The sequence below is a fragment of the Pleurodeles waltl genome, chromosome 1_1 (genome assembly GCF_031143425.1).
Source record: "Pleurodeles waltl isolate 20211129_DDA chromosome 1_1, aPleWal1.hap1.20221129, whole genome shotgun sequence".
In the NCBI taxonomy this organism is placed as follows: domain Eukaryota; kingdom Metazoa; phylum Chordata; class Amphibia; order Caudata; family Salamandridae; genus Pleurodeles; species Pleurodeles waltl.
The window spans coordinates 639,686,728-639,830,906 of record NC_090436.1 but is presented as its reverse complement, the minus strand read 5'-3'; the positions used below and the strand labels follow the sequence as shown (position 1 = coordinate 639,830,906).

The 144,179-nt window shown below is 43.6% G+C and overlaps 1 protein-coding gene across 1 annotated transcript; it reads right to left on the bottom strand.

The window, feature by feature from the left end:
* Positions 1 to 30,669: 30,669 nt before the first annotated feature.
* ARL14EPL (ARF like GTPase 14 effector protein like) lies at positions 30,670 to 123,833 on the bottom strand. The gene is made up of 4 exons (XM_069221515.1): positions 123,728 to 123,833; positions 70,619 to 70,741; positions 38,994 to 39,130; positions 30,670 to 30,895 (listed from the first exon to the last, which is right to left on the bottom strand). The coding sequence occupies exons 2-4, from the start codon at positions 70,730 to 70,732 to the stop codon at positions 30,670 to 30,672; spliced, it is 477 nt and encodes a 158-aa protein (XP_069077616.1). The 5' UTR covers positions 70,733 to 70,741; positions 123,728 to 123,833.
* Between the last annotated feature and the right edge of the window lie 20,346 nt (positions 123,834 to 144,179).

Sequence of the window (144,179 nt, the reverse complement as noted above, 5' to 3'; positions counted from 1 at the left end):
GGTTAGGCTCGCCACATTTGGAGCAGTTCTTGGCTTTCGCGGGGCACACACCAGCTGTGCAGTGTTCACTGCCGCAGTTTCCACACCCCTTTTCCTCCACTCTTGGTGTTTAGCCATGCGGGGCAATTTCTGACGGCAGTAGATGCCATCAACTTATTCTTCCTTTATAAGACTTGGTTTTGTTGGCCCTGGCGCAACGGATGACCATGCAAGGGCGGCAGCCATGTCCTCAGCGCGGCTGTTAGACAGTTCATGCGTACTCACTAGGATGAGTTTGTCGTCAAGCGAAATGCTTGGTTGCCGCACAATCAGCTTTCACAGCACTTTGGAGCGGCATCCCTGTATTATCTGTGCTCTGATTTCATCTTGGTGATTGATGCCTGTGCAGGTGCTTGCTAGCTTGAGTAGGCGTGCGTAAAACATATCCACCGACTGTGTTGTTTTGCTGGGCCTATCACAGTTTGAACTTTGTCGTTGGGGTTGAGCTAATGGTCGAAATACCTTTTGAGAACTTCACTGCAGCGAAGTCGTTGTCATTGCCCGTGTTCGGCTGCTTCGCGAATAAATCATAGAGCTTGTCGCCCTGAAATGTAACATTAATGACCTTTGCACCGCTCCGTCTGTCTCTCATGTGGCTCAAAAGTAGTCACTCAGCCGTCCAAGCCAGTGGCGCCATCGAGGCGCAGCCGTGGCAGGATCCGCCAACTGACTGAACAGGGGTAGCGCAGTTACAGACGAATGTGATCCATGATGGTGGCTGGGAGTTGGAAATCAGGGTCCAGCGAAGAGCTCATTATCCTGCCTGGGACCTGACTGTCCTCCCCACTGTGGTTATTCAGCCTTCCTGTGTGCAGAATGCTGCTTCAGGTGCCACTTAATGTATGTCCAGTTTACTGGGTGCTTTGGGGCAAAACTAGCGTCCGTGCCCTAATGCTGGGAGCGCTGGGTGTGGCAGGTGGTGCATTCACAGCAAAGGACTGATTGAGTGCTGCAGTCTGCAGAGAGGATGAAGCTCCTCTTCATATCTTCTTGTAAGCAGGCCTTAGGGGAGGGGCTGACTCACACTGGGGGCACCAAACTGTTTGCTGGCCCCACCTGTTAGGGTCTTCAAAGTTGTGCACCTTGACTTTCTTGGCAGCTGAGGCTGTGCATCTCCACAGGCAGTGGAAGGGGCAGCCTCAGCGGTCCTCGCGCTCTAGCGCATGTAGTAAACCGCCCCATTCCCAGGAGTGCCTGCAGGCCGGGCAGCAGGACAGAGCGCCTCTCCTTCCCACACGAGGCATGCCCGGGTTGGGAATCAAAGGCTCACCGAACAGGCATGAAGAAAAGGACCTCCGAGGCAAGTGTGAGGTCCGCCAGCGGTGGAGATGGCCGTGCACCGACAGCGAGGAGCGGCTCCAGGCATGCCCAGGGTAGAGCGGGCATGGTGGGCAGTGTGTGGGCACCGCCTCATCGCCAAATGTAGACCCCGGAGTAGCGTTATCTCATTTTGCTCGGCGCACGTGAAGAAAATACTGTGTACACTGGGTTTGCTGCTCGGGCGTAAAAGACCACAAGGGTCCTGCCCTGCTTTATTATATAGCCCTCATTCCGGACATCGTACCACGTCACGGAGCAGGGAAACAAAATATAGGACAGCCCAAGTGGCTTTCTACATCAGGGATGCTCTCATACTGATTAGGAAATTCCTTCCCCCAAACACTCCTGTACCAGGCAAATAGATCGTTGTTCAGAAAATACAGGCTCCAATAGTCTATTTATTTTAGACTTGCTACAAGGCAGCCTTGCACTGATAATTTCCCTTTCCTCTTCGAGTATGTCAATCACCTTCACCGTCTTCCATACTGGGCTATTTGGCCCTGGATCTACTGAGACCAGAGTGGTCTCTATGTAAGGGAGAGGCAAGTTCAGCATCTGGCATTCTTCCTGTATTGATCGGCTGGCCCACCGTTTGCACTGCCACTCAAAGAGGAGCCAGAGGGGATGGCCCATCTGTACTGAGATTGTGGTCTTTGAGGAAAGATGTGACACACCAGAAAGTTCAAAGTCTGACAAGAGTCACCATTTAGAGGTCTTGGAAGATTTGCAAATCACCACTGTTATAGCTAATGGAGCTCTCTCTTCGGGTCGCCTCCAGAATCGTTTCCTTATCCTCTAAGTGGTGAAAGCAGACCAAAATATCTGGAGGGAGCTTTTACTTTGGGTTGTGTGGGCCTGCTCTATTGGGTGCACTCTCAATAAACCTTAAAGCTAAGTGGACTGCTTTGTTGCTACAGCTCACTTGGCATTCATTTTTCTTTTTCTGGAAGAAAAAGAAAAATCTCCACAGAGGGAGTTTCCTCTCTGTGCATCAGCACAGTTTTGATAACCCGTTCGCTGCCTGGCCTTTTCCCCTCCTATGCTGAGCCTTTTTTTGGCTATTTGGGGCAGTTAGCGCTTAGACCCTCGTAACGTTTTCTCCACATAAACTATCCATGCCAAGTCTGCGTCCTTTTTTTCCCAACATCCTAGGGATTATAGAGGTACCCAGACTTTGTGAGTTCCCCTGAAGGAGACCAAGAAATTAGCCAAAATGTCATTTGTTTTTTTTTTAAAAAGGGCTGCAGAAGAAGGCTTGGGGTTTTTCCCTGAAAATGGCATCAACAAAGGGTTTGCGGTGCTAAAATCACTATCGTCCCAGCTTTCAGGAACAGGCAGACTTGAATTAGAAAACCCAATTTTTCAACACAATTTTGACATTTTACTTTCGGCCTCCTTCTAGTTAGTGACAGAAATAGGTGTGAAACCAGTGCTGGATCCCAGAAAGCTAAACATTTCTGAAATTCTAAATTCAGCAAGGCGTAATTTGTGTAGATACTACAAGTGTTTCCCCACAGAAAATAAAAGCTGAAATAAAAGAATATTGAAATTGAAGTGAAAAAAACAGCCATTTTTCTCCACATTTTACTCTGTAACTTTTTCCTCCGATGTCAGATTTTTTAAAGCAATATACCGTTACGTCTGCTGGACTCTTCTGGGTGTGGGGATTTATAGGGCTTGTAGGTTCATCAAGAAGGTATAGTTTCTTACCTGTAACTCCAGTACTCTCGTAGGGTTATTTCCAGGACAGTCATAAGCGTAGAATAATTCCCCGCCCGCCTGCGGGGACCCCGGAGCACTTTTCCAATATCACTTCTTAAGTGTCCCTGTTCGCCTCCCCTTAGGAAGGCCTGTCAAGACACTTAAGAAAGTTCCCATGCAGCCTATAGGAAGGGCTACATTGTTCAAGCTCTTGCCTTCAGATTGTCCTGGAAGTGAAAATATTAAATGTTTATCAAATAAAAGCCATTTTCCAGACCAGCTACTTCCCAAAAGCTTCTTTTATTTCACAAAACCCCTATAAAGGAGTGCAGAACAGTGTAGTCCATAGGCTGCCATTATAACTGAAGATAAGGGATACTGTGCCTTTACTAACAGCCAGTCCTCCAGTATCCCATCATGCCTAGAGAGAGGCTGTTACCTCAGTTCTTTTTGCAGGCAGGTACTAGCTGATAATCAGAATAAACGTATCCAGACATCTAACTGCTCCCCCGGAGAGAACTGGAGTTACAGGTAAGAAACTATACCTTCTCTCGTAGGGGATTTCCATGTATAGTCATAAGCAGAAAATAGAATACCAAGCCCATCCCCACCCCCAACCAGGGGAGGAGCAGTTAGAGTAAACCATTCCTATGTATTCAAGCAAAAAGGTTTCTAAGCGAAGCCTGGCCTACTCGAGCATCTGCTCTAGCGTCCGAATCTAAACAATAATGTTTAGTAAATGTGTGAACTGATTTCCAAATCGCAGCTTTACAGATTTCTGCTAAAGGAACATTGCGAAATAGAGCAGTGGTAGCCGCTTTCCCTCTGGTGGAATGGGCTCTAGGCCTACCCTGTAAAGTTTTCTTAGCTAGTTGATAACACAATAAAATACAAGAGACTATCCATCTCGCTATTGACTGTTTGGCGGTGGCTAAGCCAGTTCGTACAGGTCCATAATTAACAAACAGTTGTGTAGTTCTCCGCACAGGAGTGGTCTTATCTAGATAAAATTTCAATACTCTCTTAACATCTAGGGAATGGAGAGCCCTCTCAGCTGGAGTGGACGGGTTTGGAAAGAACGTGGGCAAGGCAATCGACTGGTTAATGTGGAAGTCTGATATGACCTTAGGTAGAAATTTCGGATGAGTCCGTAAGACTACTTTGGAAGAATGAAAAATTGTGTAAGGTTCGTGAGCACAGAGGGCCTGTATTTCGCTGACCCTTCGTGCTGAAGTGATCGCTACTAGAAAGGCTGTCTTCCAAGTGAGGTGTTGGAGGGATGCCTTGTGTATGGGTTCAAATGGGGCCTGAATTAAACGTGAAAGGACCACATTTAGTTCCCAAGGTGGTGAAGGGCGTCTAATTGGGGGAAAGACCTTCCTTAACCCTTCTAGAAAATCTTTTATCACCGGGACTTTGAAGAAAGAGGTCTGTGAAGGAGTCTTTCTATAAGCAGTTAATGCTGCTAGATGCACTTTAATGGAGGAAAGCTGGAGGCCCGATCGTGCTAGATGCAACAAGTAAGGCAGAATAACATCTTCTTTGCAAGATGTAGGATCTATCCCTCTAGAGGAGCACCAAATGTAGAATCGTTTCCATTTAAACGAATACGCTGAACGCGTAGATGGCCTCTTCGCCTCCTTTAAAATGTCTATACAATCCTGTGGCAGGTTGAGATGACCATACTGGACTAGCTCAGGAGCCATGCCGCCAAATTCAAAGATGAGAGATTGGGATGCCCCAGTTGGCTGCCGAACTTCGTCAGGAGGTCCGGCCTGCAGGGTAGCCTGAGATGTGGCTGGAGTGATCTCTGCAGAAGAAACGGGAACCACCACTGTCTCAGCCACTCCAGAGCAATGAGGATCATTGTGGCTGATGTCATTGACAGTTTGAGGAGGACTGTCGGGATCAGCGGAAAGGCGTACAGAAATTTGTTGGACCAGTCTATCCACAGAGCATTGCCCTTCGACTGTGGGTGGTAAAATCTGGCGGCGAAATCGCGGCATTTCCTGTTTTCTTCTGTAGCAAATAGATCGATAGAAGGTGTGCCCCACAAACAGAAAATGTCTTGAGTGACGTCTTCGTTGAGCACCCACTCGTGGTTCTCTTCCAGAACCCTGCTGAGGGCATCCACTTGACTGTTCTGAACCCCTGGCAGGTGGGTAGCCACTATGTTAAATTTTCTGGCCAGGAGCCAGTGCCAAATTGTCTGGGACTCCTGAGACAGGATTCTGAATCTGGTGCCTCCTTGTTTGTTCAGATAGAACATAGTGGTGGTATTGTCCGTCTGCACCAGCAAGTTGTCTGCCGTGATTGAGGGTAGGAACGCCTTGAGAGCTAGGTGTACCGCTCGCAGCTCTAGGAGATTGATGTGGTATAACGATTCCTTCTGAGTCCATCAGCCCTGAATTTGCAGGTGATCCATATGAGCTACCCATCCGATGAGCGAGGCATCTGTCACAATAGTCTGCGTCGGAGGCTGCGCCTGGAATGGCATCCCCTTTAGGATGTTGGATGGGCAGCACCACCAAGTCAGAGATCTGATTGCACAAGTGGAGAGGTGAATGCGATCCTCCCAGCTCCCCGGGCACTGATCCCACTGGTCCTCCAGTCATTCCTGAAGTGGACGCATGTGGAGGCGAGCATTGGGTGTCAGGTAAATGCAGGATGCCATGGATCAGAGGAGTGAGGAGACTGTCCGCACTGTTGGGAGAGTCGTTGTCTGGAGCTTCCGACACTTCCGGAGAATAGATAAGCGTCGTTCCTCCAAAGGACACACTTTTGCCTGCAGTGTGTCGATGGTAGCTCCTAAGTAATGTAGCCTCTGGACTGGTACTTTCGTTGACTTTTGAAAGTTGATATGAAGACCTAACCGGTACAGAAGGTCGCAGGTCAGTTGGAAATGCCGTTTTGCTTCTGCATACGTGGATGCTTTGATCAACCAGTCGTCGAGATATGGATAGATGAAGATCCGTGTCCTCCGGAGGTGAGCTGCCACCACCGCCATGCACTTGGAAAAGGTCCTGGGCGCAGACTTGAGACCGAATGGCAGGACCGTGTACTGGAAGTGATCTTGACCTACCAAAAACCTCAGGAACTTCTAATGTTTCTGTGCAATGGGGATGTGGAAATACGCATTGTGTAGGTCCACTGAGCAAAGCCAATCTCCCTGACGAATTTGTTGGTATATCTGGTGTAAGGATAGCATCCTGAACTTCTCTTTTCGGATCCATTTGTTGGCCGTTTTGAGGTCTAAAATGGGTCTGACTTCGTTTTTGTCCTTTTTTGGGATGAGAAAGTATTTTGAGTAGATACCCTTCCCCTTTTGGTTGAAGGGAACAGATTCCACTGCTCTCTTTTCGAGGAGGACGGAAACTTCCGCCTTTAGGAGATCGAGGTTTGCAGTTGTCTGCTTTGGCGGGATGGCCGGAGGTGGTGCAGAAAATCTGAGACAATATCCATTCTGTACAATGTCTAAGACCCAAGTGTCTGTTGTAATCTTTTGCCACTCTACCAGGCAATTGGTGACACTTCGCCCCACCGGAGCGGATAACGAAGTTGGGGGGAGGAAATCCTCAGGGCTTTGAGGTGGTGGGCTGTCGGGTGCTCTGAGTGGACTGATGGGTTGATCGTCCCCTCTGGGCCTTATTCTGTTGCTGGTAGGGCCGCTGGTACTGCTGGTGAGGGGCTTGAACCCTCTGCGTGGCGTAGCGCCGATGAAAAGGACGGAAGGACCTGCGTTGTTCTTTAGGCTTGACCAGTCCTACCGCCTTTAATGTGTCCACCTCCACTTTCATTCATGCCATTTCGTCGTCTGCGTGCGATCCAAATAACGTGGATCCTGAAAATGGCAGATTTAAAAGTCTTTGCTGCGCATCCGGTTTTAACGGCGTGAGTCGCAGCCATGAGTGCCTCCTGAGCGTTACACCATGGCAGTACGCATGTGCTGAAAGTAGCGAAGCTGCCGCGCTTATTACTTGGCTGGAGACCATAGCGCCCTCCTTGGCAACTTCTAAAAAGTCCTCTCTGTGGTCTCTCGGTAGATGATCTGCAAACTGCAAGATGGAGTCCCACAGGGAGCAATCGTACCTGCCCGAAAGGGCTGTGGCGCTCACCGTTTTCATTGTGGCCGCTGCTGAGCCACAGACCTTACGACCTGTCGAGTCCAGTCGCCTACTCTCCTTATCTGGAGGAGAAGTGGAGGATGGAAAAGTTGCGTGGGCCTTGCGTGCCGCCAAAATAACGACTGAGTCCGGTGGCGGATCAGAACACAAGAAGAGCGGATCTTGCTCCGGAGGGCATTTCTTTTGCAGTCTGGACGGTGCAGGCCTTGTCACCGCCGGTGTGAGGAAGACCTCCATAGCGGGCTCCAGGAGGCCCAGCACTAGAGGGAGCAAAGGCCTGGCTGCTGACCGCTGTTGAAGCGTCTAAAAAATGACCGATGTCGATGGCGTAGGAGCAGCCATCGGTATACTGAGCTTCGACGATACTCGGACTAGAACCTCATGAAAGGTATTAATATCATCCACCAGAGAGGACCGAGGAGGAGGAGAGTCCAACAACGTAGGTGAATAGTCTCTGGTGGAGGACCAAGAGTCCCTGTCACGCTCCTGTGAACTTGATCTACGCCTCTATTGGCGGTGCGATCTTGATCTGGAGGAGTCCCGTTCACGGCGTGAACGATGGCGCAATGCTGAGCGCTGTCTAGCCAGTACACTAACCGGATCTTGAGGTGCCGGGAGTGGCGTTGGTTGCAGCGCCTCCTGGCCAGTTGGCTGAGGCGGCATTGCCGGAAGCTCTGGAGGAGGGGACCGAGGCAGAGACGGATGAGAAGGAGAGGAAGGCAGCAGCACTACCGAGGAAGAGCTCTCCGATGAGGAATAAATTCTCCGCCTCTTGTGACCCCTCGACGGAGTCCTTGACGTCGATCTCCCTCTCCATCTCAATGTCGACCCAGACGATGCCGATCTGCTCTTCAACGTCGTACGTCTCTGGGTCTTCGACGTCATACTATGCCTCAACGCCGTCTGGTGGCTTCTGAATGACGTCAAACCGGACTTCGACGGCGAACATGTCGGCGCTGTACCGCCTCTCGACGTCGACCTTCTCGACATCGACTGGGACCGATGTCGTCGTCGCCCTGACGAGCGCCTCTCAGACCTCCCACGACCACTGGAGGATGAGGTATGAGCCCTGGTGGAAGACTGACCTTCCCCTCGCTCAGAGGTCCCCCTGTTTCCTTGTCTTCTTCTCTCTGCTCTTCCTTGAAGGCGAATCTTCTCTCTGTCACGCAAAGTGCGCCTGGAGAACGTCTTGCAGATGCTGCAGGCGGCAGGAATGTGAGATGAGGGTAGAGAAATAATACAGAGCTCATGAGGGTCTGTTTTACCCTTTTTAGGGCACTTGTCAAACAAGGAAGGCATTTTGTTGAAAAACTTTAAGTGTCTTGACAGGCCTTCCTGAGGGGAGGCGAACAGGGACACTTAAGTGATATTGGAAAATTGCTCCGGGGTCCCCGCAGGCGGGCGGGGAATTATTCTACGCTTATGACTATACATGGAAATCCCCTACGAGAGAACCCTAGGTACCCAGAGCAAATAAATGAGCTGCACCTTGCAATGGGTTCTCATTCTATACCTGTTATACAGCAATTAATTTGTTGAAATATAAAAAGTGAAAAATAGGTATCAAGAAAACCTTTGTATTTCCAAAATAGGCACAAGATAAGGTGTTGAGAAGCAGTTATTTGCACATCTCTGAATTCCGGGGTGCCCATACTAGCATGTGAATTACAGGGCATTTCTCAAATAGACGTCTTTTTTACACACTGTCTTACTTTTGAAAGGACAAAATGTAGAGAAAGACGAGGGGCAACAACACTTATTTAGCTATTCTGTGTTCCCCCAAGTCGCACGATTAAAATGGTACCTCACTTGCGTGGGTAGGCCTAATGCTCGCCACAGGAAACACAACGTGGACACATCACATTTTCCCAAAAAGAAAGCAGAGCTGTTTTTTGCAAAGTGCCTAGCTGTGGATTTTGGCCTCTAGCTCAGCCGGCAACTAGCAAGACTGTGCATTTTTGGAAACTAGACACCTAGGGGAATCCAAGATGGGGTGAATTGTGGGGCTCTGACCAGGTTCTGTTACCCAGAATTCTTTGCAAACCTCAAAATGTGGCCAAAAACACTTTTTCCTCTCATTTCGGTAACAAAGTTCTGGAATCTGAGAGGAGCTACAAATTTCCTTCCACCCAGCGTTTCCCCAAGTCTCCCGATAAAAATGATACCTCACTTGTGTGGGTGGCCCAGGTGCCTGCAACAGAAAAATGCCAAAAATCTGTAGAGATTGAGGGGATAGCACAGCGAGTTGATAAGCACATATATTTTTTTAATACATCTTTTAGGCTGACTCTGCTTTGGAGACCCACACAAGAAAGGTATAATTTTACTTGGGAGACTGAGGGGAACGATGGGTGGTGGGAAATTTGGGTTGCAGCAGTGATCCTACAAAGAAAAGTGAGGAAAAGATGCTTTAAGCAAATTTTGAGGTTTGCAAAATGTTGGGGGATCCAGGCAAGCCACACCTCCTTGGACTCCTTGGGGTGTCTATTTTTAAAACAAGTCTGGTTTTTGTAGGTTTCCCTAGATGAAGGCCGCACCCGGGACCCAAAACATAGGTACCCCCCACCCCCTAAACACAGGTAATTTTGCAATAGATCATTTTGATGTGTCCACATACATCTGTGATGCTCCAAACACTAAAATTGTGAAAAGAAACACACTTAGGTTATGTTAAAAAGACCCCTCAACCACCAACAAAGTTGGTGGCATGCTTCATCACTGGGGTCCCACCGGAGACACCTAGTGTGTGCTGTGACGCCTGATTACTACAGAGCAGGTTTTGTCATTTTTACCACACATACTGGTTGGATTTGGCACGAGGGTGAGTGATGGTTCAGTGGATCAAATTTTATTAACAAGAGATTTCACAAAAATGAAATGCACTGTTAATAACTGAAAGGCCCAAAAAACTGACCCAATGACTCACAGCTCGTGAGCTGTAAAGCCACGGCAAGGCACCAGCCGATTTACAGTCCATTCACACACCTTTCATACATGACATGCACAAGACTATTCACTCCGCCAGCCACGGGCCCAGCACATTACAACACTCGCATCGACAGACAGCGCCGCTCAATGGCCCATCACTTACATACGCCCACATGCCTGATACAGCAATGACACCATCTGATGGGAGTGTGTGGACTGGCGTTTGGCTGGCAGTGTGTTGCAGTAGCCAACAGCAAGTCATTATTTACACCGCCAGCCAAGCTCCACTCCACACACAATGGCATCACTTTTTTCTTTTTTTTTAAACAAAGAAACCACTAACTAATTAAAAATAATTACAAAACTACAAACACAAAAGCTCTAAATACATGACAGAAATGCCAACCATGAAACTGAACACTTGAAAATATAAAAGAGGCAGTTTACACTCATGGTAGTTCCCAGTAATTCTTCTGGGTGTGGTAATTCCTGAAACAACCAACCACACACATCCTAGGCTTTGAAGGACAATCTGGACAGTACATTCGAGTCTCCCTATTGACACCTCTTCCAGCACAGACGCTACATTTCTTAGCTGGATAGTCTTTTTTGGGCGTGGGAGGAATGTGCTCAGCAAAGTGGCGATCTTTCAATCTAGCCACATCCTCTACCACGGCTTCTCTAGGAACTCTTGCCTGTTCCACCACAATAAGGCTCTCTATCACTGACTCCTGAAATTTCACAAATGTCATCTTTGACTCTGGAGACCTATCCTTGAACCCAATAAAAGCATTAAAAATTGCTAAGTGGAAGAGGTGAATTGCTAACTTCTTATACCAAACGTAGGACTTAAAAATAGCAGTATAATGTTCCATCCTCTGAACAACTCTATCTACACCTCCCATGTGCTTATTATAATCTACAATGCACACAGGTTTGTGCACTTCAGCAACCTGGCCCCAAACAGTCACGGAGGAAATACTATCGTCATGGATGGTACTTAGCATGTAGACATCCCTCCTGTCTGAAAAGGTCAAAGCTACCAGCTCATCCTTCTGCAAGGCACTGCACTGTCCGCTCTCAAGTTTTTTACAGACAAGCTCCCTTTTTATAGCCCTTCCTGTTACAATGTATTGTGCCACAAGCAACAGTATCCACTCTAAACAGTTCCTTGAACAACTGCACTCCAGTGTAGAAATTATCTACATACAAATGGTGACCTTTGTTAAACAGTCGTCTACCAAGTTCCCACACAATTTTCTCAGTAACTCCAAAAGTGGGAGGACAACTGGGGTGGTCAATACTGGAATCCCTACCAGTGTAGACCCGGAAATTATACATATATCTTGTACTACTTTCAGACAGCATATACAATTTAATTCCATATCGTGCCCTCTTGCTAGGTATGTACTGCCTGAAAACAAACGACCCTTGAATAGGATCAAAGACTCGTCCACAGCTATTTCTTTGCCTGGAACATAGACCTCTGAAAACCGATTTACAAAATGATCAAGGACAGGCCTAATCTTAAAAAGACGGTCAGAGTCAGGGTGATTTTGTGGCAAGGCTAAAGCATTGTCAACAAAAAGCAGCATCCTAAGAAGAAGCAAATACCGATTAAGACTCATGGTTGCAGGAAATATAGCCGTTGCCATCAAGGGACTAGTAGACCAATAAGAAGCCAGTGACTGCTTCCTTATCAACCCTATAAAAAAAAAAAGAGTCAAACCCAAAAACCTTTTCATCTCCTCCAAATATGTGGGAATCCACTGGGTAGCTCTGGAGTGTGGCTTAAGTCTAGCAGCATTGTCCCTCAAATACTGCTCTGCATACAAATTAGTCTGCTCAACAATCTCTTCTAAAAACACATCATCCATAAATAAATTGACAGGCAAAAAGTTCTCTGTATTGACTCTACACCCCATGAGACCAGTAAAGGCAGGCAACTCTGGCTGCTCCATGTTTGGGGCAACCCAGAGTTCAGGTCTTCTAACGGGAAACCTTTCAGCCCCAGGTTGCTGCACTAATGGCACATCAGTGTCCTCCTCTAAAATAGGCCCTTCATCTGCACTGAGAGTGGAGCCTCATCAGAAGATTCCTCTCCGACAGAAACTTCACTGCCAGAATCTCTCACTTCCTCCTCTGCCTCAGATGCAGAGTTAGTCTCATAATCATGATCAGAAAAAGACTCAAAAAGCATACCCACAACCTGCTGAGCAGTAATCCTGCAGCTAGCCATGATCCTTCCTATGAAAATTAACTGGACAAATGCACCACCAACAACCAGCACTGTGTAAGATAAGTTATAAACAAAGTGTGGCTTTCTACAAAGAGTTCTGTACTGAAAAACGCTACCGCTCACTTGCCGGAAAAACCTACTCACCAGCAACTACTCTGCACAGACACCGCAATCACCAATGATATCCCACTAAAAAGAAAGAAAGAAAAGCAAATTCGAAATAAGACAACACAAATATCATTGTGCACAAATCTAGGGACAATTTCACACACAATCCTGCATTTAGTACACCACCTACAAACATGTCATTAATGCCTGGCAACAATACTCCTTTGGAGTAAATAGTTTTTACTTACCTAAAACATGCAACTATGCAAACCGCAGGTCAACCACTTTCAAAACCGCAAGGAGCCACAGCAAAGAAAGCGAAAACTGAACTATATTATTTTTTATCACAAATGCAAATACTTTGCCAGTTGACAAACACCCCACCATCAAGCATTTAGAAATTGGCGCCTAAGTGGATTCTGCCCCCCATAGGGGCAGATGGGCCTACTAAAAAGTAGGCCTATCTGCCCCAAGGGGGGGCAGAAAATACCTTTGGTAGTGTCACCATGAGGAGCGACCCTTGCCCAAGGGGCCACCCCCAAACAAAAAACACACACACACTATCCCTGGTGCCTAAGTGGCTTCTGTCCCACTTGGGGTCAATGGGCCTAAAAAAAAAAAGAAATAGGCCGATCTGCCCCCAAGGGGGGCAGAAATGGCCAACAGTTCTATGCCCCCCTTGCGGACGGGGCGACCCTTGCCCAAGGGCGCACCCCCCACAGAAATACATAAATAAAAAACATCCCTGGTGTTCCAGTGGTTTCTGCCCTCCTTGGGGGCAGATCAGCCTAAAAATAATAGGCCACTCTGCCCCCAAGGGGGCAGAAATGGCCATAAATAATATCCCCCTAAGGGGAGTGACCCTTGCCCAAGGGGCCGCCCTCCATCCAATAAACACACACACACATTATCCCTGGTGCCTAAGTGGCTTCTGCCCCCCCCCCCCCCTTGGAGGCAGATGGGCCTAAAAAAATAGGCCAATCTGCCACCAAGGGGGGCAGAAATGACCAACAGTTCTATGCCCCCCTTGGTGGGGGGGGCGACCATTGCCCAAGGGGGCACCCTCCCACAGAAATACACAAATAAAAAACATCCCTGGCGTTCCAGTGGTTTCTGCCCTAAAAATAATAGGCCGATCTTCCCCTTAGGGTGGCAGAAATGGCCTTAAAACATATGGCCTCCAAAGGGAAGCAACCCTTGCCTAAGGGGCCGCTCCCCGACACACAAACAGGACATAAAAACAAAAAAAAGAAAATCCCTGGCGTCTAGTGGGCATTCCTGCTGCCCGATCGCAATGTGCCCTGGAGTCAGTGGTGAAAGGGAAGCTCATGAAGTGAGCGCTACGAGCTCCTGTGCCAGGGCGTAATTGTTACGTCCTTGGCACAGGAGCACTGTGCCGGCGGACATAACCATTACGTCCCCGGCACAGAAGAGGATAAACAAAACCACCATGAAATCAAGGTGGCCCAGGGAATGAAAAATGAGTGGCAAATGCTGCACCTTAAATAGGCCAGCCCATCCACCCATGTTGCATAGCTGTTTTCAGGTCAAAAGATTCCAACTGCAGAACCAGCTGAGGCTCCACCATCAGAAATGTGACTATTTCATCATATTCAAACGAGATAGTGGAAATAGAGAATCTCCAGTCCAGCATCATTTAGCTAGATATCTCCATACAGTAGTAAAATGGTGAGGGGGGGGGGGGTAATGAAATGCTGCCCAGAGTAATTCCAAGTGGCTGTGGGGGAAAAAAAAAACTCAAGCATTCAACTCAATTTTTTCTGAGAGAAATTACCCAAGTATGATGGGCCTGCCCAGAAGTAAGTCTTGTGCTCTGTGCCATTGGAGTCAAGCTGCACTTTACTGACAAGGACTGAACAGCGGAAAAAGTTCTGGGGCAGCCTGTCTTCCAATCTGTTGGGAGCTGGCAGGTCTGGATGGGCTCTTCTTATTGGAGCAGGACCAAGACTAAATTGCATATGGCTTGTATTAAACTAGATTAGCATAATGACGGTCAGACTCCAGTTACCACTACCTGTAGATCTGAATGTTGCTGCAGCAACAATGTGTTGCAGTCTCTATTGACAGTGCTGACCAGGCCCAATGACGTTTATACTGACAGAGTAGAAGGGAGAATACAGAAATGACAGAAGGCACACAAGAGGCATTGTTGACTTGTCATCACACAGCTGGTCTCAAACGGAGGTTCTAGGAACAGGTGCATTATAGACAACTCAGTGTATAAATGGCACAGCATCTTTGTCTTGTTAGAACCAACAGACATTTTCAGGCTCGTCCTGAAATCGCACACAGTTATTAATGCTTCACCCCTTGAGGCACCAAACTGAAACTCAGGATTTGTAAACAACATTGGAAAGGCCCAAGAGACAGTTGTTATAGCACAACTTAGAAGGCAAGGTCTTTACCTTGCCTTCCAAGTTTTAGGTCAAGGGCCACTTCTAGAATCTGCAGTTTCACAATCCATACAAATATATGCAACTCATTCTAGCTAATTACTAACCTCAGGCCTCTGAAGATTGTGCTGGAAGAGGTTGAAGAATTCCAAAAAATTTAAAGAAATTATTTGAAGGTACGCCACAGGAGTTCTTGTGACGTGTGCCACAAGCAGAAAAGGTTTGATATTAACTCAATGCCCGGTATGAAGAGCATTATGTTCTACATATTTGTAGAGCTCACTTTTATCTAGGAGGGTATCCTGGTACTGAACAGGTGAGAGTCTAGCCAAACCTATGGCCTAGTGGGAGTACTGGAAAAGCCAGGTCTTCAGCTACTTGCTGAATTCAAGAAGTGAGGAGTCTCTTATTTGTAGCATCAGGTTGTTCCACACTTTAAGGAGTGCTGCAGGAGAAGGCTAGATCTCCAGATTGGTTTTCCATATGCGTGGGAAGTGTGCATGTAGGAGTACAGACAAGCAGAAAGTGTCTGGAAGGTTTTTGAAAGCATATAAGATTGTTGAGATATGATGGAACAGTATCATGTAGTGCCTTGAAGTGTTGAGTGAGAAGTTTGAATAGTGCTAGTTTGTATATGGTGTTCCAGAGGAACTCTTTCAGTTATGGTGGGAGGTGAGTGCAGTGTGGGATGGTCTCTGTGTGTGGCTTTTATAGACAGATGCTTGAATTCTGCAGTAGAATCTCAAATACTGCGATCCTCGAATCCCATAATCCTCCACTGTTGCAATAGATTATTCAATCCTACTCTGGCCTACCATTCAGATGGGGCATACTGTATCAGCTTTTGGTGTACCTTCATGGGGACAGGATTGCCTGTGCTGCTTATTGGGGACAAGGGTCGACAACTGGGCAGCACGTGTGGCAGCCAAAAACCTGGGTGACACTTTTCTTGCCAGTGTGGGCAACATCCTAAGTGGCAATACCTTGACAAAGAGGTGGCCAAGAATGCCCAGGATGAGGGGGGGGGAGGGGAGCAGGGGGTTGAGCACCCATTGAAAGCCATGCTATTGGGAATTGTGTCCCACATTCCAGGCCATTTATTTTCTTGCCAGTCGTCTAGATCAATTTAGGAATGCAATCCACCAACCAATTTTTATTTTTGTAAGCAAGATACCTAAGGCCTCATTCTCACTGCCACTGAAATCAAGTTGTACCTCACTGAAGAGGCCCAAAAGGCTGAAACCATTCTGGGGTTGCTTATCCATCTGGATAGATCATGGCCAGGCAGTTAGGGCTAGACTCTTCGCACTGGAACTGTTCCAAGGCTTTTTTGCATATGTCTGGTCTGTCTAGCGTAGCATAGGGGACACAGTAATTACCCGTTGCTAAGATTTAGTCAAGCACTCTATCCATCCATCACATTTTGTTTCTAAGTGAATGATTCTCAACCACTGGAAGTTAGCCTGGCCCGCATTCCAGACCATCTTGTTTTTAGCTTGTTTGTGCCACTACAAAGATTTACCAACAACATGCAAAATCCATCTTACCCTACCTCACAGGTGATGGTTCAGACTACTTGTCAGGTAAAAGCTCCTTTGAATGGGAACATAAGCAACCCACTGCCAGTTTCGGCCTTAAAGCGCCTCATTTGTGAACTGCAGTTTTGAGTCCTATGGCATAGTGATCAAAGTCTCAGTCTAGCCAAAATGTAGCTTAAAAATATCCTATTCAATTATGTCTGAGTAACTGAGAGCACTCGGTATGACTAAGAATATTGGTGACTGCAAAACATTGTATTCCTTCAAACAAATACCGTCTAAAAGAATAGACTAAATAGTTACATAAGGATCTTGTTAGAATGTTCTAAGATAAATGCATTACACTTAAATAATCCTGTTAAGTTCAGCTCACTTAGTAATTACATCTTGTACTTCCTCACTCCAAGGGAGTGCTAATTGTGGGTAAAGGGGTTTGAATTTTCTCTCACAAAAGGGATGGCTGATTGTCTGCCCCACCCCATTCTTCAGGACACCAACAAAATGGCTCCATCGTAGACCGTTGCCACTGAAGGGATCTCTATGAGACACAGAGGAGAGTCTCTGCCTATTTCCACGGAATCTGGAGTAAGGAATAGTTTACCTGTAACTCCAGTTCTCTCGTAGGGGAATCGCCATTGAAGTCATATGCATTTGACTAGTTCCACCCACGCTCAGTATCCTGGAGCCCTTCTTACATAGGGGGTTATTCTAACTTTGGAGGAGGTGTTAATCCGTCCCAAAAGTGACGGAAAAGTGACGGATTTACCACCAGCCGTATTACGAGTCCATTATATCCTATGGAACTCGTAATACGGCTGGTGGTATATCCGTCACTTTACCGTCACTTTTGGGACGGATTAACACTCCTCCAAAGTTAGAATAACCCCCATAGTCTCTTCTTAAGTGTAGACGTTCAGCTTGCTTAAGGAAGGCCTGCAGAGACACTTAAAGTACATAATATGCAGCATAGGCAAACAGGCTACAATGGTGTAATTCTTTCAATTATATAAAAAAGGGTTTAAAAAGAAAAGAAAAAAAAAGCACCCTTTAAATGTATAATTTGAGTTAAATAATAGTCCGACTTCAAATCTCCTTCACAACCCCTTTGTTTGACAAAGTAAGAGATGAAGAATAGAAAGGCTCCTATTATGTGAGTGGAAAACAGGGACTATGCCTTAAAGGCTGCAGAGACCACCAGTATCCCATCGTGCTCAGCAGGTGGCAGTTGCCTCAGTTCTTTTTGACGATAAGCAGCAGTGATAGGTAAGTCCAATAGTATTCTCTTTTCTGTGCACCAGGGGGGAGGGAGGGTTGTTTATGACTTCAGAGATTCCCCTACAAGAGAACTGGAGTTACAGGTAAGAAACTACTCTCTCTCGTAGGGGGATCTCCATTGATAGTCATAAGCATTTGACTAGAATAGCAAGCACACCCACAATAAATGCAGCAGAAACAGAGGAGAGAAGATCGGACTAAGCAAATAAATTCCTGAGGGAAGCTTGTCCTACATGAGCATCTGCCCTAGCATTGGAGTCCAAACAGTTGTGTTTGTTGAATGTGTTAACAGATTCCCATGTAGCTGCCTTACAAATTTCAGCAATAGGGACATTCATCAAAGTGGTTGTAGCTGCTTTGCCCCTTGTATAATGGGCCGTAGGTTTTGCCGAAAAAGGCTTGTTAGCCTTTTGGTAACAGAAAGTATGCAGGATACCATCCAGCGTGAGATGGACTGTTTGGAAATTGCCAAACCTGGACAGACCAGCCCTTAGTTCACAAAAAGCTGGTCCAATTTGTGCATGTCGTGCATCTTGTCTAGGTAAAACCTTAAGACCCTCCTTACAGCCAGGGACTGAAGGGTTCACTCTGCTGGAGTAGAAGAATACTGAAATAAAAGTGGGTAAAGAAATTGTGTGATTGACATGAAAACCTAAAGCAACTGAGAAGAGATTTCAGATGGGTTCTGAGAACTACCTTATTAGAGTGGAAACCCGTATAGGTTTCATTAGCACACTGCCTGGATTTTGCCAGTTCTACGAGCTGATGTAATAGCTACTAGGAACGCTGCTTTCCAAGATAGATGCTGCAGAGATGCCTTATGAATAGGTTCAAATGGTTCTTGCTTTAGTCGTGACATGACAATGTTAAGTTCCCAGGGAGAAGGTGGTCATCTTATTGGAGGGAAAACCATTTTTTACCTCTCAAGGAAATCTTCAATTAATGGGATCTCGAAAAAAAGAGGTTTGGGAAGGACATTTATGGTAGGCAGTAAGAGCCACCAAAAATGCACTTTTATGGATGAGAAGTACAAGCCAGATTGAGGAAATAGGGAAGGATGGTTTCCTTCTGGCAAGATATAATGGTTTATGTTCTTGGAAGAAGACCAAATGCAGAACCTCTTACACTTGAAGGCCATAGCTGAATGGGTTGACGGCCATATTGCTTCTTTAAGAATATTCATGCAGTGTTGTGGCAGATTTAAGTGTCCGTATTGCACTAGCTCAGGAGCCATGCTGCCAAATTCAGAGGAGAGATTGGGGTGGACCATACAGCCTCCAGACTTTATTAGTAGGTCCGGATGGCATGGAAGCTTGAGATTTGGACTCTGACCAGTGAAGTAGGTCTGTGAACCACCACTGATGTGGCCACTCTGGGGCTACCTGGATGAGTCTGGCTCTCGAGTGGGACAGCTTGAGGAGGACTGCTGGGGTCAGAAGGATTGGAGGAAAGGCGTAGAGAAATTTGCTTGACCAGTCGATCCATAGAGCATTCACCAGAGACCCTGATTGGAAGTACCTTGAGGCAAAGTCTTGGCATTTTCTGTTTTTTTGTGGATGCAAACAGTCAATGGGCGGCGAGCCGATAGACTGAAGACGTCTTTGATGATGTCGTCGAGAAGGACCCATTTGTCGTTTACTTTCAAGAGGCCCTACTGAGGGCATCTGCCTGCACATTTTGCACACCTTGCACACCTGGGAGATGTGTTGCTGTAATTCACAGGTTTCTTGCTATGAGCCAGTTCCAAATTGCTTGGGCTTTGAGGGACAGGTCTGGACCTCTTCCTCCCTGCTTTTTGAGGTAGTACATGGTGGCTGTGTTGTCTGTCTCAACAAGTAGAGATTGGGTCCTGAAAGACAGGTAAAACACTGAGCGCCAGGTGGACTGCCCTGAGCTCGAGCAGGTTTACATGATCTGTCATTTCCCTCAGAGATCATTTGCACTTTTATTTGGTGATGATCCATGTGGGCTCCCCATCCCAATAGCGATGCATCCGTTACTATGGTTTGGGAAGGAGGTTGCTGGTGGAAAGGTACTCCATGAAGGTTACTTGCAGAGGACCACCAGGTTGGAGACTGTTTCACGTGTGGGAGTAGAGAGAGCTCGTCCTCCCAGCTTCCTGTTGCTTTATCCCCACTGATCTTCAAGACATTCCTGAAAGGAACACATGAGAAGGCATGCATTCGGAGTGAGGAAAATACATGAGGCCATGGAGCTGAGGAGAGAGGAAACTGACCTCTCTGTGGGATAAGAGGTTTTCATTAGAGTCTGACATTTCCGACGGATTGATGCAAGTCTCTCCTCCAAAGAAGACACTTTTGCCTGTATGGTGTCAAGAATGGCTCCCAAGTATTGCACTGGTTTGGAGATCGACTTGCTGTGATTCATGTGTAGACCCAACTGCTGAAGTACTTCACAACTCCAGTTGTACTGACTCTGGGCTTCTTGTGAGGTTGAAGCTTTGATCAGCCAATCATCTAGATAGGGCTAGACAAAAACTTGGTGCCTCCTGAGATGTGCAGCCACTACTGCCATGCATTTAGAGAAGGTTCTGGGGGCTTATTTGAGGCCACACGGAAGGACTTGATATCGATAGTGGTCCTGCCCAGCTACAAACCTCAAGAACTTTAACTAGAATTGAGCAAATCTTCCTGACAGTTGAGGGTAAATCTGATGTAATCCCAGCATCCAAAATGTATCCTTTTGAATCAATTTGTTGGCTGTTTTCGTGTCCAGAATTTGCCTGTACTTGTTCTTGTCTTTTTTCTTCACCAGAAAATATCTGGAGAAGATTCCTGTGCCTCGTTTGTGGGGAAACAACCTCCACCACATTCTTCTGAAGCAAGATGTTTACTTCCTTCCGAAGCATAGGCAAATGCTGGTTGGACGGCTTCAGTAGTATGGTCGGGTGACGACTGGTGAATTTAGAGAATACCCGTTCTGAACAATATTGAACACCCAGGAATCTTATGTGATTTTTCACCACTCTGCTAGATAGTGAGAGATGCTTCCCGCTACTGGAGTGGATAACGGAAAGGGGGGGGGTAGGAGCTTGGGGGCCAGGAAAGATTAATTGCTTTGCCCCTGCTGTTGTTCCCCCCTGACCCCGAGTGGGTTGCTGTGAAGGTCGTCCTCTAGATTGCCTTTGCTGGTGTGGGTAAGAGCGCTGCGTCTGCTAGCAACCCTGGTACCAATGAGGAGCTTGAACCCTCTGCGGGTCAAAGCAGCATCGCTAAGGCCTGAACGAATGTCTATGTTCCTTCAAGGTCGGCCACCTTTAGCGTTTCTATTTCCGCTGCCATGCAAGCCATTTTGTCGTCCATGTGACTGCCAAAGATGGTAAATCCTGAAAATGGAAGGTTCTAAATCCGTTGTTGTGATTCAAACTTTAGTGAGTCGAGTCGGAGCCAAGAGTGATGTCTGAAGGCAGTACCGTGACAGGATTCATGAGTAGCCAACAAGGACAAATCAGCTGCTGCACTGATTATTTGCTTGGGTACCATGAGCTCTTCATTTACTATTTCTAGAAAGTATTCTCTCATATCCCTGGGAAGGTCATCTGCAAATTGCTGGATAGAGTCCCAGAGCGCTCTATCGTACTTACTCAGGAGGACAGTGGCACTAGCGGCCTTCATGGTTTCAGCTGTATTACATACCTTGCGCCCTACTGAACCCTAATTTCTGCTCTCCTTATCAGGAAGTACAGAAGAAGCAGAAGGTGTGGCATAATATTTCTCTGCAGCTAGGATGACTATGGGAGTGAAGAGGTGGATCCGCTCTTAGGAACAGAGGATCTTGTTCTGGAGGCCCATATTTCTTTTGTAGCCTCAAAGGAGCCAGATTGGTGGTTGAAGTGAGGAATAGCTCCAGTGCAGGCTCCAGTAGTCATGGCACTAGTGGATGACATCGTACGCAAGCACGACATCATCATCACCTCCTACGCCGACGACACCCAACTTGTACTCTCCCTCACCAAGGACCCCGCCAGCGCCAAGACCAACCTACAAGAGGGTATGAAGGACGTCGCAGATTGGATGAGGCTCAGCCGCCTAAAGCTGAACTCTGAAAAAACGGAAGTCCTCATCCTCGGCAACACCCCGTCCGCCTGGGACGACTCCTGGTGGCCCACGGCCCTCGGCACCGCACCGACCCCCGCAGACCACGCCCGCAACCTCGGCTTCATCTTGGACCCTCTTCTCACCATGACCAAGCAAGTCAACGCCGTGTCCTCCGCCTGCTTCCTCACTCTCCGCATGCTCCGCAAGATCTTCCGCTGGATCCCCGCCGACACCAGAAAAACCGTGACCCACGCCCTTGTCACGAGTCGCCTGGACTACGGCAACACCCTCTACGCCGGGACCACCGCCAAACTCCAAAACCGCCTGCAACGCATCCAAAACGCCTCGGCCCGCCTCATCCTCGACGTACCCCGCAACAGCCACATCTCCGCACACCTGAGACACCTGCATTGGCTCCCAGTCAGCAAAAGGATCACCTTCCGTCTTCTCACCCACGCACACAAAGCCCTCCACAACAAGGGACCGGAATACCTCAACAGACGCCTCAGCTTCTACGTCCCCACCCGCCCCCTCCGCTCCGCTGGCCTCGCACTTGCTGCCGTCCCTCGCACCCGCCGCTCCACGGCGGGTGGGAGATCTTTCTCCTTCCTGGCGGCCAAGACCTGGAACTCCCTCCCCACCAGCCTCAGGACCACCCAGGACCACTCCGCTTTCCGGAGACTCCTAAAGACTTGGCTGTTCGAGCAGCGATAACCCCCCCTTTCCCCCCTAGCGCCTTGAGACCCGCACGGGTGAGTAGCGCGCTTTACAAATGCTAATGATTTGATTTGATTTGATGAATATATATGAAGATGTTCAATTTCCCGAATGATGCCTAGAGGTTGTGCTTGTGCGAGAACGATGGCTACGGTGTCAGGATCGCCTAGATGAAGATGAGCACCTGGAACGAGGTCTATGGTGACGTGACAAGAAGAGCAAATGAGGCTGCACTAGAGTCATAGGCGCAGGAGCAGGTGGCGTAGGAGTCACTGGAGGAAGTTTAGGCAATGGGGGAGGTGGAGGCAGAAGCTGTGGAGGCTGTGAATCCAGCAGTACTATTGGAGAGGTAGGGGAGTAAGCAGTTGAGTACTCAGATGACAAATCTTCGACATCGAAATGCACCTTGAAGTAGATTGTGACTGCAGTCGACGACGCCTCAACCTCTTTAATGTTGTAACAGTCCCTGGCGTCAGATAGTCTGCTCAACGTTGATATGCTTCTTGACATCAACCTCACAGTACGTGTCGAAATCGTGTAGATCCTACCTTACCTGGACATCAACAGCGATCCAGTCCTCGATGGGGGGGCAAGTTGGTGCCGTATGTTGTATTGTGCGTGTGTCCTCGCGCTTATAACGCGAGCTGCCTCGCGCTTAGGAATGTAAGAATGTGTGTTTACGAATGTTTGAACGGTTGTTGGATGAGATGCGGGCAGCGAAGGATAGTCAGAGATGTTGGGGCTGTATTTTCCTGTAATTACCAATAAACATCGTAAGAAACTATTGTGGCTGGAAGATCATTACTACAATTTTGGCGACGAGCGGGAAACTATTCCAATCAGCCCAAACGTCGTTTACGACCTTTAGCAGCAGTATTTCAACCTGCGATTCACATTTAAGGAGAAGGGATTCACCTTCGACGTGCGACCTTCTTGATTTCCAGCTGCCTGCAGGAAGCTCACTGAGCATTTTTTTTGTTATTGTTTTCTTTCCTCTACGAGGTTAAAACTTCAGTTTTTAACCTGTTTCCATGGTCACCAATGCCATTTTGGAGCGCGTTACTTGGTTACCAGAGCTTTGGAGTTGTTTGAGAGCACGTACAATGGCAGCTGCTATTGTTTAATTTCTAATGTACACTGTTTAGCACTACGGTGCACGTTTTCCATCGCACTGCTAGAGCGTTAACCTTGGACCTATGTGGCTAATTTGGTGGCCATATTGAGAAGTCAATACCATATTCAATGGCTCTATAAAGTGATACTGTGTGCTTTTGTGGATTATTCTGCACTTCTAATTTTTAGTTTTCCTAACATGGCTTCAAATGGTTCATTAAATCTACCTCCGCCTCAGCCATTTCAACCCCTTTTAGGTGACAATACAAGCAGGTGGCAAGAATGGAAAGAATATTTCTTAAATTACCTTGCTACTTGTGATGAAGAGAATGAGTTCACACCTTCTAAGAAAAAGAAAATTCTCTTACATTGCTTGGGTCCACAAGGTTTAAAAATGTATAATCGCATTGAGGAAAAACCCCGTCCAGATGGCCAAGGTGATGTCTTTTCTAACGCTATGGAAGATTTGGACAGATATTATACACCCACAGTATGTGTTGCTATTGACAGATATAAATTCTATCATAGAAAACAACTGAAAGAAGAATCCATCGAGGAATATGTATCAGCTTTAAAAAATTTAGCTTGGACCTGTAGATTCGGTACACTGCACGATGAAATGATCAGAGATCAAATTGTCATGCATGCGGCCAATTCTTCTATACAGGACTGTTTATGGGCGAAGAGAGAAGCACCATTATCTGAGGTGGTGGAAATTGTAAGGAAAACAGAACTAACTAGGAGGTGTGCTAAAGCAGTGCTTTCTGAAAAGGAAGGAGAGAAGGAAGCTATTGAACAAATTAATAAAGTTCAAAGTGGAAGGAAAACATAAAATTTTGAGCGGGAAACTCCCAAGTCAAGAGATAACCTGGTCAAGGGACAATTAAAGAAAACTGCGCTAAAAGTGACAATTCCATGATTAAATGTTATATATGTGGTTTTATAGGTCACTATGCTAATGACAAGAAATGTCCAGCGCGGAACCAGAAATGTTCAGAATGTAGCTTACCTGGACATTATGGAAGAGTATGTAGGAAGAAGAAAAAGAAATTCATTAAGTTATTGGAGAAAGACTCAAATTCAGATTCATCTACGTCTGGGGATGAAAATTTAAATGTGTGTATTTAATGTGAGAGATCAATGCGATGAGAAACAAACTCCATTGTCAAGGAAAAAACCAAAATGTAATTTATCCATAGAGGGAATTATTGTTAGTGTGGTTGCTGATTCCGGTTCCCCATACACGATCATCAGCTTAGCGGTGTGGAAAGATAAATTAGAACCGAGGTTAGGGAATAAGCTAGTACCTTTGGATATTTCTCCAAGAAGTTTTACTGGAGAACCTATAGACATAGTAGGGTATAGAACTGTGTGTTGTATGTTTAAAAACAGAGAGGCTGAATGTAAATTGTATGTGTCAAAGTCTGGGCCATCGGTATTAGGATGGTGGGACCAAGGCCAGCTTGGTATTATTCTTAATCCGTCTAGTTCTGAACCAGTGTCTGTTGTGCAAGAGGAATGTTTGGATGCAAATACTATCAAAAATAAATATCCCTTGGTGTTTGCTGGAGGTATCGGCAAACTCACGGATTTCCAACACAAGATTGTTTTGAAACATGATGCCTTACCAGTTACACACAAAGCTAGGAACATACCTTTGAGTATCAGAGATGAAGTGTACAAAGAGTTGGATAAATTAATGCAGACAGGTGTTATTGAACAAGTGGAATCTTCGGATTGGATTTCGCCTTTGGTTGTAGTAAGGAAAGCCAATGGTAAGTTGAGGTTATGTGTTGATCTGAGAGATTTAAATAAGAACATTATGGTAGATCAATTTCCGCTACCAAGAATTAATGAAATGATTGCACGTACGAAAGGAATGAATTGGTTCACCACGATTGATCTAACCTCAGCTTACCATCAGGTTGTGCTACATTCAGAAAGCCGGAGACTTACTGCATTTGTCACACCATTTGGTTGCTACCAGTTTACTAGGGTACCGTTTGGATTGGCGTCTGCAGCGGCCATGTTCCAGAGACTTATGTTCAAATTATTTCAAGGATTACAAGAGGTTATGTTTTTCCAGGATGACATTTTGGTCATGGGGAAAACGAGAAAGGAACATGATTCTACATTGGAGAAAGTGTTAGATATAATTGCGGTTAAGGGGCTTATGGCCGATATGGCTAAGTGTAATGTTGCGAAAAATAAGGTTACATATTTAGGACATGAAATAAGTGTGAAGGGGTAGATCCTAAATCTGAATTGGTAGAAGCAATAAAAAAAGCACCAATTCCTACCAACAAAGATAAGGTGAGAGCATTTTTAGGTTTGGCAGAATTTTACGCCAAGTATGTAAAAATCTTTTCCAGTAAGACGTACCCCAATAGACAATTGTTAAAAAACAAGGTGATGTTTGAATGGTCCAATGAGTGCCAAGCTGCGTTTGATATGATCAAGCAGAATATTATAAAGGCGCCAGCGTTACAAGGTTTTGATCATAGCTTACAGACTATTGTTACGACAGATGCAAGCAATAAGGGGCTTGGAGCTGTGCTTACGCAAGTGGATGTATGTGGAAATGAAAATGTGATTGCATTTGCATCACGCTCATTAACAGAGACTGAAATGAGATATTCGGTTATTGAGCGGGAAACCTTAGCATGCGTCTGGGGTTTGGAACACTTCAGGCAGTTTATCTGGGGCATGAAAGTCATTTTGCGTAGTGATCACAAACCGCTTATTAAGGTACTTACAACAAGTGGATTGTTTAAAGCATCCCCACGGATAGCAAGATTGTCTATAAAACTTTTAGATTATAAATATGATGTGCGATATGTTCCAGGGATAAAGAATGTAACTGCAGATTTTTTAAGCCGTTTTCCTTTGCAAAATCTAGAAACACTTTGCAATGCAGAAAATGATGAGTTGGTGGAGGATTGTGTCGCAGAAATTTTAGAAGGAATTCAGGGTATTTCAAATGAAGAATGGATAACTGCAACAAAGGAGGATAGTGTATTGTCTAGAGTACTTTCAATGATTGTAGAAGGTCGGCCTAATAAAAACATTTTGGATGGTAGTTTACGTATATTTTGGGAATTAAGACAGGAATTGTCTGTGGAGGACAATGTGGTATTACGCAATGGTAGACTGGTGCCACCGGAATGTCTCAGAGACAAATTGTTAGACATTTGTCATGAAGGACATTTAGGTATTTCTAAAATGAAGAGTACAGTAAAACAGTTATACTGGTGGCCCGGTATAGATGTTGCTGTTGAGGAAAGCGAGAGTGTGTGCTTTATGTAATGAATCAGAGAAGAATTTGTTAACCTTTAATCCTCCTTTATGTCCATTATCTTGTCCGGATATGCCATGGGACAGGATTGGTTTAGATGTTACTGGACCAATTTATGATGTTGGTGAAGCACAATTCATTTTAGTGTTGATGGATCATTTCTCGAAATGGCCAGAGATAATGATTTAAACAAAAATGGATGCTTCAGGCATTGTGGAATTTTTGGATAAGGTGTTTATCAGAGAAGGATTGCCAAAGGTTATCTTAACTGATAATGGTCCTCAATTCTTGTCTGGCAAATTTAAGGACTATTTGAAAAGGAATGGCATTGTGCACAAAACTACTTCAGTATATCATCCTGCAGGAAATGGTGGAGTGGAACGTTTTAACAGGGTGTTAAAGAATGCTATACAATTAGCCAACAATGCAAAATTATCATGGGAAAGAGAGGTATGGAAGACATTGTGGTCTTATAGAATAACGCCTAGTAACATCACAGGTAGTAGTCCATTTGAAATTATGAGGGGAAGGATTCCTTTAGGTAAGGATAATGTTGGCTGGATGGCAAAATCAAGAAGAAGTGATTGGTCTTTGGAAGTGGTTAAAATAAATAAGTGCAAAACAGGAAAATGCTAAAGCTGTGTATGACAGGAAACATAAATGCTAAACTGTAGAGATACACGTAGGTGACTGGGTTAGAGTAAAAATACCTGGGTTTAAGAGATAGGGAGCTGGAACATTTTATCCACCATTATGTGTAGAAAAGGTTTTGTGCAATTCAGTTCTACTTAGTGATGGAAAGGTATGGCATGTTAGCAGAATTGCGCCTTATAAGGGTGGTATTGACATGGAAAAGAGGGAAAATTTTGATATGGAAAAAAAGCAGCAGTTTTGGTTAAACGATCTAATGGAAGACTAGAGTGCACAAGATACTCAAGGGTTGAGTGAAAGGGGGATACCGCAAGAGAACAAAAATTTACAAGTGCCCACTGGCCGAGTTCAAGGCGAGGAACCAGATAGAAATGCAAAGTCTGGTAATGATGTTAGTAAATATGGTAGAGTGAGAGTGAGGTCTAAAATATTTAATGATTATCAATGTGACGTTTAGATATTTTCAGGATTATCTAAAATGTTGAATGATTATCAAATGTGACATTTAAAAAAAAATTCTGGATTATTTTGGTTATGTCTGCGTATTTGCATAATTAGTATGTTATATTTTTATCTCTTTTCTTCTCTTCTTTGTTTTCTGTTGAAATTGGTTAGGGTATAATACAATTGCTTGTTATCGTTTCGTTTTCATTGTTATAAGGGGGGAGATGTGTTGTATTGTGCGAGTGTCCTCGCGCTTAGCAATGTAAGAATGTGTGTTTACGAATGTTTGAACGGTTGTTGGATGAGATGCGGGCAGAGAAGGATGGTCAGAGATGTTGGGGCTGTATTTTCATTGTAAAAAACTATTGCGGCTGGAAGATCCGTACTACACCGTACATGATCTCAACAGAGTCCCTCGACTGGGAAAGATGGTGTTTTCTTTGTGGCACTCTGTGGACCTTCCACGTCCCTCAGAGGCAGATGTAAGAGCCCTGGTAGACGAGTGGCCCTCTCCTCGCTCGGAGGTCTCACCTTGAGACTGTCTTTGCTGTATGCGTCTGTTCCTTGTCATTGAGACAAATCTTCTTCCTCTCAGGGTATTGCGCAAAAACATCTTGCAGTGAGGACACTGTTCTGGATGATGACTTGATGGAAAGCAAAGTATACAGAAGGTTCTGCATGATAAATGAAAAAAATGCCTCAAAACCCTGACAGAAAAAGTGTTGTAAGGAAAGACTGATGAAAAATGTTGAATGAACTAATTTAAATGAAAATTCACTGGTGAATCTTGAGGGGAAAAAACCTAAAAGGCCTAGTTCAGTGCTCCAGAATCCGGTCACCAGGTACTGGAAAAATAGAACTGAGGCAACTGCTTCCTGCTTAGCATGATTGGATACTGGTAGTCTCTGCAGCTTGAAAGGCACAGTCACTGTTTTCATTTGACATAATAACCGCTTATGAGGCTGCACTGCTTTCTATTCTTCATCTCTTACTTTGCCAGAAAAATGGTTTGAGAAGGAGAATTGCAGACTGGGGTAAACTTTTCCCTCAAATTATACATTTATAATGATGTTTTAACCCTTATTTTTAAGTATAATCTGAAGAATTCCACCACTGTAGCCGGTTTGCCTGGGCTGCATAATATGTTCTTTCTTAGGGGTCTCTGTAGGCCTTCCTGAAGCAAAGCGAACGTCTGCACTTCAGAAAAGACTATGTAAAGAAGTGATCTGGGATACTGCACGTGGGCGGAAGTACTCAAATGCTTATGACATCAGCAGAGTTCCCCTACAAAAGAAAGACTGATTATCTGCAGAACACGATCATGCTGTTCCCATGAAGCTAACTTCCTAACCTTGTCCATGGCCGCACCTAGAACCACAGAGGACTTGTTTTTATTGACAGAGCTCCACAAATCTGCAAAAGAGTGATGATATTGTGTGGGTGGTCAACAGATGTCGTAACTATGCCCGATTAGCCAGTAGTCTACATAGGATTACCATAACTGCAACATTCTCTTGAAGAGAGAATGATCAGAAATTGGAAATGTAACCTATCACCACCACAGTAAATCTCTTGTAGTTTGCAGAACCCAAAAAAGGGGATGTGAAGATGTGCAACCAAAGGGATAGATAAAGCAAACAGTCCTATTTCTAAGTGCCTGAAAGATATGCCAAACAGCATCCACTTTGATCATCTATTTTCTTGAAACAGATTTGGTAATTGATGGTCTAATATAAATAATAATGCTCCCCTCTTCTTGGGTATCAAAACATATATTTAAGAGGAACCCTCAATTGAAAGGGGCTTGAATCAGAGATCTAATTAAGAGTTAGATTTGGGTTTCAGCTGCTTGTGTGAAACACCACACCTTGTACTCCCTTTACTAGTAGTATTGGGGTGCATCAGAGCAACAATTGTATGTGCTCCCCTAATGTTCACAACACAGACACCATAAGAGTTCAGCATGAGGCTGTTACAGATATCTGTCTCCACCAATTGGTGTGAAGCTTGAACCCGAATGATTTACGAGGAGCCATATTCTCTAAAATAAGTTGAGCCACAAAAAAAAAAAAAAAAAAAAAAAGAATTCTCTGGTTATATTGTTAAAGTAACTGTCAAAGAATCCTTTGAGGCTTTACGCACCTGCATCGGCACACCTCTAATGTCATGTGTATTTCAAGGTGCACAGAACCAAGTGGTGTTGGGAATAAACATTGCTACAAATTTAATATTCAGCTTGAAAATACTATATGTGAGGGAATTCTCGGTTGCTTGCTCGCTCTCACACTGTTCCGTTTACTTTCAATTTCTGACACTGCCTTCGTATCTCCTGAGAGTAGGGGTAGCAAGGCCAGAGTTGGGGATGCTAAAAGGCAACCCACTCACTAACTTTCATGGTTAGATGGTCTTTTGACTGCAGCCATGCACAAGATATGGCGGCCTATAACGGAAAGGCTCACCCACTGTCTAAAACTTAACAAGGGTCTTAAATGTGGGACTATTTTGGAGTTGAGGTCCCAGCCAAAAGGACCCCCAGGCTCAACTTCAGGAGCGCCTTGCTTTTTGTTGGAAATAACTTGACCTTAAAATAGGTTCCATTAACTTTGCTTTTTTCCATTTTGAGTCACGGCTCGATAAGCGCCTGTGCAGATTTAGTGCAAGAAGGTTACAAATAAAGCTGAAAGCGAAAATCAGAATGAAGAACTTTAATCAGGGTCATTATAAAACGGGAATTGGCTGATGACATCGCCTCCCTCAGTTTGAATTCTGTCGTACACCCATTTTCTGTTACACCGACATTCAGGGCCGCATTTTGTAGAGTTACACTTTGGGCATGGATAGAAGCAGCCCCGGCAGTCCTCCTCGAGACAGTCACACAAGTCTCTGCTGTTGCAAAGAAGCTTTCCACGTCTGTCGTACTTTTTCAAAACTCTGTAAAAGTAAGAACAACGATTACAAAAGTGTTAAATTAAAACGTAACTAAATAAAAGGAAAGGAATGGTTTCTTACCTGTAACTCCAGTTCTCTCGTAGGGGTATTTCCATGATAGTCATAAGCACTGAATAGTTCTGCGCGCCTGCGGGGACCCCGGAGCACTGTTGTGTAGTATATTCTTAAGTGCAATCATCAGCTCCTTGACAAAAAAGGTCTGTGAAAAACACTTAAGAATAACAATGTGCAGCCTATGTGAACAGCTACACAGGCCAAATTGTTAGAAGAAAAAACAGTTGTAGTGTAAATTCACGTTTAAACCTCTATTTATTCTATAAATACATAAATAAATACATTCTCATTTTATTTACACCTCTCATGAGAATAAAACAATGTAGGGCAGTGTAGCCCATAGGCTGCCATTATACAGAATGAAAATAGAGCTGTGCCTTTAAGAAAGTAAAGTCTTCCTGTTTCCCATCATGCACAGCAAAAGGCAGTTGCCTCAGTTCTTTTTTGGAGGCTATTAACCTGACATGAGGAAAACAAAACATTTGTTGGAGTACCAACCTCAATAATATTCATGTTCTATGTCAACTCCACCGGGGAGGAGGGAGGGTTGCTTATGACTATCATGGAAATACCCCTACGAGAGAACTGGAGTTACAGGTAAGAAACCATTCCTTCTCTCGTAGGGGATTTCCATGTATAGTCATAAGCACTGAATAGAGTAGCAAGCCCATCCCCATAACCGCGGTGGAGTAGATATAAGAATACTGAGAAAACATGAATCATGCAAACAAATTCTTGAGCAAAGCCTGTCCAACCTGAGCATCTGCCCTAGCGTCTGTATCAAGGCAGTAATGCTTAGTAAAGGTATGGATCGACCTCCAAGTGGCAGCCTTGCATATTTCTGCCAAAGGGACATTTCTCATCAAGGCTACAGTAGCTGCTTTCCCTCTGGTAGAGTGGGCTTTTGGCCTACCACCAAGGGATTTGTTTGCTAACTGATAACATAACATTATACATGAAACAATCCACCTGGATAAAGATTGTTTAGATGTGCCCAAACCTGTTCTGATTGGGCCATAGTTAATAAAAAGCTGTTGTGATTTTCGTAAGCTTTTTGTCCTGTCCAAGTAAAATTTCAAGACTCTCTTTACATCCAGAGAGTGCAGAGTTCTCTCAGCAGGAGTAGCTGGATTCTGAAAGAAAGTCGGTAATGAAATTGTTGGTTCACATGGAAGTCGGAGACTACCTTAGGTAAAAATTTTGGATGAGTTCTCATTACCACTTTTGCAGAATGAAAAACCGTGTAGGGTTCCTGAGCGCAAAGGGCCTGGATTTCACTGACCCTACACGCCGAAGTGATTGCCACCAGAAAAGCAGCTTTCCATGTGAGATGTTGCAGCGATGCCTTATGTATCGGCTCGAATGGGGGCAGCATCAGACGTGATAAGACAACGTTCAGTTCCCATGGAGGAGAAGGCTTTCTAATGGGAGGAAAAACCTTCTTTAAACCTTCTAGGAAATCCTTAATAATCGGAATCCGAAAAAAGGAAGTTTGTGAAGGACTCTTCCTGTATGCCGTGACAGCCGCCAAGTGAACTTTTATTGACGACAGTTGTAAGCCCGATTTTGCCAAACTTAACAAGTATGGTAGGATAGATTGTTCTCCACAGGAAACCGGGTCAATGTTGTTGTGTAAACACCAAATGCAGAATCTCTTCCACTTGCTTGCATAGGCTGATCGTGTGGAAGGGCGCTTTGCTTCCTTCAGAATTTCCATACAGTCCTGAGGTAGGTTCAAGTGTCCATATTGCACTAGCTCAGGAGCCATGCAGCCAAACTCAACGATGAGGGGTTGGGATGAGATATCTGCCCTCTGAACTTCGTGAGCAGGTCCGGACGATATGGTAGCCTGATGTGTGGTTTGAGTGACCGGTGAAGAAGGTCTGGGAACCACCACTGGCGTGGCCACTCCGGAGCAATTAGGATCATTTTGGTCTGAGCATTGGACAGCTTCTGGAGGACCGCCGGAATCAGGGGAAGCGGTGGAAAGGCGTAAAGAAATGCTCCTGACCAGCTTATCCATAGGGCATTCCCCAATGTCCCTGGATGGTAATATCTGGAGGCGAAGTTTTGGCATTTTTTGTTGTCTGGGGTTGCGAAAAGGTCTGTAGAGGGGGTACCCCAGAGTGCGAAAATGGAATGAACGACGTCGTCGTGTAGTACCCATTCGTGGTTCTCGTCCATTACCCGACTGAGGGCATCCGCTTGAACATTCTGGATGCCGGGCAGGTGAGTTGCCACTAGCGACAGGTTCCTGGCTAGAAGCCAATGCCAGATTGTCTGAGCCTCTCTGGATAAAATTCTGGACCTGGTGCCTCCTTGTTTGTTCACGTAGTACATAGTGGCCACGTTGTCTGTCTGGAGAAGGAGAGTTTCCGTTCTCAGAGAGGGAAGGAAGGCTTTGAGCGCAAGGTGGACTGCGCGAAGTTCCAGCAGGTTGATGTGATAGAGACTCTCTCTCTGTGACCACTCTCCTTGGACTCGAAGATGTTCCATGTGCGCCCCCCATCCGAGCAGTGACGCATCTGTTACTATGGTTTGAGATGGAGGCCGTTGTTGGAACGGAATCCCCACCAAGAGATTGCTGGGTAAACACCACCACTTGAGGGATTGTAGGGTGTGAGGAGAAAGAAGGACTTTGTTCTCCCAATCGTCCCTCAGTTGACACCACTGATTCTCCAGATTTTCCTGCAATGGTCTCATATGGAGGCGAGCATTGGGAACCAGATGGATACAAGACGCCATCGAGCCCAGTAGAGAAGCTATTATTCTTGCAGTGGCTTGAGGTCTTTCCTGCAGTTGTTTGCACTTTTGGAGAATCGATAACCGTCGTTCCTCCGAAGGAAACACCTTTCCTAGCCTGGTATCTACAATAGCCCCTAAGTAATGCAACCTCTGAACAGGTGTTGCTGTAGATTTCAGGAGATTGACTTGAAGACCAAGTTTTTGCAGCAGTTGTAGAGTCCATTCGAAATGCTGTTGTGCCTCGAGACAACTGGAGGCCTTTATGAGCCAATCGTCTAGATAGGGGTAGACGAATATTCGCTGTTTCCTCAAGTGGGCGGCTACTACCGCCATGCATTTGGAAAAAGTTCTCGGTGCTGATTTTAGGCCGAAAGGTAGAACTGCAAATTGGTAATGGCGTTTTCCGACGGTGAACCTCAGGAATTTCCGATGTTTCTTGGTTATTGGGATATGAAAGTAAGCGTCGCAAAGATCTATTGCACAGAGCCAGTCGCCCTGACGTAGATGTGGGTAAATTTGGTGTAAGGCTAACATCCTGAATTTTTCTTTGCGAATCCATTGTTTGCTGTCCTCAGATCTAAAATGGGACGAAACTCTTGTTTGTCTTTTTTCGGTACAAGGAAATATCTTGAATAAATCCCCTTCCCTTGCTGGCTGATGGGAACGGGTTCTATGGCTCTTTTTTGCAATAGAATATTGACCTCTAACTGAAGAGCTTCGAGATGGCGGTTGGCTGTTTTGGGTGGAACAGATGGTGGAGAACTGGTGAATCTGAGAGCGTAACCATGTCTCACAATATTCAATACCCAGGCGTCTGTTGTGATGCGTAGCCACTCGTCCAGATGATTTGAGATACTTCCCCCTACCGGAGTGGATAACGGAGGAGGGGGAAGCAAAGATTCAGGGCTTAGACGTGGGAGCCTGTCGAGTCGCCTGAGTTTGAGGTGTTGAACGACCCCTTGTCGACCTTCGCTGAGTGGAGAAACCCCTTTGATGCTGCTGTTGTTGCTGCTGCTGGGGGCGCGAAGACATCCAGTGTGGCGACTGATACCGGTGTGTGAAAAGTCGTCGTTGATATGGCCGGAAAACCTCTCTTTGTTCTTTCGGTCTTTCCATGCCTACCGCTTTCAGGGTATCTAGTTCAGCCTTCATTCTAGCCATCTCGTCATCGGCATGAGAACCGAACAAGGTGGAGCCCGAGAAAGGCAAGTTTTGTATTCGCTGCTGCGCTTCAGGTTTGAGTGATGTAAGTCTCAACCATGCATGCCTTCTGAGCGCTATCCCGTGTGCATAATTGTGTGCGGATAGCACCGAAGAGTCAGCTGCAGCACTTATAATTTGGTTAGAAACCATGGCTCCCTCACCCACGACCTCCAGGAAATCTTCCCTTTTATCCTTAGGAAGATGTTCCGCAAACTGCATTAAAGAGTCCCAGAGGGCACGGTCGTATCGCCCTAATAACGCAGTAGCGCTGGCTGCCTTCATCGTGACGGCTGCAGTAGAACATACTTTTCGTGCTGCAGCATCTATCTTCCTGCTCTCTTTATCTGGAGGCGAAGAAGAAGAAGGTGAGGTTGAATGCAGTTTCTTTGCCGCTACTATGACCACCGAATCAGGTACTGGGTCCGACCTCAAGAATAGAGGATCTTGTTCTGGTGGACGATATTTTGTAATAAGTCTGGAAGGAGCAGACTTTGTTGCGGCCGGTGCAAGGAAAATATCCATTGCTGGTTCGAGGAGACCTGGAACCAGTGGAAGCAAAGGTCTGGAAGATGTCCTGTGATGCAAGGTCTCGAAGATCACGGACGTCGATGGGGCAGGTACCGCCAGCGGGATGTTCAACTTGGTCGCCCCTCATACTAAGACCTCCTGGAACGTATTCACATCATCTATGGGGGACACTCTCGGGGACGGTGAGTCCGATAGGGTTGGAGAGTAGTCCTGTGTAGACGAAGAACGCCTGTGATGTGAATGCTGAGATCTCTGTGATTCATGACGTTGCCGAGAGGAAGAAGAGCGTCTAGAGGAATGTCCAGAACGTCTTACAGACCGCGTTGGAGTCCTCAAAACAGACTCTGAAGGAGGAGCCGGAAGAGGTGCCGTAGGTGTTACCGGCGTCTGTGGCAAAGGTGATTGTCGAGGAGAGAGTTGTGGAGACGCTGGAAGGAGGATGAGTGAGGCCGAGGATTCTGAGGTTGTATAAACCCTTCTAGGTCTTTTTGCTGTCTCGACGTCGACACACTCCTCGACGTCGAAGTACGGTGACGGCGAGTGCCCTTCGACGTCGATTCTTGTCGCCGTTGAGAATCTCTCGACGACGACCCTCGACGTCGCCGTGATGACGGTGAACGCCTACGACGTCGAGCACCCCTCGACGTTGATCGCTCTCGCCGTGTCGACGGCGAGCCGGATTCAGATCTCCTCGACGTGGAACGTCCTCGCCGTGTCGACGGCGACCCAGATCTCGACGGCGAAAGTCCACGCCGTCTCGACGGCGAAATCGTCGTCGACGGCGAGCGATGTCTCCTTCTCGCCGGCGAACCACTCCTCGACGGCGAGCATGTTGGCGCCGTACCTTGCCTCGACGTCGACGCCCTTGACGTCATCGGAGACCTGTGCCGTTTTTGAGCCGGTCTGGTCGGAGTTATAGAGGAAACAGTGTGAGCCCTGGTAGAAGACTGACCTTCTCCTCGCTCTGTGGTAGAATGACCACTTTTCCTCCTGTCCTCTTTCGCCTGGAGTCGGATCTTCTCCCTGTCACGAAGGGTCCTTCTGGAGAAGGTTTTGCAGATGTCACACGACTCCGGTTTGTGGCTGGAAGGAAGGCAAATTATGCAGACCCGATGTGGATCTGTTTTGGCCTTTTTTCTGCCACAAGAAGGGCATTTGTCAAACAGTGAAGGCATTTCTGAAGTAGAAAAACCTCAAAATTCTGTCAGAATCTAACAGAAAAAAATAGAAAATGATCACTCAATGTTAAAAACGTCGAGTGAAATTGAAATTCAAAAGATTTTAAATGAATTTCTGTCACAAAAGGATTTTGTGAGGTAGAGCTCAATGCTTCAGGGTCCTGTCAGAAAGGAGCCGGAAAAAAGAACTGAGGCAACTGCCTTTTGCTGTGCATGATGGGAAACAGGAAGACTTTACTTTCTTAAAGGCACAGCTCTATTTTCATTCTGTATAATGGCAGCCTATGGGCTACACTGCCCTACATTGTTTTATTCTCATGAGAGGTGTAAATAAAATATGAGAATGTATTTATTTATGTATTTATAGAATAAATAGAGGTTTAAACGTGAATTTACACTACAACTGTTTTTTCTTCTAACAATTTGGCCTGTGTAGCTGTTCACATAGGCTGCACATTGTTATTCTTAAGTGTTTTTCACAGACCTTTTTTGTCAAGGAGCTGATGATTGCACTTAAGAATATACTACACAACAGTGCTCCGGGGTCCCCGCAGGCGCGCGGAACTATTCAGTGCTTATGACTATACATGGAAATCCCCTACGAGAGAAGTTAACTACTGCATGCAAATTTTAGATTTATGTGGTAACAATCAAAGATTACATTACTTACTGTAACTAAGATTTAGAAGAAACAAAACAATTGTAAACAGAAATATTTTTACATAAATTGGATTTTGTTTTACAACTTGTTGCTCAAAGTCGATTATGTGTTGGACGTTACGGAGTACAAAATGGTTTCTTTGCAAAGCTCGATGTTCAAATGAGTTTCTTCAAGTAGGTCAGCACTAATCAAAAGGGCCTAGGCGAAACCCTTAAGGGTGGAGAGTAGTTATCACCATACTTCACTTTCATACAGCACACTATTGGGCATTTATTTCATTCAGTTCCCAAATGCAAGCGCATCACTGGACCACCACTAAACAAATTAATGGAGTGAGGGTCAAGTAATACAACGTAAACTGGAAAGGCAGCAGCTAGAGCCTTGGTTCTAGGTTTTGTGAAAGGCTCAAGGGAAGACCCCAGAGCCGACTCTAGGATTTTGGGCACACTAAAACAAAACGTGTCAATGTTTAAACAGAGAGCACACATTAGTGCTTGTAGTAGCAATCTGACATTCCACCTTCTGGTAGAATCCGAAGTAGGCACTTCCTATTGCCCAGCCCAAGACCTTATCCTGAATGATATAGCCTCGCAGTTTAGTGTGGGTCCTGGATTGCTATATTCTGTTGTGAGAATTTGTCTTGGTCCATCAAGCTCTAGAGAACTTGCAGAGACTCCACATCCAAGGCTGAATTGTATGTTAAAAGCTGGCAAGGAGAGTCTATACCAAGGAGGACCAAAGGTTTCTTAAAAAGTAAAAAGCTCCTCAGTTCATAGTAGCATGTTGATCAAAAATCTGCTCTGAGAAGAAACGTTACTTTGTCGTAAAATGGCAGATGTCTGCAGTAAATTGATGGTGCTCCGGCTGTGCCCAATTTGAGCTTCCTTTACCCTATTTAGGAGGTGATGAAACCACAGGTTTTGAAACAACAGAGCCTTAGTTGCCTCTGCCATTGGAAATCTTTGACATGATGGTCTGTCCACTACCTAACAGAAAAACCATACAACAATCCTTTAAAGCCAGACATATTGGCATTTCCAATGCTTATTAGTAGTTGGGTATGGTCAGTGTGAGAATGTTTAAGGTGATAAAAGGAAATTTTTAAATGAAGGAGGCTACAGAATATAGTGTTGATTAGTTTGTGCTTGTTTAGAGCAGGAGTTTGCTATTAAAATGCCTCCCTAATGAATATGATGAACAAACTTGTTCTTGATTTGAATGTATGAAATCATCAGTAATGACTAAACAAGGACTGCAAAATATAACTGTTCCGATTGGAAAACAGAAGAAACATTGAATTATCAGATAGATAATCATTAGCAAGAGTGTCAAGTAAAACTAGGAGATGGACTCTGTAACGCACTGATATACACAGGGAAAAAAAAACCATTAGCTAATTTTTTTAGATGTCCTTTTTTCACCCCATATAGAAATGGGCTAACCAAGTTTGCTAAAATAAAAAAATAATAATGCAAAAAACATCACAAACTAGTGTACTCCTTAATAAAGGGACATCAGAATTTTCACACTTAGTCTATCCTGTAAGGATAATTGATTTGTAAACTAACAAAACCTCATGCAAGTTTTGTAAGTCACTTAGTTGAACACTTAAAAGTATTCCTCCAAATGTTTGCCTAGCACTTAACCACATTACGATCTATATCACCCAATTGTAGTCTTTGTACCGAGTGTCTACATTGAACAAACTTACTTGTTGATAGAAAAATACTGGTTCATCTTCGACATACGAGCCCTCTTTTTCTGCCGCCTAGTTTCAGGGTTGAAATCAGCCACTTGGGGTCCTGGGTTTTGAAATGCAAGACATTTCAGCTGTCTTTCAATTTGTTGCTATAAAATAAAGCAGCAAAACCAAACTGTTAAAGCAAGACATGTTTTTGTGTACCATTTATTTTATAGATTTTACCACTGTAGGCTGGAATGTGCAATACTGTTTTCATACTTGCGTGGCTCCCATCTATAAATATTTTATAGTTAAATGATAAACAACAAAATCAACACAGTAGTCAGTTGGAGAAAATCAAAATGAAAAATACAACAGTAATATTACTCATATTAAAATGTACATCTAGAACTATAAAGTCTACTTGAATTAGTTACCTTACTAGGCACGTGTTCAATACCAACTAACCTTGAGCTGAACGAGGGGTTAAAAATGAGACTTGCACAATGCATACAAGCACTCTGCCAAACGGTTTTGGCAATGAACTAGCAACTTCATTAAATTCTTTAGGACAAATATACTGGTGATAAACAGTAGGTCTTGTTAATCAGTATGATGCCAAAACCAGGGATACCAAAATTACAAGTAGGTAAGTTTGCCATAGTTGGATCACATCTGCGTTGCTTAAGACACTCAAATTAGCAAGCTAGAAGAGACAGTGGTGGCAGGAGAAACCAATGCCTAGATTTAGGTTAACAGGTTGCAAACCAGAGATTAACTAAACAGGGAATCTTTTCCTGAAGCGGATTCAGAGTTTAGGGCCTATCTTAAAGCTTGGCAATTAGCACATTTGGATACTGTCACAATTCTGCTTTAGCTCCATTACTGTGAGCACTGCCCATAAGGGCCACTCTTTCTTTTTCCAGCAGTGTGAGCCGCTGAACTCAATGTAGTGGATTATGCTGGTGAGAGATCCTTGTCTGCTGTCAGAATCATAACCATCAATGACAAACAGCCTAAGAGGAAACCACTGCAAATTGCATTCTAAGTAAGCTCACACTGCATTTTACACTCTATGGGAACTCAACCATCTCATGAAATGCAGATAATGAGGAAAATGCACATGAGGGAGACGTGATAAAAAGGAACTGTTGGAATTGAAATTCTGACATGAACTATGGATGGGGTTAGGGTTAGAAACGCCTTGTTAAAAAAAATAAAAAATAAAAAAATAAAACTGTGACTGGTTCAGAATCAAACAGCCTTGATTGCAGGAATTCAAATGTGGAGTGGGTATGTACCAAAAAGGCCATTTTTTAAAGTCCAAAGGGTTTATAGCACAAGACGCCACAGATGAAAATATATTGAACAAAAAACAGTTTAATTATACATTGATCATCCTTAGAAGATATTTTCCCCACATTGAAGAGGCAGGATTTTGGGCATTTTACCATCGTAGATCAGGATCATTGTGATGCAAGAACAAAGCGGTCACTTGAATTATGATGCCAATGCTAAATGTTGTGCATCCCTTGCCCCCCCTCCCCTCAGATATGTATTTTTCCACTTACTACACTGAAGTAATTGCAACCAATCCCTTATTCAGTAGTGATCACAAAATAGTAAGGTTTGCAGTACATGGAGAAAATTAACCATACTGTCAAAGAAACAATATAGGAGGGGTTGGGAATTTTCCCTACACTATTTGCTATCCTACATCTCTATTGCCTAACACTGCAAAGAAGAGGAAAGATTAGGTCTTAAAATCTATTAGGAATTTGTGAATGTCTCAATTGGGTGAGTGATCACCAAATTCCTAGTGGCCACACCCATGCCAATTCACCGGGAAACATGCAAATATCCATTCAAACTAAATTTACAACTGGGGAAACCTGTTGCATTGAAAGGTTTTCCACAGCATTGTGAATCGGTATATAAAAGGTATGTTTTTGTGCACCCATATAAAATGTAGGCATAGAACACATTGTTAATTGGACATTACTATCAAAGCAGTTTCCATGCTTTTCCAGCGGCCTGGTATAATTAAACATATTTAAACCTACCTTTGAGGCCCGAATAAAGTTAACGTGAGATACAACTAAAAATACATTAGCAAAGCCAGTAGATCAGATCTTGGCAACCTAATACATTTTACTATTGAAAGTATTTGCCTTAAAAACAAAAAGATGAAACCCTTTCTAGTTTTCACGCACACCACATACATATTTGATTATTGGTGCATGGACAAGGTACTATTGGCATTGAATTGTTTTAACCTGAAGATGTAGTTCAAAACGGCAAAGGATGACAAAATATAAATCTAAAAAATAAAGAATGGAAATAAAGCATTGGCAAAGTGAATAGTGGCCCACCAGCCATGTCACTGTAGTGCACTTTTTTTATGTGGATTTGAACAGGAAACTGCCTTGTTTTTTGTACAATGTCTGAAGTGGGCTGACCACCTGCCCCATGCTATATATTGTAACAATTGGGAGCAAAATGTGAATTACAGTTGACCCAAAGCAGCCACTATGTATATACTTTATGATTTTATTACTTGATGCTGACAAGACAGATGAAACTAAAACTGTCTCTAGGCCATGCCTAATGAAATGCTAGCAAGAGGGAAATACATGGGCATTATTGAATTTCTTACTGGTGAAGTTGATATTCTATTAGAGGACTGAACACTTGGAATGTCCTTCAAACGAAGGAAGAAAGATTTTCTGCATTAGCCCTCACAATGGCCACCACAATGGCCACAAGGACCATTTCTAAAAATAAATAACTCCCCTCTAGTAATTCGCAGTTTTGATTGCTCACAATACTGAACAGAACGTTTCAGATAGGTAACAATGCCATTTGCAGGCCATACGGTGGATGGCTAGCCAGATGATCCCACTCAAGAATCGTTATACTTACTTATGCAGATGGACTGGATTAAAACTGCTCTTTCCAGAAAATACCAGTGCTTAATATGAGCCGGTGTAACCCCGCGCTCAGACGCGGCGTCTCTTTCTGTCCTCGCGGATGGAACACGCTACCGATAATTGGAGCGCCGTTCCCCGCGTTTTTTGACTACACATTCTGGGAAGCATATATTTCGCTCCCAGTCGCGCTACACTTACCTGTAGACTTTTTTTTTCTTCTTTTTGTTGTTGGTGGGTTTGTCTGGTCTTTTAATCTGTCTCTGTCCATGTTGTGTCCATCTTGTCTTCTTCGTGTTTTTGTCCCAGCATGCTCTGTTTTTCTTTTATACTACTTTCTTTTTCCTATACTGGTCTATGGGCTCTTCCCAATTCAAGATGGTGTTCTTTCCTTTTCCTGTGATGTCACTTCCCTTTTCTCAGTATATAAGTCAGTCAGTCTTGTTCCACCTTGCGTTGCAAACACTTCCTTCTGTTTGTGCTGTTCGCTCCTGTTTTGTTCCTGCTTTTTGCCTTGGGAGATTTTTGCCTATTTTTGTTTCCTGTTGTTTAGTCCTGTTTTTTCTTGTTTTTCTTCAGGAGTTCCTGTTTGAGGTTTTTTCCCCAGTGTTGGGTTTTTTCCCCCTCTGGGACTCCTTCTGTAGGGTACGGTCTGCTTTGGCGCAGTCTGTCAAGCGGCACCGTGGCTACTAGAAGGGGTCGCCCTTATCTGGGAGTATCCAGAACCTGTAGAAGACTTGGTGTATTCGCCAACCCGGTATCCAGAGGTGAGAAGTCCAGCGCAGTACGTAACAGCCGGTGATTTCCGTGTGGGGAACCAACATTTACTTTTGAGGGCCGGCACTTATTTTTTCTGCCTCAAGCATTTACTGCAACCAAAAATACACATATGTGAAATACCGGAGGAAGAGAAAAATGAAAAACTTCACAAAGGGAGAACGTAGAAAGCTGCAAGAGTGAGCTGAAGGGGCAAGAAGTGGCTGTAAATTGATTAAAGAGGTTCCGTATGGCTTTAGGATTATGCTGCATCAATATTCAGTGCTCACACATTTAATTGCAGCAGCTGCGTGTTTCAGAGGAGAGCTTTAAGAACTGGCACGTTTTTCTTTACATATTAAGCACTGGAAAAATACACATACATTTTTACCAGTGGCGCAGTTATGCCTAGGCCACTGGAGTTCTGCAGTGTTGCGTTTACTATACAATACTCTTCTGTGGGCTTTTCCTGCTTGGGGGTAGGGGCTGGAATCAACTGTGTTAAATGGTCCCTCTGTTGACTTGCAAGACAAAGTCATTAACTGTTGGTGAACAACATCTGGAAAATTATCAGCTTAACATGTTTAGTTTTCCACAGAAGAAACCTGTATTTTATTGTATCGGCAACATTAATATTTCAAAGTAGCTTGAAAATGCCAAAGAACATGCAGCATAAATTAGGTTTAATTGCATTATGTGCCCATAGTTTAGGCATTGCTGCTGCTTCATCACATCATTATCCATATTACAAAATCCATTATCACTCAGTTTCCATTGTCACCTAATGTCCTGTCAACTAATGTCTATTGTCCTACTTATTTCAGAGAAGCCTGGTTATAGTTAAAGTTCAAAATAAAATTTGGTGGTCTTGCACAAGTACTAAAGAACAGAGTAGCAGCTTACTGATGCAGAGTGCTCCCTTCAACCAGCACATCTGGACAACACCAGTATGTTCAAGACACAACATAGCTCCCTACCAATGCTAGCGCTGGAGCAGCAACTCTACACTGCACCACATTCCACAGAAACTACCTCGACATGTCCTTCAGGTAAGCTTTTCTTGAAGGGAAACATCTGCCAAATAAGTCCCTACCACTATGACAACACATCCAACCCAAATCTACGTAGCCAAGAAGACTTGTCAGGAAACTCCGGTTAGTCCTCAACTCAATAAAAAAAAATAGGGACCAGTTCACTTTTCAAGCAGGACATAAAAAATGTATAAGGAATGGTTTCTTACCTGTAACACCAGTTCTCTCGTAGGGGTATTTCCATGATAGTCATAAGCACTGATAAGTTCCGCGCACCTGCGGGGACCCCGGAGCACTGATGTGAAGTATATTCTTAAGTGCAAATACCAGCCCTTTGAAAAAAGGTCTCTCAAAAAACACTTAAGAATAACACTGTGCAGCCTATGCGAACAGCTACACAGGCCAAATTGTTGAAAAGAAAACAGTTGTAGTGTAAATTCACGTTCAAACACCTATTTATTCTAGAAATGTAATAACAAATACATTCTCATACTTTATTTACACCTCTCATGAGAATAAAACAATGCAGGGCAGTGTAGCCCATAGGCTGCCATTCTACAGAATGTAAATAGAGCTGTGCCTTTAAGAAAGTAAAGTCTTCCTGTATCCCATCGTGCACAGCAAAAGGCAGTTGCCTCAGTTCTTTTTGAAGGCTTGTAACCTGATATGAAGGAACAAAACATTTGTTGGAGTGCCAACATCGATACTATTTATGGCAACCTTTTCTATGTCAACTCCACCGGGGAGGAGGGAGGGTTGCTTATGACTATCATGGAAATACCCCTACGAGAGAACTGGAGTTACAGGTAAGAAACCATTCCTTCTCTCGTAGGGGATTTCCATGTATAGTCATAAGCACTGAATAGACTAGCAAGCCCATCCCCATAACCGCGGTGGAGTAGACAGAATAATACTGACAAAAAACATGAGTCATGCAAATAAATTCTTAAGCAAGGCCTGTCCAACCTGCGCATCTGCCCTAGCGTCTGTATCAAGGCAGTAATGCGGAGTAAAGGTATGGACCGACTTCCAAGTGGCAGCCTTGCATATTTCTGCCAAAGGGATATTTCTCATCAAGGCCACAGTAGCTGCCTTCCCTCTAGTAGAGTGGGCTTTTGGCCTACCACCAAGGGATTTGTTTGCTAACTGATAACATAACATTATACATGAAACAATCCACCTGGATAATGATTGCTTAGACGTGCCCAACCCTGTTCTAACTGGGCCATAGTTAACAAACAGCTGCTGTGATTTACGTAAGCATTTTGTCCTGTCCAAGTAAAATTTCAAAACCCTCTTTACATCCAGAGAGTGCAGAGTTCTCTCAGCAGGAGTAGTTGGATTTTGAAAGAAAGTTGGTAATGAAATGGTTTGGTTCCCATGAAAGTCGGAGACGACTTTTGGTAAAAATTTTGGATGAGTCTTCATTACCACTTTCGCAGAATGGAAAACCGTGTAGGGCTCTTGAGCGCAAAGGGCCTGGATTTCGCTGACCCTACGCGCTGAAGTGATTGCCACCAGAAAAGCAGTTTTCCATGTGAGATGTTGAAGTGATGCCTTATGTATTGGCTCGAATGGAGGTAGCATCAGACGCGATAGGACAACATTCAGTTCCCATGGAGGAGATGGCCTCCTATTGGGAGGAAAGACCTTTTTTAAACCTTCCAGGAAGTCCTTAATAATTGGAATCCGAAAAAAGGAGGTTTGTGAGGGGCTCTTTCTGTATGCTGTTATAGCCGCCAAGTGTACCTTTATTGATGACAATTGTAAGCCCGATTTTGCCAAACTTAGCAAGTATGGCAGGATAGATTCCTCTCCACAGGATACCGGGTCAATGTTGTTGTCCAAACACCACACACAGAATCTTTTCCACTTGCTTGCATAAGCCGATCGTGTGGAAGGGCGCTTTGCTTCTTTCAGGATTTCCATACAGTCCTGAGGTAGGTTCAAGTGTCCATATTGCACTAGCTCAGGAGCCATGCTGCCAAACTCAACGATGAGAGGTTGGGATGAGATATCTGCCCTCTGAACTTCGTGAGCAGGTCCGGACGATGAGGCAGCCTGATGTGTGGTTTGAGTGACTGGTGAAGAAGGTCTGGAAACCACCATTGGCGTGGCCATTCCGGAGCAATTAGGATCATTTTGGACTGAGCATTGGATAACTTCTGGAGGACTGCCGGAATCAGGGGAAGCGGTGGAAAGGCATAAAGAAATGCTCCTGACCAGCTTATCCACTGGGCATTCCCCAGTGTCCCTGGATGGTAATATCTGGAGGCGAAGTTTTAGCATTTTTTGTTTTCTGGGGTTGCGAATAGGTCTATAGAGGGGGTACCCCATAGTGTGAAAATGGAACGGACGACGTCGTCGTGTAACACCCATTCGTGGTTCTCGTCCATTACGCGGCTGAGAGCATCCGCTTGAACATTCTGGTTGCCAGGCAGGTGAGTTGCCACTAGCGACAGGTTCCTGGCTAGAAGCCAATGGCAGATTGTCTGAGCCTCTCTGGATAAAATCCTGGACCTGGTGCCTCCTTGTTTGTTTACGTAATACATAGTGGCCACGTTGTCTGTCTGGAGAAAGAAAGTTTCCGCTTTCAGAGAGGGAAGGAAGGCTTTGAGCGCAAGGTGGACTGACCGAAGCTCCAGCAGGTTGATATGATAGAGACTCTCTCTCTCTGACCACTTGCCTTGGACTCGAAGATGATCCATGTGCGCTCCCCATCCGAGCAGTGATGCGTCTGTTACGATGGTTTGAGCTGGAGGCTGTTGTTGGAAAGGAATCCCCACCAATAGATTGTTGGGTGAACACCACCACTTGAGGGACTGTAGGGTGTGGGGAGAAAGGAGGACTTTGCTCTCCCAATCGTCCATCAGTTGACACCATTGATCCTCCAGGTCTTCTTGTAAGGGTCTCATATGGAGGCGAGCATTGGGAACGAGATGGATACAAGACGCCATCGAGCCCAGTAGAGAGGCTATTACTCTTGCAGTGGTCTGTGGAGTTCTCTCTAGTTGTTTGCACTTTTGGAAAATCGATAATCGTCGTTCCTCCGAAGGAAACATCTTTCCTAGATTGGTATCTATAATGGCCCCTAAGTAATGCAACCTCTGAACAGGCGTTGCTGTGGACTTCAGGAGATTGACTTGAAGTCCGAGATTCTGTAACAGCTGTAGAGCCCATTTGAAATGTTGTTGTGCCTCTAGATAACTGGAGGCCTTTATGAGCCAATCGTCTAGATAGGGGTAGACAAATATTCGATGTTTCCTCAAGTGGGCGGCTACTACCGCCATGCATTTGGAAAAAGTTCTCTGCGCTGATTTGAGGCCGAAGGGTAGAACCGCAAATTGGTAATGACGTTTTCCGACGGTGAACCTTAGGAATTTGATGTTTCTTGGTCACCGGAATATGAAAATAAGCGTCGCAAAGGTCTATCGCACAGAGCCAGTCGCCCTGACGATGATGTGGGTAAATTTGGTGCAAGGATAGCATCCTGAATTTCTCTTTGCGAATCCACTTGTTTGCTGTCCTTAGATCTAGAATGGGACGAAACTCTTGCTTGTCCTTTTTTGGCACAAGAAAATACCTTGAATAAATCCCTTTCCCTTGCTGGCTGATCGGGACGGGTTCTATAGCTCTTTTTTGTAATAGAATAGTGACTTCTAACTGAAGAGCTTCGAGGTGGTGGCTGGCTGGTTTGGGTGGAACAGATGGCGGAGGACTGGTGAATCTGAGAGCGTAACCATGTCGCACAATATTCAATACCCAGGCGTCTGATGTGATGTGTAGCCACTTGTCCAAATGATTTGAGATACTTCCCCCTACCGGAGTGGATAACGGAGGAGGGGGAAGCGAAGATTCAGGGCTTAGAAGCGGGAGCCTGTCGAGTTGCCTGAGTTTGTGGTGTTGAACGACCCCTTGTCAACTTTCGCTGTGTGGAAAAGGCCCTTTGATGTTGCTGTTGCTGCTGGGGGCGTGAAGACATCCAGTGTGGTGTCTGATACCTGTGGGTGAAAAGTCTTCGCTGATATGGACGGAATACTTTTCGTTGTTCTTTCGGGCGTTCTATGCCTACCGCTTTTAGAGTGTCTAGCTCAGACTCCATCCTGGCCATCTCGTCATCGGCATGAGAGCCGAACAAAGTGGAGCCTGAGAAAGGTAAATTCTGTATTCTCTGCTGTGCTTCTGGTTTGAGAGATGTCAATCGCAACCATGCATGTCGTCTTAACGCTACTCCGTGAGCGTAGTTATGTGCAGACAGCACCGAAGAATCAGCAGCAGCGCTTATTACCTGGTTAGAAACCATGGCTCCCTCACCCACGACCTCCAGGAAATCTTCCCTTTTGTCCTTAGGAAGATGCTCCGCAAACTGCAGCATAGAGTCCCAGAGGGCCCGATCGTATCTCCCTAATAAAGCAGTGGCACTGGCTGCTTTCATTGTGATGGATGCGGTAGAGCATACTTTTCGGCCTGCAGCATCGATTTTTCTGCTCTCTTTATCCGGAGGTGAGGAGGAAGACGGTGATGTAGAGTGCAACTTCTTTGCCGCTACTATAACCACCGAGTCCGGCACTGGGTCCGACCTCAAGAATAGAGGATCTTGTTCCGGTGGACGATACTTCTTAATAAGTCTGGAAGGAGCAGATTTCGTTGTGGCCGGTGTCAGAAAAATATCCATTGGCGGTTCAATAAAACCCGGAACCAGTGGAAGCAAAGGTCTCGAAGATGTCCTCTGGTGCAACGTCTCGAAGATTACTGATGTCGATGGAGCAGGTACCGCCAGCGGGATATTCAGTTTGGTCGCCCCTCGCACTAAGACCTCTTGGAATGTATTCACGTCGTCTATGGGGGACACTCTTGGGGACGGTGAGTCCGATAGGGTTGGAGAGTAGTCCCGTGTAGACGAAGAAGAATGTCTATGACGTGAATGCGGAGATCTCTGCCGTGACTCATGACGATGGTGCCGAGAGGAAGACGAACGTCTAGAGGAATGTCTAGAATGCCTTATGGATTGCGTTGGAGTCCTCGGAGCAGACTCTGAAGGAGGAGCCGGAAGAGGAGCTGTAGGTGTTACTGGTGTCTGCGGCAACGGCGACTGTTGAGGAGAGAGCTGTGGAGACGCTGGAAGCAGGATGAGTGAGGCCGAGGATTCTGAAGTGGTATAAACCCTTCTAGGTCTCTTTGATTGTCGCCTCGACGTCGACACACTCCTCAACGTCGAAGTGCGGTGATGGCGGGTGCCTCTTGACGTTGATTCCTCTCGCCGTTGAGAACCTCTCGACGACGACCCTCGACGTCGATGTGGTGACGGCGACCGTCTCCGACGGCGAGCACTCTCTCTCGACGCCGATCGCCCTCGCCGTGTCGACGGCGACCCAGATACTCTCGACGGCGAGCGTCCACGCCGTCTCGACGGCAAAATGGCTGCCGACATCGAACGATGTTTCTTCCTCACCGGTGAACCAGTCCTCGACGGCGAGCATGTTGGCGCCGTTCCCGGTCTCGACGTCGATGCCCTCGACGTCGGAGACCTGTGCCGTTTTTGAGCAGGTCTGGTAGGAGTTGCAGAGGAAACAGGGTGAGCCCTGGTAGAAGACTGACCTTCTCCTCGCTCTGTGGCAGAATGACCACTTTTTCTCCTGTCCTCTCTTGCCTGAAGTTGAATTTTCTCCCTATAAACGAAGAGTTCTTCTGGAGAAAGTTTTACAGATGTCGCACGATTCAGGTTTGTGGCTGGATGGAAGGCAAATTATACAGACTCGATGTGGGTCTGTTTTAGCCTTTTTTCTGCCACAAGAAGGGCATTTATCAAAAAGTGAAGGCCTTTCTAAACTAGAAAAACCTCAAATTTCTGTCAGAATTTAACAGAAAAGAGTAGCAAATGATCACTCAATATTAAAAACGTCGAGTGAAATTGAAATTCAAAAGATTTTAAATGAATTTGTCAAAAAAAGGCTTTGTGAGGTAGAGCTCAATGCTTCAGGGTCCTGTCAGAAAGGAGCCGGAAAAAAGAACTGAGGCAACTGCCTTTTGCTGTGCATGATGGGATACAGGAAGACTTTACTTTCTTAAAGGCACAGCTCTATTTACATTCTGTATAATGGCAGCCTATGGGCTACACTGCCCTGCATTGTTTTATTCTCATGAGAGGTGTAAATAAAGTATGAGAATGTATTTGTTATTACATTTCTAGAATAAATAGGTGTTTGAACGTGAATTTATACTACAACTGTTTTCTTTTCAACAATTTGGCCTGTGTAGCTGTTTGCATAGGCTGCACAGTGTTATTCTTAAGTGTTTTTTGACAGACCTTTTTTCAAAGGGCTGGTATTTGCACTTAAGAATATACTTCACATCAGTACTCCGGGGTCCCCGCAGAACTATTCAGTGCTTATGACTATACATGGAAATCCCCTACGAGAGAATTATAGTTCCATAATTGCATTTGAAATGCACTGAACAAATCAGAGCACTTGTCCAGAGTACAGGTAAGCAGAGGAATCTACCTCCTTATTGGGAGAATGAAATTTATTTTTTATAGATGCTAACACCTCTGACAAATTGCTCTCATAGCTGCAGCCGTTGCTCAACAATTCCTGCCAGAACAATATGTATATACACAATAGACAGGACACAGAAAGGGGAATTTGCCTACAGAAACCAACCACCAACTAGGAAAAGAACTAATGAGCTGCTACTAAAAATAGGAAGACAGCTGAAGATCTTACCAGCTATGAGGCTCATAGCAACAGTTATTAGCCCTGTTAATTAGGACGAATGTAACTTTTGAGTCCAAAATAAGGAAGAAAAGCAAGTCACTGAAATGCATCCTTATGTTTACATTTCTGGACACACAAATGTGGAACTGAGTGATCAGATACACTAGCCAACCAGAATTTCCTATAAAAAGCACAACAAGACCATAAAATGGCAGAAAAGGAGCTGTACAATGAGGACTCAACAGAATGAGGAAAATTCCGTAACGCTGGCCAAAATTTCCACTTTTCTTCATAACAGACTTTTGAAGTTACCATTGCTACGAAGGGCAGTAGTTCTTTCTTAAGCAGGAAATCCGAACAACACAAAGATGGAGATACTTTCGTTTTTTACCCACTTCCATAAGGAAATGGGCCTTCAGGTGTGTGTGATATATATATTATATACACACACTCACATCCATCCATTCCAGTGCTTAATTTGTAACTAAAAACTTGCCGGTGCCCAAAGCCCTCCTCTAACACGTGGCTGCTGCAATTAAATGTGCGAACACAGAATACTGAGGCAGTGTAATCCTGAAGCCACCTCGGACCTCTTCAATCCTTTTACAGCCACTCCCTGCCCCGTCACCTCACTCTTGCAACTTTCGGCTTTCTCCCATTAAGATGCTTTTTCGTTTTTCTCTTCCTCCGTCTTTCCTATGTGTCTTTTGCTTGCAGTAAATGCTTCAAGCAGAAAAATAAGTGCCGGCCCTAAAAAATAAGCACTGGTGCTCCGCACCAGAAACAAGCACAAATTAAGCACTGATGTATCCCACTTCACAGTGGGGAAACAAACAAAACTCAGCCTCAATGCACCAGAAATCCAGGCTCTCTTCCTGTTTTACCCTCCGATGGTGCCTCTCTGAAAGGCTGTCCCTTTGTGTCATATGCCATGGAAATAGACCGGATCCATCTACTTACAGCGTTTGATGGCTTAGCCCCTTTTCTGCCACGAACAGTGGCTTAGTCTTCCTAAAGGGCTAATCTCCTAAATAAGTTAAGAGAACCCTTCCAACATCCAACGATTTTAACCTTCATTCCTCAGAAGAAGGAGATGGACCAAACTCAGGCAAAGTGATTTCCTGTTGCCCATCTGCGAAGTTGCAACTTGGAGGACAAACAGGAAGAACAAGGAGAAGGGTAGGAGGAGAAGAAAAAAAAAAAAAAAACGCTTTCAGAGAGTTTTCAAATCTAGGTCTTTCAAAGGGTTGAAGGGCAGCTTAGATAAAGCTTCCAAACCGTGAAGTAAATCCCTGGCTTTGAACGATTTCGTAGGAGGTTATTAAATATTATCTAGCCCTTTAATAGCCTAGCCACCAAGCTGCTTTCATCTCTCAAACATGATAGGAGCTTCTGAATGCTCTGGTAGTTGCACACTGGAATAAGCGTAGGACCCTTCAAACCAAACCCGACCCATCTTGTAAGAAGTCAATAACATAGATCAGATCAACTGTTGTGGGATCAAGATCTCTAATGATACAAAGATTAGAAAAGGTACAGTGGAAGATCTCCTAGAGGCCTGCAGAGTCACTACCAAGTGGTATGGAACCCCTTGAATTAAGTCCTCCTCTCAACCTTCAGGCTGTTAATTTTAGTTTTTCTAGAGTCCCCCTTCAGGACAGGATATAGAAGGGGAGAAAGACTAATCGGAAGTCTCCAATCTGGAGCCACTCACATTTCTATTAGAAGTGGGAAGTAACTGGCTCATGGCCATGCCAGATCAATCAGCATCACCTCTGCAAATTCTGACCTCAACCTGACCCGGAAGGAACGTATTAATGGAAATGGAGGAAAGGTGCACAGAAGACCTGGAGGCCTCACACAAGACAGAGTGACTGTCTCCCAAGCGACCATCTCGCCCTTCGAGTAAAACCTTAGCACTTTGGCATTCAATGGAGAGGCAAAAAGATCCAGGACTGGAGAGCCCCACTTCTGAGTCAGCAAACTGAAGCGGTCTGGATGAAGAAAGAAATCCTGGGACAAGGGAATCTGCTGAGATACTCTCCTCTCTTGTTGGTGGTTTCCCGAATGAGAGTGGTCAGTGAAATAATAAAAAATAAAAAAAAAGTCTGAGCTCAAAGAAAGCACCTTTGAGCAATTTAACAAAATAAATAAAATAAAACCAAGGATAGAGATTTTGTTTCCCCCCCTGCCTGTTTAAATAGGCCTTGGTTGTCATACATCATGCAAATCGACCCGGCCTTTCCACGGATCCAATGTGGAAAAGACTTGAAGTTGCACAGGTTCCAGCTCCCTTCAGTTCAATAATTTCCAAGCCTTTTTGATTGCCCTAAGGCCCTGAATTTGATGGTTTGCAAAACAGCCCTCCCAATTTAATAGTGATGACTGCTGAAGCTGGAGGACCCAGCAATACTCCTTCCAAGATGTGGTAAGTCTTCAGCCACCAAACCAGACTCATCTACGCTCTAGACAAGAATAGAACCAATATCAAGTCTAGAAATTCCAAGGACCAGTTTTGGAAAACTCATGTTACCAGATCGTTCTGTTAAAACCTTGCCCACAGGACCAAAACACTGTGGAAGCCAAATATTCCTGAACCTTCAATCAGGAAAGAACTGTAGGCACATCCAGAGAAAGAAGATAGTTGATGATAGCTTCAATAATTTGGACCCTTGTTTGCATTAAGGTAAACAGCCCTAGGCTTGTGTGGAACATGGCCCCTATAGAGTCCAGATTCTGAGAGGGAGCTACATTTGACTTGTCCTAGTTTATTAGCAAACCATGGTCTTGGAGAATCATGAGCACCCGTGCCAACTTGGAGAGAAAAGTTTCTTTTGATGGAGTCTGAACCAGTCATTAAGATAAGTATGTAGAAAGATTACTTCCAACTGTGGGAAAGCCACAAGGGGAGCCAGAACATTTGTAAAAACACAAAGTCAAGGATTTTAAACTGAAAAGAAGGACCCTGAACCCGTAGTGGTCTTGGCATACTGCAAACCTCAGAAACTTCTGGTAAGATTGCTGAAGCGACACATGAAGGTATATGCTGTGGAATTTTATTGAAGCTATCTCTTGGTTTTACCAGAGGAATAATTCTCTGTAGTGGCACTATGCCAACATTGACTTTCTATAAAAGCAACCATTTCAGGTCGAGTACAGGATGAAATGAACCAGACACTTTTTGTACCCAGATCAGAATGGAGTACACTCCTTGTCCTCACTCAGAACTTGTATAATAGCCTTCTTGTGAAGAGGAGTGTCCATGCCCTCTAAGAATGCTCGGAGTTGACCTTGGGTTTTGGTACTTGAGTCACAATGACACCTCCTTCTGGAGAGAGATTTGAAACGTCTATGGCATAGCCATCTCATTATGCCCAGTACCGATTTGTCCATGACAGTTTTCTCATAGGTCTGAATAAACTGTCAAATCCTTGCTCCAACTGACTCAAAGACCTCCCTTACTTGTAAAGACTTCATGGATTGTCCAGCCCCTTTGAAATAATTTTGCTTCAGAGAATACCACCTGGGCTGATATTTTTGTCTCCTGCAGGATGATCTGGATTCTTTCTTGAAAGAAACATTTAGGGGAAAAAAAAAACAAAAAAAAACATCCAAAATTTGAGAGCCAGATTTCCCCTTGTAGGGCAAGCAAGCTTTTTATCCTCAGATGCAATGTTTTCCAAAGTATCTAGTTATCTTCAAATAGCATGCTCCCCTCAAATGTTGTCTTCAGCAGTGCCGATTTCTCCATTGCCCCAGTCTTCCAATCTCGCACCCAAAGACTCAGGCCCTCATTTTTTACTTGGTGGTGTAGACCGCACCGCCGGCGGTGGCAGTAATTACATTATATGGCAGCCTGAACTGCCATGCCATCGGTGGTAAACAGTAGTGAACTGGATGCTTACCCTCCGCCAGGCGAGATGCGGCCGCTGGGCCGACGGTAGCCACTTTCGACCCGGAGGTGGAGATCAGACTGGCGGTGGGATCATGTTCCCATTTCCACCAGGGATTTCCTGGTGGGATACCCCGCCAGGTAATCCCTGGTGGAAAGTATACAGATGACCGGAATTCTCATTCCGGTCACCTGTATGTGACATGCAAGGCCCCATCCTTGCCACACCCCCCACCAAGCTCCTAGACCCGCCCTCAACACCCCGAACCCTGAAAATCAAACTCCATCCCTCCTCCCCACAATTTCCCTGTTGGCCCTTCACAATCCCCCTCTCACCATCCCCCACCCACCCCTCCTCTGTTCATGTCTCCCCCAACCCCCTTATACACATGCACCCATATAGCGACACACACACACGTATTCAAACACGCAGTCACACATATCCCCCCTTCACAAACACAAACACATACACACACACACCCATGCACGCACTCACTCAACACACAACCCCCCCTCCTCTCTCGGGCAGCACTTACCTGTTCTGTGGCTCTGCTCCGGGAGGGAAGGGGCTCTTAGGATGCTGCTCTGCCAGCATCTCTGCGTCTCCATCCACCGCCACTCCAATGAGGAGTACATTTTTTTGGTGATGGCAAAGATCGTACACTAGACATTGGAACTATTGGCTGACCATGATATGTTTTTGATATTGTTTCACAGCCTTGAAAGAGTCGTTTTCACAACGAAACACGTGTCGGCTGTATGTACATGGATTGGTACAACGTTTGCTGTTTTCATTGAATACCCAAGAAGAATAAAGGACTTGCATTTGGAATGCTTGGATGTGCCGTGGTTCTTTCAACTTAAGCCACTCCAATGACTGCATCATTATAGGCATTGCGGTGTCTGGACTAACGTGGCAGTGAGGGTGGATCAGCATCCGCCACCGACCGCCAGCATGGTGCCTGGCGGCCCTCACTGCCATCAATGGAGGTGAGGCTCCAGACATCATTATCTGGCAGGATGCCTGCCACCGCCACTGGGGGTCTTCTGTTGACCATCAGCATGGTTGGTGGTGGGCTATCCTGCCAAGTACAAAATTAGGGCCTCAGTCTTGATATCGCCATCCGAGAGAACAAGACAAAAATCAGTTATACGTACGACGTCTGATTAAAAACACCCACCAAAAAAGCTGCTCCATTGTAACCAAAAGCTCTGGACAGTCCCTACTGAATTGCTAGGGCCAGTTTGTCAGTCTTTCACTAAAGACTGAGCTGAAGAAGCCAAAGAGGTTCCAGGTTTACTGGCCAGATTAATTGCAGCAAAGGATCTCTTCATCACTGAATCCACCTTTTTATCTGAAGCATCAGTGGAAATGGAATCTTCTGAATTAGAAGTTTTAGCAATTAACGCTGACAAGACCGAATTCACCTTTACATGGTGAGGAAGAGAGTTCTCCTCTTCTAACATACACACCTTCTGTAAAAAGTTTGGGATAGAGGCCTCAACCTGCTTCCACTTTCTCATCCATGTCTAATTCAGCCACAAAACATTGATGCCTTTGAAGGTTTAAAATATTGTGGCAATGAATCCTCTCTATCATACAACCAAAAAGGAGGGAAATACTAGATAGTCCCATACATGTGACAAAATCTGTCCCATCACCCCTCGTCATATTTCCAGTAGATTTAGACAACCTCTCCAAGCCAGACGAGTCTGGATCTGCAGCATTACAAAAGGCAATTGCATATTCTTCTGATAGATACATATTTTATCAGATCACTCAGGTTTGACAGATTTCCTTGCAGTGCACGACAGATTTAAAAAAAAAAAAATAGCACAACCTCTTTACCCTAGAAAGTTCTGCGTAACCAATCTAGCAGAGCCACCCTCACATATAGATTGTAAATCCAGACTGTAATGCCTTGTCAAGGTCCACAAGGAAGACTAAGTTGCTACTTGGTAATGCCTAGTAACAGTACCCCCAGCCAAGGCAGTGTTAATTATAGTTCTCCAAATGGAATTCACTCTGATCCCTTCCAGAATGTCTTTGCTTGCTACAGAATAACATTTTTGATACAGAAAACTATTGAATGGGACACTGTTCACCACTGAAATGCCTTTAATTTGTTAGCAGCAAGTAGAACAAATAATCAGTCATTTGTCCGACCCTTAAACATATCATAGAGTATAACATTTGCAAATGCTCTTAGTCTTTAAAAGGATGAGGTGGAAAAAAAAAAAATAACCACCCCCCTCCCCCCAGAAAGCATTTGCTGCTAGACATCGAGGGGTTAAACCTTTAAGGATGCAATCAGTGATTTAAAAAATGTTTATATGGAAAATACGCGGGCCCTCATTACAAGTGCCTGGTTGGGAAGGCGATCATCGCACCCCTAAAAATCCAATACTATGGGAACTGGAATTTAAAAAGGTGCGTTAATAATCACCTGTTAAACATTGTGCCCTTTAAAAATGGAGGCCTACGGTGCAGAATCAGTATTCAAACACGCCAAATTCAGCATGCTTTGCCTTTTATTTTATTTTTTAAACAGGACTTTTTCCTCCCTTAGAAAATTTCAGCAGGTTTTACCTGTCTAAATTTATCAGGGGAAAACTTAGTGTGTGATAATTATCACAGAACTTGGGATTCCAATCTCTGTGTAAACACATGCCTGCACATGATGTGAATTTAGTCCTGCACTTGTTATCGGGGCTTTGGTATTGATAGAGTAGTGTAGTGGGCTCTTGTTCTTACAGTTCTACTTGGGATAGATCTTTTTAGGATGCCTGAGTGGTGAAGGAGATTTTGTTCGATTTTAAAGTCAAATTAACAGCGCAAAGCATTCAGTAACACAAAGGGCCAGGACAATAGTGATAAAGTTAAGAGTTTTATTTAGTGGCAGTACCTCTGCTATGTGGAGGAACGTTGACCCCCTCCCAGCAGCAGAAGATGCAAACCTTTCACATCGAAAGGATAATAAACTATGTTTGTTATGTATTATCCTTTCGTTGTGAAAGGAGCAGGGTATTGGGGATGACAGCCATGGAGGGGAGTGCACTTTGCACTCCCGTCAGTGCGCATGTATGTTTGGCCAGCCTTCTCAGGCTGGCCAAACACATGCACTGTGCTCTCTCCAGCCCGGCACTGTGTGCACAGTCTGCCTGGGAGCGCCCTGGCTGGGCATTATTGTGACTCAACTGAGTGGCCCTGTCAGAGGCTTCTCTACCACTCCTACCTAACAGCCCAAGACCAAAGGCTGCCTTGCTTGATTCTCTAGCCCAAAGCCTAAACCCAGGACCTCATGAACGATTGAGGGGGGTGGGGGGGGGGGGGGCAGAGGCGGATGGGAGTCCCTACAGGTCAGCTAACAGAGGATCCAGACGTGATGTTTCCCACATACTACTTTTGCCTCCTCTAACTAGGGCCACTGCATATCATAGGCAAGGTGATTAGGATACTGCTACTGGGGTGAGGCAACCCCTGGCACACTCAGTCTTGGACCAGATATGGTCCGAGAAGTGGTAAGCTTCTTAGAGAAGCACAACAGCATGTTTGACAAAATCTTACAGGCTATACAGGACTAGAAAACACAATGGAGGCCCAACTGTGGGCAATACAGTTTGAAAATGAACTCCTGCAAGCGGACCACACCAAACTGGTGGTGCAAGTAGACGAACTGGAGTCCACTTTAACTACTCTCTGGCCCTTCATGATGACCATTCAAGCTCAAAGGCACTACATTTAGAAGTCCAAGACCTTAAGATGAGGGCTGAAGATGTGGAAGGACACTCTAGACCCAATAATATACACTTACTGGGCTTTTCTCAGGAGTCCAAAGGAAAAAACACCGATCTGTTTGTGAAGAGTGGCTAACAAGAACTGTTCTGGCTACCAGGATCCTGAAATTATCTATCCAAAGGGCACTTAGGATTCCAGGCCATCATTCCCCTCTTGGAGGGGAGGGTGCACTGTCACACCCATTATAACACACCTGCTCTTTACAGACAGACCTACCCCTGCAGATGTTCAGAGCAAATGGTCCCTGGATATACAATGGTAACACAATAGCAGCCTATCCTGACTACACAGCAGAGGTCCAGAGAAGAGGCAACATCTTTGGAGCAGCCAAGGTGCAACTTTATACATTAGGGCTCTCCTATGTTGTGCTGTTTCCAGCCCACCTGCATGTGGGTGACTTACACCCCTCCCACCCAGTCCAGACAAGGCTTTGGTATGTCTGCGCTTCAAGGGAGTACTTAACCGACTAGAGGCCTCTGGAGATGGGTTGCAAGGTTGGTCAGATGGGAGACCCAAGGGCTGCGCTGCCCCTGCAAGACACAATCCCACCCGACTGAGGAACAGGCTACCTAACAATGAGCACTTGCTGAGATCTCTAAATGCAGTGCCCGCAGATGGCAGGCAGATTTTGTCTCTGAGCTGGGGATGCATGGCTCAGCCGGCACCGATGAGGGCTCCTGACACTGATTGATGCAGTACACGACACGGCTGGGCACATAGTCAATACCCAAGCTGATATCAGTGAGGTTTTTGTTTGATTTGAAGAGGAACTGTACTCTATCCAGGAAATGATATCAGGGGGGTCCCTACAAGACGAAACTCGTCTCCTCTGCGGCTATTGAATAATTCTTGCTGTTGGAGGAGATTCATCTGGCAATTCAACAGATGGCAGAAGGTAAAACCACCACCCCCCACAGCACAGATGGGTGCCATGTGGAATATTATGCAACAGTTCAAGCCACCCTTGCCCGTAAGCTATTGGAGGTCTACCGACAGAACCAGAGAGGCATTCTTTCGGACTTGCTTCATGAGGGAAATCATTGTGGTGCTACAGAAACCTGGCAAAGACCCACTATTGGTAGGCTCTTATCGTCCATTATCGATGCTCAGTATTGATTGCAAGATATATTAAGCAAGGTGCTAGTCAGTTGGCTGCTCCCAATAGTCCACCCCAAACAATGCAGGTTTATTCCATATTGGGCAACTTACTCTAACATGAGGCGCCTATGTCACAATATGGACGCAGTCGTGGAAGCGGCCAGTCTTCCAGTGGTGGTCTCTTTATACTATGAAAGGACCTTTAACACTCTTGGTTGGTCATACTTGCTCCAAGTTTTGGTAGCCATTGGGTTGGGCACAGTATTCCTTAACTGGATTAAACTGCTATACACAACTGCAAGCCAGGGTAAGCACAGTATGGTATCTCGTGCTAGTTTGCCACAAGGATAAAGAGCCCACTAGGGCTGCTCACTTTCATCTATAATTTTTGTGCTGGCCATACAGCAATTGGCTGTATTATTGCATGCCATGGCCCTGCTTGGGGCATCAGAGTTGGTACTAACTGGCACACAGTCTCACTTTAAGCAGATGATGTGCTAATATACTTAAACAATCGTGTATGCTCACTCCCTGCCCTGCTCGATCATTTTGGTGACCTATCAGTCCTTAGAGTGAACTGGGGCAAATACTGTATTTTCCCCTCTTGCACAAGGTGGACCAGGGTGATCAAGACTGTTAAGCTTGGCATCCTTGGCATGGTCTCCCCTGTCTTTTTTGCCACTGCTTCCTATGTTTGACTGTGTGCTGGACTTTGTTTTTGCTGGATTTGGTACTATGGGCACGTTACCACTGCTGCCCAGTGCTAAAGTGTAAGTGCTCCGTGTTTAAACTGCAGGTGTAATTGGCTTTTCCATGATTGGCATATTTGATTTACTAGTATGTCCCAAGTAAAGTGCACTAGTGGTGCCCAGGGCCTGTCAATCAAATGCTACTGCAGCACTGATTGTGCCACCCACATGAGTAGCCCAGTAAAAATGGGACAGACCTGCCACTGCAGTGTCTGCGTGTGCAGTTTCAACCTGCCAAGCCCAATCCTTCCCTTGTAAGGCACCCCTAAGGTAGGCCTAGGTAGCCCCATGGCTGGGTGCAATGTATGTTAAAGGTGGCACATGTACTGATATGTTTTACATGTCTTAACAGTGAAATACTGCCAAATTCATTTTTCACTGTTGCAAGGCCCCTCTCTCATAGGTTAACATGGGGCCTGCCTTTTAATAACTTAAGTGCAGGTTCCCTTTGGCAGCAGATAAGATGTGGAGTTTGGTATCTCTGAACTCACAATTTAAAGATACAATTTAAAAAACAACTTTGCCAAAAGACGTCAGTTTGAAAATGCCACTTTTAGAAAGTGGGCATTTTCTTGCTTAAACCATTTTGTGACTCTGCCTCCTTGTGTATTTCCTCTCTGGGTCAGAAAAACAGCTGGGGTGTAGCCTGCATATCCAGATGGGCCATCTGGGCGAGAGTGGAGGGAGGAGTGGTCACATACACCTGAAAGGGCTGTGCCTGCCAGACCACAATGCAGTCTCCAACCCCCTGGTGTGAGTCTGGATCCAGGATCTTGTAAACAGAGACTTTTCTTTGAAGCTTGCCTACTTCAAAGGCAGAAACAAGTATAAAAGTAGTGGACCCAAAACTCCAGATTTTCAGATTACTTCTGGCCCCAAAAGGAACATCTGCCAGGGAGAAGAGCTGAAGGAGGAGTACTGCGACTGTGCTTTGCAGGGTTGGCCTGCAGTTGCTGCTTCTGCCTGAAAGAGATCAATGACTGGACTTTATGGTATATTCCTGATTGTGAAGTGTCTCCAAGGGCTTGGACTGAGCTTGCCTCCTGTTATGAAGTCTTAGGGCCATCAAAGACTTCCTTTGCCCACATCTGGACTCTGCTGAGACTCCTACCATGCCAAGTGGTGCCCTATCCAGACGTTGGGACCCTGAAAGGTGAAGCTTGTGGAACCAAGGTGGATATCCCTGCATAGGAGCCATGAGGGGAAAATTTTGATGCACCACCTTCAATACGCCGTAAAAATTTTGCACAGCCTGCATTGCAGCTGGGGAAAAAAAAACAATAAAAAAAAAAACACACACAACGCATCACGGGTGGAGAAACACCACAACACTCGCTTGTGGCTGCTGAAATCGACACAAGCCCACACATTACAGTTCCTCATCACCACGCAGCCGGATTTTGCACGCATAGTCACTGGGCATCAAAATCAATGTGAACCTGCCCAGACCTGAGGTGTCTGTCCGGGGGGCAGGGGTGGTGAAGAGAAAAAAAAAAAAAAAAAAAAAGACGCATCACTCTTGTGGGAGAGAAAAATGATTCATTGCCTACGTGAACAGAGAAGAAAGAAATGACGCACTGCCTCACTTGTGAGTAAGGAATCGATGCATCACTGACTCTTCTGATGCACACTCGCCCGTGCTGCTTTATTTTTTATACAAACCAGGTACTTTGTGTAACAAGAACACTTCCATTGTTTTCTATGTTCTCCATAATTTAAAAATTCTTAACTTTACTTGTGTATGTTGGATTTTTGTTGTTTTGGTTTTGTTTGATTTAGATAAATATTGGCTATTTTCCTAAACTGGTGTGGTGTCCATTTTGTAGTGTTTTCACTGTATTGTGTGTTTTGGTACAAATACTTTATACATTGCCTTGGAGATAAGCCTGACTGGTTGTGCCAAGCTACCAAGGGTGTTAGCAGGGGTTATCCTAGGTGTTTATCTCCCTTACCCAGACTAGAGCAAGGGTCCTTTCTTGGATAGATTGCATACTGACTGCCGGCCAGAGACCCCATTTCTAACAAAGATGCTCCAGAGCCCGGACTCCTCCTTGGGCTTTCAAAACAATTCATTACTTGGGAATAAGTGTATGCCACAAGAACAAAGATCTCCTAGATGGGACTACTGAAGAACCCAGACTTCCGTAGAACAGTCTCAGACCTTCTGGGCACGCCGGTCTCTCTCTCATGTGACTTGCTATGATTGCCAAAATACTAGTCCTCCCTAGACTATTGTATTTTTTCTTGGCACAACTGGTAATGTTGGCTAAATCCTTTAAAGAATTGAGAGGGTTAATGTCTGACCTGGTTTGAGGACCTGCCCGAAAACAGCTCACAAACTAAATAGAGGACCTGCGCTAAACCTATTGAAGTTCTCAATCTTATTTAAAAAAAACTCGAACCCTACCTAGGTTTGAAAAGTTGCCCTCACCCACTAAGTAGTGGCATGCTTCATCATTGGGCACGCTACTACACCCAGGTGGCAACCAACATCCTGGGCAGAGTGGTTATTGTTTTCAAAGCTTTTGTCAAAGCAGATACTTCTGTTTTACAGGATCTGCTATGTGAATCCTAACTAAAACTGTCTAGGGAGATGCCTTCTAAATTCTTTATTAAATTGGTTCCCCTGACAGGATTAAAACCAAACGTGGGGTGAATTGCGGAAGTTAGTATCCATTACCTCTTACCACTCATTCATACCAATATGTTTCATCCCTCTTCTCAGCCACCCAGGGTCTATGGGCCTTCATCAGGATATCAGATCCCTACACTCAATCACCCTTCCACTCATTACCGCCACAATGCTGGGTCGGAAGCGTTGACAGTATCAGTTCAACTCTAAATGCAACACCTTGAAAGTACAGCGTTTCCTTAGATCATTCTCTAAAACTGGGGATGGCATGAGGCATTGCTCTATTGTCACACTTACTCCAGGGAGTCGATGCCACCACCTCTAAGCACTCATTCTCCCTTCTTGGCTCAAACATCCAATGAAACTCCCTCACAAACCCTTTTTTATGATAAGGAAGAAAGAGTAGGGCAGAGTAGCCTCATAGGCTGCCATTATATGGCTAAAATAGAGACTACCTTAAAAAACGCCAGTATCCCATCATGCTCAGCAGGTGGCAGTTGCTTCAGTTTTTTTCCAGCTCCTGCTGACAGGACCCTGGAGCACGAAGCTCAGCCAATTAGTTTTTTCTTCAATGAAATTCACCTCTGAATTTTACTAACAACCTACTCACTCTATGTCTTTGGTCTCTCCCTACCTTTTTCCGTCACTTTGACAGGAATTGGTCTTTTTGTCTCAAAAATGCCATTTCTTTTTGAGGAGTTCCCAGACTGTGGGAGTAAAAAGGCCAAGACAGATCCTCAAAGTATGTATTCTGTCTTCCAGATACTCACGTTCCTGACATTTGCCTTAGTTGTAAGAACGTTTGAAGATGCTCACTTCACGACAGGGAGAAGATTCACCTTCAGGGTGCAGAGGAGCAGTGATAGCAGAAGACACAATCTGCAGGCAGGACGTTAGAGCAAGGAGAGTGTCAGCCCTCTACCAAGGCTCTGTCATCTGTCTCTAGACAAGAGAAAGTTTGACAGAAAAAAGGCTGAAAAATATGTAATTGGTCTTGGTCGACATCAAGAACATCAACAAGAGGTACAGTGCTGATCTGTTTGTCATGTAATAGGTTCAACATCAAGGAAGCACTGCAGAGCGATGTCAAGACAACGGGTAACAACGATGGCAACACCACTGTCCCACAGACCCCAATCGACATCAAGGAGCCCACTGACAACAAGGCCACCTCGTCGTTTGCCATTGAGATATATATAAACACATCAATTGATGGCAAGGTCAAGACAGAGGTCAGGACACTGTCGCTGTTGAGGCATACTCTGGGGTCGAAACTTCGATGTCATTCACCGTCAAGGACTAGATCAACATCAAGGGAGCGATGACTGTCAATGTTGATAACTATTTCGGCCTCCTCCAGGCTTCAAGAAGTGCACAGAAAAAAGGAGACAGATCTACAGTTCAGACTCCGAGTTTTCTCAGCCTTACTCTGTCACATAACACACCAGCTGATCCTCTGCCAGGGGCATCTCCGCCTCCTCCTCTACAGCCTGCTCTGCCTCCACCACCTACAGCACCAAGGCCCAGAACACCTTCTCCACTACCACCTGTGCCATTCACTCCTGCAAGAGGCAGATCTCGTCCCCATTCAAGTCACTACTCCAGACGTCAACATAGTTCAAGGCGCTCCTCTGGATTGGCTAGGCGTTCACACAGTCAACACCATTCAGGAATGTCTTAACCCAGGAATATCATTGACACCTCCTAAACAAGTACTGGGAGATATTCATCAACTCTATCAGACTCTCTACTTCCAGGTACTTCACTTGTGGATGACATTTCTACTTTAGGAAGATTTGGTTGGGGTGCTAGCAAATTAAACATTCCGATGTCCACCCAAACACTGATGCATTGTCATCTTCGAGATCCTGCAACATAGGTCATCCTCCCATCCTTTGCTGACTGTAGTTCCAAGTCATAAAGAAAAAGAGAGAGAACAAGAGAGAAAAAAAAAAAGAGAGAAAAAAAAAAAAGAGAAAAAAAAAAGAGAAAAAAAAAGAGAAAAAAAAAGAGAAAAAGAGAAAAAAAGAGAAAAAAAGAGAAAAAAAAGAGAGAGAGAATATATATATATATATATATATATATATATATATATACACACACACACACACACACACACACACACACACACACACCCATCCTTGACCTCAAAATGCCCAGCAAGTGGATTCGGCAAGAAAAAAAACTCCAGCTGGTGGCATTACACCAAATATATACCCTCGATTACACCACTGGCATGGGCAGTGAAGGGGCCCCCTAACAGGGCCCCACAAAGATTTTCAGTGTCTGCTTTGCAGACACTGAAAATCGCGACGGGTGCCACTGCACCCGTCGCACCCCTGCAAATCCGCCGGCTCCATTCGGAGCCGGCTTCCTCTTTGCAGGGGCTTTCCCGCTGGGACGGCGGGCGATCTTTTGGAGATCGCCCGCCGGCCCAGCGGGAAAATAGTAATGACCCCCGTGGTCATTTGACCGCGGTGCGGTCTTTTGGAGGTTTCCGGCGGGCGGTGCCCGCCGCCCGCCGGCGTCGGAATGACCCCCAAAGTATTTGACTACCCATATCTAGACGATTGGCTGATAAAGGCATCCACATCTCAAGAAGTTCAGCTTCACTACAATTGGACTTCCAATCTCCTACAACAGCTGGGCCTTCATGTCAACCATGCAAAGTCAACCTCTGACCCAGTGCAGTGATTACACTATTTGGGGACCTCAATCAACACCCTCAGAGCAGTTGTGTCCTTCGGAGGAGAGACGCTCATCAATCCTTCAGAAATCTCAGCCTCATTAAAACCTCTCACCTAACCATGAGAAAAGTATCCTCTCTCCTCGGCTCAATGGCCTCCTTCATATTTCTCACACCGACTGCCCGTCTCTACATGACACCCCTACAGGAATGCCTTGAGGACCAGTGGGACCAACTGACAGGCAATTGTGACAACAGGATTCAGCTCTCCTATCACGCAAAGCTGTCCTTGAAATTGAGCTTTCCAGCCAATATCCTGCAAGGTAAACCATTCTATCAATAGATTCCTCCACAGACCATAATCTTGGATCCCTCTCTACTTTGATGGGGAGCCCACATGGACCATCTCCAAATTCAGGGCCAATGGTAACAGATAGCAGCTCTAGGAGATTGATGTGATATGTTGATTCTAACAGTCCATCCGGAGCTGAAGGCGTTTTTTCCATCGTTCATCTCCAACTCCCTGCTTGTTCAGATGGACAATACAACAACCATGTACTACTTCAACAAGCAGGGAGGGAACGAGGTCCAGGCCCTAGTCTCATGAAGCCCAAACAATATGGAAATTGCTTCTGGCCAGAGACCTCTCGATCACTAAGACTCACCTTCCAGGCGTACAAAACACTCAAGCAGATTCTCTCAGCAGACTCCTTCAGGAAAACCACTAGTGGGTCTTGAAAGATGTCATGGATGTCAGTCATTTTAACAGTGGAAACTCTGGCCATCGACTTGTTTGCCACCACAGAAAACAGCAAATGCTAAAGCTACACATAGAGGAACTTCCAGCCAGAAACTCTGGGGAATGCCCTATGGATCAACCGGTCCAGCAGATTGCGCTACGCTTTTACACCAATTCCCTTATTCCTGGCAGTCCTCATTTAGCTGTCCCACTCAAGAGCCAGCATGATCCTAATAACTCCGGAATTGCCATGTCAATGGTGGTTCATGGACCACCTTCACTGGTCCATCTGTCCACATCTCAAGCTGCCATGCAGACCAGATCTGCTTACAAAATTTGGAGGCCAGATGGTACACCCAGTCTCTCCTCTGTGTTTGGCAGCATAGCTCCTGAACTAGTGCAGTATAAACATTTGAATCTGCCACAAAATTGCATGGAGATCCTCTGAGGCAAAGCGGCCTTTCGCACGATGTGAATATGCCTTCAAATCGAAGAGATTTTACATATGGCGTTCATCTAAGAACAAGGACCTTACCACTTGCCAGGAAGAGGACATTACTTACTCCATTTGACACAATTTAGCTTACACTTCTGTTCTACAAAGGTTTACCTGGCAGCTCTTACCGCCTACAGGATAGGTCCTTCATAAACCTTTCAGAATCCCAGTCATCAAGGCTTTCCTATAGGGTTTTAAAAAAATCTTTCTTCACATTAGAAGCCCTTCTCCACCATGGCAGTTCAATATAGTGCTCTCTGGTCTTATACAGGATCCATTCAAACCCAAACACAAGGTCTCCCTCTCCAACACCTGTCTTGGAAAACCACTTTCCCTGTGGTAATCAAATCTGCTCGCAGGGTGAGGGAGATCCAGGCACTGTTCACATGAACCATACAATCCATTTTATTTGAGCAAAGTGGTCATGAGAACTTCCCTAAAATCCCTCCCTAAGGTGGTTTCCGGCTTCCACGTCAACCAGACAATCTCTTTGCCAACATCTTTTCAGACTCCCACTACTCCAGCGGAAAGATCCTTCCATTCCCTGGTTGTGAGAAGGGGTTTGAAGTTTTATCTTGAAAAGACACAGGGCATCCACAGATGGGACCAGTTGTTTATCAACTATGGTCCCCTCCCTACAGGCTTACCCACTTCTAAGCAATCCATTTCACATCTCATGCATTTTTCTGTGCTATCAAAGGCTCACAAAACACTCCTTGCTAGACCAAAAACACTCTACCAGAGGGAAAGCAGCTACTACTGCTTTGCTATGCAATATTCCTATTCCAGAGAGTTTCAAAGCAGCAGCCTGGAAATCTGTTCATACATTCACCAAGCACTACTGCCTAGATTCGGACGCTGGAGCACATGCTCAAGTAGGCCAGGCTGCTCTCAGAAGCCTATTCACTTAAATTTTTCTAGGTCATCTTCTTTCTTCTCCTACTGCACGCTCTATAGGATGGGCTTGCTAGTCTATTCAGTGCTTAATGCTATACATGGAAATCCCCTCTGAGAGAAGGAACAGTTGCTTACTTGTAACTCCAGTTCGCTCATAGGGGAATTTCCATGATGAGTCATAAGCAACTCTGCCTTCTCCCTGGTGGAATAGACAGAGGTGTACATACAAACTACATAGGTCTCACATCATCTTCAAAAAGAACTGAAGCAACTGCCACCAGCTGAGCATGATGGGATACTGGTGATCTCTGGGTTCTTAAAGGCACAGCATCTATTTTAGCCATATAATGGCAACCTACGAGGCTACTCTGTCCTACTCTCCTTCATCCCTATTTTTAAAAAAATTCTATGAGTGAGATTCATTCTGTTTACAAATTACGCTCAGATTATAATGTACTGGCCCTTTCTTGACTTCATTAGGCTCCAGCCAGGGTAGCCTACATACATAGGCTGCATTATGTATCTCTTTCTTAAGTGGCTTTACAGGCCTTTCTGAAGAAAGGCGAAAATCTCCATTTGAGAAGATATATTTTAACAAGTTCCTCTGGGGTCCCTAGAATTGGGTGGGACTATGCATTGCTTATGAATATATGGAAATCCCCTACAAGAGAATTATACTTCACAGCAGCGGAGCTACAGTAGCCCATGAGGTGGCAAGCAGGCCCCCTGTAATGTTCCCGATGGTCTCCCGTGCCTGCCCTAGATGTGGGCATGGGGATGCCACATTCCTACACATGGTCTGGGAGTGTCCGCCATTAGTGTGCATGCGGACTCAAGTGATAATCCACCTCTGTGGTGGTCACCGTCAGACTACCTCTGGATCCACTTTTGTATCTTCTGGGGGATCACAAAATGCACCAAATGCTCTAAATACTACCTACAATGGCAGATCTCGCACTGGCCCTGATAGCTATGGCATGGAAAGCCATGCAGCCCCCCACGATTAACAGCTGGCTTCAAAAACCACATTAATGGGCACTGGCTGACAGAGACGCTATGGGGTCCGACCAGCAGTATCGTGGAGGTGAGGGAACCGCCATATTCTGGGACACTTATGTATTTAAACAATCTGACAAATTGAATCCTCCTCCTCCCTGGACAACTCGACTAGATGGGGAAATATGGCTGATGGCACAGATAGCAGACACAAAAGGCTCCCGGTATATCTGCACGATGCTACCAATGCCCTTACACACCATTATATGGCCAACATGCCATACCCTCTTCTTCCGCCTCCCGCACACCCTGATGGCCACAATGTTGATACACATCACCGTTCTACACCTGCCCATCCCACACCGCATTAAGTTACTGCCGACCAGTAGTTTCTATAGATTGTGGTTTTTTGTTGTTGTGCACTGCTAGCTAATCTTCTGATGGGCAGGATGCAGAGCCTCGAATTAGAATGATCCTTGATCTTGCTGCTAGAACATATGGCATTATTTTGTATGCTTTCCGTTTGTTTTCAGTTGCTAACAGTGTTGTAGTTATCTGGAACACAACTGTGCCTACTCATGACCAATGTCCACCATTTGGAAGTGATGGTTAATATAAACATAAAATATAAAAAATAAAAAATAAAAAGCACTCACACCAGACGTTTTACATCTTTTCACCATTGACATTGTCAACTTTCCTTGGGTGTCCCATCCCACAGTTAAAGCATCAGGATGAGCTTGAATGTCTCTCTGCTCCTGAAATATGAGCAGGAGTCTTTTCTTAGTTTGTTAGCACCTCCTGTCCTTGCCAAGGTATACCCCCAAAATTCACAATATGCCTTTCACTAGCTATGGAATCACACAAATGCACCTGCAAGGAAAAGCCTCGCAGTGCAAGCAAAACTTCATGTTGAAGGTTAAACACAAGAAATCAAATAAATAAGGCCTTTGGCTATACTATCTTAATAAAACAATCAATTCACATTCAGGATACATGATTATACATGCACCTTAAAATTACAAAATGAATTCAATAATTATAATGAAACATGAAAATATATTTCAATAAAGCACTATAACTCAAAATGAATAGGCGTAAATGCGAATGAGAACACGCGCATTGTTAAAGTTAAACATTAGAACACATGCACATATGAACTTCTATCCTACAATGAATGCACCTTCAATATTTCATTTTGGTGCATCACTTTACATTAAAAATGTAAAGTACACAATATAGATGTCAGTTACACGTTTAAAAGGATTTCTGTAACGTCCAAGGGTGGAACCAAAATTACACCTTTCCGGTGTGCAGAGGCTGGACTGACAAGGCTTGGAGTTTACGTACTCTTCTTGCGGAAGAGAAGGCAATAACAAAAGCCACCTTTAAGGCTGGAGATGATAGACAACATGTATGCAAAGCTTGAAAGAGCAAACCCAATATAAAAGTTATCACCAGATACAGGTCTTACTGTGGCATAACACATAAAGGTGAGAAAACGGGCCTCCAAAAGTCACCCCACATCATCCGTGGACCGAGAAACAACCACAAAGGTACTCTTGTCCACTGCACTTCAACCAGAGAATCCTTGAGAATCTTTTCACCTCTATTCTCAGCATCAGGAGACTACATTGACGTTTATGGCAGTCATCCTGTAAAGTTTGGAACTTGCCTTAAAAAAACACTCTAGTGGGCTGGCAACTGTCTAAAGTATCATCTCTGCCACCTAGAACTCCATCCTGTTGGATGTGGTTGGCCAAGCCAGGCCAGAGTATCCAAAATAACTTTCATACTTTTCAAAGGTTAAACTCTTTGTTGACCATTGCTTGTTTGTATTTAAAACAAATAATATCTATTAAAATATGTATCTCCTCCTCCTGTGGATTTTGTTCTGCAACGTTTCTAGAAATGCATATAAATATTCTCTATTTTCATAAATTGGTTTCCTGGTTCTTTCGTGTTGTGACTTCATTTCACTGTTGGATGCTAAATGCTTTACACCATGTTCCTTTGTCAAGCCTTGCTGCTCAAAACCACAGCTACCCAGAGTTGAGGTAAAGGGGATACAAATGAGACTGACTGGACCCAAGACAGTTTGGGAGTGTATTCTACAATATGGCCCCACAGCCATATCATATAATACACCCAAATCCTCATAGGCACCATTTTTCATGGAGTTCAACAGTGATAACAGTAGACAGATGTAATATTTATTCATGAACTAGATAGATGTCTTACCAGTTGCTTCTGAACTTTGGTAAGTTCTTCCTTACTCGGAGAGCCATTTACATCCAGAAGTGTCTGTCCTCCAATAGCTTTTCCTATGGCTGGTTCTTCTGCAACAGCGCTCATTTCCAAGCACTGAAAACAAAAGACAGTTATGCGTATGTATAAAGAAAATGGATTGAAATAAGTTACAATTGCAACTGAAATGTTAGAGTGGGAGCCACGTTTTCTTTAAAAAAAAATATATATATATATATGAGCCTTATTTTCAGGCAGAGATGGCATTGGTTTCCCTAGAATGTACGGATACAGAAAAACAACAGATTTATAGACACCCAAATTAATATTTATTTACGTACTATCAGCACATAAATCTTATGGATCAGAAAGATGGTAATTATAATGTTAAATTTCAGGAGTCATTAGATAGAAACAATATGAAAATTATAAAAACCCAGAGCATTTCACATAACACATCCCTTCTTTCCCCTAACGAATGAGCCTAATCCCTACTTAAAGCCTATGTGTGTTATCAGTCTCCTAGTTATTGTATTGGCCAAGCTAGAAGGAAGCTCCCTAACCAGTTTTACACCAAGCGATGCGACTATCCCTGCATACTTCAAAAAGCTGTTGGGCCTACACTTAAATAATAGTGCTCTGGCAAGTCCCCTCCAGCAATCTGTATTTATGTCTGCTTCCCCCAAACTCCCAGGTCTCTTGATTCTGGATAAATGTTTTCCAGAAATGATTACCTCAGAAAAGGGGAGGTCAAGCTACTCTATTTTCTGGTATCTAAACTAAGAATGCCTCTGTTAGAGACAGGTTTTAAAGATAAGCAATTATAAGCAATTGTTCTTTTTCCTTCCTCCCAAACTTGTCCTGTGAAAGGCTGGATGGCCTTGTAGTGCTAATCTCCACATGATTAGGACCCCAAACAGCAGAATGGAAGATTTGTCTCTGCTAATTAGCTATTAATTTTGTTAGCACAACTAATGTCAGCCTACTGCTAAAAATATAACATGTCTCTCTCACACACACTTTTAGGAAACTAATTTTCTGAATGATATTAGCTAAGTCCTAAGCCTAATGCTTTCACGCTCAAAAGTGTTTGTGCACTTGAGGTTTATGTGCAATTTGGCCCGGTTTGTCTGTAACATGCATGTATTATGGCAACTAATCAATCTGTAGTTTAAAGCTTAACAGAGACAAATAACGTAGAAACTAAAATGTGCACAGTTTTAAAAGTGGTGGACATTTGTGCCTACCTTTCGTATTCTGACACCAAGTTTAATAATTAATTCATTTTACATTTATATTTGTGTGAATTAACAATGAATATTAACATAAGTATTATTTTTAGGTAGAAACAGTAGAAATAAAATGTACTGAGTAAATTGATTTCATTATGTGTTTAGAAAAATAAGTACACATTTAAAAATGACATGGGCATAACATGAATAATGTCTTCAAATTAATATTTTGTTTTGCATATTTGATTTGAATTCAAGGTGCGCAATAAAATATTAATGTATTAATTTTATTAAGTGTCCATTAGGCTTTCTTAACATGAGTAGACCTGGCAGTTCAATTTGAAAGCAGTCATGGGAAATTTTATTTGTTCATGCTGTCCCCTCTAACCTGAATTATTTCCATAGGCAGCCAATTAATGTTCTATTGTATTCCAGGAGAAAAGACATGTTTCATATGTAATAACGTAACAATATTTGTTCTAGCTGTCGAATGGAGCAGGAAGCTACTGCACTCATGTGAAAGAATATTAGTTTGCATGCCATGGGAAATGAACTGCATGTTGCAGATTATTAGGAAATGTAATATTTTGGTAGAATCCTGTAACAGAGGAAGATGACAACACACATTCTCTGTGAACTTTTCTGTATGTGTCAGAACTTGGAGGTGCCATCTACAATGATTGGATGCTGAAATCAACACCAAGTGTGCCCACCAGATGGACCAGTCGAATGGACTTTGTTTTTTTTAATTAGTGAAGAACTTTGGAATTGAAGTCAGTCTTCTCCAGTCCTTCTCAGAACCAGCTTGATGTCAGTTCCCTTCTGAACCTTCTTGGAGACAGTTAATGTCTGCTTAATTCTGCTCTCTCTCACATTTATGTTCCAATTTTCCTTATCATAGTCTTAACTGCCCAATTCTATTATGTGGTAATTGCTAATAAGGCCAACTAATTATGAACTGCTGATTTGTCCTATGCACAGCTCATGTACTGCACTGTCCTGATGCTGCTGCCAACGGACGCCAGGAGATGGTGAATTCTCCGCTCGATGAATCAACGCTGTCTGCTGTCCCATAAGGAGAGGTATAACTAAATGTGGTTTCTGGTTTCCTTTTTTAGCTTAGTCACTTACACCAGCATAATTTTTTATAGTTATTTGCACTAGTGAGATGTTGTTCCAAAATATTTTTGGTCTTGCTTTTTGCCCTTATGCGTTAGCCCGCTCCCACACATGCAAGTCACAATTCTGGTTAGTGTTAGGATTTGCCCAGCTCTGAAACCTGAAATGGATTGCTAAAACTATTTTTTGATGATTTTCTGATGTCACCATCATCTGCTTTGAAATCTGGTAATGTGCATGTTGTTGCTAATCTATATTATTCTTTTGGAATGTCTAACAGTATTGATGTTTAGTAGGTTGAATCTTTTCAGATGCTGTGGTCAGCCTATGATCTTCATGCATGTTTAGAATTTAGTGCTCATCATTTATTTGATGGTTATTTTGGGATTGAAATAAAGCTTTGAAACTTTATTCGGTTTGGAGTTTTGTTTCGGCACAGCTTATACACACCGGAATAACCCAACATGTATTCTCACACAGGTAGAAAAGGAGTTCATTAATCAGGTAGATTATAGAAGAATAAAAAAAAGAAATGATAGATAAGGGAATAGCTGGCAAGAAGAAAATATTTCACAACACACCTGATACACAAGGGCGACTTAACTTTAGATTATCAACATGTAGGAAATCTTTGTATATATAGGCCACAATCGAAAGTGGACAATTAGTCTGTAGGAACAAGTGAATGCAGACGTGTTCAAGAGTGTATGGGTTTTTATGCTAAATAGACAAGACTGCGCTGTACCTGGTGTTTATTACATCTGTGGTAAGAATGCTTATTACAAAGTGCTGAAAGGCTGGTATGGTACATGCCGTTTGAGTAGTTTTCCCAAAATGTACCAAGTGGACAACATTGACAATCCAGAGACACCTAAAATGAGATTTAGAAGAAGAGCAAGTGGTTCAGAAATTATCGGAGATATTTTTGGAGCAATTATTCCATCAGTGGGAGTGATCTCGAATGACATTAAGATAAGGAATTTATCAAGGATTGTAGATAAGATTTCAACTGATTTTTTCAGGTGCAATGCTCCTAATGGACACAGAAATGGTTACTGCAAGGTCTACGATTCTTCAGAATCGACTTGCGTTTAGAAATTTTTAGCAAAAGAGGGGGGAGTCTGCAGAGTTTTGAAATCACAGCACTGCTGCACGTACATTCCTAATAATAGCAAGGAGATACTTATCTAATTTGACAAGTCTGAGAAATGACTTAAATGACCTAAGAGAGACATGTTATGGGAAGAAAAAATAGGTGAAGGATTTTGTAAGGTAGGATCTTGGTTTGGAAGTTTGGGAAATGGTTTTGTTAAGATGATCTTGAAACCTTTATTGATTGTGACTGTGCATTTGGGTTTTACAAGGCTCACAATTTCTGGAGGAAACAACGAGCCAAGAATAAACAAAAAAGGGTAGAAATAGAAACGGAGAATAGTTACTATTAGTCAATGAAGAGATTTGAAAATTATCACAAACAGACCACTGTGTTAAATCGAGCTACAAGGTTTTGACATGCCTCAATGTACATGAGAATCATTCTTTTATGGCGGAATAGATTGCAAGACATCAAGTTTTTAATTAATTAATTGGTGGCATAGACATGGCAACTAATAAATATGTAGTATAAAGCTTAACCAAGAAAAAAAAGTAGAAACTAAAAAGTGCACAGTTTAAAATATGGTGGACATTTGTGCTTACCTTTCATATTCTGACACCATGTTTAATAATGAAAAAAAACATTATGCATTTATATTTGTATGACTTCACAATGAATATTAACATGAGTACTTTTAGGTAGAAACAATAGAAATAAAATGTATTTTGAATAAATAAAATGATTTAAAAAATAAGTATGTTTAAAAATTGCTTTGACATAATAAGAATAATGCATATTTGACTTGCATTTAAGGTGTACAATAGTTTGCTTAATGTATTAATGTGCATTAGGCTTTAACACGACTAGGCCGGGAAGTTCAGTTTGCAAGCACTCATGAAAAATGTTATTTGTTCACGCTGTCTCCTCCAACATGAAGTCTTTTCTAGGGCAGCAAATGTACTATTGTATTCTAGGAGAAGAGACATGTTTCAGATGCAATAACGTAACAATATTTGTTCTAGCTGTCGAATGGAGCAGGAAGCTAGTGCACTCATGTGAAAGAATGTTAGTTTGCGTGCCAGGGGGAAATGTACTGCACGTTGCAGATTATTATAAATTCAATATTTTGGCAGAATTTTGTAACAGGAGGAAGATGAAAACACACATTCGCTGTGAACTTTTCTGGATGTATCAGAACTTGGTGGTGCCATCTACAATGATTGGATGCTGAAATCAACACCCAGAGTGTGCCCACCAGATGGGCCAATCGAATGGACTTTAGCTCTTAATTAGTGAAGAACTTTGGACCTGAATTTAGTCATCTCCAGTCCTTCTCAGAACCTCCTTAATGTCAGTTTCCTTCTGAACCTTCTCAGAGGCAGTTAATGTCTGCTTTCTTCTACTCTCTTTCACATTTCTGTTCTGAGTTTCCTGACGAGTTTCCTCATCATAGTCTTAACTGCCCTATTCTGCTATGTGGTCCAGTACTAATAAGGGCAACTAATTCTGAACTGCTGATTTGTCCTATGTGCAGCTCGTGTTCTGTACTGTTCTATTGCTGCTGCCAACTGACACCAGAATATGGTGAATGCTCCCCTTGATGAATCAATGCTGTCTGCTGTCCCATGAGGAGAGGTATAACAAAATGTGGTTTCTTGTTTCTTTTTTTTTCCCCTTAGTCACTTACACCAGCATAATTGTTATAGTAAGTTGCACTAGATAGATGTTTTTCCAAATTATTTTTGGTCTTTTTATTTTTGCCCACACGTGTTAGCCCACTCCCACACATGCAAGTCGCAATTCTGGTTAGTGTTAGGAAAGGCCCAGCTCTGAACCTGAAATCAATTGCTGAAACTTTTTTTGATAATTTTCTGATGTCACCATTAACTGCTTTGAAATCTGCCAATAATTTGCATGTTGTGTTGTTGCTAATCTAGATTATTCTTTGTGTCGAACAGTACTGATGTTTAGTATCTAAGGAAAGAGCAACCAGGGCACTCCAAGCAAATGAGTCCAAAGTCAGGTGACTTAGTATGTAGTGTTTAATCCTCAGTGTTAAGTAGTTGAATCATACATCAAAGATGTTTAAGTCCACATCTAAAAAACAAAGGTTGAATGGCAGGTTGCAATGACAGTCTGCCTCCAAATTTGAGAACCAAAACAGCCAACACGTGTTTCGTCCTCTCGGACTTTTTCAAGGCTGCAAACAGAAAACAAATAAGGACTATTTACAAATGCTGGCACTACCCTTTGGTAGCTACATTTTTAAACTTTCAAAGTATGCTCACGTAAAAAGATCAGGTGATTTTAACCCAACGTGAGAAGAATGCAGAAAAAAGAGACAACCCTGTGGACTATTACTATGTATGCATTTAAAAGATAACGAGGAGAAAGTAGAAGGAAAAAAAGATAATCACCATATGTGCACATAAGAAAAAGGATTGGACCCGTTATTTAAGGTACGTTACAGAGGTGACCGAAAAGTAATTTATTTAATAGAGCGGGTGGGAAACAAAAGGAGAAAGAAGACAAACATAAACGAAGAGAAACGGGTAGTGTATATACATTTAGGACGATGTTAAAAAAATGCCCGTAACAGCCATGATTTACCTCTAGAAAAAAACTATCCGGTAAGAATATAAGCCGGTGTTCAATTTAAAATCCACATGATGAAGAGATCTCAAATAGGGAGAGGTAGACCTGGAAAATAAGGTATTTATTCTAAGAAAAAGCTACAGTAGCACTAATATAAGATTGAAGACATATGTTATTTATTGTTTTGATGGAAGGTAGAAAAAGTGAAGGGTGAATAACCTACCAAAGAAAATATGTTTTTAGACACAATCCAAAGTAGTGGATCCGCGTTCCTTCCAAAGTCGAGGCCAGGTAATCTTTACGCGTAATGGCTTCAAAACCTCAGAAAAACAACATGACCCCAAGTCTGGGACATGTAAGCAAAGAAAAAGGTCTAAGTAGACCCTGTCTGTGAAAATAAATCAGAACGGCAGAGAATAAGCATTAAACTGTGTCTCGTGTATATTGCTCATACACCACACATACGGTGTGTATGAGTTAGAAAGATCACATATTGTGAACAAACAAGGAACCCCATTTTAAATTGACCCTTATAACTGGGCATCAGCCGTCCTGTAACGAGGGCACGTTATTTCTTAAAGACGACTAGGGAGTCTATCAAGGGCCAAAACAATTATATTGAATACCGCAACGTTCAGGAAATAAGTCTCGGAGTGCAACCCAGTATATATCAATAACTAAGGAAACTCTCAATAGTGAAAAACCACGTTGTAAGTACCTGCGGAATAAGCGGGATATAACCTCAAGTCTTTTACCCCTACCTAAAACTGTCCCTTATACCCCTTAAACCCGTCCCTGTACTAGACAGTGAACTGTCGAGCAAATTAAAAAACTCGACTACCTAGGCAAGTATTCCGTTAAGTCTACCGACGTTATAGAAACATTTAGGAGAAAATTATGTAAATGAACTTTCTCCCCTACCTGTACCTCCCCAAATCGTCCGAGAAATAAGTGGAAAGCGACGTATGTCCTTGCGACGCAACGTCTGATAGCGCTGCCGTGTTTCCATAGGAAACGACACCACTGAGAAGTCGGCGTTAAATAGCGTGCCTTCTAAAGATAAAAATAAAGGAAGGACTGGGGGAATAACCATAGATAGGTGGTTCCTATTGCTAGTTTGACATGGGCGCCATGTTGAAAAATGTTCGCTTTATTCAAAAGAAAACCGGATAGGTACATTCCACAAAGGGAATGACACTGTAAACCAGTGTGAAGCGGATCAAAGAACTTCAAAATTTAAAAGCTCGTATGATGGCGGCGCGGTGTCCGGAAGGGCAATGTTAGTAAGAAAAAGAAAAAAAACAAAAAAAGCACAAACATCGTGGAAAAAGAGAGAGACGACATTTTTATACATTTATGGATGGAGCAGAAATGTTATAGGAAAAGAAAGTGCAGACCAAGTATACCCAAATCCTATGGTGTTCTAATACAGGCAACCATAGAAAATACAAAATACAAAGATATTCTAGTCCCATCCGGGACTGCGGTGTATATACAGTACATTAATCTGAACAAATGTTACATACAACATATATAAACCTATAAATAAATACGGTTGTCAACCAAGGGTACTGATAACATGTTATACAACATATACCCACCAAAACACATATTAGGTCACGTAAATATTTATGCAAAAATGTAAGAATGACACTAAGCACCATATGAACAAAAAGTAATATCTTGACGGATCAATTTCCATGTATTGACATGATAATACTGTATCTCTAAAACATATTGTCTAGAAATATTACTATTATATAAGAGAGAAAGAGGCTCCATAATCATTTCACTATGTTACAGTACTGTCCACACTCACATGGTAAAGATGCATAGTGAAGGAATAGTCCGACTTACATACAAAAGCGTACTTAAAGGAATACATGGAGGTCCCTGTGGATGTTTAGTCCCTGTTCAACCGCTCGTAACTTAACTATCCACCTGCTTTCCAAGCGTCTTAGGGCCAAGGTACGGTCACCCCCTCGAGGCGACTTACTAAGAGAATCAATCCCATGTATTTGGATGTCTAAAACTTCCCTCTGTCCATGTATTTCATTAAAATGGACCGCAAAAGGATAGTTCGCATTGCAGGAACGTATGGCTCTAAGATGTTCCTGAATACGTTCTTTCAGTGGTCTGATGGTGCTTCCGATATAAATTAGCCCACATATACACACGATACAATAGACAACACAACTAGTGTTGCAATTAATGAAGTGTTTCAAATCGTGTGTAATCCGGGTGTTATACTGAAACCTCACTGTCTTGTCTTTGATGTATTCACAAATGTTACAGTGTCCACACCTGTATGTGCCTGGTGGTGGTTTTGGAAGCCAGGTATCCCTGTTCTCAGGGGGCAGGAAACTGCGACATAGTTGGTCACGAAGGCGAGTACCCCTCTTATAGACAATACTAGGTTTGTCAGTCAAGCCATTTTTTAGTATCCCATCTGTCAATAATAAGTGCCAGTGCTTTCGTACAGTTTTGTGGATATGAGAGCTCAGTGCACTATGCTGGACAACAAGGGAGATGTGTTCTCGTGGATTCTTTTTCTTGGTATTAGTGAGTAAGGTTGGGCGTTTCATCTTCATGGTCTTGTTGCAGGCTTTGGTAAGGGCCTGTGGAAGATAACCCCTATGTCTAAACCTAAGTTCCATGTTACGCAATTCTTCATGGAAAACCCCTTCCTCACTACAGTTACGGCGGATCCTTGTACTTTCCCCATAGGGAATGGCATTGATTTGGGGCTTTGGATTTGAGCTGGTTGCGTGCAAGATGGAATTACATGCCGTAGGCTTCCTAAAAAGTTTAGTACAGATTCTTCCATGTTCAATATAGATAGTGAGGTCAAGATAATTGATGGTGGATTGACTGGCCTCATGTGTAAAGCGGATGTTGAAGGTGTTATTGTTGAGATGCTCAATGAAAGCTAGAAGAGACGATGCATCTCCTGACCAGAAAACTAAGATATCATCGATATATCTGCCCCAATAGAGAATATGCTGTGTTAAGAGTGGAGGGCATACACGCCACACATGTGTTTTTTCCATGTACCCCATATATAAGTTGGCATATGATGGGGAGAATTTAGCTCCCATGGCCACTCCTCTTATTTGACGAAACCAATCCCCATTGTGTAGGAAAATGTTGTTGTCCAGGACCAGACTTATCAAGTCCATAAGCATGTTAGTGTGGTCCAGAAAGGACGCATCTCTAGTATCCAGGTAATGCTGGATGGCAGCGAGACCCTCTATTCTAGGGATGCTTGTGTAGAGTGAGGTCACATCCAAAGTAACTAAGTAATGGCCCTCTGTCCATTCAAAGTCCGCCATTTTACACAGTAAGTCCTTAGTGTCTCTAATATAAGAGGGTAGGTTATGGACAAACGGCTGGAGAAAGATGTCTATATATTCCGACAGTTTCTCCGTCGGGGAGCCAATGCCAGAGATGATTGGTCGGCCTGGTGGAAAATTGCCACTCTTATGTATTTTTGGCAAAATATAGATGCAGTAGGTGTATTGTTATATAGATACTTGAACTCCATATCAGATATAAGTTCAAGGTTGAGATATCCTTGCAAGTTGTGCATAATGGCTCTACTAACCCCCGGCATGGGGTTACAAGTGAGTTTGAGGTATGCAGAGCAATCGGACAGTTGGCGATCCAGTTCCGAGACATAATCAGTTCTGTCCATGATCACGATGTTCCCACCCTTGTCCGCCTCTTTGATGACTATTTCTTTGCAGGACCCCAGTGATACTAACGCTTGCTTCTCGGCTACAGTTATATTGTATGCAGGGATGGACTTGTGTCCTAATACATACTGCTCCTCCATCTGATAGAAGTCGTTAGTAACCTTACGGCAAAAGGAGTCAATGGCGTGGTCCCTAGGTATAGTAGGCGTGAATTTCGAGGTCGTTTTTAGTCCACTGGTGGCCCTAACGTTGGAATCTATATTCAGATCACTGGTGATCTCAGTAAGTGATGGCATGGGTCCTTCTTGATGCTCTATTGATAACAAGGTTTGTATGTCCTTGATATCTTTGATGGTCATAGTGCTAGACGTATGCAACAAGGCATTAGTGGATCGAGCAGAGGTGTTGACATCATAGAAATATTTATAGAGTTTACACCTACGAATGAATTTGAACAAACTAATATGTAGTTGTGTAAAATCAGGAAGTGAGGTAGGAACAAACCCCAAACCTTTCTTCAGGATGTTACTTTGGTCAGGAGTCAAAGTTATGGATGAGATATTCACTATTGCAATGGTGTCTGGGGTGTCTATCGTAGAGACATGTGTATCCGTCATTATTGAAGATTGCGAGTTGTTGAGCGTGTTGCCACGCCATCCATTCGTTTGTTTGTATTTGTACCTGCGCTTCCCCCGTCTAATGGTCTTGAGGTGTTTTCTTCCCTCCTCTGGGGTTGTTTTTGGACTCTCCGGAACCTCTCTAACTCTAGTAAAAAAGGTGACCTATGTGTGGAGGTAGATGGAAGAGTGTGGTCCCTTGTGTCCTCACTGGTACCGCTAGAGATACTGGAAATGTCTGTGTCACTGGTAGTAAGATTGGAAGAAGGGAGATTTTTCTTAATCGTAGGGGATGTCCTATAGCTATCTGTTTTGGAATTATCATATTTACGAGCGAAAGTGAAAACCCTCCCGTTTTTATAGTCGTTGTCATCTCTCTTTAGTTTGCGTAGTTTCTTGTCTTTTATGTACAGTTGGTGTTTATGTAATACATCCTTCAGTATGTTAAAGTTCTTTATTTTATTGTCAGTGGAGTCAATGTCATCAATCTCTTTTTCTAATAATGTGATCTCCTGCATAAGTTTATCCCGCTTGGCCTTTGCATCCCGGATAAGTATATCCATCATACCTTATGATGATGTGACCAAGAGTTGTTCCCACTCCTTGAGTAAGTCAGGGCTGAGATCATCAAAGGATGGGAATAAAATGACCCTCAATCCCCTAGGGATTTGTTCATTTTCCAGGTATTTTTGTAAAATCGTATAATCCCACCAACGTGAGAGTTCTTGTTTTTTTAGACGTTCGAGTTTAATGAACTTAGTTCTAAGGCCCTCCTGTGTGGGATTAGAGGTGATGGATGCCCTGATTTGGGCACTAGACTGGAATAGTTCTTGAAACAGGGTGTCTCTATTATCATAAAAATTTGCCATAGTTTTACCAATTGTACAAATATTAAAACAACTAAATCATCATTAGTGTACAGCCATACAAAGTTAATGAACACAAAACAAATATTATCAGATGTTAATAATCGAGTTGGAGAAGTGACAGAGTGCAAATAGCATCAATTTACAGAACATCTATATCACTAAAAAGAGGTGGTTGATGCTTGGCAATGCACATCTGTTACCAAGAGCGAACACAGTAGTATATCATCAGCAAAACTTGTGGCGGGTGCCAGCCTGGTGCAAGAAACCCAACCACCAAGGGTTCCGAGGTGCACACTAACACAGGTGGATATCAACAAACACCTATGTCATGAGCTGTAAATTACAGAATCTAAGGAAAGAGCAACCAGGGCACTCCAAGCAAATGAGTCCAAAGTCAGGTGACTTAGTATGTAGTGTTTAATCCTCAGTGTTAAGTAGTTGAATCATACATCAAAGATGTTTAAGTCCACATCTAAAAAACAAAGGTTGAATGGCAGGTTGCAATGACAGTCTGCCTCCAAATTTGAGAACCAAAACAGCCAACACTTGTTTCATCCTCTCTGACTTTTTCAAGGCTGCAAACAGAAAACAAATAAGGACTATTTACAAATGCTGGCACTACCCTTTGGTAGCTACATTTTTAAACTTTCAAAGTATGCTCACGTAAAAAGATCAGGTGATTTTAACCCAACGTGAGAAGAATGCAGAAAAAAGAGACAACCCTGTGGACTATTACTATGTATGCATGTAAAAGAAAACGAGGAGAAAGTAGAAGGAAAAAAAGATAATCACCATATGTGCACATAAGAAAAAGGATTGGACCCGTTATTTAAGGTACGTTACAGAGGTGACCGAAAAGTAATTTATTTAATAGAGCGGGTGGGAAACAAAAGGAGAAAGAAGACAAACATAAACGAAGAGAAACGGGTAGTGTATATACATTTCCTAAGGATGGCTAAAAGTGGCCCTCTAAAAGTGAAGAAAAATAAATAAATTAAAATATATAATCTGTACATATCAGGCTTTCTTCTTGTGAACAGTGTGTTTTTTAGTGGGTTAATGGATACCTTAGTAGCAAGGAGTAGTGCAATGGATACTTTAGTACTAAGTGAATACTGCATAATTTTTATTGTATGTCAAGTAGGATTGCACTCTGCCCCAGTCCTTCGTACACGGAGGCTTATATAGCATGCATTTCAAAACACTCAAAATAGTGAAGAATAGTTTCAGCACTGTGAGGATAAGAGAATAGCAGTGTTATAGTTGAAAAAGAACCCCCCAAAGTTTGAGGGTCGGATGTAGGGATCAGGTGTTTACCAGATAGAAACCTATATTCCGTGTGACCAAAAAAGTTAGAACCCCGCTGATGAATTTTACTTTTCTGAGTAACATACACTGCCCTTACATTTTCTGAGTGCAGAAGTGTTTACAAACATGCGGTCGTGCGCGCACACACAAAAAAACACAACACGCCACAATAATCACTGTTTCCCACTCTTATGGAAAGCAGCCACAGCAGTTTAACGGTTATTCCTGGTTACTGTGTCATGTACAGCAACGATCACCCATATCCATCAGTAAATGACCTATGTTCCTCAGTGTCAAAGTAAAGATTTCTCATTATCCTCAAGCAAATATATGTAACTTCAGTACTGTACTTCCAATCTTATCCCCATTCTAAACGCTAGATTTGTAAATAGAGAATATGGCATCAGAAATCATGGGCTACTTTCAATATAAGCAAAACATAATCTAGATACATTTAATCGGTCCGAGTTGTGTGGACTCCGGAGACTGTCACTACAGAGGGTGACAGGCATAGTAATCCTGGGAGCTACATACTTTATAAAATCAAAAATTTATCTATTCTGACACATACGTGTGATCTCCTTAGGATATTGGACATTTTGTCAGATGAAGAAAAAAAGAAAAGAAAAAAAAAAAAAAAAAAAAAGTTACTAGCTGTGTATCGCCATTGTATAGACCAAAATAAATCTGTCACAGCACATACGTTGTGCCCTTGTCTTTATGACTCTTAACCATTTAAGATGTTTCAACCAACATAATTTGTAGATTATACAATCCATGCAAGGTTTGCTGCATGGGTATTCCAAAACATACATTAACTATACGTCTTCTTGTGTTTGCCGCTTTCTTGGGGTTTTACTGATTCATATTTTAGGGTTTTCAGCCATACATTTTATTGCACTAACCCTCCACTGGCAATTACTTGATCATAGTCGCCCTCACCTGCACACCACGTGGCTTATATGCACGGATTTAACCTTAATACGTGCCAAGGTTACCATGTCACCAAACAAGTGTGTTTATTCTTTTAAACACTCTTGTGAAATAATTGTCAATTACCAAATTACTGTATCCGTCTTCCTCTTTTTTATTTATTTATAAAATAACGGAACTCCACAAAAATTCCTTACATGGAATATTTTGTCCCGCTGGTGGCAGATTGTTTTTTTTTTTCTTCAGCGAATCCACTGTTTGTTGATGTAGTTCACCAGTAGAGTGGCATCAATCGTTCATGACTGGACACTTTTACATCTAAATAATTGAACTGAGTTTCACATACTCCACATGAAGTTTCTATTCTGTTTCTTTTCTGATTAAGACTTTTTGAAAAATCAAACACTCGTTTACTTCCCTTCCACACTATAAATTAATCTATATCCCTACGGTACAGTATCATCTTTTCCATATCCACAGGTATATATTATTTAAATCATGAGCAATGAACTGGGGGGGGGGGGAGGGATTTAGCTGTGCAATTCACCATAACTTGGGGATTACATCTTGTGTTTTAGTATGAAACACAAACGTCCCTTCTACTCAAGTTCTTTAATAGTTTTTTTTTTTCCCCTGATGATTTAACCGCTTCGCTGCCAGGCCTTTTCCCCCTCCTGTGTTGAGCCTTTTTTGGGCTATTTGGGGCAGTTCGCGCTTAGGCCCTCATAACTTTTTGTTCACATAAGCTACCCATGCCAAATTTGCGTCCTTTTTTCCAACATCCTAGGGATTCTAGATGTACCCACACTATGTGGGTTCCCCTGAAGGAGACCAAGAAATTAGCCAAAATACAGTGATTTTTTTGTGTGATTTTTTTTAAATGGGAAAAAAAGGGCTGCTGACGGCAGCTTGTGTTTTTTCCCCTGAAAATGGCATCAACAAAGGGTTTGCAGTGGCAAGATCACCATCTTCCCAGCTTTCAGGAACAGGCAGACTTGAATTGGAAAACCCAATTTCTCAATACAATTTTGACATTTTACTGGGACATACCCCATTTTTACTATTTTTTGTGCTTTCAGCCTCCTTCCAGTTAGTGACAGAAATGGGTGAGAAGCCAATGCTGGATCCCAGAGAGCTAAACATTTCTGTAAAGTAGACAAAATTCTGAATTCAGCAAGGGGTCAAAGAAAGAGCCCTAAATATGGTAAAAATGGTCAGTCAATTGACGTACTTAAATTTCTGTCTGTGCCACAGCCACAGTGGATTCAGCAAAGATTCTCAGAATTCAGTGTTTAGTTGGTAAGGGCACTCCAATCCCAACTCCATAACCAGCCATATAACAATGGCAAACAAATTAAGGTCAGTGATTCCAAGATGGCTTCAAACGTGTGTTGCATTGTATATGGTCTTCATTCTGAGGCCGTCAAATACTACTGCAGAAATATGCTCTGATTTTTGTTTTTATGACTGAGTTTCCCCACAGTAATGAAAAAAAAACAGTGTCATTTACGTGCACCTCCCCCCCACCACCACATAGCCACTCTTCTCTTGCCCAGCAGTTAAGCCAAACCTACCAGTTTCATGCTATTCTCGGACATAATCTTCACACAGCAAAGTAGAGCCAGCATGGAGTCCACCAACAGAGTCAATTTTGTCATGTCGTATAGCATTCAAACCAGTTTGTGCCATTAGTGAGCGATTGACTGAGAGTACCCCACCAAGTGCATGGACCCAGCCTCCTGTGCCATGACTCTTACTGTCAGATGTGCTCAACATGGGGGGAGGTCTTTGCCTTAACAGTCCATCGTATTGAGAAAAATAACTGCCTTCTAGAAACATTTCACGCTGAGGCTGTCAACTTAACTGTAAGGGCCTGAAAACTACTTTTAAATTCATAGACCCCAAAACTATTGACCCGAAAAAGACTCCTCAGGTAATAGCATTTGCTTAAAATTCAAAGTGCTGTCTCTGGATCGTCTGGTTCACAATCCTATGGGTTCAGATTCACAAAATATTAATCCAACTAGCAACATTTCAGTAATAAGTCTACTTGATCTACAGTCCTACATACATGCTAAGATTGCAATAATTTGTTCAATAGTTGATGTAGAAGAGGGCAAATATTAATTGACTTGAAAATAGCAATGCTACCATTCCTGACAGTGTTCAAGTCTGAAGTCACATATCCTCTGCCTCAGAAGGGCAATAGTTGTTTGGGGAAATGTAGAGCTGGCTGAAAGAGGCCTCTTGAGTGAGCAGTGGTTTTGCTCTTTAAAAACTGCAAACTTTTGGGGAATTGATTTGTGCTGCTGCACCACCTGAAGAACACACTACATGTTTTACATATGCCATCACAACCTGGTACTAATAAGTGACATTGCTACCAACACCTTTCACTTTCTATGTACAAAAGTATCAAGTTATGTGTGGGATTCCACCGGACTGTTGCCTCTTGTGTTAACAGTTTTTGTCAGCTGTAGGACTCTGCAAACTTTACTCATGCTAACCAGTGGTAGAGTGCTTGTTCTCTCCCTCAAACATGGTACAATTGTCATATACCCAACTAGCACATTCAATTTACTCTAAGTCCATAGTATGTTCCTACATGTTCCCAGGCCCTGTAAATTAAGTGCTACTATGAGACTGCAGAACACATTTTGCCACACACAATTAGCACTATAAATCTGGTTCCAAGCCTGCTGAGTGCAGCCTCGGTGTTTAGTTGAAACTGCCAGTTCAATCTGGCAAAATAAACATTTTACCAGGCTTAACCCTTTCTTTATAATACTCATAAATCATCCCTAAGTTAGGCCTTAAATGCCCATAGAAGGGGGGTGCATGGTATTCAAAGAGCTGGAAATGTGTTCTTAATGCTTTACATGTCCTGGCAGTAAAAAAACATACAAAGTCATCTCACTGTGGCAAGTTAGGCCCTCCCATAGGTTAACAGTGGTTTACACTATTACCTTTAATAAGTGCTAAACTCAGTTTGAGAGCAGCTACAAACAAGGCTTAATGGTCAAGTTAGATTTTATAATATTTTGGAAATTACACTTTTAGAAGTCGTCATTTTCCTGCCTAAAACCAAAAGGCTTTCCTGTTGGTGTGTCACCTGAACTCTGATGGCGCCTCTGTTACAAGATGTATACTGCTCCCAGTCATTGTCCAATATGCCATGGACCCCATTTCCAACCCCACTGCTTTGAGTGCTCCTCCCTTGTCAGGATGGCCTGTGCCCAGGCCCTTCCTGTGCTTCAAACGATGCCGATCTTGACACAGGCAGAAGGAGCTAATTTCTAGGCCTCCCTCTGCTTGGTTTCTTTAGATAATATGGAACCAAACACAGAGGAAGGTGTAGAGGAACTGACCAGAACTGGTTTAGGGGGTGACCAAAGGATTGCCCTCCACCAACAGTGGGAGTAAGTGTGGACCCCACAGACCTCACCCCAGAACACACCTGGACCTGCAAGGAATCAGGACTGCCCTGTTTTCTGAAGAAAATCTAGACCTGCTTGACTTGAACCTAGAACCCCAGAAGTGACTCCAAGGGTCATTTTTATCTGCTTTCTTTTTCAGCTACAGGTACACAAGCTTCCAGAGGCCCTTTCCCTGAAACTGCCCAGCAGACCATGCCAACTCGGACAGCCCTGAACTCTGCTGCTGGTCTCTGTTGGAGTGAGTCCTAACCCCAAAGTGGTACCCCACCTCCCATGCCCTGTACCTTTGACCAATGTTAGAGTGTACTCCTGTTCCCAAACTGCAAGATCTGACTTTTGCCAATTTTCTGCCTGGAGACCCATTAAAGAGCAGAACCACCATCGAACCTGCAGCTGCTGGTGTGTCCCATTGAAGGAGATCTGAATTCCAGAAACATTTCTAAAGCAAATGTAGAGGGCTTTAATGAGATAGACACAGCCATAACCTGTTGATGTCAGGGCCTTCCTAGGTACAAAGTTCAGACTATCCTACTCCAAACTTTCACGCTTTCATCAATGACCACCCCAGGATCCCCCTCATCATCAATCTGCATTCATCAAGCCCCACTTTGGATCCATCTTTCCCCTCTGATGACAACTTAAGCTTCATAAAGTTTTCCAAGTCAAAACGGAAAAGTTCAGCTGCAACCAGATAACTGCGGTTAGCACTTTTTGGTACCATTTTTAATTCAAACTTTACAAAAATCATACCTCCTGTTCTACTTATTGGGTTTTTGGTGTCATTTCATTTATTAAAAAGTTAGTATATTTTAAGAAACTGGTTTGGGACTTTTCTTGTGTAGTGTTTTCACTTTATCACTATTGAGTGATGTACAAATAATACATTGCCTCAAAGTTAAGCTGGACAGAGTTGTGCCAAGCTCCCAAGGGGTTAAGCACACATATATTTAGTAACTTTAGTGGTTCACCAGGTCAAGGATTGGGATTATTTTCTGAGGAGGTTCTCAGCCATCACAACCAATACTCCAGTTTGTGTCAGTGTTCAGCAATGGGATTTAGTACTTGCGTTTAGCAGTGCTGCAGAGTGATTTATAACAAAACCAAACATCAAAAATAGATTTAACTTTCCAAGTTTTCCTTTATTTTCATTAGGGCATTTTTCTTTTATTTCACTCCTTTCCATCTATGATTTTTGCAAGAATAAAGGTGTATCTCAACAACATTGAAAGTTCCACTGTGGCAGAGAAAGTTTAGGAAGATCAGGCTTAAACTAGCCAAAGGCTCCGAGAAACTAGATAGCTCTAAGACTCTAGAAGAGGACATGTTGGAGTCTATACCACAAGAGGACAATAGTGAAGAAGAGGAGGATGAGATGCAGGAGGAGGATGAGAACCTCCTCATGGTCCCAAAGAAGAGAAAGAGAGGGGGGGTGTTTGTCTACAGGAGTGAGGCCCCCTGCCCTGTGCAGTGTGTCCTCCCACAACATGACGAGTTTGAGGTCAGGAAATCCAAGAGCTGAGGCTGCACCTGGCCACTCTTCCATGGATAGCCTTTTCTCCTCCATGGTCAGAGAAAGTAGCCAGAGTCTTAGGGGAGAAAAAGACAGAAGCTGAGAGTGCCTTAAAAAGGGAAAAAGGGTAACTCCGGAGGAGAAAAAAAAGTTCTGCGGCACATGATGAGCCAGAAAGAAATGGGCCTGAAAGCTGGGTGGGATGGTGGAGGGGGTTACAGAGTACCGTGAAGATGGTAGCAGTGACACAGGTGCCAAGAGAAGGTAAAAGGGTCCAGATCTCCAAAGACCTGGTGCCTAGTTTTGTGGTAGTGGTGGGGTGACATGGACAAGTCGTTTGACGCCTATGAGGCTTTGTCACAGAGAAGGATTGGGGAGGCTAGTCTGTGGAAGCATATTCCAGTCACTGGGAGGTATACCATACTCGTCCTACATACAGCTGACAAGATGAGGTATGCCACCTTGAAAGAAGCCTTTGTTGTCAAGCTTGGTGTTACCCTAGAGACATACTGCTTAAAGGTTGGGGACAGCCAGAAACTTTATAACTGGTCCTGGGTGCATTTCAAAGATTGACTCCAGTAAGGCACGAGACGGTTGGGTGGATGGCCGCAAAGGGAGTGATTACTATTGGCTGCAGAACACATTTGTGAGAGCACGTTTAGTATTTACTTTGCAGAAATGCACTGTTGGAATATTGCCCTCTCTGAAGGGTCACCCCAACCTTTTTGCCTTCCTCCACCTCTTTTTCGGACCTCATTTTTGTTGGCTTTAGGACTCTGGACACTTTACCACTGCAACCAGTGCTAAAGTGCATGTGCTCTCTCCCTAAAAACATGGTACCAGTGGCTCATACCCAAGTGGCATATTTAATTTACTTGCAGGTCCCTAGTAAAGTGTATTACATGTGCCCAGGGCCTGTAAGTTAAATGCTACTTTTGGGCCTGCAGCACTAGTTGTATCATCCACATAAGAGGCCCATTAACCAGGTCTCAGGCCTGCCATTGCGAGGCCTGGTTTGCAGTTTCACTGCCATTAAAACCTACTTGCCAAGCCTTAATCTCCCCTTTTTCCTATATACATATCACCCCTAAGATAGGCCCTAGGTAACCCATAGAGCAGGGAGCTATGTAAGTAAAAGGCAGGACATGTACTTAAGTGTTGTACATGTCCTGGTGGTGAAAAACTCAAATTCCTTTTCCACTACTATGAGGCCACTCCTCTCAGACCAGCATTAGAACTGCCCTCATATACTTTTATGTGGTAGATTCTGATCTCCAAGGAGTAGCCCTATAATGTTTAGTATCGGCAGAATGCTAATAGAAAATCCTGATCACTGGTGAAGTTGGATTTAATATTACTATTTTAGAAATTACACTATTAGAAAGTGAGCATTTCTCTGCACTTACTGCCATCTTTGCCTTACAGCCAGACTCCAATCCACATCTGGTCTGTGCAGGTTGACAGCTCCCCTTGTGCATTCCACCCAGACAGCCATAAACACAGGACACTCAGTCACATCTGCAGACTTAATGGGTCTCCCTGGACAGGAAGGGTGGAGGGGACTCTTTTACACTTCAAAGGCCAGTGGCCTGCCCTCACACTAAGGACTGATAACCCCCCACAACGATCCTGGTAGACTGGGCTGAAAGGGGAACTTGTGTACTTCAAAACCACTCTTTGAAGTTTACCACACTTCAAAGGCACTTTTGGGGGGGGGTGTATATATAGTGGGTCTCTGACCCCACCAAATCAGACACCTCTGGATCTACACTTGGACTCTGTCAGAGGGACTGCCTGGTTACCCCAAGGACTCATCTGGACAACTTTTCTGAGAAGGACCGCTGCCCTGCTGTCAGCTGGCCTCTGCCTTCCCTACAAGTGCTCTTATGGGCTTGGATTGAGCTTGTCTCCTGTTCTGAAGTCTCAGGGCCACAAAGACTTCACCACAGAGAATAAAATCCCTGTGTCTCGGAAAAATCAACATAACACCTGCAAAAATCAATACAACACCTGCCTAGCGGCTGAAATTAGGCCACATTGCCTACCGGATCAACACAGCACCTGTTCCTTCTACCAACATGTCAAGGATTTGCAACGCATCATCCCTGGGCATAAAAATATCCACGCAGTGTGAAACCAAGGCTGTGCTCCTGGAAATCTATGCATCACTTTGCAGCGTGGAAAGAAATGACACATTGTCTGTGCCGCGCTGGAAAATCCGATGCAGTGCCTTATTTTTCAATGCATCTCCTCCTCTGCGGCCCACGTGAGTCGTTAAATTTGACACGTCACAGGCACTGTGAATTACAAGGATACAACCACTGATTCTTAAGGGTTCAGACTCTTAAACCTTTAAAAAGTGATATTTAGACATGCGCATATTGGATTTATGACATTTTGATCTTATTTTATTCAGATAAATATCTATTTTTCTAAGCCTGTATGGTGTATTTGTGTTGTCTTCACTGTGTTACTGTACAAGTTATTGCACAAAGACTTTAAACATTGCCTTCTATGTCAAGCCTGCCCTGTGCCAAGCTACCAGAGGGTGAGTACAGGATACATAGGGTTGGGTTGTGTTGTGACTTACACGGACTAGGATTGTGGTCCCTACTTGGACAGGGTGCATACCAACTAGCGACACCAATTTCTAACATTGGTGGCAGCGGTGGGGTAAGACTCGTGTTTGTACAGTGCCATACAACAGCTATGTGTACACTACCCACCAAAGGTCAAGTTGATTTGTTTTCCCTGCTTTGTATTTTTTAAATCCTATACATCATGTCTATGGCTGGCTCCACAATTGGAGCTGGGGAGTTTGTCCTGGCTAAGTTGGAGACGTACACAGTTATCCAGCTGAAGGGCTTTTGCAAGAAAATGGGTGTACCTACCAGTGAAGCCTCCAAGAAGGAGGAGTACCAAAGGCGCTGAGGGCCTTGACAGAATCCCACTCCCAAGTGCATGATGAGTTGGGGGTAGCAAGAGAATGGCTCTCCCTAGAAACTGCCAACAGCAGTGGGGGATGACACCCTTGCATTTGTGCCCCCTGCAAGACCAGGAGGCAGTGTTTCTAGTCATGACCTGACTGCAGAGGAAAGGAGAGAGGAGAGAGAATTTAAGCTGCAGTTGGCAAACCAGAGGCAGAGGAGAGGAAGGCACAGGGAGAAGCCAAGAGAGCCTTGGCAGAAAATAAATTACTTCTGGCTCATGAATGGAGTCTAAAAGAGCTGGACCTCAAGTATATACAGTCTGAGTCCAGCAGTGATGGTGGCAGCATACGTACAGTACCTGATGGAGACAAAAAGGTTCGTATACCCAAGTATTTGCTGCCCAGTTCAGTTATGTCATGTGAGATGACACACTTCTGACATTAGAGTTCTGGGACCAGAACAAGTACACACCCATGAAAACCATTTTGATTGCCAAATGTGGATTGACCCTTGAGAATTATCACCAAAGATTCAGGGACAGTAACAAGCTCTCCAGCCAATCCTGGGTAGACTTTGTTGATTACTCCAGTAAGGCACGGAATGGCTAGGTGCAGAGCAGCAAAGTCAGTGATTATCTTGTGTTGTACAAATTAATCCTGAGAGAGCACAAGCTCAGTATTTGTTTTGTAGAGTTGCACCAGCACCTAGTTGACAGTAAGCAGATTGATCCCAGGAAGCTTGCTGAGGAGGCAGACCTCTGGGCTAGCACCAGGGTGTCCAAGAAGGTACCTGGAAGTGACACCAAGAAGGGTGGTTCAGGTTTCCCTCCCCCCCAGCAGATTAAGGGTGAGGAAAGGGTTCCCATACCCCCATCTGAGAAACAGGGTGATGGGTCTGGTGGATGGTGGGACAGGGGACCCCATTTCCAACCCCACTGCTTTGAGTGCTCCAAGCTAGGACACAAGCAGGGGTACTCTCTCTCTCTCCCCCCCCACCCCTCCCTCCACTTCCCCATAGAGGTCCCACCAGTGAGTGGTTTCTTCGGACAGACAATGTGGCCTTAGGAGGAAAAGTAGTCCCCAGGGGCAAGTAGTAGACCATGCCATAATCTCCTTCAGTTGGGAGTCGTCACTTCCACCAGGTGGGAGTGAATGGGGCCACTGTCACTTCTCTGAGGGCCACTGGGGCTAGTCATACCATGATGGTATGATAGACTAGTTTCCCCTGTGCAGTATACCAAACAGGTGTGTAGGGTGACTCTAGCCCATGGGGAGCATTATTTTCACCCTATGGCCCTGGAGTGGGGTAGGGAGGTAACCCCCCCCACCCCAAGAAAGGTCATAGTTAGTCCCCAGACACCCATGGACTGCATTCTGGGGAATTAGTTACCCCTGGAGTCAGGAGAACTGGGAGGGATGCACCTACCTCTGGGACACCCTGACAGTTCAGTTATATGGAAGTATCAATCCCCAGAGGAGGGTACGGGAGCCCAGATGTAGGAGCAAGGTGAGGGAGGACTCACCCCAGTCCACTGTTCAGCCTAAGGGTACAGACTCTGGGTTTATTGACCAGTGTCAGGATACCATTCCTGGACTGGCAGGAGGTAGAGTGGAAGTAGGGTGCAAAAACCCTGGGCTACTGCCCCCGCCCCTCCACACTCTGATGCCTCAGAGGTCAAGGAAACTTCAGGAGCCCATAGGAAACTCCCTGCCATCCCCAAGGCTGGAGGAGAAGCTTACCCATTGGCCCCACTTAGGGCCTCCACATAACAGTGGATTGCCTGGCTCTTGACACTGACAGCGGTCAGTGGCCTCTGTTGATTGCTGTCATTGTGGACAGGATTTTCCCTGGGTTGGGGACAGAAGTCAGATCCAAGGAGTGGAATGGGTCACATCACTTTGTTGGCCATGGTGGTACTGTCTGCAGTCTGGGATGCATCTGTGAGCAAATTAAGGTTAGGAGCTTCACAGATTGGGTCAACAGGTGACCAGAAGGGTTCCTCATGGGTCCGTTCAGTGGCCCCAATGAGTATAGACAGAGGAACCCAACCGAGTTCAGAAAGGCTTAGAACTGGCAAGTGCCCCTGCAGTAGTGGGACATTGTCCATGTTCTATCGCCCTAAGCAGGAAGTCCATCAAAGTGTTGATTAGTTTACCCTGGTTGTAGGCTGGAAGGGGAATTTGTGGGAAAATGGCCTTCTCTGAAGGGTCACCCCAAACTTTTGCCTTCCTTCTCCTCTTCTGACATTTTTGTTGGCTTTAGGACTCTGGACACTTTACCACTGCTAACCAGTGCTAAAGTGCATGTGCTCTCTCCCTAAAAACATGTTAACGTTGGCTCATACCCAATTGGCATATTTAATTTTCTTGTAAGTCCCTAGAAATGTGCAGTACATGTGCCCAGAGCCTATAAATTAAATGCTACTAGTGGGCCTGCAGCACTAATTGTGCCGCCCACATAAGTAGCCCCTTAACAATTTCTCTGGCCTGCCATTACAAGGCCTGTGTGTGCAGTTTCACTGCAACTTTGACTTGGCTTTAAAACTACTTGCAAGCCTTAAACTCCTTTTTCCACGTAGACGTCATCCCTAAGGTAGGCATCCCATAGGCAGGGTGCTATTTAAGTAAAAAGCAGGAAATGTGCTTGTGTTTAACATGCTCTGGTAGTGAAAAACAAATGGATTTTCCCACTACTGTGAGGCCTTCTCCTCTCAGACTAGCATTAGAACTGCCCTCATATACTTTCAAGTGGTAGATTCTGATCTGAAACGAGTAGCCCTGTAATGATTAGTATGGCCAGAATGGTAATAAAAAATCCTGCATACTGGTGAAGTTGGATTTAGTATTACTATTTTAGAAATGCCACTTTTAGAAATTGGCCATTTCTCAGCACTTGCTGCCATCTGTGCCTTACAGCCTGTCTCTAATCCACATCTGTTCTGTGCTGGTTGACAGCTCCCCTTGTGAATTCCACCCAGACAGCCTTAAACACAGGACACTCAGTCACATCTGCATTTGTCTGCATACTGAATGGGCCTCCCTGGGCATGAAGGCTGGAGGGGCTCTCTTACATTTCAAAGGCCTGTGGCCTGCTCTCACACAGATTACTGATAACCCCCACAGAGATCCTGGCAGACCAGACTGGGCTAAAAGGGGAACTTGTGCACTTCAAAACTGCTCTTTGACGTTTTCCCACTTCAAAGGCACTTTTGGGTATATATACACTGGGTCTCTGACCCCACCAAAACAAACACTCCTGGATCAACACCTGGACTCTGTCAGAGGGACTGCTTGGCTACCTAAAGGACTCATCTGGACAGCTTTGCTGAGGACTGCTGCCAGCTGGCCTCTGACTCTGCCTTCCCCACAAGTGCTCTCCAAGGGCTTAGACTGAGCTTGCCTACTGCTCTGAATTCTCAGGGCCACAAATAATTCACCCCAGAGAAGCAAATCCCCGTGTGTAGGAAAATTGAGGGAACGCCTGCAGAAATTAACACAGCACCTGCTCCTTTGAAAGAAACGACGCATAATATGTGCAGCGCTGGAAAATCCGAGCCAGCACCTTATTTTTCAATGCATCTCCTCCTCTGCGCCCTGTGCATTGTTATTTTTGATGCATCCCAGGTACTGTGAGTTACAAGGATACCATCACCGATTCTTAACGATTGAGACTCTTAAATCTTTAAAAAGTGATATTGACTTGGGAAGATTGGTTTGTCATTCTGATCTTATTGAGATAAGATATCTATTTTTCTAAACCTGTGTGGTGTCTTCACTGTGTAACTGTATGAGTTATTGCACAAATACGTTGCACATTGCCTTCTAAGTTAAGCCGGTCTGCTCTGTGCCAAGCTACCAGAGAGTGAGCACAGGATAATTTGTGTTGTGACTTACCCTGACTAGGATTTTGGCCCCTACTTGGACAGGTTGCATACCTCTGCGAACTAGAGATCCCAATTTTCTAACATGCACCAACACCTCATTGATTCAAAGCTCCCTGTACCCAGCAAGCTTGCAAAGGAAGCTGAACACTGGATTAGTATCAGTGTCGGAGAACCTGTAAATTAAATGCTACTATTTTAACTGCAACACTCATTATACCACCCACTCAAGTAGCCCTGTACAACATGTCTCCAGGCCTGCCAATGCAGCATTGATGTGCAGTTTTAAACTGACATTTTTACCTGGCAAAATAAAAGTGACCCCTTAAGGTAGGCCCTAAAAGACAAAATGGCAGGTTGTGTGATATTTAATGTTTTAGATGACCTGGCAGTGAAAAACCAACCATGTAATTTTTCACTATGGGAAGGCTGGCTCTCCCATAAATTAATAGTGGTTTACGCTATTACTTTTAGTAAGTGCTAAAGTCAGTTTGGGAGTAGCTAGAAAAGTGGTTCAATGACTAATTTTAATAATTTAAAATCCAACTTTAGTGGTAAGTTGTAAGTTTCCTGTCTAAATCCGGAAGGGCTGGGGTGGGGTGGGGGTCTCCTCCCTCGACAGGATGTGCCCAAACCCCTTCCTGAGCTTCAAAGGATGCTTTTCTTGAGATTAGCTTACTGGGAAACAAGATGTCAGGAGGCGGGAGGAACAAGAGGAATGGGGCAGGGAAGAGTAATTGTGAAAGATGGAAAAGAAAAAGAAAAAGGGAGAAGAAAACGTCTGTTGGGACCGAAAAGTCCCTTGCATGGTGAAGAACATGTACCCCAGCCACTGTAATGTCTGTATCCTTGATGCTGTTTTTTGCTGTCACAGAGGAACACAGATCATGCATGTTTGCCATGACATAGGCCTGTCGCTCGTATTGTGGTCTTTTTGGACCAGGAGAGGTGCCCAAAGAACTACCCTCAGTGGTGAAAGGCTACTGTCTTTGCCAGTAGTTAAGTAGCACAAGCACGTTGGTGGCAACATATAGTCCAGTGATCAGTAGGAGTAAACCAGCCTTTTCACCTGTCACTGGAGTGAGACCTACAGGCTCACTTATTTCAAGTTCCACTACTGTTTCCTTGACTCTCCCTTGGCCTACATTGGATTGGTGTGTAGTGCATGTGTGTTATATACATGTGCTGGGTGTATGTGTGCCTGTGAAAGGTGGAATACGGGGACGATGCAGTCCTGGGCAGTGTGTGTGTTAAGTACATGTACTGGGTGAATGTGTGCCTCTGAATGGTATAATACATGGGTATTTAGTGCTGTGCAATGCGTGTATTTTATATGTATATTCTGGGGACATGTGTGCCTGTAAATGTTACACATGCAAGATTCTGGGTTCCAGATTCTGGGTTCCATTTTGGAAGACCCAAGGCTAACTGAAGAAGTAGGAGACAGATTTGTAGATTGCTGTATTCCTGTGAGCTGGGTGAATACACTGGAGGACGGGAGAACTAGACTTTTCAATAAAATTCAAAGGGTGCTCTTTGATTCACAAGGTTACTGGCGAGGGGCCACAGCACATCTCATCTCACGAACGGGATGGGACTGATAAGAGAAGCAAGAGAGTAGGGCAAAGGCCCTGGGCTAACCTTTTGATACACATCGCTGTGGCTGACATCCAGGTATGAACCTCTAGTCACTCTCATGGCTTGTGTTATGGGTCTATTAGGCTTGGAGTTGCTCCTACTGTGACAGACGGCTTTCTGGAGGAAGGGAGTTTCAAAAGAAAGCAGACCCCAACATAAATTTAAAAAACTCAGACTCCAAAACACATTTGGTGTCAGGAAATGGACTCCTTCAAGAGGAGCTTGAGGCCTCTGGACTAGTCAACTGTCAAACAATGGATTGGGCTGTGTGAGGAGTAGAAGCTCTGCAAGATGTCTGTCTATGACCAGGACTGGAGGCCAAGGCCTGCCAGTATCCCAGTGAGTGAGGGAACATCATCCAGGGATCCAAGATCACCTGGCCCTGGAGGATGGATCACCAGTGCCTGCTTCCTAAGACCAGTACGCCCCATGAGAGAGAGGAAAGTGCTGGAAGGAACAAGGTTCAGTGGGAAATCCTGGAGATAGGTTCTCTGATGCAAGGTGTGAGGAGGATGGCTTTTGCACTGATCTGTTAGTATCCCACAAGCAGCAGTTCTGATCGGGCCATAGCACGTCTATGGAGTAAAGTCTGTGACCCCCACCCGAAGCCCAATGGGGCTTCTGTACAAAGGCTACAAGCGTGGCTGGAACGAGAGTCTGTGAGGAAGAGGCCGTCGTGGTGACAAGACCGGCCCGAGCCCTGACTGAGGACCTGCACCAGAAGTGCTGAACCACCCACACTCAGAAATGTGGGGAGGATCCAAGGAACATTACCAGCATCCGACACAGAGACCCCATCAACCGCTGAGAGGAACTCATGGACATTGGACTGCTGCCCCTGCAGGGCCACGTGACCAGGGACAGCGGCTGCTGCAGCTTCAGTGCCCATGAAGGGGGTGCACTTGGAGACACCGGCTGTGCAGGTCCTCCTGGTGAGGACAAGACTGATTTACTAGCCAGATAGCTTAGGTGGATCTTGACTGCCATATAGCCCTTCAGCGCGGAAAAACTTTTGACATAAGAGTCGGAGTGGGACTCCCCAGTCTTTGACTAGTAGTGGGGCGTAACCTGAATACCTCCTATAGTCAGTGGAAAATAACCACTACTGCTAGTGAGAAGTGAGTGGGACTCAGGAACCTGAGTGTTAAAACACGAGAGCCCGGACCTCAGGAGAGGCTGCACGGTTTGTGAAGGTTGTATTTTACATTGTGCTGGTATACAAATACTCCTTTTTTCATAAAAGCAAGAATTTGACTGGACAATCATTTACTGCTGCTTCTAAACATTCTGTTCAGCCCCCTATGCATACTGCCCCCTTCACTCCCCCCGCCCATTCCCCTCAGGAAGTACTGGACTGCTCAACCTGAGCTACCACAGAGTCAAGTGCTGAAGTGATACTTGGCCCATTTGTTAAGAATCCATTGTTCATGACCCATAGTAAGTTTCTCCAGAAACATTAGGAGTAAAAGACTTCAACCCCCCACCCCCACCACAGTTAGGCCCAGTAGCTCCTGCTTTCCCCTGTGACCCTCTGAAAAAAGGTTGACAGTTGCCGGCAAACGGAGTGGCACCCAATGTTTAGGAGCCTTGGATACAGGTGTGGCTTTGGCAATTTACGTAAGCAGTACAGGGAGTCCCATTTTACAGACAATGGAGGAGAAAAAAAAAAAACTGGATAGAGAATAGACCTCAGTACCGTGTCCATAGATCCAATGAAGGATTTATGTAGAGATAGAAGATGGGGAGTTCCCGGGAATAGGGAAAAAGGTCCTCGCTAATTTCATTAGGGACCAGTTTGAGGAACTGGGTGAAAGGGATGAGACTGTACTTGGCCCAGGTGAGGGAACCATGTAAGGAACCCAGGAGAAGAGCGCTATGGTTTCAGCCTCTAGGATTCCCTTACAACAGATCTATATCAGGCACCTAATGTATTTTCCACAGTTTCACCAAGACACTTGCCACCTTTGGTTTCCAGAATACCCCAGGTGTGTACACAACCACATATTTCTATGGTGTACCACTGTCAAATATACAGTAGTGAATCCCTTGGGTGGGGCAAGTCATGCAGAGACCCCAAGCTTACAGGTGGTTCTTCAGAAGACTAAGGCAGTGGAAGTGGAGAAGGCCAGAGAGTCTCAGAGGGGGGCCAGAGATTAAGTTATTGGAAAACAAGAGGAGAGGAGGCAGGAGAGACAAGAGGAATGGGACAGGAAAGAGAAATTGTGAAAGAGGGAAGAAAAAAGGAAAGGGAGAAGAAAACGTGAGGAGAAACAGAAAGAAAAAGAAAACGCTGGAGAGGGCAAGGATACCCCTTGAGAGAGCGAACATTAGGATGGCAGCAATGAAACACCATTTAAGATAAGTGACTCTACATCCTGTTCAGGCCAGGTTGTGGCCAAAGTTCCAAAGGATTTTGTGCATGTGTATGTGGAAGGTCAGGACATCTTGAAGTGGTTTATTAGTTTTAAGGTCACTTGTATGATGCCAGCCTTGAATGAGACATCTACGGCAGCTGCCTTAATAGGGTGCATGCCACTAGAAGTGACAGCAGTCATTGGAAGGATTCCTGTGGCAGACCAGATAGCCTACGAGCGAATGAAGGAGGCATTGATTAGATTGTCTAGGCTGAAGCTAGCTCAGTACCTTCAGAAATTCCGGCACTGCAATAGAAAGGATGTTTTTCAATATTAGATTTAGATTCAAGCTCTATTGCATGACTTCAATGAGTGGGCGAGAGGGATGAGACCATGGACTTTCAGTTCCTCAACCAGCTGATGGCCACAGTGGCTCAAGAAGTAGTATTCTACTCCACTTAAGCAATACCTGTCTGTAAGACATTAGGTTGTTAGTTGATTGGGTGCAGTAGCCACAATACCTTACACGGTGAACCACAAAATGTCAATCATATAACATGTGCTTAACCCTGGGCAGCTTAGCACAAGAAGCTCAGGCTAAACTTGGAGGTAATATGTTAAGTATTTATGCAGTACAGTAACAGCAGCACAGTGTAAACACAACAAAATCCCAAACCAATTTAGATAAATTGGGACAATTTTAATAAATGATTTGACATAAAAACTGTGAAAATCCAGTTAGTAGAACCAGAGTTCTGATCTTTTAAAGTTCAGAATAGCAAGTCCTCAGTTTTAGAAATTGACCACCTGGGCACCTTTAGCACCACAACAATTGTTCCAGGAATGAATGGAGACATTTTTGTTTTGTTTGGGGGAGGGAAGGTGGGTGGGGGGGGGGGGAGGAAGGGGGGTAAGGATTTCAAGACTCACCCAGGCTGGGTCCAGGTACAGGTGATGGTGGGAGCATGTTATGTCCTTGTGGCTCAGAACAGAATACTAGCTACACTAGCACTTTGAGTCACTTCTTAAGTCCTGGGTGCAGGTGGTAATGCAGGGCTGGCCTCTGAAAGTTCCAAGCAGGCTCTAGGCAGCAAAGTAGTCCTTCCAGGTACAGCAGTAGTATGGCAGAGCGCTCTGCAGGTCACAGCAGCAGGCAATCCTCAGAGGACTTCCACAGGTCCAGTAGTTAACTTGGAGCAGGTCTGAGCCCTATTTTAATACTCTGGTGCCATGTTCCTAGAAGTTGGGGGAAATTTCCAGAAAGGTTCTCTGAAGTTTCAGGAATTTCTTGCCTGCCCTGGCTTCTAGCTGGCTGCACTGACAATACAAGTTCAGTAAGCATATAATGTGGTGGCAGAGCCCAGACTAGTCAGTTGCAAGTGGGGCTGTGCTTAGCACTGCCTCCCCCCCCCCCCAATCAAGTCCGTTAACGCCCCATTCATTCAGACTATGCTAATCCCCTATTGTGCGACTGTCTGGGGGTGAATTTACCACATCCTAACCAGTCATGTAACCTAAGGCAGGTTACAGGCACAGAGGGCTAAGGGCAGGAAAATGCCAGTGTTACAAATTATCCTGTGCCCACCCTCTGGTAGCTTGGCACTGAGCAGTCAGGCTTAACTTAGAAGGCAATGTGTAAAGTATTTGTGCAATAAATCATACAATAACAGCATATAGCACCACAAAAATACACCACAGTGTTTAGAAAAATATATAATATTTATCTGGATATTTGCAAGTCAAAACAATCAAAGATGCAATAAGAAAATGTAAGGATACCACTGAAAAGTGATATAAAATGTCTTAAGTCTTTTAAAAGCAAACAAGGTCTCTTTCAAGCACAAAGTACATGGGTCGCGTAAAAAATCTCCGCAAAGGGCCGCAGAGGAGGGGAAGCGGGGAAATAAAGGGGTGTGCGTCAATTTCTCGGGTCGCATCGTTTAGTTTCCATGCAGGGACGGCTGCGCGTCGATTTCCGGCACTCATTCGTGGATCCTCTTCGGGTTGTGGGGTTTTCAGACGCCCCTGGGTCTGTGCGTGGAAGCCTGGGCTTGTGACAAACTCAGCGTCGTTCCGGTCGGCGGTGCGGGGAAATTTCTCCCGCACGGCAGGTGCTGCGTCGATTTCTCCTCTGGAAGTCGGGCGTCATCGGCCCAGGTCGACTGTGCGTCGAAGTTCCGGTCGCACCGCATCGATCTTTTCCTTGCAAAGTCAAGCAGCGTCGTTCCAGTTCGGCGTGCAGTGAATTTTTCACCGCGGGACAGGCTGTGCGGCGTTTTTGGGAAGCTGTGCGTTGAATTTTTTTTCGCCGCACAAGGAGTCCAGTTGCAAGAGAAGTCTTTTTGGTCCCGAGATTTCAGGGAACAGGAGGCAAGCTCTATCCAAGCCCTTTGAGAGCACTTCTTCACCACAGCCAGGGAGGAGCAAGGCAGCAGGGCAAGAGCAAGGCAGCAGTCCTTCACAGAAAGCAGTCAGGTGAGTCCTTTGGGCAGCCAGGCAGTTCTTCTTGGCAGGATGCAGGTTCTGGTTACAAGTTTCTTCTCCAGGAAGTGTCTTAGGTGGTAGGGCAGAGGCCCTTTGTTTATACCCAAATGTGCCTTTGAAGTGGGGGAGACTTCAAAGAGTGGCTTAGAAGTGCACCAGGTCCCCTTTCAGTTCAATCCTGTCTGCCAGGGGCCCAGTAGGGGGTGTGGCAGTCCTTTGTGTGAGAGCAGGCCCTCCACCCTCACAGGAAGACCCCTTCAAAATGCAGGTGTATGCAAGTGAGGCTGAGTATCCTGTGTTTGGGGTGTGTCTGAGTGAATGCACAAGGAGCTGTCAATTAAACCCAGCCAGACGTGGATTGTAAGGCACAGAAGGATTTAAGTGCAGGAAAATGCTCACTTACTAAAAGTGGCATTTCTAAAATAGTAATATTAAATCCAACTTCACCAGTCAGCAGGATTTTGTATTACCATTCTGGCCATACTAAATATGACATTCCTACTCCTTTCAGATCAGCAGCTACCACTCAAACAATGTAGGAGGGCAGCCCCAATGTTAGCCTACGAAGGGAGCAGGCCTCACAGTAGTGTAAAAACGAATGTAGGAGTTTTATACTACTAGGACATGTAAACTACACAGGTACATGTCCTGCCTTTTACCCACACAGCACCCTGCCCTAGGGGCTACCTAGGGCACACCTTAGGGGTGACATATGTAGAAAAGGGGGAGTTTTAGGCTTGGCGAGTACTTTTAAGTGCCAAGTCGAATTGGCAGTGAAACTGCACACACAGGCCTTGCAATGGCAGGCCCGAAACAAGGTTAAGGGGCTATTTGAGTGGGTGGCACAATCAGTGCTGCAGGCCCACTAGCTATCATTTAATCTATAAGCCCTGGGCACATATAGTGCCTTCTGCTAGGGACATAAGTAAATTAAATAGTCCAATTGGGTATGATCCAATGTTACCAAGTTTAAAGGGAGAGAGCATATGTCCTTGAGCATTGGTTAGCAGTGGTAAAGTGCGCAGAGTCTAAAAACCAGCAAAAACAAACAGTGTCCAAAAAGTGGAGGGAGGCAGGCAACAGGTTAGGGGTGACCACCCTAAGGCTGTCAGGTCTAACAGCCAGCTTTCTAAAAGTGGCATTTTCAAACTTGTGATAATAAATCTGCCTTTACCATTAAAGAGGGTTTAATAAAAAGGTCATAGATACCAAACATGTATATCTATTAACTTTGGTTAAGGAATTACAACTTATTAATTTTAATAAGGCATTCCCAATGTTACTCTAAGGAAAGGGTAGCCCTCAGTAGTGAGAAAACAAAATTTAGGAGTTTTTCCACTACTGTGACATGTAAAAATAAAACGTGTATGCCTTACCTTTAAATTAACACATAATTAACACAGTACCCTGCCCTATGGGATACCTAGGGGCTACCCTAGGGGTGACATATGTATAAAAGGGGAGTTTAAGGCTTGGCAAGAGGTTTTAAAGGCCAAGTCAACATGGCAGTGTGACACTGCCTTCAGGCTCCAATGGCAAGTCTGGGACAAGTTTTAAGGTGCTACTTAAGTAGGTGGCAGACAGAGTGCTGCAGGCCCACTGGTAGTATTTAATTTAGCGGCCCTTTGTATATGGTATACCCCTCTACAAGGGACTGGCATGCAAATTAAATATGCCTATCAGGTATATGCCAATCAAACCATATTTAGGTGAGTGAGCATATGCACTTTAGCACTGGTTAGCAGTGATAAAGCGCACAGAGTCCTAAGGCCAACCGAGCAAAAAATCCAAACAAGATGGAGGCAAGCAGGCAAAAGGCTTTGGGGAAGACCACCCCAAGACTGAAAAGTCTAACACTTTATGATTTGATAGAACAGAATCCGGAGAACATTGCAGTGTTGAATGACGAGTGATTAGGTAACGGGGTCCACAAGGGGCTGTAAGAGCACTGCTATTAGCTAAAGGGGGAGAGAAACGCTCCACAGACTGGTTCCAAATTGGAGGGTAGGACCAGGGTAATTCCTATGAAACTCAAGTAGGGCACATGCGAAATAAGAATCTTAGTGATGTGTCCAGGAAGGAGCACCATGAGAAGGGAGAAGTTCTTCCAACTATGAGGTGGTGGCGTGCTACAAGTGCCACGCGGTGGGACACTTCAGAAGGGATTGTCAGGTGAAATACTCTGACCCATCCGCAATTGTGATAGCAAACGTGTTACACATGGTTGAAGAGACACGAGAGGACCCAGTTGAGCTCAACCTAGTAGCTAAGCAGATCTTTAAGAGGGACGCAAATGCTCTGAAGCACATTCATCCTAACTCAATGGAGCATATGCAGGAAGTTAGTATCAATGGTAGGAAAGTGCCTGCCCAAGAAACACGTAAGCCTTCCACATCATGGTTGAGAGGAAGCTCCTGAAGCCTGATGCTCCCTGGTACCAAAGAGATGGGTTTGGTATCCAGTGGAGAGGGCACATAGTATCTGTTTTTAAGGGTTGAGTTTGAGCTCAGTGGCCATGGTTGATGTCAGGGTAAGTATAAAGCAAGATGCAGGATGTCTCTTGGGCAATGACTGAATTGCTCTCGGCTGGGTGCCAGGACCGTCATCCTCATGGTTTGGACCACATCAGCTGTGTTAACAAGAGCACAGTCTTGGAGTGGTACTGGGAATCATACCAGAGTTGCAATTACTAGTACAGGGTAATTTGCAGAAAAGGGCAGACTCCAGGAAGGCAATGGCCGTGGGTGACATCTCTTCTGCTCTAGAAGAAGGGTAGGTTGAGGCTCCTGAAGGTTGCTAGGGTCTAGGCCGCTTCCAGAGCTGAAGGGCTTGCTAGCCATTGGAGGCCCTACCTGGGAAGATTGCTGCAAGTCACAGGAGGAGTGCCCTATGCTTGTAGGACTTTGAAAGGTGCCATGGAACTAGGCAGCAAAGGAACGGTTGATAAATACTATGTGGGCAGGGAGTATGGCCTACTTTATGGTAAGGCTGTAAATCCTGAGTCAGGTGCTTCCATTAGTGCACATGGATTTTCTGTGTCATTGGCCCATGAAGTGCCATTGGCAGGACACTTAGGCATTTGAACGACCCAGGATAGGTTGGACCCTCTGTTCTGCTGGCCATGGAGGCTCGGAGAGGTTCGTTGGGAGCACCCACCAGCTTGCCAGAGGAGTGGTAAAAGAGCAGGGAGGACTAAGGCACTTGTTGTAGGTGTTCCACTTGAGGGGTTGGGAATAGACCTAATAGGTCCATTTGACCCCCTCCTCACAGTCGAGCAACAAGTACATCTTGGTTGTGGTGGATCATGCCACCAGGTACCCGGAAGCTATAACTGAGGAACTTGACTGCATGGGTGGTAGCAAGTGCTCTCCTGGGGATCTTTTTTAGGGTCGGATTCCCAAGAATAGCAATTTATGACCGGGGAACCCATTTCAACTCCTCTTACATGGGAGAGATGTGGGAGAAAGCAGATATGACATATGACCTCTCCAGTGGTTTAGTAGAGTGGTTTAACTAGACACTGAATAGCATGATGGGAACTACGACAGAAAACCTCAATAAAAAGTGTTTTACTGCCATGGCCTCTTGTTTGTCTATGGAGAGAGTCTGCAGAAGAGGGTAAGGTGTTGGTCCCTCTGGGCTTCTGTATGGACACCTAGATTGGGGTGCACTTACTTTAGTCAGAAAAGGTTGGGAAGGAACCTCAATCTCTCCAAAGAAGGATGTGGGAGAGTATGTGATTGGCCTCAAGACATGGTTTGCATAATACATGGGTCAAGCAAAGGAAAACATTTCAGGCTAGCCAAGCATAGATGAAGCAGTGGTACAACCAGAAAGCTATGTAGACTGGGTGTCAGGAGGGTTAGTATGTGTTGTTAAAGCCTATTTGTCCTAGAGCTTTGGTGGACAAATGTTGTGGGCCATCGAAGGTAGTGAAGGACACTATGTACAGAATTTCTGACTGGGGTCATGGATGCAGGATAGCAGAAGTTGGAAACATGTTGTCTTGGGGTCACTGAAAGATCTCAGTCTGTGGTCTAGTCCAGTGGTGCTAGTGCCAAAACAACGTCTACTTGCTTGTGGTTCTGTGTGGACTATCGAGCCCTCAATGAGGTAACCAAGACCAATGCCCATCTAATCCAAAGAGCAGATGAACTTGTGGATCAGGTAGAGCCAGCAAAGTAATTGAACACCTTAGCTCTGACCAGTGGGTACTGACGATTGCGTTGGCACCAAATGCCAAGGAGAAGACTGTTTTTTCTATGCCAGAGCTGTTATATCAGTTCAAGGTGGTGCCCTTTGGGTTGAAGAATGTTCCTGCCAATTTCTATGTTTACACAAGGCTAGAGGTGTTCAGTATGAACTACTAGGATGACATTTCAGCAGTTCATGGCAGGACCACCTGAGATACATAGAACACGTGTTGGCTACGGTATAGAATGTTGAACTGACAATTAAGTCAACCAGGTTTCAGGTAGGGTAGTCCTCTGTAGTCCACATTGAGTATGAAGGGGAGAATAGGAAGATTCACCCACTGGATGCCAAGATTCAATCTGTTGTGGAGTAGGAGGAGCCTACTACCCAGACTGAGGTGAAGGCCTTTTTAGATCTCACCTGGTATTACAGGAAGTTTGTGGCGACTTATGCAACTATAGTAGCCCCATTGACTGCTTTGGCCTCCATGCAGCAGCCAAAGAAGGTGATTTGGACTGACGAGTGTCAAAGTATTTGAGGAACTTTTTGACAACGTTGTGCCTGAAGAATCATTGGAAATTGAGACCACAGTCTATGTTGAATCACCAGTCAGCCTCAACATGTTGGTTCGCCCTGCTGAAGGAAACCTGACGTACAGAAAAGTTTTAGTCTGAATGTAGAGGGGGTTCATTGGAACCGATGCCAAGTAAGAACCAGTCAACTTCGGGGGTCTTCCTGGCCACAGACTTAACCTCTTTGAGTTTTCCAATCTTCATCAACAACAACCACCACACCAGGAACTCACTCTTCTGCACACACTGCTGTCAAGCCCTGCTTTGGATCCAGCTTGCACCTCCGACAACCTTTTTTCTACCTAAATGTTTCTAAGTCAGAAAGTAACATTTCCTCCAAGGCAAACCTGGTCCCTGTATCCAACCCACAGTCCATTGCAGTCTGCATTAGCTTTTCACTTTGACCTGGTCTACTGTGACCAGATAACCAGTGTTGGAGCTTTATGCTTTTTGGTGCTAGTTTTAATTCAAAATGTCATATCTCTGGTTCTACTTGTTAGATTTTGCCATTTTATTTATTAAAATTAAAAATATATTTTTCAAAGTTGATTTGGGATTTTTCTTGTGTACCTTTTTTCGCTTTATTACTGTTTGAGTGCTGAATAACTACTTCACACATTGCCTCCAAGTTAAGCTTTACTACTTTGTGCCAAGCTTCCAGAGGGTTAAGCACATGTTTATTTAGTGACTTTAATGGTTCACCCTGGCAAGGACTGTAATTATTATTTCAGGTAGATTCTCAAGAATAAGTAGCTACTTACTCTAGCAGATAGAGAGCACATTAGGGACCTCAGAAAGAGGTGGGAAAGGAGTATAGAAATACAATTATTAGCAAATAATTTATTAAATAGCATGTTTACTCTACTTACTCTTGATGCCTCTCCTAGGTAACCATTTGGAACGAGGTGGGGCAGGGAGTAGCTGTTAGCTTCAGACCTCTCATTCGTCCCTGCACTCTGGTAAGGGGTTATAATGAAAAAGTTACTCCAAAAGAGGCACATACGCTCCTTTTCTCCCTCTCTCGTTACAATTACATTAAATTCTTCAAAAGAGAACACAGCAACGTTCCTCATGTTTCAGGAGCCATTCGATCAGTATTTCGAGTCAAAAAAAAAAACAGCATTAAAATAACTTCCTGCTTAAACCGAATTCATTGCACTTTTATTTTAAGAAATAAAATAAAAAAGGTGTGAGAAATCTGTTTTAAGGTCCAACGCTACCAGCGTTGGAGTACGACCTTTTTGTATTCAAATCTCTGCGAATTCTACTGCATTTTCATAGTAAGAGCTCAAGTTGTCCAATAACAAGAACAGCTTATTTAGTACATTGTTTCACTTTGGTATTTGCAGTTTTATGCCGCCTTCACCCCCTATGAATGCAAAGAATGCAAAAACCACAATGCAAAGAGAACCCAGACAGTGTATAAGCTAAATACAACTGACGAGCTGGGCCTCCATTATAGTTTATCCCACATCATATCAGTGATGGCGCAGAAAAGAAAGACTAACATATATTCATATATCATGTAACCAAAATCGTATAAGGTAGTGTGATTTTAGCAAAGAAAAATAATGTACGTGGGAAATTGTGCCCACGGGGTAGTTCGCCATTATTATAAACGGGCTTAATTAATCATGAAGAATTGACAAATGTGGTAATCCGTCATAATTGCAAACGGATTCTATGATTTTCTTGTTGAAACTGTTTTATGCTTAGCTTAAATTTAGCAGAGGCTTTGGCCTAGTTGCCCGGTCTCAAATTTTAACTGCGTGGCTTTACTTGCATTAACAAAAACATTGTTTTACTTTAAGGCTGTATTTTTCCAGTACAGATGACTAATACACTTATCTCAAGGTTTCGTGCTAGGCTGGTTTCATCCTTTTTAGCAAGGTCAGTTTCTGCAGGTGCGGACAATAAAAGCACTGATACCGAAATAATTGGCAAACTTTGTTGCAACTTGTTTTTCCAAGGCTCCAAGGACAATGTATGTAAAAATGAGTACTAGGAGAAAGACAATATTCATTGGTCAATTTGAAGCCACCCTATGAACCCTCCAATGGAAGACCCTTAAGTATTTGGAATGTTTCTTACTTAAACCCACCGGACAAAGAGAAGTCAGCCATTTTCCTTGATGCCATTTTGAAGCCAAATGCCAGACGCCATCTTAGATGACATCTTGATGCCCTTTTCTCTATTCCAGAGAAAGAGACTTTGAAAATTCTCACCCTAGAGACTTTAACTTTAATGTTGCCCTGCATTGCCCATGCAGTAACTTTGCCCCATTCTCCTTGCAACCGCAAGGAAACTTGCCCTTAGCTTTGCCCCTTTGAAATCTGCCCCATGCTGATCGAACCGATACCTGAGGGACGAAGCCTTTTCTTGAATGCGGATTGTATTTGGTAAATATGAAAGGATAATTGTATTATGCATTGTGTTTTCCTTCCTAGGTACCAACTGCTTATTTTGATAGGGCCCAAGCTAGAAGTTTTCTACATTTGTGTTGACTAAATTCGTTTTGCATGAAGCCCCACATGCCAATGCCAATTAGAGGCTAGTCGAGGTATTCATTAGATGCACCATGCTAAATTGAAATCTTGTTATGCTGACCGATGTATGAAATTAGTCAAATTCAGTTGCTTATATTAGTGATTTGTATTGCTATAACCGAGTGCATTATAATTCAGATTTTGCGTAGATTGCGTTTCTTTCCGCCGCTATGGACAGCTAGTAATGTTCGTATACATATATCATTTGGTTTTGAGACTTATATACATTGTGCTAGCTTTGTTAATATAGGGAAATAAATTAATTAACCTCAAATAAACTGGTGTGGTTATTCATGACCGAAAGGTCATGATGCATCAAAATACAGATGGTTATTGATTCCTAATGTGTTGATTGATTATTAATTGGTTATTGATTATAATTATTATCGATGATTGATTTGAGTGATCTGACTATTCTTGGATGAGGAGAGCCCAACTAGGTTAAAAGGTCCACCGACCTCCAGCGTGTCCAAGTACAAGTAATTTATGAGGACTGGACGCGCTATCAGTAGATGGTAGCAGAGATTGATGTTTCGCCCTTTGGGACCCCATCCGAACAATAGATGGAGTCAAGTTAGAATTTCTTTTGATAAAACAAGTTGGAGAGATGATGATGCCCTAAATCCCCAATGACTTTCCCGGAATCTCAGAGCTTGCGAATGGAGGTGTGAGAACATTTCCGGCGTTTCTAGTGACGGTATGAGAGAAGTTCGGGTTTTGCGCTTGCACAGCTTATTGCCGCAGATTAATTGAGAAGTTTGTGAGGATTTTAGGGGGTTACGAACTCCAATTAAAAGATTAGAGGAGTGTTACTCCAAAGTGTGAGAGTAGGGAAGTCGTCAAACTTCACATGTGTGTAGCGCTTTGTGCAGAAAAAATTGTCCACGTGGTTGTTGATGTTGAGACGGGCCCTGCGAGGTCAAGAGACTCCGGAGTATGTTGAAAAGTGTATGAGACACTTGATTGATGTTGTAATCTGTTCGGTGTAATAGGTTGATCGGGCGTGGTCAACGAGTCAGTATGAATATTGAGGAATGAAAGAAAATCTTCGACTTTGAGATTTGACGAATTCTAAGGTGCACTAGAATAGTTCATTGATCAGTTGAGAGTAAAGTTTGCGGGTCAAATTTTGCTTCCGAAAGCGGGAAACTGAGAAAGATGGAATAACTGCTGAGGCTAGTGAAAAATCCCTAAGGTTTCTGAAGCGATTGTATTACCCTTCCTGTAGGGAACCAACAGATTTGTTTTCTTCTTTTTGGTTAGTGCTCGCGATATATATTGCAGAAATTAGTTTTGAGTGAAGCTGAATGAAGGAGGACAAGCTGCGAGACTTTGTCAGCCGCAGTGTGTGGGTGTGACATCACTGGGAGCCGCGCTGGGATAGGTTGGTTGGTGAGAAGGGTCGCGCACGTATTGGACGCAGTTCGTGAAGCGCAATTGGTGGGGAAAGGCAAGCGAAGAGTATTCCGGGAATTAAACTCACTTATTGATTACACATTTTAGAAAAATAAAAGACGGAAAGATTAAATTTTTCAAAGCATTTAAGAGTGCCTTGAGGGGAGATGTATATATTAAAGCAAATGTAGGAGAAGAAACACGGCCTGAGGGTACACCAGCTTACATCGTGATTGAAGAAAAGGGTGTCGCACCATGTCTTTGGCTAAAGCAATGGTGCAAATTAACAGAAAAGCATGGAAGTGTAGCGTTCCCTATCCATGGGTCGTTTAATCTAAGAGTTTTGGAGAATCTAAGATTCGCGCTATACGACATGAAAGTACCTCCAAGACCAGCACAGTTTGAGGCATTAGCAATTTGGGAGCTAATAGGTAGAAACCAACAACAAAAGAAATGTGAGACAAGAGTGAGAAAAGTAGAAAAGACACTAGCGGATGCTAGATGGGATAGCACACAAAAGGTTTGGAGATCAGACGTATTGCAGGGAATTCAATTGTTTCCAGCAATTACTGACGAAGCAGAGACGGAAGGAAGGAAAGCTACCTATAAAACAAACAGGAGTCAGTCCAGAGATAGAGAAAACAGAAATTCGAAAAGGTCAGACGATGAGGAGTTCATTATGCAATTGCTAAACGATCGCCTGCCACCATATGTGGAAAGCGAAAAAGGCTCAAGCACTAGTACTGCCCCTCCAGAACCAATACAAGGTAATGTGACACCGAATTTGAGAATATCACAGAGGCAGAGCAGTTCCGATATGCCTTTTACACCACAAATACCACAAGTTCAGAGAATCTATCCTGACGTGCCTAAATTGAAACCTGTCGATAATTATCAGCCGCAGGTTCAAAGGCGCTGCTGTGATGAGCATAATCTGGGAAGGACTTTTGATTTAATGGCGCTGGGAGGACAGAATTATCAAAGACCGACATTGATTCAAGCCGAATCAACACAAATTTTGATGCCTCAAAAGCAGGTACAAGAAGTGCCAAGGTACACTCGAGTAACAGAGAGCCAGTTAGGTATGCCAGCAATGATGAACCATAATGTGAGGATTAACATGCCACAGAATTTGGGGAACAGGCAGAATCCAGATGCAATATCTCTGCCTATCACTGTAGGTCCGCCAGTGCCATTGTATATACAGGCAAACCCAAACGTATGCGATCAAGGGGTAATGACACAAAAGGAGACAGGGAGAAGATGCATAGAAAACACTCCAGAAACGACTCCGGTAGGAACACTGCCAAATGGATCTGGGTCTTTGTCGGAATTTAGTCCAATTCCAATTTGTGCTCCGTCAACTGTGGTAAGGTCAAATCCACCACTAATAGTACCGCTGACTTCAAAAACTGAAGTGTTACAGCAATCATCAGTAGCAGTTGATGTAAGTGCTACATTGATGGGACTGAACGCACAACAGCTAACACAATGGTTCAACAGTTTGAACTCCCCACAGAGTACACCCAGCGGGAAGGGAGAGGAATACCTGAATAAAATAAGATTGGGCATGGAAGCAGGTGAACTAGTAGAGGGAACGATGGGTCTGAACAGGTTAGAATCATACACAGAAGAAGAGCGGAGATACATGTGCCCTAGGATTACAAGAGAAGTAAGCAGGGTACATAAGAAGTTACAAGAAATTGCAGTCAGAAACGAGATCGATATAGGTAAGACTAAACACTTGAGCAGAAGTTACAGGCTAGACTTTGAGACAAAAGACTTTGAACACATGAGATCTGCAGGGATGAAAACACACCTTAAGGAGATACTGCAGAGCACGCAGGTCTGGAGATGTTTAGACAAGTGGGAAAGTAGATGGGTTAAGAAAAAGGACAAAAAGAAAGAAAGTACCCCAGATCGGAATGAAAAAGCACAACAGAATGACGACCTGATAACCATGTTGCCAATGAGAGAAACAGCAGGGGGAAAACTTGTACATGTACCGTGGCACAGGTGCGATATTCAATCCTTTACGGATGATTTCCCTAAATTAAGAGAGAAACCAATTGAATGGTATCAACAAACAGATAGATTTGTGAAATTCGCAAAATGTCTTTGGGAAGACCTGAACACCTTATTCGAAATTGTGGTTCCGGCAGATTTGTGGGAAGATTGTAAGAGGGCTGTAGGTTGGCCGGCAAGTGAACCAGAAAGAGATAGGGACACAGGTGCACCATCACCTACGGTAATAAGTTTATACCATAAGGTGATTGAGCACTTGAAAACAAAGGTTGCGTCGGAAAATGTGGATTGGCAGAGGATTGACAGAATGGCACAAGAAGTTAAAGAGTCAATACATGCGTACTATGAGAGATTGTTGAAAACGTTTAAAAATTACAGTGGCACGGAAACGATTGAGGCAAAGGACATGCTCCATTTTGTGTTCAGATTTGCAGAAGGGTTGAGACCCGAGATCAGTCAGATGATTAAAATGCATTTGATTTGTTGGCAGTCAAAATCGATCGACGAAGTGTTGAACTATGCAAAATACTGCAGTGATGAGATTGAGACAAAGCAGAAAAGGTTGAAAGAAAAAGTGATGGTGATGCAGCTTAGAGCATCTCAGACAGGTTTGCAAGGTTTACAACAACAGTTGCCGCAGCAGCAACAGCAGGGAAATGCTATGTTTCAGCCACAGATGAGAGGCAGAGGCCGAGGAGGTTTTGTGAATAATGGTCCTGATTTAAATACTGTTATGATTCCAAATGGTATACAGGCAATGAAGAAGGTGATGCCATGTCACACGTTTGGAATCGTCGGGCATTGGAAACGGGAGTGCCCAATGACGGTGCAGGAAGGTGTAGGTCAGCAAAACAATGATGTCAATACATTTCAGAATATGAGAGGACCGAAATTGAGAGGTCCAAATCCAAATTTTCAAAATAATGTAAATCAGATGCAGGGTTTACAACCCATACAGCCGCAGCAGGTGCAAATGCCCCGTGCACAAATGGCACAGTTGCAGCCAATGCAACAGCAGTTTCCTATGGTACCTAATCAGTAAATGCAAATACCCTTAGCACCAATGAATCAGCAACAAGTAAAGCTTCCTCAACAGGTCACAGGTCAAGGGTTGAACCAAAATGATACAGTACACCAATTCCTGTTACACAGTGAGAATGGAATAAACAATGCGTGGGAGAGTGAAAGTTCAGATGAGGAGGGAAATTGTATGCTTGCAGCATCCTTGGAAGTTGATCAAAAGGGTCCGTATGCGGAAGGAAGAGTTATGGGTCACCGTGTTTCGTTCTTGGTTGACACTGGAGCTACACGTTCTACAGTTAGAAGCATCAAAGTACCAAATTTGCCACTTTCAGGGAGAACAGTTCAAGTAGTGGGAGTAGCAAATAGGTACCTGACAAACCCAATCACAGATCCAGTGCAAGTCAGAATTGGTAACTATCAAGGGTCACATAAATTTGTGGTGTGTGACTCAAGCCCAATATCACTATTAGGGAGAGATTTATTGTGTAAATTGGGATGCTCGATTATGTGTTCAAATGATGGAATTAAAATTCAGACAAACAGTGATGAGGAAGGAGGACTGTTTAGGAGGGGACGAAGTGGAAACTGTCGATGAAGAGTATCCCCTGATTATTCTTTATCCAATGCTCACTGAAGCAGATATTCCTGCTGAGTTACAGGAAACTGTTGAAAAGGAAGTGTGGGATATGACAGGGAAAGAAGTAGGATTGGTCAAAGGAGTAGAACCAGTGAAAGTGACCGTAAAACCCAATGTAAATTTTCCCCAGACACCACAATACCATATGTCGCAAGACACCCTCATGAAAGTCGCCCAACTCATTGATGAGTTTGTGAAACAGGGAGTACTGAAAGAAGTGCTAAGTAGTCCATGTAATTCACCAATCATGGGACTAATAAAACCGAGTGGAAAGGTCCGGAGTGTTCAGGATTTGAGGAAAATAAATGACATAATACTCAAATGTTGTCCCGTAGTACCAAATCCAGCTGTGATAATGTTTCAAATTCCTTGTGATGCTGAGTGGTTCTCAGTCATCGACTTGTCACAAGCATTCTTTTCTGTGCCTCTTCATGAGGACAGCCAATATCTCTTTTGTTTCAAATTCTTGGACAGAGTCTACAGTTGGTGTCAAACTCCTCAAGGGTTTTCGGAGTCACCATCAATTTTCAATCAGATTCTAAAGAAAGATTTGGAATCACTGGAATTACCATTTGAATCAACCTTGGTACAGTATATTGACGATTTGCTGATCGCATCCAAGACAGAAAATGACTGTACAGCTGACACCATTGCCCTACTGAACCATTTGGGAAGGAACGGATACAAAGTGTCCCCTTCAAAATTACAGTTCTGCCAGAAGAAAGTGAAATATTTGGGTCACCAAATAGAGAAAGGGTCAAGAAGAATTACGAAAGAGAGAATAACAAGCGCACTTCAAATGAGTCCACCGAAGACGAGAAGAGAGGTGAGAAAGTTTTTGGGAATGGTGTGCTACTGTCACCAATGGATTCCCAATTTCTCAACTCTGGCAAAACCTTTACTGAAACTGACCCAGAAAGATGCGCTGGATAAAATAGTGCCGAAAAGAGATTAGATGGATGCTTTTATTGAATTAAAGGAATGCATGTGCAGGGCTCCAGCTTTAGGTATGCCTGATTACACAAAGCCTTTTACATTGTTTTGTCATGAACGTGATGCATGTTCCTTGTCTGTCTTGACTCAAGCCCATGGTGGCGTAAACAGACCAGTAGCATATTTTTCAGCTACTTTGGATCCAGTCGCAGCAGTCTTACCGGGATGCTTGCGTGCTGTAGCAGCAGTTGGTATAAGCCTAAATCAGAGTGAAGGAATAGTGATGGGACACCCTTTAACAGACATGGTCCCTCACTCAGTCGAAATACTTTTGACATGTTCCCGAACACAGCACATGACCGGTGCTAGACTTACAAGGTACGAGGCAATCATTTTGGGGTCACCCAATGTGCAGCTGAAAAAGGTGCACTACGTTGAATCCAGCAACTTTGCTACCCAGTGAAAATGTCGAAATTGAGAACGCTGAAGACATCGAGCACGACTGTCTTCAGGTGACTGAATTTTGTACAAAGCCAAGACCTGATATCAAAGACACCCCATTGGAAGAAAATGATCAAATTATTTTTGTTGATGGTTCATGTTTAAGAGATGCACTAGGAATATTGAAAGCAGGATATGCTGTATGTACAATAACTGGTGTTCTGGAAGCATCTTGGCTTCAAGGAGTTTACTCTGCACAGGTAGCGGAACTAGTAGCCCTTACTAGAGCTTGCCAACTTTCCGCATTAATGAAAGTCACCATTTACACTGACAGTCAGTACGGATTTGGAATAGTGCATGATTTTGGACAATTGTGGTCACAGAGAGGCTTCATGACCGGTTATACGACGGAACACCGATTTCCTAAACAACTAGTGCCTTAACAACGAGGTCGGAACACCGACCTCGTTGCTACTACTAATGATTTTACCACGAATGCCTTAACAACGATTTTCGTTGTAAAGGCATTCCTGATAAAAGCATTACTAATAGGCACCATTGACCCTACATCCCTCACCCCACCCCCCCACCCCAAAGCCAAAAACGCCCCACCCCCCAACCCCACCCCAAAACCTAAAACCCCCTGACCCCCTCCCCAAAACCAAAAACGCCCCACCCCCCCAACCCCGCCCCAAAACCTAAAACCCCCTGACCCCCACCCCCAAAACCAAAAACGCCCCACCCCCCAACCCCGCCCCAAAACCTAAAACCCCCTGACCCCCCACCCCCTCCCAAAACCAAAAACACCCCACCCCCCCCAAGCCCACCCCAAAACCCCCCACTTACCTTAGTCGACCCCTTTTCACCTGCGTCCTCCTCCTTCGCCAACTCCCTTCTTTGTACCTTAACCACGCATGTTCGTAGTTCAGAACATATGTAGTTAAGGCACAAAATAACAGAGTCGTGGTTTAAAAAAACGCTGTTGCTCTTTCGTTAACCACGACTTCGTTAAAAAGACGTCGTAATAAAGGATGTTTCCCTTCATGACCTCTTCAGGATCGACAGTGAAAAATGGTGAAAGAATAAGAGAATTGTTACATGCCATCCAGTTACCAGGAGAAGTAGCAGTGGTAAAATGCAGTGCACACTCGAAATCACAAGACTTTGTTTCTTTGGGAAACGGATATGCAGATCAAGTCGCGAGGTTTTTGCGCATTGAACTGTATATTGCTCAGAGACGAATGGAACTTAATAAATGAGCCTTTGCTCTAAAAGTTGTAGATACAATTGAAGAATTGAAATCCCTACAGAATGATGTCAGTGAAGATGAGAAACTCTCATGGAGCAAGTTACAGTTACAGTGCGTAAAGAAACCAGATGATTTGTGGGTTTCAAGTGAAGGGAGATTGGTTCTACCAGACAGTCTTTTAAGGCAGTTAGCCAGACTGTATCATGGACAGGCCCATCTTGGAAGGGATGCCATGATTAGAATATTCAAAATTGATTGGTTTAACCCCAAATTCCGCCAAGTTGCTGAAGCAGTTTGCCATTGTTGCGTCATTTGCCAACAAATGAACGCAGGGAAGGGAACAGTAGTGAATTTGAGCCACATTGGAAGAGCTGGTGGGCCATTCAGCAGGATGCAAATGAATTTCATTGAGATGCCTATGCATGCAGGCTTGAAGTATGTGTTGGTGATTGTGTGTATTTTTAGTCAATGGATTGAAGCATACCCTACACGTAGAAATGACAGCCTTACAGTTGCCAAATTACTCTTGAGAGAGCTAATACCACGTTTTGGATTCGTGATCTCTTTAGAATCAGATAGGCGGAAGTCACTTCAATAACGAAGTAATCAAATTACTGTGTGCAGCATTGAACATTGAACAAAAGTTGCATTGTAGCTACCGCCCTGAAGCATCAGGACTAGTGGAGCAAATGAATGGCACATTGAAATCGAGAATGGCGAAAATATGTGCATCAACAAACTTGAAATGGCCTGACGCATTGCCCTTGGTGTTAATGTCAATGAGAAACACCCCTGATAGAAAGACTGGACTGTCACCGCATGAGATCCTCATGGGCAGAGCCATGAGGCGTCCAGCAGTTCCTGCAAATGCTCTTGTGAAAATTACAGATGTTATGGTGTTGGACTACTGCAAAGGTCTAGCTGATGTGGTGCACTCTTTTTCTCACCAGGTGGAGGCAACCACCTTGCCACCGATCCAAGGTCCAGGACACGCCCTGAAAGCAGGTGACTGGGTCGTGATAAAGAAGCATGTGAGGAAGTCATGTCTGGAACGCCGTTGGAAAGGACCTTTCCAAGTGATTCTGACGACTACCACTGCTGAGAAATGTGCGGGAGTTCCCAACTGGATTCACGCCAGTCACACGAAAAGGGTGACGTGCCCCAGAGAAGAGGAAGTTGAAGCGCTGAAATCGCCAGTGACTGACAAGAGAGCACCAGGCACCGAGACAGGTCAAAGAGAACCAGGAGGCGAACAAGCAGAAATAGAGGAAGGGGAGATATTTTCTGAGGAAGACACAACTGATTCATTTGAGGAGGACCAAGGAGGAGCCTCAGGAAGTGACAAAGATCCTGAAGGTGACAAAGAGCCTGAGACAGGTGAAGGAGCAGGAGAGCCTGATCAGAGGATGGCTTTCCCAGAAGGAGACGATACAGGAAAAGGAAAACCTGATTGACCTCCTAGGGGAGAAGACAAGACAGGACAGAGTGAAACTGTTCAAACTCTTCCAGAACCGGTTGCAGGTCCATCAGGTGAAAACAGTGTGAAACGGAGACAAAGCATATCGCCAGTGAAATTAAGGACTAGAGAAATATTAAACAAAAGTGAAGGGCCAAAGTTGAAAGAGAAAAGAAAAGAAGTGTGTCGCAATAACAACTCCAAGTGAAGAGAAAGACCCAGCCAAGGAACAAGGCACCAGCGAGAGAGAGTCAAAAGGAGATGCAAAATTGAAAAGGAAAAGAATACCGAGCAGAAGATATTCTGGTCCGGAGTGGGCATACATAGCCACTAACGATTGGTCAGACGAATTCCTATCTCTCAGTCTTGAGAACGAAGAAGCAGAACGACATTTTGGTACCTGAAAAGTTAAATCCCATGAAACATTACCGAATAAGACATTGACAACCTGATTGATAACTTGATTGACTTTGAGACCGATTTTGAGACAGAGCTGCTAAACCGATAAGAGACTAAGCTGCTAAAGAAAACCATGTGAACATTGAACTTGTTCAGCTTTATATATATCTGCAAATTTGATTCGATAAAGTGTCTCCAACTTTCTGATTCTATATAGATCATGCCAGGCAATAATACAAAGGGACATAAAATGAAGTGTTGTAAATACATATGTATAGGCTTAATAACTGCATGTATACTAATAATTATAGCAATAGTTCTTGGAATGCATGGGAAGAATGAAAGAGACGTGAATGATGCTTCTACTTCTAAACCTACTACTGAACTAACTCCTCAGCGGAAACTCGAACAAGATGAGAGATATTTACACGACAAAAAAGAATTGTCCTCATACGTTTTCTATTGCTTGCTGAATGAGTATGTTGAGACAATGGATGCGAAAGATTGTTGTGTGTACCCAAATACCTACCTCAGTAAAAGAAGGAGTGACATATCATAGCATGCCTCTTACGTATGGAATTTCATGTAGTTTATTAATGACCAGAGTTTATGGCCAGGAGTACATTCACTACTTTTATTCCAATTATGATGTTGTATTTGCATATATCCCCATAATAAAGCTCCTGAGTAAAACAGCAAGATATTATTATATAAAGTTAGTTAGGGGTTTCTTTGAGTCATTGTCACCTTTTCACCAGCTTACGCTCACAGAGAAAACCTTACATGCTTGCTTTCACTGATAGAGAAAAGTTTTCTAGATCACACTGATGATAGGAGGAAGGAGAAATTAGAAAAGGAATTACACAAGAGGACATCTGCAGATAATTATGCTTTTGCCGCGATAAAGACACAAGGGAAAATAGCTTTAGATGCAATACACGTAGGGAGGCTTTGTGTATATAGACCTAAATCATATGGCACAATCTTTGTGGGAACGACTGAATGTAAACATACGTTTTTGTTTCAAGCTAAGTGGACAAGACACAGTTATTCCAGGGGTATATTATATTTGTGGACTTAACGCCTATTATCGTCTTCCAAAAGGATGGTATGGGAGATGTTATTTGGGAATAGTATTTCCAAAGTTTTATCAACTGGACGACTTAAAGAAATTTCCAAAGCTGTCTGAATCACATCATGTTCAGACAAGGGAGACAGCTTCTGGTGTGGTAGGAGATATATTTGGAGCAATGATTCCTTCAGTAGGAGTCCTATTGAATTCAATTAAAATACGAAAGTTGTCTACTAATGTGGATCACATGTTGACAAAATTCTCAGGAGCTATAATCCTGATGGATGCTGAACTTGCTGCAGAAAGAGCTATGACTCTTCAAAATCGGCTTGCTTTAGACGTTCTTTTAGCAAAGGATGGCGGCGTTTGCAAAATGCTTGGTGCACGTCACTGTTGCTCTTATATTCCGGACAACAGCGGGCGAATTAGAAAAATGCTTACAAATCTAACTAGCGAAAGTACAGATTTGAAGGAATTGAAAGAACCAGGAGTATGGGAGAAGGTTGGAAAAGGATTCGCTTCTGTGGGAAACTGGCTCAGCAACATTTGGAACGGAATATTATTGAAGATAGTAAAAGGAATATTAATAATATTAATTTGTTTATTAGGTATTTGGGGAATATGGAAAGCTATTAAAATATTGAAAACAAGAAACAAGGAGAAGAGAAGAGAAAGAACAAAATAAAATGGTAGAAATATACAGAGAAAAATCAAAGGGAACCAAAAGGAAGAGGGAATTGACTGAAGTGCCAAATTACTAAAAAAATAATTTTAATGGAATAAAATTTGTGGTGGAAGATTTGATGTGATGACATAATTAGTCATCAGAGGAGGGATTGATGATGCAGAAAAGAAAGACTAACATATATTCATATATCATGTAACCAAAATCGTATAAGGTAGTGTGATTTTAGCAAAGAAAAATAATGTACGTGGGAAATTGTGCCCACGGGGTAGTTCGCCATTATTATAAACGGGCTTAATTAATCATGAAGAATTGACAAATGTGGTAATCCGTCATAATTGCAAATGTATTCCGTGATTTTCTTGTTGAAACTGTTTTATGCTTAGCTTAAATTTAGCAGAGGCTTTGGCCTAGTTGCTTGGTCTCAAATTTTAACTGCGTGGCTTTACTTGCATTAACAAAAACATTGTTTTACTTTAAGGCTGTATTTTTCCAGTACAGATGACCAATACACTTATCTCAAGGTTTCGTGCTAGGCTGGTTTCATCCCTTTTTAGCAAGGTCAGTTTCTGCAGGTGCGGACAATAAAAGCACTGATACCGAAATAATTGGCAAACTTTGTTGCAACTTGTGTTCCAAGGCTCCAAGGACAATGTATGTAAAAATGAGTACTAGGAGAAAGACACTATTCATTGGTCAATTTGAAGCCACCCTATGAACCCTCCAATGGAAGACCCTGAAGTATTTGGAATGTTTCTTACTTAAACCCACCGGACAAAGAGAAGTCAGCCATTTTCCTTGATGCCATTTTGAAGCCAAATGCCAGACACCATCTTAGACGACATCTTGATGCCCTTTTCTCTATTCCAGAGAAAGAGACTTTGAAAATTCTCACCCTAGAGACTAACTTTAATTTTGCCCTGCATTGCCCATGCAGTAACTTTGCCCCATTCTCCTTGCAACCGCAAGGAAACTTGCCCTTAGCTTTGCCCCTTTGAAATCTGCCCCATGCTGATCGAACCGATACCTGAGGGACGAAGCCTTTTCTTGAATGCGGATTGTATTTGGTAAATATGAAAGGATAATTGTATTATGCATTGTGTTTTCCTTCCTAGGTACCAACTGCTTATTTTGATAGGGCCCAAGCTAGAAGTTTTCTAAATTTGTGTTGACTAAATTCGTTTTGCATGAAGCCCCACATGCCAATGCTAATTAGAGGCTAGTCGAGGTATTCATCTGATGCACCATGCTAAATTGAAATCTTGTTATGCTGACCGATGTATGAAATTAGTCAAATTCAGTTGCTTATATTAGTGATTTGTATTGCTATAACCGAGTGCATTATAATTCAGATTTTGCGCAGATTGCGTTTCTTCCGCCACTATGGCCAGCTAGTAATGTTCGTATACATATATAATTTGGTTTTGAGACTTATATACATTGTGCCAGCTTTGTTAATATAGAGAAATAAATTAATTAACCTCAAATAAACTGGTGTGGTTATTCATGACCGAAAGGTCATGGTGCGTCAAAATACAGATGGTTATTGATTCCTAATGTGTTGATTGATTATTAATTGATTGATTATAATTAGTTATCGATGATTGATTTGAGTGATCCGACTATTCTTGGATGAGGAGAGCCCAACTAGGTTAAAAGGTCCACCGACCTTCAGCGTGTCCAAGTACAAGTAATTTATGAGGACTGGACGCACAATCATCAGTCATCCGGCACCACGTCAGGAATGGGATTTTCAGTTTATTTTTTACCCTGGCAACATAGCAGGCAGGAGTTAAAGTTTCAATTTTAGTTTTGGTCGTAAAAGTGCCAGAACGCTCAGGGCAAATGGTAGAAATACTGCGAGGGGCTGCATACCACCACCCACATGGGGCTAGTATACCATTCACTCAGAATTTGGTTAAAAGGGCGAGACACGGCGATGTTAGGCTCAGTCACATTCAAATGTTTTCACACTTTTAAAGTAAAAAGCAAACACTGTGTAGCGCCAGTCCCAGTGAAATCTAGACCGTGATATGGCCCAATAACTGTCAGTTCGGTAGGTTTTGGAGTTGTAAGAACCGCAGTCAAAGTGATATAAAAGCAAAGGAGGGAGGGAGGGAAGGAAGGGTAGAAAGGGTTACATCACTCTTGTGAGGAATACGTAAAGGAATGGGAAGTGACGACCTAGGCTGAGCGGGACATGAACAAATGACAGTTCGTATATTTTACCAATCCTGCTCTGCACCTAAATCAGATTTTTCCGAGAAATACAAACGAGCATGAGGCATTTAGCATAGTTCGATACCAGTGGATACCTAGGGTGACCACACAGCTCCTCATAATTAGGATCCAATGTTACACGGAACATGCGGTGTCCGATGCAGTCATTTGGTAACCTAACCAGACTGGAAACACGGTGCGCCCCCCCCCCCCCCCCCCGTGCGCCCCCCCCCCCCCCCCCCGTGCGCCCCCCCCCCCCCCGTGCAGTCACCCATCCCGCTAACCTCATTGCGGTCAACAAACCCCTCCTCATAAAGGAGTCTTCAAGTCAGAAATCGTTTAGAGGCAACAACACAAAGAATGATGGGACTTGTACTTTTATTCCTTTCGTAAGTGTAATTAGCGTTATTGGACGAAAATCAGCATAAGATAAAGGTCACTTTAATGACATGGTTGACAGCTAAACAATCTAAAAAAAAAAAAAATCAATTGAACAACAAAGAGTTAATTAGCCATTAAAAAGACAGGGGCAGTAAGAGGTGTTACTCTCGGCACATACCCTGCACCACTTTATCTTTGAAGACCATGCTGCCTCCGTAACCTCCACCAACTAAAGGCCCATACCTTGCCGTGCAGGGACGCCAAAGTTCCTCACGCACTGTGAGCGGAAGGAGGTCCTTTTGAAGCCTGGGCCCTGCACTCTTCGCCTTAGTTAGAACAGCTGCAAGCCCTTCGACATCTCTTCGCTTTTCGTTAACAAGCTGTTAGCTTGAAGTCCCTTAAATTCTATACTGAAACAGCCTCTGTAAAGGTGGGTTAGAAATATATTTCTTTAATGAGGAAAGTTACTTAGAGGTATTTTTCCAAGACTGGCGATTTTCTCTGCAGTCTGGTTCTTGTACTGCAGTTATAAAATGGAAAAACAAAACTAGAGGTACCAGAAAGAATAACTCAAAAAAAGTGCAAATTAACTTCTCACACCTGAAAAGGGAGAGCTCAACTAAGCAAGCGGGATAAGCGTGCCTACTTATATCAGGTGCCTCAAGTTCGACTCTTTGCAGGGCATTTCAGCCTCTTAATTAACTGTTCGTAGATAAGATATTAGCATTACGTTAAAAGGTAACAGCACCTGGTATTTAAAGTGCTTCAAAACGACACAACTGCAAAGGTAAGTACTGAAAAGGGAGTGCTTGAATCATATGTTAAATATATGCTATTTTGATTTTTGTGTGGAAAATCTGGATTATGGTCTTGACAAATCAGCCTATTGACATTTTATTCAAACCCTGAGAACCTGTAAATTAGGTTTGGCTACGTGAGCCAGAATGGAATCAACACAGATAGCAGCTTCCACTTAAACCATTTAGCGCAAGTCCCAAGAAAAGAGACGTGCATTGTGTACAAAACTAGTACGGTTATGTAAAAAGTTTGCATTAGGATGACTCACTTTCATTTACACGTTATCACATTTGTTAATGAATACACCTAAAGGTGAATTGGTCAGCACCTTCCAATGCAGCAGCATTGGCATACATCTTAAACTCTTGCCTGGACACACGATTTTATTATAAGACCAGAAGCTCGTAGTATGTTTTCTTAACGTGCTACTCTTATACTAGCCATGAATCGCAAAAAAATACACTTTTTTGGGGTCACAAACTAAAGGATGTGGTAGGAAGCGAAGCCAGCAATCGTTTATGAGCTTAATATATATATCACAGTGTATTTTCTTGCAGCACCACCATGATTTAAGTACTTCAGAACATGCCTGTCTCTTTTAGTTAGAAATGTGTTTGAAATCTGTTTGGTATTGGAGATCGGATACTATGCTTGGCTTAAACGGCCTATCTTTCACACACTTGTTTCTCATTTGTTTTCTTTCTCTGCATCTAGATTGATTTTGGGGCACTGTTTTCCCTAGCCTTCTACTTGGGTTCCTACTTCTGGCATGCTGTATTTCATGCAGTGACATTTTGTTTAAAAACATGACATGGACACTGCAATGGTCAGCATGCCTTGCTATTACCAAATAGATTCAGCACTGGAGCAATTTACTAATTATAGTTTGCATGATTGCCCACATGCATTTATAGCTTTCACCTGCAATGCCTATACATGTCTTTCTGATGATGTTTTGATGAAGGCATTTGATGGGGGAGCGTGGTTGATGTTATTGTGCATACAGAAGTCAGACTGTTTGGCATAAACAGTGAAAATCATAGCTGTCAAGTTTCACAGGTCCGTGCACGATGTGCTGCTCCAGTCCAATATTTTCCTTTGAGTTCTGGGAATTGTAGTCCTCTTTTATAATGGAGTAAATAAAACTACAAGTCCTAGAATTCAAAGGAAAAACTTGGCCTGGAGCAGCACATCACGTATGGACCAGGGAAACGTGGCAGGGCTGAAAAATTAAAATTACAGCTAACCTAAATGAGACCTTTCTAATTTCTAAAACCTTGGATTCTAATATATCTATTTGTGTGAATACTGTTGCAGTTGGCTATTATGTAAATGTGAGACTATGATAACAAACATTATGGAGGGCCTGGTATTTTTCATATTGTCCTGAATTCGAAGAAGAAAACGTGATAAACCATAACCTATATTCTTCTCTTAGTTTTTCTGTTTCAAAGTTCTTGTTTTACGATATTAGCTCCTGGGCCCACATAGTTACTGAAAACCTAACCCTGCTGGGAGTGTCGGACTGAGCATTTCCCATTCTCAAGTTGCACACTCTTTTGTTGAGTCTGTCTCTGTAACCAGAGAAATTCAGACTTTAACCAAAATATGTTATTGTTCCTTAAATCTAAACATGGCCATTTTCATAAGGCTAAGGAGCCTTCTACGCAATGGAATTTCTAAATGATCGATTTTGTGATTAGCAGCTTTCACCCGCCCACAGATATTGACATTCAGACTGTTTATTACATCGTCGCTTCTCCTGGGGTGGGACTTTGTCCCCCCTCCCCCCCCCCCCCAGCTGTTACATTGCGCTATATAGCGCTTTAAGGCACAGCAGCGCAGGACTCTATTTGTTACATTGCTGCTTCTCCTGGGATGGGACTTCGTCCCCCAGGAGTCATTTGGTTGTGGGAGGGGGAGCCAGCTGTTACATCACGCTATGTAGGGCTCTAGTGCCCCCGGGGTGCAGGAAGCGCGTGGGACGGGTCCTGACGCGTGCCGGGCCAAGTGCAGGCCTGTCTGCGCCTGTCCGCGCCTGTCCGTGGCCGGACAATGCTGTGCCGGACCACCCCTCTAATGTTTGTTAGATCTAAGAGGTGTGTCCTATTGACAACTTTGCTGGGGTGCTTAAGGTGCTGATAGCTGTGGATCTGGATTTGGACCCGCTGTCTTGTCGTCAGTAAACTGGACTTCCTAAGGTTGCCGCTCAGAGACTTTTTCTTTTATGCACTTTTAATTTTGCTTCGGCCTCAGTGTTTTTTTTCTTTGGGCTGTTCTACCATTTGTGGGTATTAGGTGTCTAGGCATCTAGGGTTATAATTGTGTTGGGTTGGATTAATAGGGAATTGCTTCTAGTAGGGCGGGAGTTGAGGGGGTGCGCTATCGGTGACAACTAGGCAAGTTCATGAGTGTAGGGGCACATTAAGATACGATCTTTGCCTTCTAGTGTCCTTATTCCCTTTAACTAGTTACCAGGATGGGTAAGAGGAAAGCTCCAGAGACATAAACCGTATCTACTCCCCCACCCAAGTGCACATCTATTGATTAAATGCTTCACAGGGCACTGGGGGTCTTAGCACTGAGATAGAGCTTACAGAATGTCAACTCTCCCTACAGGTTGGGCAATCTCCGGAGGCCTGTTTATCCCTGCGAACTCGTAACCTACCGCAACTTATTTCCCTGCGTAGTCATTCCTCGCTAGAGACCGTTCTAAGTATGACTTCCAATTCCGAGGTCCTGTCTAGTAGTCACGCCTCTACGCAGTTAGGGAAAGCTAAGTGAACTTGACATTCATTGCATCAGCTCACCACTGCTCCCTCCTCAAATACTAGTAGGCAGATATGCAATAGTGGACCCTCGGTAGGGGTTTCTAGTGAGGTTTCTACCCCTGACGCTTATACTCATAAACCTGTATGGATTGAGCAAGTTATTACAGATTGCATGGGTAACATCAAAGAGCTCATGCGGGCTTAATTTAGTTCTATTTATTCCTGGCTTGGGTAAATTGAAGAGAAATTGTCCCTTCTAAGGCACGATGGAGCACACTCAGACTCAGGGATCGATACAGTTGTTAGGGCCTGTTGTGCCATCCAGGGATGTCTTGCAGGGGAATGGAGTCTAACCAATGATAAGGCCCGCTAGTCTAAACCAACGAGAGAGGGGATTTATGCCACCCACTCCCCTAATACCCAAAATGACTGTAAATTGGTAAGGTCTTCGGAGGGAAAAAAGTTACCAAGAGTTAATCTCCCGCAAGCCTCAATTCCATATGTTGCAAAGTCCTGAAGGTGCATGCTGATCAAAAAGAGTTATATGAAGAGTTAGTTAACAAAATGTTGGGTTGGCTTGTTAAATACAAATATTTTCCTCTGGCCCAATCCTGTAATATACTTTTTACTTGATGGGTTGCCTGGTTAGGTCCTGGTACAGAAGGCCATGAAGGGGATTGCATTATTGTCAATTTTAGGCTCCCCTCACTGGCTCATTCAGTGCTCTCTGTAAGAGTACACAACCCCCTTGAGGCACATAGTAATATTGAGCTCCTCCCCCTGGGGTATTTTTATAGGACTTTTGCTTACCACATGATTACCACTAGCCAGGTGAAGCAGCCCTCCATCTCTTGCATGCACCCCAACCATCCATTGCAGAGGTAGTATTACTTTTGAAATACCCACCTATAATCAGTTTGAATCCTTAGAAGATATAGACTGACTCCTGGAAGATAATTTGCAATCAAAGCCTCTTAAAAGTGCGAGGTCCTTCCAATCCCCCTCGTATTATTCCTTCCACACTATGCTCGCTAGTGACAGATGAGTATTATAGCTTTAAACATTTAGACACTTGTAATGATGCCCTTGATTTACAACCCCCTAGAGAAGGTGACAAACATTGTATCGAACACCCTTGCTAAGCTAATTTCATAGAACGTAGCGGGCCTGGGCTAAAAAATGGTAGACCCAGGGTGATGTGAATTCATAATTGATTATGATATGTTTGTTTCAGGAAACCTTGGCGTTGAAGCCCTTTTATTTTCCAGGTTAAGTAAACTTTACCAAGGTGGTAACTTCTTTTGGGGTGGGTAGGCCTTCAGGGTGCCTAACAATATGGGTGAAATCTGCCAAAGCAGGCCAGCAAAGGGAGGTTGACTCATCAGACCTGCTTTGTGTTAGTCTTACTGTTTCTTGCGAACTGACATATTTTATTTATAATGTATATTCACGGTCGACCGGAGCTACACTGGAGTCAAATGTATTCGACATTATGAATACTCATATGTCTTCTATTCCTGCAACAACTAGGAAGCCAGTGGGTGGCAATTTAAACTGCCAATTTGAACCTTTTAGTATTGATAGTTGGTCCACCCTGGCTGAAGAGGATACTGCCTGGCATATACCTGAGCTAGGAATTATGCCCAATAAGAAAGGGTCCACAGTGGCGATTCAAACTAATTCTCTCACCCTCAATCAGGGACTGTGGACATGTCACGGGAGAACTATCTCTGATAAACAAGGAGTGCACACATTTAATAGAGTCAACTATACTAGACGTATTGACTATATACTGTTAGATGTTAGACTCTGGACACATTTAATTGATATGACAGTCCTCCTATGTTCTGATAATGACCATAATAACCCTGTCACTGACATGGAGTATAATCATTAAGACACATGTAAATGTACTAGCTGAGATTACTGACAGAAGGCTGGTAGTCACTAGCAATAAGCGAAGAGTTAAGTGGAGTAGGGTGGAATTGCAGCAGGATTCCATTAAAGGGATCTACAGCCAGGTTGCCGACTGTATGGAGGGATGGTTAATAGTGGACTCTTTAGCGAGCAATGGGGAGTATTCGGAGGCAGTTGTATTAACTAATAACCAGTTCATTTTAATCTTAAGGAATAGTTCTGTAAATAGGGTGGGCAAATCAGTGGGGCAGGTGCGACCATTCCTGGTACAATGCCACATGTGGAAGGGCTAGAGTCATACTAGTTAATGCACCCAGTGAATCGAAGGGTTAGACAGGGGTATATCCTTGCTTCATCTTTATTTTTTATGTATATTAATGGCTTATTGATCATTTAGACCTGTGCGATAGTGAAGCACCAAAGTTGGCTAACCAGAATGTTCCCGGATGATACTCTACTCCTCTCTAAAACAACAATAGGTCTTCAGACACTCTTGACTAGCTTTGAAATCTTCTGTAAAGTAAGAAGTCTAGAGATCAACGTAAACAAAATGAAGTATATGATTTTGAACCCTGAATGTTCATCTAGTGCAAATCCAAGGTTATATGGAACTCCACTAGAACATGTATGCACAGTTCAATATCTGGGTGTAATGTTAACTAAGCACATGGGATGGCATACTCTTATGCAGTGTAGGCTAAAGTTGGAACAAGTTGCAGGCAGTTTCACCCTATTCTGCCAGCCTTACAAATGTATAACATCCAGGCTCTGGGAACTGATTTTTATGGAGCTAAGTTGTGGGGGCACTTTAGAGTAAACTTGCTTACTGCAGTGGAAAAATAGCTTTATGCAGCAGGTGATTGGGCTGCCCATAAGGAAGGATTTCGGGTTGCGACCTCTCGAAGACAAACTAGGGTTGCGTCCTCTATTGTATTGGAGAAGAATCTGGTTTACTCCGGAGACTTCTTCCTACCGTAAGGGCCTAGAGGAAACTTTGTTCTTAGCTGGATGTAGCAATATCCTGTGGATAAAGTACATCAAGGTCACTTTGTCGGGAATAGGGCTGGAGAGTCTGTGGAGCTCTCCAGGTGATGCCAGGTCCATAACTGTCAGTGATCAAGTACGCATATTGGCAATCTAAAGACTGTGCTATGTTTTCCCAGGTGAGACATGGGCCCTTGACAGAAGCTTTTTTAATTTTTAAAGATTCATACAGATGGGAGGATTTCTTGAACGAAATAGAACCGCTCCTAGCTAGATGGCTGTATTTGCAGTTCCAGCATGGAACGTTGCCTTTGGGTTTTTTCATTGTAAATTGGGCACACTCCAAGGGGGCCTTGGAGCCCCAGTGTCCTATGTCCGACTACCACAAAGAAACAGGCGAGCATGTTCTGTTTTTCTGCCCAGTGTTTAGAAACTGTAGGAGGTATTGAATTATCCTGCTGTGTTAGAATTTGAAAGTTAGCGACTTTGAAGGCGCCGCCAGGATTTTAAGATGTGATATTAGTCACACAATGAGTTTTTCTGTAATCAGATTTTTATCGGGAATGTGGAGATTAGAACAAAGGATGAGTGTTGGTCTTGTACTTAGGGATGGGGCTGTTGCGCCATAAAGTATAAGCCCCCACAAATGTATAGTGATCTTGCATTTTGACCCTTGTTGAGTTCTTTGTTCCCATATTAAGCTGAGAGGTAGTTTCAATTGTATTATTTTTTGGGTGGCACCACCTTACAAAGCACCTTAGAGTAATAAAGGCTATGTATATGTTACCTTTGATATGCTATGACTGATTTATGATTTTGATGTTTGTATTCCTTTTATGAATTGATTGGGAGTCTCTATTTATTCCTCATATTGAGGACTTGGGTTCTACTACTTTTTTTGGTTTTACCTTTTTTAATTTTTTTTTTTTTTATTCTTAGTGTTCTTATCTGCTATTTCATACTTCTTGTGTGTGTACTTTTATGGCCATGTGCCGAAATTAAAACCAATTTTGAATTTGACATTTAGGGGGTGATTCTGACCGCGGCGGACGGCGGTCGCCGCCCCCCAAGCGGTTCCCGCCGAAAGACCGCTCCGCGGTCAAAAGACCGCAGTGGTCATTCTGGCTTTCCCACTGGGCTGGCGGGCGACCGCCGAAAGTCCGCCCGCCAGCCCAGCGGGAAACACCCTTCCCACGAGGAAGCCGGCTCAGAATGGAGCCGGCGGAGTGGGAAGGTGCGACGGGTGCAGTTGCACCCGTCGCGAATTTCAGTGTCTGCAAAGCAGACACTGAAATCCTTTGTGGGGCCCTCTTACGGGGGCCCCTGCAGTGCCCATGCCATTGGCATGGGCACTGCAGGGGCCCCCAGGGGCCCCACGACACCCCATACCGCCATCCTGTTCCTGGCGGGTGAACCGCCAGGAACAGGATGGCGGTATGGGCTGTCAGAATCCCCATGGCGGCGCAGCAAGCTGCGCCGCCATGGCAGATTCCCATGGGCAGCGGAAAGTCGGCGGTACACCGCCGGCTTTTGGCTTCTGGCCGCGGCTGTACCGCCGCGGTCAGAATGCCCGGCGGGGCACCGCCAGCCTGTTGGCGGTGCTACCGCCAACCTCCGCCATGGCGGTAATTACCGCCAGGGTCAGAATGACCCCCTTAGTCAATTACTTGATCCTTGTATCTGGAGGACATGCAATGAAGAAATGGCCCAATGTTGTCCTGGAAAATTGCATAAAGTATGATTTATGATAATTATAATACTACTGTTTCAGGCAACGACAATGGAATAATTTCAGTGTTTTCTGCTTTGGCCCTGACCAGACAAAAAAACGTCCATGGCCCCTGCCCTAAAGACAGAAAAATCCGAGCGTTAGTGTAAGTAGTTCTGCATGCCAATGTTACAGCTATGTCTCATTCAGCATTTCTTATTCAGCAGCCCAATTCCACATATTCAGCAGCCCAATTCCACAACTGACCTTATATTAGATTCTAGAATAGTTAGCTATTTTCAACAAAAGTGAAAGGGTCAATTGTGACCTAAAGGTTAAGAGTTCAAGGCCTAGCATCTCAATCATGTATGTGTTTCATTATAGAGAGTTTTAGGGTTCAATGAAACAAGTAAAAGGTGATTAGTTTCTGTGATCCAAAGAATGATATTGAAAGAGCCCAGATCTCCTGCCAGGAAGTCCAGGGATTTACTAAACTGTTTAGTCTAACTGAGCTCAACAAGCTATGCATTTTTCCAATAATGTGATTTTTGCAATAGAAAGGCATAGTTTTGTTGCTTAAGATTAATTACAAATATTGTGAATTTGCAAGCTATGAGCCTGGTCTAGCAACTAAGGATTTCCTTTTTCAGTGACCATTTCTTAAAGAAAATGGGGATTGAAGATCAAGGGCTTTTCTTGCTGTACAAAGTACAGTACCCTGTAAATAGGGTGTTTGGGAAACATATTTTTGTTATTAAAACCAATAGGTCTAGGAACTGTTACACCAACCATTACCACTTCAGTAACCAGTTACAAAGGTACCTGTGTGTCAGCTTGTTCCAGCAATAACTTATTTTCCCCCTACAGAGTCAGCATTCTATTTTCTTGTCCTCTGTTAATTGGCTGCATAATATGGGTGTCTTTATATTTAGCAAGCAGTTTCAGTAAATGCCTGGGTTCATCAAACCGCAATGGGTTTCTCAAATTAAGATTTTCTCTCCATTATCTTAAGTTTTCTCTAATGCCAATTTATTTATGCTTAGAAGAATCAGAGCTCATGTGGAATGGAACAGGGAAGCTACTTCCTAAGGGATCAACAGAAGTGTGTTCAATCATCCAAAGGGTTTTTGTGACCAAAATGGAAAGGAAAAGAACAAAAAAGAAAAGTCACTTAAAAGTGGAGGTAACTGTTCATCTCCGGGATCTTCTTTTTCTGGGAGAATAAATGGTGAAGCTAGATGGTAAGGATACTTATCTCTTTTCCAATCTTTCTGAAACACAGAAAGTTCGTTCACTTTTACTGGAACACCAGGGTTTACAAATTTCTCATCCCTTTGATTCTCAATTCTGCTCAAAGGTTCACTAAGCTTCGCTGCAGAATCCAAATAGGAAATTTTACAACTTGCATAGTTCAAGATAGCTTTTCAAAAATATATAAGGATAATGTCACACTCTCACACAAATGTCCAGAATGGTTGTCTATTTAAGCTGTGTATCCATGGCCCCTTTATTACCATGCACACTAATGCCTCAAAATTAGACATCTATAGAAAGGTCTCTCTAATGAGAGAAAGTAACATTAGAGAAAGGTACTCCAGAAGATATGGTATGGTGGCAAGACAGTTTAATCGCATTAAATGAAGAAATACTATCTTTGCTGGGCCCCCAAATCTAGTCTTTCACCTGCCAGTGAGATGGTGTCCTTGGAGAGTTCAGAACTCAGCTGGAGAGACATTATCTGTAAAGGAACAGTGAGTGCATATCAATTGTTTAGATATTTCACCAGCTCCATCTCAATTAAATTTCACCAAGGAAATGGCACGTTTCACTGTACTTTTGCGGATGGATATTTCTGTAGCTCAATACATAAACCATCTGGGAGGTGCAAAGTCTAACCCCCTGGTAGGATTGGCAAAGGCATTTCGGGAGTTCTGTCCAGTGAAAATTTTAATTGAGGCAGAAATTCCTCCTGGTGTTCACATGTTGGCAGGTTAGCACTCTAGAAAACTATTGATCAAGTCACCTGTCATGGAGGTATCTAAACACTGATTACTTGGGCCTGTGCCAATAGATATTCACAACTGGTTCACTTTTACAGCACCCTCTTACCATAGACCGGTTCTTGCAAGATTGGTTACGTTTATGCTTTTCCTCCATTTGTCATGATTTCCAGGAGCTTAGCCCAGATTCTTAGACAGAAGGTCAAGATGGGTCAAATTTCCCATCTCTGAATGGCTCACGCCTGATTCACATATCACCTCATATTAGCCATAGATATTAATGAATTGCTTCCATTAATCAACACTTCTTATAAGAACCCTAAAGCAAAAATAACAATGTGATCCAATCTGCTAACTTACAGCTGATGGTTTTCTAGTGCTCTTGGTCACTAAGAAGACTTTAACCTTCAGCTTCTAGCCTTTATAAAAACTTATCCCTTTATTATCTATTTCTTATCTGATGTTTTGTTTACCGCCCATTAAATTGTTTCCTACTATATATGTTCTTGATTCTGTCTTTCATCTTCAATTGTGACAATGCCTGCTTCTTCTAAAGGCTTCAGCTTAACAGGACATGTATGAAGCTCAATTGTCTAGGCTTTTAGATATTCCTGATATGTTGTCTGGGAATTTAAAAGACGCTGTTCTATGGTTTCTGAGTTTCTTCTGATTTTGTTTTCTATTTCATTCATGTTTAATAAATTGTTACCCAACGAAAATAGGCCATTACTTCCTGGGGACTACGATATATTGATTAAGCTTATGACTGATTGGTGGTGTCAATTACTCTCAACCTGCAGTGTGACCCACGGTTTGCTGGAAATGTGAGTTTTTTTTATGATTCATGGCTGCTATAATAAAAGTAGAAAGTTAAGATAGCAAAATATTTGCCTGTGTATTTAAGAAAATCAGGACTTTCCTTCACCATTCTAGCTAAGAAAATCTGATTATTCAGAAAACAAAATCCCAAATAGTGTACCTTCGTTTTATCACGCGTGTGTGTGAAAAATGTAGACAATTTTATATCTTCCCAGCACAAGATCTCTGCTTAGTTTCCAGCGCTGGCGGTTTAACACAATTACTTGAGTCAGTGCCTTCACTTGTTTTGTAGACCAACAAAAAAAATCAGACTGCAACACCTCTCTTTCTGGATCTACTGTACCAAAAAGGTTCACTAGACAATTTGCAGTGTTATCGAAATATATTTGATAGAGTTCTCTACAGGCACATTATTTCGTTTCCAGCTTGCGAGGCTGATTCTGCACACCCACAACTAAAAGGAATATTACTGTTAGAAATCCCCTCAGGGAGGCTCAGAAAGGAAACTAATTAAAGGCAATTATGGCTGAGGTCAAGGTTGCATAACACACTTGACACTGAAAAAATTTAGAAGAAAAACAAATATTTCTTACATATCCTCTTGGGTTGCCTTTTTTAAAATGGTGGGAGAATGAAGGCTTACTCTTAGGAAGTGTATTAGGGCAGAAATGAATCAAGATCAACATCAATACAGTTAAAGGATGCTAAGTCTAAAAACAATTTATTGAAATAAATGGGAGTTTATTAACTAACAAGCACAAACAATTGCAGAAAAATATTCTTTTTTTTGGCAAAAAATGCTCCAAGCTTTACTTAGCAATTGAATGGGAAGGACAGAAAAAAATGAGCATCAAATAGTATTCTATCGAAAGTGTGAGGAAAGGATAGCAGTGAACCAGGAATGTATAGCAGAGGGCCTCTGAGTACCAGGGAGTTCATTTGGAACAGTGTAGCTTCCAGTAAGTCATTGCCTTTTGTTAATGCACACTGTGTTACATGAGAATGTTGTAGGCTTTTGAACGTGTGTACTCGCACTACAGTCTGAACTTTCCAACAAATGTCAGAGTTTGAAACGTTTTTTTTTTTTGCAGTCTTGTGTAATCACCTGTCAGTGTTTGCAATACTACCCAACAAACATCCTCATTACGAGTTGTGGTAACCTGGAGAGCTAACCTGGGGTGAAATGCTTCATCTTGCATTCCAAGTAATTTTGAGCCAGAATTATTGGGTCTCTAAACTCCAGACTTCATAATTTCAAGCCCGGAGACACCAGGTCTGTCTATACTGCTGCATGGACATTTGGAAGCATTACAACCTGGTCCACCACTTGAGACCTGTAGGATTACGCCAAGGCAGACACAAGCCTACTATGCACCTCCACACAAACACCACCCACATTCTCTCCTGCCCCTCCTGATGACACTTTCTGCCTGCCAAGAGTGGGCGGAAAGTGTCAGTGTCCAAGATCACTGCAAGAAAATATTGTATGATTGCCTGCCACCTTAAGTTAATGACAGTATTTCCATGAAGGACAGATCCCAACTGATATGGATGAATTAGCGTAGGAAGTGGTATCGGGAAGCGGAAGCTGTTGGCCATTGCCTTAATAAGAATTTTGTTGTCTACATCAAATTTTGTTAAGGATCTATATGACTTACAGTTTGTGGAGTCTTTACTAGGCTTGAATACAACCTGTATAAACGCTTTTTTCATTGTGTCCTGTAGACACACCCTGTCAAATGCTGCCCTATACACTTCATGTAGCCTGTCTATTATAATACATTGCCCCACTATGTACAACACTGCAGTACAGTAAAGGGTTCTAATCAGCTTTCCTCTAAAGCAGACGGTCAATTCCTGCCTCTCTAATTGGACATCCAGAGTAGCCTTCAGCTTGAGTTCTGGTCTAGGGAGGTTAATATTTTCTACGTATTCTTTTATTTGTTTTCTGTTCGGGAATCCCTTTGTGAATACTGTTGTTTAAGAGAGCCATGAAATACTAGATTAGTAGTGGACTGTGAATGATGCCTCTGTCATTGATCAAATATTATCTCTAAAATAGCCTCCTAGGTTTTCCCTCTCTGCAGTGGTCAAGAAAGGAGTCTCCTCAATGTATCGCCTTTCCAGCACAATTGCTGTTCACTTGAGCTATAAGAGTATTTGAATAAGGACACATTCAAGTCTTTCCACTGGTGTTTAAGATCCACTAGTCCCCCCATGTGCTCCAGTAATTGCATCACATCCTTCCCCATACATATATAATTTTCTAATTGTGTTATAGCTTTCTCCAGTTGCATACATACTCAATATATTCATCCCACACAGACACCTCTTAAGCATCATCTTAACTGCATCCCACTTATTACCTATGTGGATGTTGTAAGGTCTTCAATTATCACCTTTTTAAATCCAGGATCAGTTAAATCCTCAGAGGGTTGCCAGGTAGGTTACGAGGAGGCTGATCAGATACTGTTTTACCCAAACACTTGCACAATTTTCTGCCAGTGGTTTGTGAATGAATATATTAATTTATACTATATGATCTGTGAAAAGGGGAGTAATTAGAGTATGAGAGTTCAGTTGGCTGCTGTATCCTCCAAACGTCAATTAGATTAAATAGAATAAGTGTGCGTTCACAAGTTGCTTGACATATTTGGCATCAGGGCCTTACATTAGTGGTGCCCTATCAAGAGATCATGACATCACACAATTAAAGTCTCCAACCCAAACAATGAAAACATTTCAAACTGTTTTGGAAAGAATAGTGGTACCAGTACTGCTGGGGCATATACATTTAAGATCCATAATTCACAATCATCTAGTAGACCCATTAGTAACACAAGTCTACTCTCTAGATATAGTTCTTCCTTTTATATTTTGAAGGAAACCTCACCCAGCAACCAAATTTCAACCCCTCTAGGAGAAGATGATTAGGTTGCTGCTTATAGGTTAACCCCACCCACCTCAATTTGTGTGTACTCTATCTTATTTGGACGATCTCTAATAGGTTTCCTGCAGAAATGCAAACCCAAAGTTTTTACGTTTTCTTAATATGAAAACAATATGATGCAAAACACAATTATTCACCTCCAAGACAATCCAGGATTGCTCAATCGCAATAAGTATGGATTCAGATCTTTATATTGGCTATCTGGTTTCAATCATTCACCACGCCAGCAGTGCAACAAATTCAAAATCTATTGTGCTTATATAGGTCATTGCAAACCTGAAGTCTGATAAGTAAAGCAACTCTAACTTTGACCCTCAACTTAATCCATGTGCAATCTCAAAATCGGTAAACAGAAAGCAATGGCCTTAGCCAATGTAGGAAACCTCCCTTCCCTTCAAGGCCCATCCATTCCAAATTTTAAAACAAGAGACAATATCAAATGGAGCAAAAGTGGTTTAAGGTAAAAAAAAAGGAAGAAAACCAAACAGAGCTCAGTAATATGCCTATATCACGGAGGAAAGAGGATCTGTGGTGCCACACCAGCATGATTTCTCTTCAGGAACGGGGTGGGGGGCATCTGCAAACTACAACTTTACCCCTCTGATCAATTTGTTTACAGTGCCATCATGGTGAAGGAGAGCACAAGTACAAAGGCAGGAGACCAGGGGGGTCATTCTGACCACCGAGCGCCAGGGCCAACGACCGCGGAAGCACCGCCAACAGGCTGGCGGTGCTTCCTGGGCCATTCTGACCGCGGCAGTAAAGCCGCGGTCAGAAAAGGGGAACCGGCGGTTTCCCGCCGGTTTTCCCCTGGCCCAGGGAATACTCCATGGCGGCGCTGCAAGGATTCCGACCCCCTTCCCGCCACCCTGTTCCTGACGGTTGTTACCGCCAGGAACAGGATGGCGGGAACGGGTGTCGTGGGGCCCCTGGGGGCCCCTGCACTGCCCATGCCACTAACAGGGCCCCATAATGATTTTCAGTGTCTTTCAGAGTGCCACTGCACCCGTCGCACCCCAGCAACTCCGCCGGCTCCATTCGGAGCCGGCTTCATCGTTGCTGGGTCTTTCCCGCTGGGCCGGCGGGTGGCCATTTGACCGCGGTGCTGTCTATTGGCGGTCTCCGCCCGGCGGGCGGCGCCCGCCAGGGTCGGAATGACCCCCCAGGTGTCTTACTTTATACCACTGTGAGGGTACAATCTTCATTCACTGTGACTCTGTACATGTAGTGCTGACCATCAGAATGAGTTTTTTATGTTACAGGTTCCTCTGAGTGTCCAAGTGCAACATATATTGTGCCGCACTGTCTACAGTGTGGGGCCCATCAAAAAAGTAACAGACCCATGTGCAGTAGGCCTCACGATGTTGTAATACTTTCACTCACACCAGCAAAGTAGCTACATTATGGACTTCTCTGCGCAGGGAGGCTCACTTATCTATGCTACCAGGGTCTTCAATCAGCCAGAGCGAGGCCTCCACCATGGACTCTCTGTCCCAGTGACAGAAACACATAGCCTGGCCACAAGGTGCCCAGGCCATTCACTATGTCTGCAGGATAGGAGCTGGCAAAGTCCCACCCTGAAGCCAACAAGCAGAGTCCGGTGACCAGGTCCCACTTCCTCATCAGCACAATTTTGCCAGATAGGTAAGGTAGATGAGGGGATGTAGCATGGTACTTAGAGCTGCTGAGTTGCTCAGGTCAACATCATGTGATTATGGGTAAATCAATTGCTCTCTTTATACCTGAAAAAATGGAGAAAGTGTAATGAGGCCTGGTTCTGTTTTAAAGTACTCCAATACCCTTGGACCGCGTTTGTGCTATAAAAATACTGCAAAAGAAAATCTAACTGTCCCAATTGCAGTAGCCATTTTGCACTGCGAAGGCCAAGAAGGCACCTCCCCTCGTCTGCAGGTTTACAGTGTCATCGTTTGCTGTTTTTGATGAATAGGGGCACCTTGCTGCCTACTCATGTTGCCCCAACAGGATTCCAAAGGATCGCCGATCAGAGCCCAGCAAGATCACGTCTGTTCGGACATCTTGTCAGACACCCCATCAGAATAATCTACTTAAGGGGGAGATAAATAAACCATGTAATTTGCATACAAATAGCTGCCATCAAATCATGAATTAATTAATTTAGTCAAAAAAGAGGATACATTTAAACACGAACAAGGAGGCATTCACTGAATAACTGTATTTGCCTTCCGTCAACATACCAGCATAAACACAACTGCAGAGAAAAAAGCTTCATTCCAGTGCATTTCTAAAACTAACAACAGTTGTGGAGTGATGCCTAGATCAGTGAGATGTATTAGCCAGTTGTGGACTGGAAGTGGAGGACAGTGAGGGGAGAAGGACAAATCCGGTGTTTGTGATGTTGAGTTTGAGTGAAAACGTGTTGATCCACTCTGTGAAATTTTCAATGAATACATATAGGGTAGTATTGTCAGATGAGTATGGTTCTCTAAGGTAAAATTGGATATCATCGGTTCACCAGCGTATTCTTATGCCTTCAGTGTATAGCGTAGGTTAAAGTGCCAGTTACATGCTAGTTCCACATAAAGGTTGCATAAAAGGGGCAATCTCCTAGAACCATGTGGTATGTCACAGAAATTTTCAATTTTCACAAATTGCGATCTTGAGAACTTGGTGACTTATTCCCTTTCATTCTTGTGGACAGTATGTTTAGTACAGCTTTATGGTTATTGAAGTCAATTGCTGCTACTACATGGAAGAAGACATCTCTTCCAGCAGGGACGTGAACTACATCATCAAGAATGTGATGTACTGCGTTTGGTGGCAACCTGGTCTGAGAAAGAATTTAAGAGGTTGTTGTTTGAGATGTAGGATACAAGTCGAGTGACTGCTTCCTTTACAATGTTTTCAAGGAAAGGCTGTTTGGAAACTGGTCTCAGGTTTTGGAACTGGGATGTGTGTTTGGATTTTTCAGGTAGATGTGTGGTTTAATGCAAATTGAAAGAGGTTGGAAATTTCCCTTAGGAGATTGAGGAGTTGACGTTATTGAAAAATAGAGGGTCAATGACTTTGGCTCAGGTTTTATTGAGATTAGATAATGTCTGAATATGTGGATGTTTTTCTAACAATCTGATGAGGAAGCCATGTAAATGTGTTAAAATGTTTCCCATTTTGGAATGATTTTTTCATGAATGCAGACCCATTTTGATGCCATGGAGTTTTCTTGATCTTATTAAATGTTCAAGATTGTTTTGGGAAGAAGTTGGCAATGTTATTTGCATAAATACTTACCTCGAACTGGACCGAGCAAGCCTACCTGCCTCTAGGTGGATTCGAAGAGGTTCTTCCTATCATGAGAACATTCAGAAAAATACAGGGCCAAATGGTGCTTTTTTTTTTTTGCTTTTTTTCTGTAGAATATTTACATACACTGGCACAAAATCCAGAAGTTAACAGGAAACACTAATCAAATGTTTCAAACTTTGGTGGCAAAGTAGTGGGTTTTCCCCAATTGCTAATCAGCCATTTATTTATATATATATATATATATATATATATAAATGATCACTCACATGTCAACGTTAAACATTTTTCAAAAATTCAATCATACTTGCCTGAAGCAATACAATGACAGTTTCTGAAACGTCAATTCATTTGAAACATAACAATTTAATTCTGGATATATTAGCACAATCCACCCAACCAGAAGCCTTAATTTTCATGGAAAAAGATTGCATTTTCTGCCAACTAACTAGATTTTCATTTTTTTGTAACTAGTGCTCGGTCCCCACAAATTAACTTGCTGTTTTTACCAGGTACTCATATATGCTAATGTTACATGTAAGGCAGATTCTGCTTTACACACCCACTTATCATTACTATTGAGAGAGCGTAATTTATATAATCTATATTAACATGAAATGTTTATAAATTAATGTGTGATAATGCTGCATAGAAACAATAATAATGATTTTTTCTTAAACGTGCACTTGAAATGTGACCACGGGGAGTGGCCGCCAATGTATACGTAGACTAATAATGAGGACTAAAATGTTCATATTACGTTTAAATAAGTTTATACTAATGATTGTGTTATTGCATCTGTGCTGAAATTCTCATAGGCCTTAAGTTAGCATGAGCCGAAGCTTAGTCGCTTGGCTCTCATATTAAATGTATTTTTCTATTTTGCAGTATGCTGACTCCTAAAAGGACACGACCCTGCATGTTCTTTTTCCTTCAAGACGAATGTAACCATGTTAGATCCGTTCTCGCAGCCTTTTCTTGTTTGCAGAATAAATGTTAAAAACCAATTGAAACAGTGTAGATTAATGTAATGTACAAGGTCATTCAAACTGGTGAAAACAATGAAGCTGCTGACCAAAAGATGTGCAAAGAATTACAGAAAGATGAAATCATACCGAACGTGCCACCTCTGAAGACGTCAATTATGAAGACCAATCAAAGACTTGTAAAATAATATGGGGTGAAGAGTTAGGTTACCTAATGTATTTTTTGATAGGTTAAAGATAGTGGGGTATAACAAATGACCAATAACATTTTGGGGGAATGTACAATGGAAAAGGGATAAAAACCCATGTCACTGGGAGTCATTTAGGTGGGTTAGGGAATGCTATTGATTTTATCCAGAAACTTTGTCACTCTGCTTGATGACTTGTTGGTTTACTGAAAACCATCCTCACCCTTAGATTGTCCTTTTACACTTTGCCTCCTTATGAGGGAAGTGCCCTTATGCCCAGAGCTGAGTTCTGACTGATGGCGAATTAACTGAGGTCCTGAGGACGAAGACTGAACCTGTGCGCTGACCTAAACTTTGGAGGGTAATTATGACAATGCATTTGTGATTTGTCTGTTTGCTTTTCCTTTCTAGGTACCAACTGCTCACTTTTGACAGAGACCATAGTTAGATGTTTTCCAGATTGGTGTTCTAAATTGTTTTGTATGAAGCCCAACATGCAAATGCTAATCGGTGGTTAGGACAGGTGTTCACTAAACTGACGCAAATAGACAAATCTATGCTTTGTTGAACTGACGCGTTATTGATATTCTGCTAAAGTGATCTATGTTCACGCCGTGTTATGTTCTGATGTTTGTGATTCTCGCTTTAATGAAATCTTACCAAAGTTGCCACATTGTGACTATGCTATTATGTTTCTTGGCGTTGAGATTAACGCATCTGCTTTTAGATTGTAACTAATAGGGAATAAAGCTAGCTTATAAACTTCTGCTAAACCGGTGTGGTTATTCATGGCTGCAAGGTCATGGTAGAATATTGAATTGATTAATGACTTTGACTAAAGTGAAATGTATTGTCATTATAAATACTGATGACATTATTGACATATTGATTAGCTATCTCGTCCTAAGGTGTCTCTCACCCGGGTCAAAAGATTCATTGGCCTAAAACGAGTCCTGATGTGCAATAAATTATCATAAAGGGACGCGTTATCACTATCAAACATCAAGAATGTCCATCACATGGCAAGGATTTTCAACACCACAATAGACCACTACTGTGTCAGTGAGTGTCATAAAGAATTCCCACACACTGTGGAGGCCACTATTATGGCAGGAGTAACCGTAATAATTGTCACAATAAGTCATGCAAAGGCCATTATTACCACAAGGATAGAATTAATATAATGAAAAATGCCCACAATATGTCAAAGATGGGAAACTGTTATTGTATGCCAGAGAAATCCACACAATATCTCAGGGTGGGGCCCCAGTTATTCCAGGGATAGTATGTCAAGGATGGACTACTAATATGCCATGGATAGCCAAAATGTTGCAAGAATGCAGACATTATGAGGAAAATGTGCCAATATTATGTCGGAGATAGCTAGAATATTGTCAAGAGTGTCCACATTATGTCAAGGATTTGCCATTATCATGGTAGGGACAGGTGAAATTTTGCCAGGGATACAGACTCTCTGTCAACAATTGCCCACTATTGTATCAGAGAAAGCTAGAATGTTCTCGAAAAAGCCCACATTATGTCAAGGATGAACCACTCCAAACAGGTGCAAAAGGCAGAGCAGATAATTTTCATTAATGTGCTAAGATTAGAGAGGTAAATTGAATGATGTATTTGTTTACTGGTTGATAGCTGCAATTTCCAGCCCTGAACGTCTGCTACATTTTAGAAGGGAAATGGAGATTTATTTTCTGGAGAAAGGAGTGGTGGTGGATGAAGGTAGAGGTCAGAAGCATTGGTTACATCTCTAAAGATCGACTTCAAAATTATTTAGGCGATGGGGTGCTTCTTTCTAGTCAAACCAATCGCTCATAGAACCATACGAAAATCTATGGACTGAACCTGGTAAAGGTTAAACCCCTACCTAATCCATCCTAACATAACCTAACCTAAACCAATTGACTCCATATCATGGTGAACATTGCTACACATAATCCCTCTGCCCACCCCCTTCACCCACACCACCTACCACTCCTTATTTCTCACTCCACATTCACTTTTTCTAATTGTATTGCCTCCTTTTCATTTCTCTTTTTCCATATGTTTCTTTGTTACTTCCAGAATATCTTTCTTAACACAATCCATCTAACGTAATTAATCTTACTAAGCCAATCCATATTTTAACTAAGAAACATCATCCAATGTGATAAGATAATTGTATATTTGTGTACCATACTGTCCAGCTATTGTGGTATGTGGTAAACTGTAAATT

What these genes read in the sequence shown, in the direction of transcription:
- ARL14EPL (XM_069221515.1), bottom strand. Translation starts at nt 70,732, where the DNA reads ATGAGCGCTGTTGCAGAAGAACCAGCCATAGGAAAAGCTATTGGAGGA. An exon ending in CCAAAGTTCAGAAGCAACTG is followed by an intron (nt 39,131 to 70,618) that starts GTAAGACATCTA and finishes TTTATTTTATAG; the next exon opens with CAACAAATTGAAAGACAGCT. An exon ending in CAGTATTTTTCTATCAACAA is followed by an intron (nt 30,896 to 38,993) that starts GTAAGTTTGTTC and finishes TTACTTTTACAG; the next exon opens with AGTTTTGAAAAAGTACGACA.